Source organism: Nipponia nippon, unplaced genomic scaffold (genome assembly GCF_047370975.1).
Source record: "Nipponia nippon isolate SJK-2023a ecotype South Korea unplaced genomic scaffold, ASM4737097v1 scaffold_4, whole genome shotgun sequence".
Taxonomy (NCBI): Eukaryota; Metazoa; Chordata; class Aves; order Pelecaniformes; family Threskiornithidae; genus Nipponia; species Nipponia nippon.
In genome coordinates, this window is record NW_028262358.1 from 53250777 (window position 1) to 53372672 (window position 121896).

The 121896-nt window shown below is 39.4% G+C and overlaps 2 protein-coding genes across 8 annotated transcripts; both read right to left on the minus strand.

Annotated features, from left to right (window-relative positions):
* Window positions 1-9931: 9931 nt before the first annotated feature.
* On the minus strand, window positions 9932-27791 carry FBXO30 (F-box protein 30). Of its 4 annotated transcripts, XM_087776580.1 has the most exons (5): window positions 27600-27791; window positions 23397-23524; window positions 22764-22868; window positions 13739-15833; window positions 9932-12857 (listed from the first exon to the last, which is right to left on the minus strand). In XM_087776580.1, the coding sequence occupies exons 4-5, from the start codon at window positions 15815-15817 to the stop codon at window positions 12654-12656; spliced, it is 2283 nt and encodes a 760-aa protein (XP_087632706.1). In that variant the 5' UTR covers window positions 15818-15833; window positions 22764-22868; window positions 23397-23524; window positions 27600-27791; the 3' UTR covers window positions 9932-12653. The 4 variants fall into 4 exon arrangements, with proteins under 4 accessions (XP_087632706.1, XP_087632705.1, XP_087632707.1 ...); XM_087776579.1 differs by lacking the exon at window positions 23397-23524; XM_087776581.1 differs by lacking the exons at window positions 23397-23524; window positions 27600-27791 and adding an exon at window positions 26981-27457.
* Window positions 27792-63445: 35654 nt separating this feature from the next.
* Window positions 63446-121557, minus strand: SHPRH (SNF2 histone linker PHD RING helicase). Of its 4 annotated transcripts, none has more exons than XM_087775138.1 (30): window positions 121346-121555; window positions 118236-118908; window positions 117704-117833; window positions 111347-111565; window positions 110948-111026; window positions 109999-110149; window positions 108114-108219; window positions 107347-107603; window positions 106214-106909; window positions 102690-102941; window positions 101810-101888; window positions 99708-99871; window positions 99360-99616; window positions 96424-96545; window positions 93598-93686; window positions 91755-91847; window positions 89509-89616; window positions 88361-88503; window positions 84773-84946; window positions 84378-84440; window positions 83105-83330; window positions 80412-80555; window positions 79005-79106; window positions 78062-78133; window positions 76126-76314; window positions 70760-70852; window positions 70103-70189; window positions 69461-69639; window positions 67214-67294; window positions 63446-65967 (listed from the first exon to the last, which is right to left on the minus strand). In XM_087775138.1, exons 2-30 carry the CDS (start codon window positions 118875-118877, stop codon window positions 65871-65873), a joined length of 5094 nt encoding a protein of 1697 aa, XP_087631264.1. In that variant the 5' UTR covers window positions 118878-118908; window positions 121346-121555; the 3' UTR covers window positions 63446-65870. The 4 variants fall into 4 exon arrangements, 3 of the variants coding, with proteins under 3 accessions (XP_087631264.1, XP_087631265.1, XP_087631266.1); XM_087775139.1 differs by lacking the exon at window positions 121346-121555 and adding an exon at window positions 120927-121092; XR_015708300.1 differs by lacking the exons at window positions 63446-65967; window positions 67214-67294; window positions 69461-69639 and adding an exon at window positions 71972-72078 and having other exon boundaries at window positions 70171-70189; window positions 121346-121557.
* Window positions 121558-121896: the final 339 nt, after the last annotated feature.

Consider the following 121896-nt stretch of genomic DNA (forward strand, 5'->3'; position numbering starts at 1 on the left):
AAAGTTATCAATGTCAGTACCTTTAAAAAAGTCAAGCCTGTGGCCACCTGTGACCAGCTGAATAATCCATGCGACAGCATGCTCAAAGCCAAGCACGGCAGGTGAGATGGCAATCGCAGGCCTATCCCCAGTCACGCACAACCATCTGAAGGAGAACAACTTCAGTATTATTTTATTCCAGAAAGATCCTATACTGAACAAGCACGAGACTTACATCTTTTTAGACTTAATACTGCAAAAGCTGAGCCCACCATTGTTTGCCTGCCCAAGGAACTGAGCCCAGGCGGCGTATTCTGTTGGAACAACTAAATTAGATTTATCTTCTAATGCTTTTCCTTTTAATATTTTTAAGGAGAGAGCACAAATCAGTATTCATATCATTCTGCTCTCCGTGTCTTTGTAGGGAAAGCTAAACCAATCTGTCTTACCAAAAGAGGTTCTCTGACGTTTTTAAACACTAAACCTTAAAAGATAGGGGTTTCTTTCTTCGTATTAAAAAAGTGTAAAATAAGAACCACTGACTGTCAGTGCCTTCACTTACTAGTAGAAAGACTCAAAGTGACTCTAGCAAAAGCATTACTATTTGGAAGCCTAAAGCTAAGACTTTAGTTATTAGAGGTAACAGAAAAAACAGTACCCTCTTTTGATTTTATCAGCACACAAAGGATTAAGTCCCTCTGGAAATACACCTTTCATTTTCTATGCTTTTAAGCCATATATTTGGGTATTTAACATTGCTGCAAGTTTCAACTTAAGACTTTATGAAAATAAAATTAAGTGCTGTTTATAAAGCTATCGAATAATGGTCTTTTACATATGTAATTTAGGCTAGCATGACTGTAAATTAGGAGTCTCGCTGGGGCCAGCCAGTGGGATATTATTTTTCAAACAATGCAAGGAAGATAACAGAAATTAAGAAAAAAGGGAATTGTGCAAAGAAACTGTTCACTGTCTGGACTACGTAGACTTCAGGAGAAGCTAATCATTTTACTGCAGCTGCTCTCAGCCATGCTTTTTGCAAAGCTCCGTGGATTTCATTAAAGTTCGCATACAATCAGCTCAAAATTCAAAAGGGCTAATTAAATTTCAGCTACTGATGTGGATATTCTATAAATTTTTTTGAACACTGCAGTTCTCTGCCTTTAGAAATGCTTGCAAATATAACAACTTTTTCTTTAGGGACGTGTCATCAACCAGAGAACTATAAAAGGGAAAGCCACAGAACTGGTACTTGGCAGCTGACTAGAGTGATGGATGAATTGCACACGATCACCTAGAAGAGCTTATTTCAGACTTGGAGAACTAGTACTTTGTTCTAGAATTGAGGCATATTTTAAGCAGCAACCAGTATGACCTGGATTAGAACAGTCTGAAAATTGCATGGAAGTCAACTGAATCTACTCATTTCACCACAAACACCTCTTTTCTGTAAATTTAGTAATAGTGTTATCATATGCCAGAATATGAATATGTACAACACATATAAACCCTGGAGCTAACAAACTTAAGACTGTTCTACTGAGACCAAAAATACTCAAAAATCTGTTGAAAGTTGTATTTACATAACAAATCCAGCTGGCATCACTTTTCACAGGAGTGCTTCAAAGTCAGATAAACAAGTTGCTGGCAGTCTTTCCTAAGTAAACAAGTTCTGTTAAGGTTTCTGTCCATATCACTAGAGAATGAGTGTTTTTATATTACATTTATTATTCTGTATTTATTAATACTTGTTTTGCTGTAGCACATCTTTGTTCAAACATTACTACCCGCATAAACTCAAGGAAATAGAAACCGACATGTTTGATATATTGATCCAACTAAGCATAAAATGAACTCTGCATGAATTTCATGGGATTACTGCAGTCATAGCTTCAGTATCTCGCTTCATTTCAGTGTGATTACATCTATATGATCTATAGGGAGCAATAAATAAAAAGTGATTTATTTTTCCCTCACCCAAGTTGCATTATGGATGAGTTTGTCAGAACATCCTCCTGAAGCCTAACAGCAACTTTAAAGGTCTCTAACATCAGTGTCAGACAGTGGTTTGAAAAAATTCATTACATCTATTGTTAATCCTACTTACACTGTTGTAAAAAACAGTAGATTAGCATTTAATGCCACAGAGGGAAACAGAAGTGACAGTGAATCTCCTGGGAGTGCATTTGGTAATGATGGGATCACTGACAGTACAGATTTAGTATATCTTAGTATATCCCTTGGCAATTCCTCAGTAAAATTATTTGTGGACTAACGTGTCATTAGCTGAGTTGTGGTAAACGACCAGATAAATTCTCTCAATCTGCTCCAGCTGCAAAGTAAAACACATCTGCTAAAGCTACCATGATGTCTCAGCTGATTAATGGGTAACTCATTACTCTGCAGTAGCTTGCAATTATAAACTATGCAGTCACGCGTGTCTGGGAGCAGGTAACTCCCTTATCAGGGGTGAGTCCCCAGGTAATGATGTGCAGCTGGCAACATTCTCCATACTTTCTTGTCTCTCCTCAGCTTAGTTTCAGCTTGAGCACAACTCAAATTTTACCTCCGTGGATGCAAGCGGTTACTCTAACCTGGTGTGCCTGCACCGAGCTTTGAAGAAAGCCAGACTCGTATGATCTTCACATAACCACCAGGCGCTTGCTGAAGATCCAAAGCAGCACAGCACGCTTCAGTTGGCCACTTGTTCACTTTTTCCTGAGCATTGCTAGGTCGCCCCAACTGACAGGGAATACTCAACCACTTTGTGTGTTTTCCTCAGTAAGTACCGTAATTAACACCAAGCTGTTCATCCAACTTCTGTCAATTAAGAGTGCCTTAAAGTTCGAACAGAATATTCCAAAGGCAGGCTGTGCCCTACCTCTCTCTCTAGAGTAGCCCTTCTCAAACCCGCTTTTGCTGAGAGCATACCTGTGGTCAGAGCACAATTAAAGACCAGTTACAATTTATCTTGCTTAATTGTCAAAACATGAATTATCCCATATTCTCCACCTATTTTGAAGATTTCTTACTGACATTTTATTTCACCCATGGACGTTCTGTCCAACCTTGTTTAATACACCTGTATACAAGGTAATTATTTCCTACAGTGGAATAATTTAACATCATTCAGTCTATGAGGAGAGAAAGGTGAAAACAAGAGAGAACTCAGAAGCACCTCTCGCAGTGATTATGATGCGAGAAACAGCGCCTTATTATTGAATGTTCCCTCTCTGCTTAATTTGGAGACAGGACAAACTGGATCTTCCCCCTACGAAATGCCCTAACCATTCAGCTGTTACTCTCAACATCTGTATCTCGCTTGTTTTCTTGACAAAAACTATACCAAAAAGTTTGCGTTTCATTCCAAAGCAGAAGGAAAATATAAAAACCTATTTTTTTTCTGCAAAGCAGAATTACAGCTTTCCAATTGAATGATATTGCTGAGTGACATTAAACCACACAATCTGCTTCACTCCATCATTAACACTGCAACCCTGATGACAAATCTAATTAAGGCTTCAACACCTACTCTGGATCAAAACCCTGAATCAAAACTATTCAACCACTTGAGTAAGAGGAAACCAGTTGGTTATTAAGAAGCAAAATCTTTTGAGTGGTGCTATTGTTACAAATTCATACTATGAGTACATATGCGTCCAATAATTCAAAACCAAGTACTTTTTCGTCTGAGCTAGGACCTCCATGGATGTGGTCAGACCCTTCCCTCTCACATGTAGCAGGGGTGGTGCTCACCTATCTTCCTGAGTCATAGGACCTCATCATCTCATGTATGGTACCAATCAACACAGTAAGCCTTATATCTCAACCTCCCAGGCTCTTGCATGTTCCTTCCAGCTTCCAAGCCCCATTGGAAATGGCAGAATGTAAACACTCACATGGGCAATACATCTCAAGTAGCTTTCCAGTGATTAGAGAACGGGCCTTTTTCTACACACACGATTTCTCCTTTTGAGTGGAGACAACCACACCTGAAGAACAAACTGCCACAGATCCAAAAAAGGTGGAAGTGCTTTCTAATGGGTTTTGTCCCTGTGGTGGGTTTGATCTTGGCTGGCTGCCAGACACCCACCCAGCCACTCTCTCACTCCCCCTCTTCAACAGAAGAAGTCCTGTTGGGAAAAAATACGATGGAAAAGCTCGTGGGTTGAGATAAGGACAGGGTGATCCCTCACCAATTATCATCACAGGCAAAAAAGACTTGACTTTGGGAAAATAATTTTATTTTATTGCCAATTTAAAATAGAGTAGAATGGTGAGAAACAAAGACAAAACGAAAGACACCTTCACCCCCTGCCCCCACTCTTCTTCCCAGGCTAAAACTTCACTCCTTCACTGCCAACTCTTCTATCTTCTTCCCCCCTCAAACAGCACAGGGGGATGGGGAATGGAGGTTGTGGTCAGTTGATAACAGCTCACCCCTGCCGCTGTTTCCTCCTCGCACTTTTCTCCTGCTCCAGAGTGGGATCCCTCCCATGGGATACAGTCCTTCACAAGCTGCTCCAATGTGGGTCCTTTCCACGGGGTACAGTCCTTCAGGAGCAGACTGGTTCAGCATGGTTCCCCCACAGGGTCACAGGTCCTGCCAGGAAACCTGCTCCTCCTGTGTGGGCTCCTCTCCGTGGGCTCCGGCTCCTGCCAGGAGCCTGCTCCTGCATGGGCTCCTTTCCATAGGTGGCAGCTTCCCTCAAGGTACATCCACCTGCTCTGACATGGGGTCCTCCAGGGGCTGCAGAGTTGAAAACTGATCCTGTGCCATCCTCCATGGTCTGCAGAGGGGGACATCTGAGTCACCATGGTCTTCTCCATGGACTGCAGGGGAATCTCTGCTCCAGCACCTGGGAGCACCTCCTCCCCCTCCTTCTTCACTGACCTTGGTGTCTGCAGGGCTGTTTCTCTCACGTTTTTGTCACTCTTCTCTCACAGCTGCTGCACAGTGGTTTTTACCCTTTCTTAAAGTATGTTTTCAAAGAGGTGCCACCAGCTTCATTGATGGGCTTAGCTTTGTCCAGCAGTGGGTCCATTGCAGAGCCATCTAGAACCAACTGTGTTCAGCATGGGGCAGCCCCTAGTCTCTTCTCACAGAGGTTCCCCCCCTCCCAGCTGCTACCAAACCCCTGCCACATAAGCCCAGCAGAGTCCTGTTCAAGATAGAGCATACTTTACACCCTCAGTGAGGAAGGCCTCAATCTTGAATACACATCCCTTAGGGTGAATCACGTAGAGTCATCTCCTGATTTCAGTGGCAGCAAGACAATATCCCAGGGAAGAATTTGAAGTATGCACACAGGGGAACCTTTACTTGTGGGGAGGGAAAGTACCTTGCATAAACAGAATCTGCCATAAAGGCTGAATTTTCTAAAATCACTCAGTGGAAATCACAGCCACCAAAAAGGCTGTTAGCTTCAATAGAAGGAGGCAGATGGTCACACATTCAAAAAACATCCTCGTGAAGAGACAAGATCAGATTAACCTGCTGATAAGGAACAGAGTTTGCAAGCAGAAGCACTAAGTCCTTGAGTAAATTTTCCTGTGACATGACTGCAAAAACACAGAATGGCCCTTACTGGTGTGTAAAGGGCTACTAAATGCACTTTTACTGAACTTTGGAGAGCTTCCCATCCTCACACCACAATCGGTAACCAAGGATCACAGGGACCGTGTCATACCTAAGCATCGAAGAGAAACTTTTCAACTTAACCAAAGTAGACCAAGTTGCTCATGTTTTGCCTCCATTTAATTATTTTGGAGGAGAGCAGGCGTGCTTAACTCTTTGAACATGAGTTCACCTGTCATGACTCGCTTTCCAAAGGAGACGAGCTTAAGGAGGAGTACCCACAGAAGTTCTCCCAGATTAGATCGAGGAGCAGGACTCCGGGAAGTTCTAAAAATAAGGCAGGATTTTTGTTGTCTCAGCCAGAATGAGAACCATTTTTTTGGTTACAATCTGCCTCTTCTGTCTACCACTGTGAAAAAACAGACTTTCTTCAGGTATCCTGATCAGATGATCAGAAACAAATTTAATGATCCAGAGGTTTGCCCCACCTTGGATGGAAAAGATAATGATTTCGATATTGGTTAACGTTAGTTTGTGATACCCATCTGGCACATTTTCCAAATTACTTGAAATGTGAACACTCAAAGCATAGAGACAATTAAGTGTTCTGGGTTTTTTTTCTGCCAACTTCCCTGTTAAGTATAAAAGCAGTTTCTCCTATGAAACCTGGACAGTACTTGAAATAAAAAAGACAAGTGCAAAACATTAAATAGATAAGCACTGACACAAGGCAAGACTCTTGTAGGTTCAACGTGACTCCTAGAAAACTGAAGAGTTGCAAGACGTTATGGAGGATCGTAGCTAGCTATGAGAATTGCCCTTGTCCCTGATCTTCAATACAGGGTTGAAAAGATCATCTCATTGCACCTGAGGTATAAAATAACCACCAGAATCTTAGCAAAGACCCCCTACGACAAAGATCAATGGTAGCATCTTGTACTTGAAAGTGTCGCAGCCCATTAAACACCTATAAACGCCCTGAGATTTTTTTCAGCTATTTACATACTTGAACTAGTCAAACAGAATAAAAAACATCTGGCTGATAAAATTAGAAAATCTGGTATCATTAAAACTTCACTTGAAGATCAAAAGGACAGCAGAAAGGTGACACTGCCCATCACACAGCTTTTGTAAATGCCTTTTGTTTTGCTTTTGTTTTTCATTAAAATGATGCACTTTCTATAGGCGGTAGATTTCATTTGAACAAAATATAGAAACTGAGTTTTCTGGTTACTTGCCACTCTCCTAACAAACATTAATGAACTGTTCGTATATAGAAACAGGACAGAAATCCATCAATGAGAATTTTTCTAGTTGTTGGGGTGGGGTTTTTTGGCGTGTGTTTTTTTTTTTCCTGGTTGGTTGGTTCATTTTGTTTTTTAACGTAAATGCTTCTGTCTATCCAAAATGGCATCAGCTGAAAAATATAATTCCAAGTTGCAACTCCAGTTAACTGAAGTCCAACTCACAGGTCACTTAGACTGAACCTGTTTTCTCACAAAACATGGAAGCAGTTTTGCGTTGTGTGCAATCCCATCTGCTGAGAAGTTACTGCATTGTTAAATCAAGAACGTCCTACTCATCTGCATATCAAAACCCATGCACACAAGGAGATACCATATAAAACTCTTCTTGCTTAAGAGTAAAGCCACCTTGCTTAGGCAACAAGGCATCCACTTATCCTTTACTCTTGAAACACAGAAGGATGTGAAACTCCAGACAGCTGATGCTCAGGAACAGCCGCCACCATTCAGAACAGTCCTATTCTACCTTAACCAAGGTTCAAACCTCATTAAGCAGCACATTATTTCCTGTTTGCTGCAAAGGCCTCCAGAATCACACGTGGAACACAACTATACAATTACAATACTAAAGAGTACACAATATTCAGAAGATTACGTGACACGTAACAATCAAACATTAACACTTCTGAACAAAGTCCAACAGATATTCATGCCAGGTCCTTGATTGTTCATTTGCTAGCCAGTCACATAATCAGATTAGTTTCGTTCTGCAGCCTACCCCTTTGTTGGGATGTTCACGTGACAAATGCTAACGCAACCCAACTTGCATCTTGCTAGCAGAATTCTCTCCATTTAAATCACAATAAGCTTGAAGACAGCTCTTTGGTTCCATGCTTGAAAACTACCTTGGGGGCGGGGGAAACCAAACCTTAAATGAAAAGCATATATTACAATCTACTCTTTGTGTTCCGTTTTTTATATTGTAAAATTCTCAGTTCGATACTACATTATGACACTGTCAAACTGAAATAATTTTGTAAGGTCATCGCAACTTTTCCTAGTACTATTTTTCTGCAGTTCATTCATTTTATGGTTTTAAATAAATAAATAAATGTCAGGACAGTTTAGGATGAAACTAAGCACCACAACACTGAAATATCCTCAAGGCAGAAATCACATTTTTATGATTGATTCTACAAATCTAACCTTCTGTGAATTCATACCTCATGAAATTCCAGCTTTTTTCCTATATTTTGCAGTTAAAATCATAAATGTATACAAAATAAGCATGTAAGTACTACCTGAGGCTATAACCAGTCTGCCTACCTACTACTGCATGTGTTGCAGAATTTGGTTTGTCAAAATGGCAGAGGTGTGGACTTTTGCTATCACATTTCATAGTGCATCTAATGATGATCAATAACGTTTTCTCAACTAGCATTCACTATAACTTGCTAACGGCCTGGTATCGGTCATCTTATTTTGCTCCTTGCATTCCCTAACACATTTTTCTTTCCTTTTTCTGGCAAATACTGATGGAAACCATGCAGATGAATTCTCCATATCCGAAGGACCTTATTTTTCTATTATTCTTACCAAATATCGCCTCTGACACCACCAGCATGTAGAACCTACACTGAATACACACCTTGCATTCAGTAGAGAGGACTGCATTCAACTTAACTAATACTTGATTCAGGAATACAGGCAGCGCTTGGAGACAGCTTACAACTAAAGTACATTATAGAGCTCAAATAGCAGCAGGGTAACTCCTGCTATCATGGAAAGACTGATAAATCATCAGTAAAACACAGTTGCAGCATGCACAAGTCAGAAAGTCCCAGCACTCTCACAAACACAGTCCTTCAGAGGAGTCTCTATGCTGGGACTGGATGCCTTTGTTATTTTAAGCCTACTTCTCCATTCAATTTTCCTCTCCAGTTTGGATTACTGCTACAATATTCACCACATGCCGAACAGTCACACTATGAGAATCCCATTCTTCAAACTGTCTCTGTTTTACATGCCATAGCTTTTTATAAACACTACCTGAATGCTATTTTTTCCTCAGTGCTGTAAACAACCACAAAATTTCGCTCATCTGAAGATGATCAAAGAATTTAAATCAGCTTTCTGATATTACAGCAAGCATCGAATTCTCCACTGAACTTAAATCTCATTTTAGGGAAGTACATTCAGCAGATAAGAGCTTGTGAAGATAGTTTTAGCAGTAGTATTCTCAGAAAAACAAGCTAAAACATACAGGAAAATCCTCTAGAATACTTCAAGCATCAAGAAAGTTAAAGCAAGACAAAAGTATTTCCTTACACAGCAGAATATCTAATCCACTTACGGAGAGAGAAAAACAAAAGGTTAATGTGGCCTGTCTAAAAAGTAAAATAGACACAAGTTTGTAATGGCTGAAATTAAACCATGAGTCACACCACATTACTCAACGCAGTTTACATTAATTTATTATCAGATTTATGTAGTATAGGTACATTTTTATTTGTAAAGACTATTAGCATACTCATATTAGCAAATGCCAGGGCAAAAGGTCAATTTCTGGGCAGTGAGGTTTTGTTTTATGTTTTGCCATTCCATGAACAGTCTGAACTACAACTATTATCTAAAAAACACCCTAAATTTTTGCTTCTGTACCATTTTAAGCAACAACTTTCTACAGAAAACTTTACTCATGAGACAATACACTGAAAATGTTCTTCAAAAACCGGTAGCATAAGTGTGTATCATGTTGATCAGATAATCTTTCCAATTTATTTTTCAGGAAAAACAATTAAAACAAACCTACAAGGTACAATATGAGTCTTCAATGTTATGTAGTTAAATCTTTAATTGTGGAAGGAAATCTATGCTGCATAATAGACCAAAGCAACAGAAATGGGCATATAGTCTAAAAAGGAATGACTGATCTTCATAACGAAGTGAATGTGAATACATATTAATCACTTCCAAATTATGCAATGTTTAAATGTTTGTAAATAGATTCCTTTTTGTAACTTAATTTTTTGAGTACTTACTGGAATCCTATAGGTAGACATTGAGCACCATGTTTGAACACTGGAAGGCTGGTAACAAGCTTTAAAAAAAGTACAGTCATACTAAAAGAGAAACTCCAAAAGTTTTATTAGGATTTCAACAGACATTGCAAAAAAATATTGCATAATGATTGAAAACATAATATTTAAAACAAAGTAGCAATGTGGTATCAAGTAAAAGAAAGACTGGAACAGCTGTCTATATATGCTGTAAGGAAGATGTACCAGGAAAGGGATACAACATTTTTTAAAATTCAAGGGCAAATGTGAACAAGCCACATTTTGATAGACTGACTATACACCATAGATGTTTTACAAACTGCATAGCAGTGTAAAAAAAAAAGTTTTTATCCTAACTATATTGTATTCCTGCATTTGGAGCAGTTTACAAGGCAGAGATTTTGTTTACAACATTGATATTTTAATAGCTCTGGATTCTCATTAAAAAAACCCTAATTTAACAAAAAAGCCTGTATCTACATTTGAAAACAAAAGTGCATGTATTGAGAAATAGTGTTATTTCTTAAGAAGAACACCGAGTACTTAAAAAGTTCATTTTAATAGATCAACAACAGATGATGGTTTAGATGTAGATCTGCACTGTGCTACAAGCGAGATTCTACCAACACCAGCTCCTCTAACTGAATACCCTCTTTTCCTAAGCAACCGAGACACGTGCCTGCCTACCATACTTATCAGGGTTCTGGGTAGTTACAAAGAACGTCAAGTTCCAAAACCACCACATTGCTGACTTAAAAAATACCAGTAACCCAAGACAGATGTTTTAAAGTAGATTTAGCCATAATCGCAGCCATAAACTCCTCAACATTCAGGATCCTTCCAGTCACACAACTGCTTTTAAACACTGGAGAGCAGCAGCCATTAGAGCTAAAAGACAAGAACTGATGAAAGTCTGTCTCCTGCCTTGTACTGAAGAATTTGTGGGTAATGAGCATTTCAGTGCACTCAGAGAACGGGGCAGGGGGCATTAAAATTCCTACCTAAAACCCAGTTGGTATAGTCAGATTTGTACATGAATCTAGATTCTCCTTTCCACACAACTGTGGTAACAGCTAAGAATTACTGCAAATATTGCTGACTGCTGTAGAGGGTTTACTCCTCTCCTCTCTCCAAACAAAACAAGAGAAAGTGTAGGAAGAGAACATGTAGTTTGAAGATCCAGGCAGAACTTCTGTTTGAGCTCTTGTAATTTCAACTCATGGCACTGAAGAACTAGATTTATTTTTTTTCTGGGCACCTGTAGCACTCTGGATAGAAAAAGGCAGTGGATGTTTAGCTGGACTGGATCCAGAATGGGAAATGCACAGATACCAAAGTTGTGAAATGCATCCAGACTAGCCATAAACAAGTGTCCAGTACAGAAATTACGAGTAATAAATTTAGCCATTTTTGTAAACATCTCCTCCTTACTAATACCTTATTTTTTCCTAGAATGGAAATACGTACTGTATTTCTTTGTTCCAAGCTCTGGTCTGTTTCTGTTTTAGCTTTGTGGCACAGTTGCTAAGTGCAACAGGCTAGAGACACCAACATTAATACAAACAAGTTGGAAAGTCAGTTCAAGTTATTACATACAGTTTTGCTATATCAGGCCATTTTTCATAGCATGTATTCTCTGCTCAGAAATGCTTTGTAAGATCTTTTATTATGGAAGACTGGAAGCAAATTGGAGTTGTTCATTTAACAGATGTGGTTGAACATACATTTCTGATATGCCTTATGCAAATAACGAATCATGTCTCATCTTATGAAGATGATACATTTGCTATACATACCAGTAATTTAAAATGCTCCTCAGAAAAGCAGCATTTTTATAGACAAATTAACAGAAAAGGAGACAATACATCTCACAATACCGTAAAACAAGTAAAGCCCTTTCATTAGCTGCATTATAAATTCATAACTGTTCGTCACATACTTTCAATTTCTGACTGCTCAAGCAATTTAACCCTCAGCCAACTGCAGGACAAGGAAAAACATTTTAAACATTTTGTATCAATGTCATTGTAGGTGAGAGTGTAAAAACTAGTATTCCATGTTCTTAGCTCTAAAAGTTTTGCTCCCAAAAGTGAAATAACTGTTAATAGTTCAGAAGAAAAATAATCATTGTTGACATGTCAAAAGAAAGTTGTACTAAAAATTAAGCTGCTGTAAATCTGAGTTCACTTAGATAATTCCTAAAAAAAAAAAAATTTAAAAAAAAAGCTGATCCTAGATCACCTGTTAACTAGGAAGAGCACTAGAACACCGATTTCATGAGAAAAGATGCACTTAAAAGCTGTGTTTGAAACATCTACTATGAAGCTTTGAATTCTTCCTTATCTTTCAAATATTTGGATTATAATTTGTTAAAAAAAATAGACCAAATACAGAAAGTACATTTGGTCAGGATTTTCTCTCACTACAACTCAGTGTTTCCTATCTAAATGTGCATACCATTTAGAGGCCATTTTTGAAATGTTATCAGTCAACAGCAACATGGGCACCAGTGAATCAGAACACACACTTTTAGGATTTTGTTCTTAAATTATATAAGTTAGATAAAACTACCCTGTCCAGCAAGTTCCAAATTTTTCAAACGTTAAGGCAACTTTCATTACTTTCCAGCTAAACAGTATTATAAAAAATAAATGTCACTTCAAACCTTATATACACAGTGACAGAGTAGATTTAGCTAGAAAGTATCTTTAGTACATTAATAAAGTGTCACGTAACATTACCGAGGTTTATCAGGTGCTTGAGTGTATGTGCAATTGGGAGTGGTTGCAATATTTAAAGTACTGGTTTCAAAACAGAGCGCAGTGAACGTCCTTCTTTAGTGAGTTCTCGCGTTACACACATACATGGCAGCGGAACAGCCTCCTCTCTTCTCTCTACAGCATTGTAGCTACATTTCTTCAGGTGGTCAGCCATGCTTACGATGTCAGCAAACTTCCACTCATTCACAGTACAGAAGGCTGTACTGAAGCGCCAAACCTAGAAAATAAGCTGCATTTAGGCTCAAAATGTTTTAAGACACCTGAACTCAGAGCAGGAAATCGAATGTTTGTGCTGTAACACTTTCAGGCGATGTTTTGCAGCTACTATAAATCATACTAAAAATCAACGTGACAAAAATATACAATGCTAAACTTTGTGTAGCCAGTCCCAGGCTGATTCAAATTCCAAGTCAACTCTGAACACTGGGAAGAAAGGCAGGCAATACTTTTTGCATCTACAAAGTAGAAGAAATCAGAAGGCAAATGACAAAGTATTGCATGACCAGTCACAATGATCCATTTATGAAATGATCAACTTCTGCAATTCCAAATGATTGCTGCAGATACCCTGCAGTTCTGGGAAGGGGAAGGAGGGGAAAATGGTGAAAACTGTACTATACAAAGGTCACCCAAAGGTTTTAAGAATTATTTACATACTTCAGGCACTCAATATCATGTCAATGGACAGGATCTCAACAGATGAGCAAATATTGAAATTGCTGTAAACAGTCTAGAAGGCAAGAAAAGCAAACTTTGTAGGCAACTTTCCCACTTTCATGGAATATTGATACTGAAGAAAATCATGAAGTAATCATTTAATATCTTAAAATCTTGGGAAAATCAGAGGTTAATTTATTTACATCAACTAAAAACTAGACAGACACTACTTTAACTTCTACTTCTTCAAGTGTGGAGAAGACTGAACCAACCTGCTAGCAATTTTCCCTAATTGTTCTACATGACAATCTGTTTCTTGAAGGGATATTATATCAAAAAACAGTAATTACAATAGTGATCAAGGAAAATATTAAGGGAAAAAGCAGAGACATGACCAATTTAATACCTTCCGTTTCACCTTGGAAATAAGAAATAACTTACCTTTTCTTTTATCTGCCAAGAAGAACGTCCATCTGTGTACTTTCTCTTCTCCCAAAGCAGTATCACCATTCCACGTGCTTGAAGCAAGCTTCCACACACATCTCTCATTAAACGTGACACTCTTGAAAGCTGACATAAACTAAAGCCATCTAGAAAACTAGCAATGTGCTGCAGAACCTCAAAAGGTAGACTACTCAGATGGTCATTGTGTAGTCCAATTAAGCAGCTTTTTGCTGGTTCTACTAATACTGTGGATATACAAGGCTGAACTCCAAATGACCTTAAGTGGCGGTCATGAATGATTTTTGCCCCTTGTGTTGAAGGACAAAACCTTCGTTGAGAATATGTACACCCATAATATGCCAAAGGACACCTCTGCTCCATCCAGCCATTAAGGCCAGCATGAATGTCACCGTGCACATTCTTAAAATGCGACGAAAATTCATTCCTCCTAAACAACTGTCCACAAACAAATGTAAACATTGAACGCTGTTTTGTTTGGTATCTAGCCACGTATTCCAATACCAAATCCAGTCCAAGGGTCTGGAATGGACTGGGATTTGAGAGCTGTGGGTTGGCATGATCACATGCAGAAGCTGAAGCTATTTCCCCCACCATTGTATTTGTGGCCAATATAGCAGATGGGAGAGAAAATGTTTGGGTCCCAAAGTCAACGTGATACACATCGACAGCGCGACTTTCTGATATCCCCCTACCTCCAGGAGAGTCTCCTAGGCAAAACAACAGAGCTGCAGTGATTAGATCAATCCCCTGAAGACCCATAGGATCTTCTGTTATCTCCAAATCAGATGTATCAACAGCTTTGTCTTCTTTTGGTGTAGACCAATAGTGGTTAACAAGGAATTTGTATGATCGATGCCGTAAAAGTGAAAACGCATCTACGTTTCTCAATCTTTCTTGCTCCACTTGCCTCTCTAACATTTCTTCTTCGTTAGCATTATGGGGAAGGAGTACATGATTAACATTGCCATTAACTAAGTGATCAGCTGATATTACTTCTTTAAGTTGTGCTGTTACAGGGAAGGAGCTGCAAGACTGTAATGCTTCATCATCATGAGATGTAGTACATTCACCATTTGCTACACTGGATGGTTTTGCATTAGATACACCAAGATCTTCATTCTGGTCCAACACCTTTGAACATTCATTTTCTACATGAAAGCCATTACACAAAAGTGAGGAGTTACTGAGGTTTATATTTAAGTCGTGCTTTTGCACTACATCGTAACAAATATCACTAGAACCATTTTGCTCCATTTGTGAATTTTGACTCAGGCTATCAAAGTTAATTCCCCCAACTGCTCCTATGTTATCTTCCTCTGGATATTCATGGTCAGAGTTTTTATCCTGAATAACGCCATTAGAAGCTTGTTCTTTAATCTCAGTATCTTCTTTCATTTCATGTGGTGAAATGCAGAGCCTTGAACTTAACATATTAATGTCCCTTGTAGCAGTGTTCAGGATATCCAGAGCAGCAGCTAAACTCCTTGTTGTTTCCACAGTAGCTTGATAAAGTGCGCCATAGGACTCTTCATCTACAGGCATCAAGCCATTTGAATGCACTGTATCTGGGGCACTTGATTTGACAGAGGTTTGCTCTCTGGATTCTGGTATTTGATCTCCTGCTTTTGACATCATAGTTGCTACTTTAAGTGATTCTAATAACATGCGCTGGTCTTGAAGGGCTAAAGCCATATCTAGCTGTTCCACTTCATCAACATCTTTACTCAGATTTTCGTAAGATTTTCGGTCTGCGTAACTGACTGGCCATCTATTCCACTCCATCGTACAACATACCACACTTGCAGGACAAACTTCTAGATGATCAGCAATTTTATTTCGGGCTACTATGAAGGGACATCCAAAGCCACTATTCAAACAAGGCACTCTTTCAAGTGGACATAACATGCGATGTTCCTCAGCTTTACATGAGTGAAAAACTGCTCCACAAACCAACGGGCAGCCAATCAAATCACAGGAAATGCCAGGCTCTGGTCTGGTCATACAACGACGGCTGACACAGTTCACACAGTGTAAATGTTGTTGATGTTCCTCCATGACTGTAAATCCAATTCTGAGTGAAGAGAAAGGAGACAAAAGCATAGAATATCAACTCAATGTTGTTAATATTTACTAACAGTTATTCGCAGCTTTGCATCCTCTATGTGTACAGAGAGATATATGTTAAAATGTGAACTGATCAGTAGCCATTTTAAGAGAACAAGTGACATTTTATCTCAAAGAAAAGGTGTTTAAAAGTTCTCCTGAAAATTAAAGATACACATGGGTATCAGAGTTCAAGACATAGTCTATGCATTTGTTCACCAGGTATAATATGTACAACTTAGGTAAAAATGTTGTATAATCCTTCCCTCTGGAATAGCTCTTTTCCCCTGCCCATTGCAAATAGATGATTCAATGAAAACCAAACCATGATTGTTGACTATGGCCTACTACCTAAAATCATAAACCATATAACTCTACAGAGTAGGGAGATGAAATAAAGGAAGCCAGATTCATCTTCATCTCTAGTTCTCTAAATTAAACAGAGGCAACCTATTCCCTGGGCTGCTTGCTACCACCTAAGCTCCTGACATCCTCTTCATGCAATTCTGTTTAAGGCAACCTGCAGCCCTCAGTGTGTATCTCAATCCCCTGTCATGTCCCATTCTACGCCCCGCCATGCTTCTGACAGACAGCAGTCCTTTACAACAGCTCTTCACTCTTCTTTTTTTCTTCATCTATAGCCTATAGCTCCTCCCTAATTTTTATAGTAGTTGTTGCATAAGGGTAGCAATTATACTACACATTAAAATAAAGGTCCTGTCTATACCTCCAGTTCAACCCACAAAAGGTAATTTTTTTTAATGCATCCTATGGCCATCATGATTACAATAGCAGCAGTTCAAAGTGTAAGGGTAACACAACAACTTCATATAAGAAGGCCAAACAGCAATAAAAAGCCAAATAAAATTCATTGCTTAATCTATTATAAAAATTGACACAAACAAAAAATTCAATTCTTTGGTGTGGTAGGGAGAAAAAAAGAAAAAAAAAAAGGAAGAGAGTAAACTTTGCGTCTTTGTATCATACTTCAAGATGTTCTGGAACTGCTCACTAGCTGAAGTGCAGGCCCACGCAAGTGACCAAGCTCTCCCCTACGCTCCAACAAACTCCCTCTCCGAAGTGATACCACTAGGGATTACAGTTCAGAGATATCAGAGAATGACTTGCACAGAGCCAGATCTCAAAATACTGTGTCAAAAATACATTGCTCAGTTCCATCTTTTCCTCACTTCCCACCCTCCAGCAATTTTCTTGAAAAATAAAACGCTTACAGAATTTAAGATTAATAGAAATGGTGCCTTATTTTATTCTACTAGCTAACAAGTGCTCTCATGCGTTGTCTTCAGACTAAACACCTTAGTTTTAATCCATTAAAACTTCTTAAATTAAAAATACTCTAAACTGTAAGAATAAAACTGATTGATATTATTCCTTTTGTTCAAACTGAAGGTAAGAGGAAACAAAACAGCCTTTTAGACATTCCACTTTAAATTATTTAAAGCATTTAAATAGAAACCTATGTGACACTTCACTCACTTGTATTCTTTTAATGCTTTGAAATTCATGCCAACTTTAAGTAGCAATCTGTCCTCATCCCCCCATCCCTCGTAATCTGGATAACTCAAATATTTTAGCCACCCACTCTCCTGAACACTTCTAACAAAGAAGCATATGTGCTACACTTAGCAGGCAAAACACAGCTGAATTTTTCCCACCATACCTTAGTATTTATATACTGAGTAACAAGTAAGTTTCGAATAAATTGTCAAGCGCATCAGTCACTGAACTCAGTGACTGACTGACTTACTAAACGTTTTAGCAAACCTTTCTGGCACACAACCTGCTTTCAACTTGCATATTAAGTCAGATAGCATCTACTGCAAAGAGCTGAAACATGTTCAGTAAAGAATGAAAAAGAGAAAATTGACTTCTCTGAGATATTTTTAGTTCTTCTAGCAAAGCCCTCTCTAAGTAATTCCTGCCAAATACAGCAGCCTACCTGTTGCTAGACCAAATAAAATTTCAGAGTTTTGCATCAATACTGAAACCAAACTCTAGTTTTCCTGAAGTCAACAGGTGAGCAGAGATCAAAAGGAAGCTCTCAGGTTATGTGTGTATTTGAAAGCACTTAAAACAAAATGAAAACAGCCCTGAAAAAGACAATTACTAGTTTATAATGCAAGAGCCCTGACAGAGCCCAGCCCTTGCTTCATATATCTAAACACAGTTCTGCTCCCATGAAACAAGCAGTCTGGTAGCAGTAAGGCTTAATTTAATCAGTTACCCCAATTATGTTAAAAAAAAAAATACATTGTTTACCTACTTTGCAAAGAGCTATGCACCCTGCTCTCTTTAAGACAGCCAGAAAAAGCCACTTCTAGAGCAGAGGGCAGGTGCGTTAGCTAGCGCACACTGCTAGGCCAGCCGTGTTCTATTGCTTCTGGGCCAAAGCTGGCCCGCATGCAGGCAGCTCAGAACGCAGTCAAACTGAGCTCATGTTTGCCTGCACCATTTCTGTAGACATACCCTAAATTAGTCAACCATCATTAAATAGCCCATGCGAGTTTACACAGAAGAACACTCTACCAAAACATCCTCCTCCCTAGCACACTGTCGTGGTCTTTACAAGTCGGATTGTGAAACACGAGTTGCATGATGATACTGGCTTTTCTCAGGCTCCTGGACTCCTTTCACACATAAGCTAATATTCACCAAAACTTAATGATTTCATACAAGCAAATGAAATTTTGAAGTGTGTAAGGAGACAAAACCTGGTGAAAACACCAAATATCACTAACAGACAGTATATGAAAGCCAGCACAGACACTAAAATACCATGCTTTACCAATAGGTAGGTGCTAATTTAGTTCTATAACAGATGCTTGCAATTGTTTTTATAAAGCAGCAGCATGCATGCGATCAATTAAATAGTTGAAGTAACCTATTCTCTCAGTTTCTGTGAATTAGAATTTTATTGGTCACTAAAAAGTTTGATATTAGTTGCCATTTTGCTTAAAATTTAAATCCTTTGGCTCCTTAACTAAATATGTAATTTAAAATCTCTTTGGCCATCAGTAGACCATCAGCAGTACATTCACTAAAATTCTGCATCCTGCTTATAAGCCTTAACTTCACAGCACCTGCTGCAGAACTTCAATTTAGTCAGAATGTCACATTTTATTTACAGCTTACTACAAAGTCCGTTTATTTATATATATATATATAAAATGTCCTTTTTCTGCATTTTTAATTTTTTATTTTAATACCTGGGCTTCAAACTCAACAACTGTTTCGGGCCGTCATGAGTTCCTGGACTGCTTAAACTAGTTAAGGCTTTTGATATAATTCAATTATCAAATTGCAAATTAAGTCCAAAGGCAAAAAACCAAATAAGCCTATCAAACTAGTGAAATAATGGATAAGACCTCAAGAATTAGCACATTCATTAATCAACAAACGGTCCCTCCATTTTGTAAGCTAACCTCGTGAACCACAGAACTTAGCACCTCTTTGATTCATTAAGAGCATCCACATATGAATCATTTTCCTTTGAAGAACGAGAACCAATATTTCACTAGTACTACACTGAGAACAAGAACCATCCTCTTCCCAAACTTTGCCTTATCAAGGAAAAAAATGCTGAGTGAAAGGGAGATAAAGAAAATTCTTGCTGGAGGTAACAAAGTACTCTCAGTTACTCCGATACAGAAAATTGAAAGGGCTAGCAAAGAGTGTCATTGCTGACCTGAAGAAAAATACCTGTCATTAAAACATGTACCAATAATATTTACAGTGTTTAACCCCATTGTGTTCCTTGCCACAATTTGCTGAGAAGATGGTGTCAGATCAATGACTATAGCAAGAACAAACAGCTGTCCTTTTCTGATAGTGTAGTGTCAGCAACTAGCTTCAGTTCATATGAGATGCTTAAGTACACACACTTGACTGTTACTAGCAGAGAAACCTAAAAATACATCCCGTTCCAGTGAGGTGACCACTGCTCTCAGAATTTGTGCAATCACTTGATGTTATTGTACATACTATACAGTCAGCTGACCAAATCAGCCAGAGCATGCTTTGAAAATCTGTCGTAATTAAAAGGATTAAAATTCCAGCTGCTACAGCCACATGATTTTCAGTTGCTGTTGTAACACAAACATTAAAATAGCATAATAACACTCTCAAACAGTCGCCACGCAATACTTCAGCTGCAAGTAAGAGCTCTCACTCTCTTCTCCACCACGCAGTATAAGGAGCTGTACTTAGTATTGTCAAACCCAAAGTCTGCTTACTTACTCTCTTCTACATGAATCCTTTGGTGCCAGTAATATAGGAAACTGCAGCAAGTATTACTGCTGTTGGAACCCTCCACTACTCAGCTACCTTTTATTCACCAAACCTATAAAGCCCAACTACCTTTGAGACTCTTCCCTCTATCAAATTCAACTAAATAGGCCAACAGGTTCTCTAAATTACTGGTTCGAGGAAGTAGAAGAATAGAGAGACACAAGCAGTACTACAGGTTTAAACTCCCAGGAGCATCCAAATCCACCCACAAGCAGCCAAATATATGCAAACCATTCTAAAAATTCTCTTTTGTTTTGGAGATAGTAGAAGAGACTGCCATATTTCTGAATCTTCCAGCTTTTACTCAGTTCTCTGGCTAAAACAGTGGCTAACAAGTATGGTAGGATGCAGAAACTTTCAGAGACAAAATGATGAAAAATAGGGCAAGAGGTAGAGAGAAGTATTATTTAAAAAAAAAAAAAGCTTTAGAATATTCTGCCAAAATAGAATTGGCAGTACTATAGATAATTATTGAACAAGCTATTTTATTCTTCTATATACTACCATGCATGGGAGAATAACTACCATTGACCTTGAGTCACAGGTCTAACTATCAAATGCTTTAAACAAGCTTTGCAGTCTAGTAGAAGGTAAGCTTTTCTTGTCTTGTGATCCCTTATGCTGCACAAAAAGAGTAACAATTTTTGTATCTAAAACTCAACACCTCAGCCTATTACTACAATAGCATGGCTGCATTAACTTTCTATGTTATACATGTAATGCCCCCCTTTTGGGTTTGGGGGTGGTGGTGTTTGGGCTGGTTGGTCTGAGGTCTGCTTTGATTTAACAGTTTTCAAATAACCGATGAAAAACATGAACTGGCATTCTTTGACACCATTTCAGTTGGAGAACGGCAAATGCCACCAACTAGCTGCCATCCCTGCTTGAGGTGAGCAACAAAAGGCAGCTCTAACTCTACCTCCTCAAGACTCCACAAAGTCTAAGGTTAAACAGCCCCACCCTGAGGCTTCTCCAAAACCAGTGCAGCCATTGTCCTCATATTAGGGAGCTGGGTACCTCAAATCCTGCTTAAATGCCTCTCCATAGCATTGGGAAGGCAGGAAAGAGGGACATACAGCAAAGTTAATCTAATGCTACACTAATTTCCAACTACTCTTTAAAATGGTAAATTCAAAAGAACAATAAACAACATTACAAACTGCTAAGTTATTAACGTGAAATAACATGACTAAGAGGTGACAAATTTAAAGGTATGTGCTTCAGTTGCACAGGTAATAGAGTAGTATATGTGGCCATATTTTAATATCTTATATATTAGGCAATTGTTCTTTTTTACGCAATTTTTCTGATTTCAGAGAGAAGCTCCTGACAGGAACTTTATGAAGCCTCGTATTTCTTCAAACTAGTTTACATCAGACATACTTTTAGGAAGTAGAATCCTTTCAGACGCTACACTTAAAATCTCAACCTTACAGGATACAAATTACTGCCCCTCACCCCTGAGTTCATCGGGACAACCCTGGCTTCTGTTACAACCAGGCAGATCAGAGAAGTTAAAACTATATTAAAAACATTTGGATAGACAAGTTTTCTCCACATTCTCAAACATAAATTAATCCACAACAAAGAAGAAAGCATCTTCCCTGCCTGGTAGTGACTGCACATATTGGACATACTAGAGTGAGTCTACATTATTTTTTTGTTAATCACTGAACACATGAGAAGGAGCTTCAATTACTAAAGCCCAAACTACTATACAAGTAGTATGCTACTTCCACCATTATCATCACAGTCTACAGCAATTCATATGTATTACACAAAAGAGGCAGAAAAAGGTCAGGCTCAAAACATGGCTTCTTATTGCAAGAAAAAAAACTCAGGAGGATACGTGCTTCTGGAAAGATTCTAGTTTTATCAGCTATCTAGCACTGAAGGAGTATGTACTAACTGCTTTTTGAAGCATAAATTAAAGTTATCCATCTACCTCAAAACCAAACCAGACCAAAACAAAAAGAAACTTCTAACTACAGCAAAAATACTGAGTATTATAATTGTAAGGAAGTGCAACTTTTTTATGTCAACCTTATAAAGAAAAGCTCTTCTATGTCTACTCCTGCACCAAACACCCTATTACAGGACCTGACCTGTATTTTGCATTCTTTTGAGTAACACTTTAGGAGTTCCTTTCTCCCTAGCACCAAACCATCTTCCTCCCATTCAGAGAATTCAGTGAGATATTTCCTCCCAAATCATTGCAGCCAAAAAAAAAAAATAGAATCAAGGGGAAAATGACGAAAGCAAAATGCTGCTTTGACTGACGTGGACCCTCCACTGATGCTCCATGTGTCTGGCTTTGTTCCATTTTAGAATAGAAGCTCTGATGGAATGATGGAACACTTTCTGCTATCACTATTAAACTCTGTGAGCGTTAAAAATCAAAACAAAAACTACTAGGCTTTTCTTTAGAGTACTTTTGTGACAGATCTGCCATGCATTCTTGTCTCCTTGACACATTCCCCAAAGAAGAAACCCAAAGGCCTCAATGTGCCTTTGGCCACACACTGACACAGGACAACCACACCAGGAACAGCTGCGCTTGCTGCATGGCTCAGGCACAAAAGCACTCTACCTGTTGAGATGGTGACAGGGCAGAATCAGCTAGAGAGCCAGTAGATTTCATGTGTAAAGCACTTCTGACCTTGAACTCAGTGCGACTCCTTGATTTCTGCAGACTCTGCAAGAAATGAGATCAGAAGTTAAGGTTTCATTTCAGGTGTACAAATTGCTTCCCATATGTACAATCCTCTGAAAAGGTCATGTGCTTACACTATGTGGAGCTACAAATGTTGCAATATTTTGCAGGTTTTATGGAAAAATAAACAAGTTTTTAACCGATTTTGCAAAAACAATTTCATTTCTGTCATTTTAGCTTATTGCTAGCTGTTAGTCACGCTAGATGGTCACCTGTTTAGATTTAAGGCTAGAAGAGATTATTAAAAGTTATTATTCTGACCTACTTCACTTAATTCTTTGGTTTGGCCTACCAGGAACCACTTAAGAAAAAAACCAAATGTGAATTAAAGATTGCAACAGCTGGAGAACTAAAATAAATAAATAAATAAATAAATAAATAAATAAATAAAGTAAGTTTAAAGTTTGATTCTTTTACAAACTGCATTTGAGTCTAGTTAAAATTTGTCCAGCTTCAGTCTTCAGACATGAGATTTATTAAACAGTTGCTTAATATTAAAAAGCTCTTTACTATAACAAGCTGCTTCTTCCACGTGTTCATACCCACAGATTATCACTAAAACTTAACAGAGGTGGAACCAAGGTGATGTACCCAAAGGAACAACGATATCCTTATCCCCAGATAACTTCTCACAAATCCTTCAGAAAAAAAGAAAAGAAAACAAGCCATTTCTCAGAAATCAGAAACAGAACTACTGGAAAAAATAATGCATTTCGTATTACAGTAGGTAGTTTTAGCCACCCAAAAGAAGCCAAAAATAAATCCTTCTTTTTACATAGTATTTTAATTCACACATGTTGCCACAGAATTCCTGACCCCTGTATATTTACAGAGATCAGGCCAAAAATCTTGTTAATATACTATTTCAGGTCTTACTACACAAGTTTAACCAGTTCCCATAGCAAAATAAGAAAACAACTTAAAGTAAACAGAACATGAACACAACTGCTCTCCAAAATCCCAGACTGAAATGCAGATGTTATGTACTCTCTACATATAAGTTTTTTTTTTTTCTATTAAAAATACACCCTTGTTAGAAGATGGCCTGACCACTGTACAGCACAAATAGATAGTACACAAAAAAATGTAACAGATCCCTCCCACCCCCCACCGCACCAGGTAATACTAAAGTAGAAAAGATGGAGTTTATCCTAAAATATTTTGAAAAATTAAAAGTAGAACAAAAAGAATAGGAGAACAAGAACAGAGACAGCATTAACAACTTTAATCTATTCTATTTTCAGGTATTTCACTTTCTTATCAAATGAAAGATATTTTTTGCAGCACCTGCTAGGCTTTTTCCCCTTCCAAGCTGCTTGGTTTTAAAACCAACAGACATAGTAAAAAATATCCAGTTCTAAAAAAACTATTTTCTAAACAAAAACTCACCCATCTCAAATACTTGATGACAGGAAGCTGGGAATATATCTCATAATGAGCACGTTATACCAGCTCTTTCAATATGTTTTTAACTTGAATGAAGAACTGGAAAACATAAAGATCTGCACTACGCTTTTGTGCAGGGTTTTAGGATGTATAATGAGTCATCAATTTCTGATCTCTAATATCATTTAGACTGCCTTTTCCAAACGCCAACGGGCTTGATGCTATTACTTTTTCCCCAACGACTCCAGCTGAACATTCCCATCCAAACACATTCCACAGCCGATGACAATAGTGACTCAGCTAAAACAAGGTTTTGTAAGGGCATTAGAGCTATGTCAATAAAGCAGACTCCTAAAAAGATCCTATTTGCAATGAATCTGTCACTCCAACAAATAACTCTGTCCCATAGGACTTTTGGAAAACTACAGTTTCTACTAGAGATGCTTCTAAATAGATAAATAAATACAAAGCTTAAACTTCAACAAAGTAAACACCGCCCACCTTCCAGCACCTATGTAACCAAGTCTAAACAAGGTATCACTACTCAACCATCAACCTGAACCACTACCTTAAGTTTTATATGAAAAGCTGCAACTATGCCAATTAGAATTTTACCTCACTTCGCCTCTCGTTCTCATGCCTTAAGTTTAAACCTATCAGGTTTTCATCATGATTTCACATTAAGAGCTTTGATTAATGTTTGGCATTTGGTAAACAACAGCACAGTCTACTCAACTAGATGTTCTACAGACTCTAAGGGTTTGCAGGGTATTTTAGATTCAAGTAGCATTAACAGATTACAATAAAATTAAAACAAGACATCAAGTGTCACCTCAAAAACTATTAAAAACAGTAGCTTGCAAAGTAAGTCAGAATATAGAGCTCCCCTACAGCTTGACTTTAACTCTCTTGGTCTGTTTTGGACCAGTTTATATGATAAGATTTTTTCAGTGTTTTTCCTTCATTCAATATTGAGACTAGACAGTGCCCAGACACATAGGATTTCTCTGTTACCCTCACTTAATAATGTACCTACTTGTTTATTTGTGGTCTGTTCAGGAATACTTACTCCTTATACAATCTAACCATCTCACCAACAAACAGTTGAGCTATCTTTATTCTTATTGTGCAAATAAGGAAACTGAAAGACAATTGTCACCAGTACAGTGATCACTAGCTGAGTGATTCCCTGGTCCCATCTCAATACCACTGGATCTCATTGCCAGAAGCAAACGGCGTTTGCCTCATTTGAGACAGAGCTCACCAAAGAAATATGTTTGTCAATATGAAGGAAATTTTATTTGTTATTTTTAGTTCAATTAGACTGAATACAGAGCACAGGTTTGTTATAAAGCTGAAATCTACAGCAGCTACAGGACTCACTTGAACAGTAATAGCCATATGCTTTCTTCTTTACAAAGGTACTACAAGACACTCTTTAGGACCTAGGTCAAAAACTTGGTTGTCCACAAACGTGCAGAAATCTTCCCCAGGGAGTTTCCAACCAGATATTGCTAGTTAAACTCAGCACTTACTTTGCCCATTACACTTCTAACATCAAAGTAGGAGGCAAGGGAAATATAATCCAAATTTAAGAAGTTAATTGAGTAAAAGAAGAATTTAGTGCAAAAGAAAGAACATTCAAGAAGCAAAGTAAAACCACTGCTTTTGCACAGCCTTTGCCCATTCTGCTGGGATTCTCCTGTTCTCTAACACCTTCTAACTTTGGAAAAGAATGAGACAGAGACCCCACAAAAAGTCTCAGCTTGCAATACAACCCCAATTCACCCTTTGAATCTATTTCTTCTCTGGATGAAACTTGACCACTATGGAGAAATTATGCACAGATATTTACATGCATATAGAGTGGAAGACGCATTAAAGTTGCCAGGGTATTTTTCGGTCTTCCAAGTATTTAACTTGCTTACCAACCAAAGTTCTTTTAATAATATTTTTGTACTTTTGGGAGAGGGGGGAGAGGGCAAGATAATAAATAAGCATAAGTAACATCCTCATCAGCAGGGACGCATGAACCTTAACCCTCCAGATCACAGCACAAGTTAAGGTGTATGACATTAACACGCAGCAGAAGGCAGCAGCTGTCCAGGGAAAGGACTTAACCATCAAGTGCTACACAGCGATTCTAGAGGAAGCGGAGGGAGATCTCTTGCCTAAAGTACTAGCACAAGCAAGGTGATGCTGTTGCTACAGCAGCACAGGCTTGGTTTTGGATTAGTATGCTAACACACACTTATTTTGGCATATTAACAACACAATCAGCAAAAGGGAAACAAGGATTATGAAAAGCTCCTCAGCCAAATCCAAGTGGAACTTTACAGAACAAAAGAAAGCCGTCTCTCCAGCCCACGGGTTTTTTCCCTGGAGAATTCAGGAGACCTGCTGCAAACAACAGCGGCGCTAGAACTTTTGGCAGTGAGGCCACACGACTGTTTCAATGTGCGTGCCGTTCAACAAGCTGCTGTCATCTCCCTATACGCTTCTGATTGCCAACCTGTGAGGTTACAGGAGTACAGCTACGCAACCTTCTTCACCTTCATAAAGGAGGGGAAAAAAGGTTCCAATGCATGTCAATAATAGCCATCAAAAGAGGAACTGAGAGAAGAGCCAGAACACCACCTCCTGCATGACCTGAGCCCACTACTCGAAATACACGAAGACGGGGGATTAGAGAAGGATTTCAGCAATACCTCTGGATTATTTGCTCTCTTCCTCTCTCCCTCCATGTAGAGAGGAGACTCTCCGACTGCAGCCTCGACAGCTCCAGGCGGACCCCGGCCCTACCCCCCTTCCCACGTGCTATCGCGACACCCCGCCGAGCGCTGGCAGCACCGCGGGGCAAGAGGAAGAGGCAGCGGCGGGGCTCGCTCCGCCATCGCCGCGGCCACCCGCTCCCGGCGGCCGCGGCCCCGCAGCGGGGCCAGGCGCGGGGGCGGGGCGGGGCGGCCGGCGGCCACCCTACATGGCACGTTAGCACCGACTCACGCTCAGCGCTTCGGGCCCTGCGGGAGCCGGGGAGCGGGCAGGGAGGAGGGGACACCGCCGGAGCACGCACACCGAACCCCCCGCGGCCTCCTCCGCCTGCCGGCCGGGACCTGTCAGGGACAGCGGGGAGCCGCCACCGAGCCGGCGCAGGACCCCGGCCGCCCCCGCCCCGCCGCGACCCCGGGCGCTCGCCCCCCGCTGGGCCGCCACTCGTTTACCACCCGGCTGCCAGGCAGCCGCCGCCGCCGGCCGGGAGCGGGACGCAGCCCCGCCGGGGGCGCAGGCCCCGGCTCGCCCCGCCGGCCGCGGACAGCTGCGGCTCACCCGTCGCCGTCGCTCGGCTGGCAGGAAGGCGCGGAAGAGGCGCGGGAGGCTGCGCCGCGCCTCGTCTCTTGCCCCGCCGGGCTCTTGCCGCCGCGGCGCTCGCTTCGCTTCGCTTCGCTTCGCCTCTCCCGGCCCGGCCCGGCCTCGCCTCACCGCTCCCGCGCGGCCCCGCTGCCGGCCGCGCCCCCAACGGCCGCGCGGGCGGGCGCGCGCGCGAGGGCAAGCGAGCGCGCGGGGCGGGGCGGGGCGGTGGGCGGAGCAAGAGGCTGAGGAGCGCGCGCGGCGCCGGCGGGGCTGCCCTTCTCTGGCAGCTGCGCGTCCGCCTTGGTGGGGGGCGGGGCCTGAGAGCAGGGCCAAGTGCCCGGCTGTCGCCCGCGCGCATGCGCGGCAGTGGCAGTGGCAGTGGCAGTGGCAGTGGCAGTGGCAGTGGCAGTGGTTGGCGCGGGGTTGGTGCCTGTGGCCGGGGTCCGTCCACAGGCGAGGGTCGGTGCGCGAGGCCTGGCGGCCGTTGGTGTAAGGCGAGAGGGACTGCGGCCCGGCCCGGTCTGGCCTGCGAGGGAGAGGCCCCCTCGGGGGGGCCTGGGTCCCCCCTGGGAGCCAGCGACTCCTGGCAGCGAGCGGGGTTACCGTTTGTGAGGCTGTCCGGAGCCCCAGTGGGCCGCCGCCGCAGCCGGTGGAGTGTGCAGGGCAGGGGCTGGGCGGAGGGCACACCGCGCACAGCTTCTGCTTTGAGTCCGAACAACCCCCTCGGCTTGCCTAGGGCACTGGTGGATGCAGCAGTACTGGGCCATGCTAAAGCCGTCACCTCAGCAAAACACTTGCTGCCAGCTAGTTGGAAACACACCTTTGGGTGTTCTGGCAGTGCCCATCCGACACCTTTCTTGGTGCCCGTATGGCTTATGGTTGCCCTGCAGGCTTCTAGTGCGCTGAGCAAAATGTGCTGGCTTTTTTCCGAGAAACTTGAACTTACTCCAGAAGTGCAGGGTGTTGAGCCTGCCTTTGCAGAAGCCAACTGTTTAGGGTGCTGTAGCTAGGTAGGAATTATTCTGGGTGTTAGAGCTATAAGGGTCCTTGCTCCCGATATGCCTGTCTTGTTTTGAGGGGATACCGTGCATCTTGTGGTCCTGAGAATAAAGCAATTTTATTTAGACTATACCCTTTTTTCAGAAGGAACATACTAAACGTATTTTATGGCCACAGAAGATACAGATTGGGAAGATTAGTTTGATAATTCACAAGAAATAGTATTCTTTCTTTAAACTAACAGTTGACAACCTTGTTCGTCTGCACGCTGTTTCCAAAGACCTTATTTCCCTGCCATCTGTTTGAGAGAGGTGATAGATGTTTAAGAGCAAGCCGAATAGATTCTCTAAATCTCTTAGTGCTTAACCCAAGTTCACTGGGGAGTAAGTAAAAGATGTGACTGTTGTGAGTTTGGACATTTAGTGTCTTAGAAGATTCTTACCTTTTCTTACTCTAAAAATAAGAGAACATGAAAGAAAGATGTAAGCCATCATTTTCATGTTAGGTATGCAAGACAAAGCATAAGATGACCTTAATATGAGGCGTTGTTCCCAGTTCTTCCTATAATAAGCACTCTCAGGTTTGCCCCACCCTTATACCATAGCCTTGATCTTCCTTGATCCTGAGGACAGGCCCTTTTTTCCTTCATAGGTTTGATTATAGGATCAGGACATAATCATCTAGCCAAGTGAGCTCCAGAAGATGGTAGGGATTGGCTCCATGACTCACAGAAGCCAAGCAAAATCATTTCATCTGCTCAGCGGGCAATTACACAAATTGCTGGGCAGAATCCGGGTAGACAGTCACTGGTTTTTGCAACTGCCTCTTCTTGGAAATGTCGTCTGTGGGACAGGTGAGCTTTGCTGTGCTGCTTATTCTCACCGCAGTGGAGTATACTCTGTGGCTGACTGAGATCGACCTGCTGCAAAGGTATTCATTATGTAGGGTGTTGCAGTGCTTTTGTCTCTGACTGGCTGTGTGCTGGGCCTGTGCTTCTGGCAGAAGTGGGGCTTTCTAGTTTAATCGCTTCTTTTGAGTGAGGAGAATGAATTTCTGTGGCTTGGACTTCTTTTCTCATACCTCAGCTGAGACTCCTCTGATCATTCAGGGAAGAATCTGCTGCTTCTCTAACGCTTTAGCACATATACTTGCCTGCAGTCCCAGAGCTATCCCCTTCTACCCCACCTGACGATCATCACCGTTGTCGTGAAATGCTATTTAAGGTAATCAGGCAAGTTGTAATCGTACAATTTGGCTTAGTACCATTGACCTACAAGCCAGAAGGTCTCTGAGGATTCAGTGGGTGAACAACTGGAGAGGCTATTTTCTACTGGCTTAAATCCGAAATGAATGAAACTTCATTCTGGTTACTCATAAATGGAAAATGAGTATCTGTGCCTGGTCCGGTATTGTTCTGTACATGACACTGTCACTGAAGTCAACAGAAGAGTGAAGTGTAAACTGATCTTGAGGCAGTGTAATTAGGGTCTTTCCCCTCATCTGACGCAAAGCCTGTATCAAATGTATCAACTGCCGGGGCAGTTGCTGAGGTGTGCAGACAATCTCCTGTAAGCCGGTAACTGTATGTGAAATAAAACGCATTTGTTCCTAAGGCTGTAGAAGGTGCAATTTGTTTGCTGTCAGTTTCTAATAAATGTGAATTATTTAAGTACTTTCTAGTTTCAAATTCTAACAATCACAGTTGTTCTTCACTGACAGGTATTTGTGTCTGGGGATTCTTTCTACATGGAGCTATAGAGGGAAAAAAATTACAAATGTTTCCAAAATGCATTTGCAAGTAGATTTACTAATGCGTGAGCGTTCGTATTTAGCAGTGTGTAAAAATAAACAGCTGAGATCTGCCCACAAAGCCGCATATGCAATTTGCACTGCACAGCTTTGAGAGCAGGATGTTTCCAAACAACGGAGACCTCAAAAGAAGTTTTTTGCACCTCCTGGGTTTGTGTTTTCAACCTAGGCCCATCAAGAGATCTGATACTTACTTTAATGCCTTTATGTTTATTCCTTCCCAAGCAAAGCCTCTCCTCTCTAACAAGGTACCTCTTTTGTCATTAACAAAGCCAGCAAATAGCCTAGAGACTTGAAGTGGCGTGGTAATCAGACTCTCTTTGGTGAAGCTGTTTGGTAGTAGTAACATTTGGTCTTCTAGAACATCTTCTAGAACATCTGGAACACGGATTATAAAAGCTGCTAGAGAAGCTCATTTTGGGGTTTGGTGGTGTTTTGTTGTATTCCATCTTTAAGGCAAGAAGGGTTTTTTGGTAGGAAAAAAATCAGGTCAGGTGTCTCAATGTCAGCATCATTGCCGACCTACCTAGTTACAGCCATGAAAGCTGTGGTGGGTGGGTGCCACGTATGCTTTGCGGGAATTCTTGGTGCTCTGACCCAGGTACTGGGGTATAAATACCTTCAAGTCAATAAAGTTAATCCTGCCAAATGGGAATCCCTTGGTTGGTTATAGACCTATGAAGTAGCAAGATAGAAAGGATCAATGCTGTCTCTCAGAGTGGAAAAAAAATAATGTGCTACTGCATGGAAGCTTGTCTATGAGTCTCATGAGCGGATGTATTAATGAATACTTCAATATGTCATTATACTCTTTGAAACTGAATCCCATTAATGGTTTGAATCACTGTCCCAGGACTTCAGCAGTCATTCAGCATTGACTTCACACAAAAATGCCCTTTTTTATAAGACAGAAGTGAAAACTGTCAGGTGATGGTTATGTTTGGGGTGCTTTTTCATAGGTAAAAAACCCACACCACAATATACTTGTAATAAATTACAGTGTTTGTATTTCAGCTATTCTTAGGCTTTGTGCTTCTTAGTTAAAATAAAAGTTCTTCAGAGATTCCAGTTATGATTAAAACTGCCATCAGTGCTCCCCCAAGGAGCAAGCTTTCAACTGGCAGAAGTTCGGTTTTATTTGGAGAGAAAACAATAGGCAGTGTTTGTTTACAGAGGGGCCTCTTCCAATGAGATCTAATGGATCGTTAATTATCTTAGTATAGATCAGGTTTCCCCAATTCAAAAGCATTTATAAAAGAACATTTCTGAAGCAAAATGACAGTACAGAAACAACGTGTACCAGTTTATTTAACTTGGAGAAGGGGCACTGAACCTGGAGCTCTGAGGAAGCAGTTAATAATCTAGGACAGAGTGTGAATGGGTGCAAAAATGATTCTTTGTGACTTACCACATTCTCTTCACTTTTCGCTTTTGCTTCCAGTTGTCATTCAGGCAGGAGGAAGAGAGTGGGATTGTTAAAGGAGCTAAGCAAGGGACAGTGGTGGTCTTCTAAATAAAAGGTACCCAGAACGCTTTTGTGCCATACGCACGGGCAGGGTACGAATGTCTGGGATATGATACTGCCTCTGCAACTCGGGGGTTGCCTTTGTGGGGAGGAGGCTGTTTTCAGCCCTGTGGGTCTCCTGTTGTTGCACAGAGGCTTCATCCTCCGTGATCCAGCTGTTGCAATGAATCGGTCTCCAGTCTGAAAGGGAGACTCTCTACCACGTGGTGCTGCATCTTCCATCATGGGGGGCAGCTAGGCTAGACGGCGCTTTAGGGCTGAATTGTTCCTTCAGTTGCCTGAGTTTTATAACAGCGTAATCATGGGGAACCTGATGGAGCTGTGTCTGACTTGGAGTAGTGGAAAGAGGGAAGAGCTGGGCCCTCTGACTCCACATTTGCGAGGAGCTGTGTGAATGGCTGAGTTTTGCAGGGCAGCATCGAGGAGACCTCTCTGAGCTCAAGGCAAGTTTGGCTTGGAAGCTGCAGCGCTCAGCAGGATCATTGTACTTCCTGCGCTTAATAGCACAAAATTGGTTTTTATTGGAGATGGAGTTCCACATTAAACAAAAATAACAATGATATAACACCTTTATTGGATTTAATGCTATTTGGCACTAACAATTTCTTTGCATAGCTACACTTCAGCAAATTTATCTATTCATATTTTTATTTATAGAATCATAGAATCGTTTAGGTTGGAAAAGACCTTTAAGATCATCAAGTCCAGCCGTTAACCCAGCACTGCCAAGTCTACGACTAAACCATGTCCCTAAGCACTACATCTACCCTTCTTTTAAATACCTCTGGGGATGGAGACTCAACCACTTCCCTGGGAATTTATTCCATACGTTTGGGGATATTCTTACTAGACAGCCTTGCCATACTGTGTGACCTTTCTGTTTTCAGTGATTCCAAGCTACATCATTTGTTTTAAAAATAAAGATTCTATTTCAGAGCTATTGTATTTTAAAAGTAAAATGTTAGCTAACATTGGCTCAGGTGATTGATTCAGAAGACTTAGCAAGATTCAGTCAGCCACTGGCGCTTTTCATTTCTTTTCATTTTTCCCTTGCGAAACTGAATCGGTAGTGTGATAAATACCATTTCAGTGTTCTGTCTGAGGGGGAAAGGAGCTGAAGGTCAAGTGGCAGAACTACATCAGGTGATGGAACTTGGGAGTGCCATGGAGGGCTGCAAGGGTCAAAATATCATATACACCCTACTGCCTGCTGTGCAACCCCGCAGCTTATTTCTTGCTTTGGCAGCATCATGACAGGGGAGAAGGAGCAGCCGGGACTAACTGGAATGCAGTTAGAGCTGGTTGGTCCCCCAGTAAACTGTCAGCCATATGTGCCTCAAAACTGCTAGCTTTAATCACAGCTCACTGACAGGAAGGCGTGGTAGCTCCCAGTCACCAGGAGTGATGGGGAAGCAGAGCATTCATTAGTCACGTGGGAACATCTGGCTGGGTTGTGCCCATACGTGCTAATCCAAAAGAGTACACTGGAAAGGAAATCAAGCCCCTTCATGACATGCGTGCATAAGTACATTTAAGTTTTTTGGATTACAGTAGATTTCAGTTTTAATCTCCTCAAACAGTGATAAGAATCCAGCTTCAAAGCAATGTCACATTTTTTACTTCAAAAACATACTGGTGATTTGCACCAGGCTACGTAAAACTTTATGTTTCAAATGAACCACTTTATGAATCACTTGGAGTTGCTTTCCTGTTGTCTGTTAGCTTTCCCTTAATGGGACCATAAGAGACCATGTGAGTGGGGAATGGAGTTGAACCTCTTTTATTTCTGGTCGTTCTGCCATAGTTAGTACAATTCTGGTAGAGAAGAAATTGCAAATTTTCAGGCCTGTATATGCTTCTCTAAAAAAAAAAAAAAAGGCAGTTAATTCATGCACAAAACTGCTTGTTTAGAAACAAAAGCTCGCCGAGTAGAGGAAGGAGCAGCTGTACCAGCTCTGTGAGGCCCTGCATAGGAGCTGCCTTCTTTCAAGAGAGGGCTCTGACACCTATATATACAAACCAATACATCATGTACTCCAGAGACACAAGACACAGCTTGTCCCGCAGCCAAAGCAAGAGTATCTGCTACTCAGAGGACTTGTAGTGGAACACTAACCTTTTTTGTAGACAGGCTCATTCAAAGTCATTTGAGGTCAATAGTGGCCTGAACCTGCAGACAACCACCCGGAGCTATAGACAGCCTGGGGCCGCTTCAACAGGTGTAGCTGTACCAGAGTTCATTTTCTACCACTGCAAATCAATGTAGTTGTTGCAAAAGGTTGTTTGTTTCTTTTTTTTTTCCGGAAGAGTGTCATTCACAAAGAGGTACTGGCAGTCTGTCTGAGAATTAATTCGCAGTCGCATATGCTTTTAGTCATACAAAGGATACACTCAGCCACAAGAACAACAAGAGTAAGTTAACAGGGTTTAAACTTGGACATTTCACTCTTACACCATGGGGTTTTTATTGACTCCCCCAGCTGTACATATGTTTCAGAGCTATTACCAGCAATACTGGTCATGTCGAAAAGGGGAAAGGTTACTTGTATGTGTTAAACACTAGGATGATAAAAGACATACTAGAAGATACTTAGGAATTGAGCTCAGGCTTCAAACATACCCTTTTACTTTGTGAGCTTGAAAGATTTCTGTTTCTTGGTCCCTAGTATTTGCAGATATGACAAGAGGAAATGTCCATATTTGCTTATTTAGGCTTGTATTTCTGTCTATGTTATATAGAATATTATATACTTATATATAATGTCTTTATTTATATATTTTAGTTCTATATTGTACAGAATTATATAGAATTTCTATATATTATATAGAAATAGAATTCTTTTCTTGTCAGAGCTTACTCTCTCATATGGAGCAACTTTCCACATTCATAAGAAATTCTCAGGTATGGATTAAGTTTTGGTGACCGGCAGATGCAAGGACAGCTACTGTGACTATTTCAAAGAATGGTTAGTACACTGTTGGCTCGTCATGACAAAACTGACAGAGGTATCATAAGCAGATGAATCAGAGGCAGTTTCGTCATGACAATGAAAGACACAGGGCTGTCAACGTGATCCTGAAGAGAACAATTCCAGTATGAAGAGGGTGTAACCAGGAGCACAATATTACAATGAATGGTCAGATTTAGAAGCATATGGGCAAAATGATGTACATTAACAGTAAAATTGGCCTTTTATAGTAATTTCCCTGTTTCCTCTCTTTCTTTCCAAGCAGGCTGATTCAACCAAGACTCTCTGCAAAGAGAAGATAGGCCACTCCTTCATATTAAATGCTTCTGCCTGCAATTACAGGTCAAATCTGGCATCCTGCACACTCCCTTTTTCCAAGGACAAAGCCTTCCCTCTCTCCAAGCCCTATATATAGTGATCAAGTTCTTGCGAATGATGCTGGGGAACTCCACTGAGCAATGCTAGTGAACCTCTCAGCATCTTGGTTGGAACAGGGAAGGGAATTCCCAAAGTGCTCAGTCATCTGGGGAAGGATCTTGATATGCATGGCAGTGTCCTGGTCCAGTTCTCCAAAAAGAGTGAATTTCAAAAACAAGATTGAGGATTAAGGAAGAACTTTCACCATCCATAATAAAACAGATCAGGATTCAGAAATTCTACCCCTTTCACACCCTTGCAACATACCCAGAACTGAACATCCAGGTCAGCTGCAGAGACGAAAATAAAACCTTGCTTCACTGGTTGGGCTCTCAGCCCAAAATTCCCTCCAGTCACAGCTGTGCAGGGAAGTTACTAGGGCTGTGGGTCCCTCTTCTCCTTCATAAACACATATGCTGGAGGTTTGGGAATGTCCCAGTTAAAGATATGGTGCAATACCAAAGAAAGAGGTCTGCAGAAGGAGTCAATAGGCAGGACTTCATTTGTAGCTATAAGATTTTCTTATGGCAGGACAATTTCTTGCCTGGAAGCAGGGGACTGAATCCTCTCAAGTTTGTGGACCTTAGACATTGTAAGCACTAACAGCTGGGTAAGACTGAGGAAGGCCTCTGCCCGTATGTCATCTTAAGAACTCAATATCACTTTGTTCCAAAACCTAAAAAATGTGCGTGGCAAAAATCTACCTTACTCCACAAAGAGCAAATTGAGTCAACTACAGTGAATAGATGCTGACATTATTAGGCTGCACATTTTGAAGATCTAAGGTCGGCCATGCATTTTTAAGGCTTTCTTATCCTCCCCCATCAGTTTCATGCATGAGGATGAGTAGATGCAACACAGCTATCATTTATACTAATACACACAAAAGGAGATTCAAGTCCCTTTAAGACAAGCACTACTGGATAACCCCCTATGATTAAATCAAGACTAACTGCAGATATATCCTGAGTTGTCTTTGTTTCTCACATTAGCAACGGTCAGTATGGAATATGCCCTGCTCCTTATGGTGCCATAATCTCCTTCTTTTCCCCAGCACTAGGTGAGGCTAGGTTTGGTCCTATTAGGGAAATAAAATAAATCAGGTGCAATGGGAAGTGACTTCTTTGTGCCCTTCAAAAGTATTTTATTAATCTGATGACATTGGTTTGCCGAGGTTTTGAATCACAAGACAAACTAAGCAGTGATTTAATAGGATCACATGTTGCTAAAGGTTTTGGTTTTTGTCTTTTTAAAGGAAGTCCATGCTGTTCTGTGGACAGCTTACATAACAAGGTCTGAAACAATAAATGACATTTCTATCTAGAACTAGAAGCAAACCCTAGGATTGTTTTTGTCAGATTTTGCTTGTTGGGTGCATTTACAGTCTTGTGACTTTCAGACCTAGCATCTGGTTTTGAGTCCATTTTCAAAATGTCATACTGCCTTCTGCTTTGATTTCTTCCCTTATTTAATGTCAGCGTGGTGGCATTTCAAGTATATCTTTAAAGAAACAGACTGGTTCACAAAACCTTGTTGTCATGAGGCAGCTGCCATTAATGCCTAAACCTCTACCACCTGAAACCTATCAAGTAGATTCTGTATTTTGTGTCATAGTATCTCATAAGCACGGGGAATATGATAGAAGATTTTCTCTTCTGATCTACAAAATATTTCCCCTCTGGGCTTTGACTAATACATCTTCTTGCTATTATCATAACGCTATAGGATTCCACAGCATAAAAGAATCTGTCCTTCTGGATGGAATATTATAGTGCTCCCGTTAGAAAGCTCCTCTTCTATTTCAAGAGACCATAATTCATTAGCTGAATGCTTGTAAATGTCACCTAGTTATAGCTCCTCTAGGAACAAGTAATACCGCATGCTTTCTGGTACCACGTTACATTGTCTGATCAGAGACAGACAAATTCCTTCTTGTTTGTTTTCCTTCGGGACTACAAGTGTGTAATTTAAGCTGTAAACTACCATCAGTACAGATCTTTTTTTCTAGGCACAGCACTGGACAGGCTGCTCTAGAACTAATGTAAAGTATCAGTCCAAATAACGTAGGCAAAGCACAAATTGATTTTGATGGGACTTTTGCCTCTTTAATCATGGTTAAATAGCATTGCTCTCTAGCTGTAAATGTAAGGCTAAAATAAAAACCTTTGTTGATTGCTCCTCGGTTTCATTTCTGCTGAGTCACTGCGCAGGCTTGCAGTAAGAATTATTATTCTTGTAAATGGGGATGCTAGAGCCCCGTGGTTGAACTCTTTCTTCGGGGCTATGCACCAGCTAAATGACGGCAGCTGGGATTCAGAAATTCCCACGTAAGGAACCTGCTCTCAACTTTTTACGTTGGCCCAGCAGTAACATAACTTTGTGTTTATCCTGACATCACACGCTCACACACAAAAAACTTACGGGCTTGCAAACAGCTGCAGTGTCATGACAAATCTGAACTTTGCAGTGCAGAAAAATGTAAAATTGTAAGAGACACCAACAAATCTGAACATCTGGATCCTAAACATTGCTTCCGCTCCTTCTCCATTCATCAATATAGACAGGGTTTCATCCTTGGCAACTTGGGGGCAACTATATAAAATAAAAGTATGATGCAGTTAGAGCCAAAGGTCATAAATCTTTTACTCTGTGGAACAGGTTGTATCAGACATTGAAGAGATTTAACTGAACAGCAGGATCTGGTGGCTAGAGTTGAGATTCGTGCATCCCACAAAATAATCAAAATTAGAACTAAAGGAATCAAAATCAAACTGAGAAAAGCAGAAGTGAGTGAGAGTTTGCTAATTTTTAATAATAAAGTGGTTTCTTATTCAGAAGACTATTTAGAAAAAGAAACTAACACTGTTTCACTGTAAAAAGTCCCAATTTCCACTTCATTTTTAAATAGTCATTTCCAATTTTCACATCACTTTTTAAACATTTTTAATTTTTCCAGACTTGCCAGAGGATAGAAAAAGTGAAGGACTGCAAGGAAAAACATTTCACTTATTCTTTTGTCTGCAATTTCTTCTGTGAACATTAGAATAAGATGAAAAAAAACAAAAGTAAAGAATTCCTGAGGCAGGGTCACAAGATCTTGTTTTAAGAACAGGGAGGCATCTAAATGTACACCAGCTCAGGGCTCAGGTGGAGGCAGATGGACCTTTGGAAGTCGGACCTTTCAGGTGGAGCAACTAAAAGGAATCAAGCTTTAGCGCCTGCCTGTGAGAAAGACAGCTGAAGGTAAATTAAGTAGTGGGGTGTCAGACTTTGAGATTGGGGGTATCTAGATAAAAGATGGGGGTGAGGGGGGCAGCCTCTGTGGCACAACATCCTTCTAGCAGCATTGGCCATTGGATATCATGCAATGAACTTGTCTCAGGTGTGTTATTTCTTGCCTCCCCTTGCCTGTTGTTTGCCTGGTGCTCAGAGATCCCTCCCAGGCAGCTGGCCCTCACCTCGGGGCTGGGTGGCCGAGGGGGCTGCAGCAGGGACCAGAGCAGGTCATCTCTCTGGTGTCATTCCTGAGGCTGCACTGCCGAGCGTGATGTGATTTAACGCTGGGAGTGAACAAAGACCTCAGAAATGGTTTAATGTGTGTTAAAGAATTGTTCAAGTGAAATGCTGAGTTCATTTCAGCTGCAGTCAATCTTTGTGTGTGACTTGTTGTAAATATTTGACTTTACATTAAGCCATGTTTGACATCATTTCATACATTTATTGTATTTTAGAGAAGAATCCAATATTGTAAGCTCTCCGTCGCAAGGAAAAGGTTGGTTGGTTTGTTGTTATTGTTGGGGCAATTCAATGGTCACAAAAGAAAATAATTATTTCATGGAAAATATTGGCAAAATAATTTTTACATTTTGTTATTTGGCATACTATCAGAAGGTGGAGTACTGAGAATACTGGTTCTTAATGGGAGGTGTAAATCCAATACCCTATGTTCTGGATTCTCTGGCCACATTGCAGATTTCATGATACCTTCCATATTGCCACAAAATACAGCTTAGCCATAAAATCTTGTCTATAGGGGAGAATTGGATCATGAAGTAAGCAAACTGTAACTCCTGGGAACATAGTGCCATCTTGAATCAAAATGGTTTGGGTCTGAGGTTTCATGTTTTAAGATTTTTAATGAAATATGGAAACAGGCAGTATATTTGGAGAGGAGCAGGGAAGAGCGACTCTGTCTATTGCAGGCAAATTTGCCTCGAAGAACAAGTTTTTCACTACCTGAAATGTGCAATTTCTCTTATTTCTTTCTGTTGTTTTGTTTTGAGCCTGTACACGTGTTAGCTTTCCTGCACCCTGTAAAATCTAAAATTGTCCCTCAAAGTGAAAGCTGTGATGATCGTTGTGTTGAAAGATTTAACAATAAAATTGCAAGACAGACCACCCTAAAATTACTGGAATGCAAGTACTTTCTGGAATGAATCCAGAAAGTATTTGAGTGCTCTTGCTAAAACATTACATGAAGGATTGCATGCATCCAGGTGCAGGCCCTAAGGGAAGGGGCGTACATTGGAAAGAAATCTGTTGTGGGGGAGAGCTTCTGCTGTCCTGCCTGTTTGGCTCATCGGTCAGTAACCTCTTCCGCACAGGGGTCCAGTGGTCCAAATTAAGACCTGCTGCTGTGTAAAGTACTTGTTTCCCTTTGTGATCCAGAGCGCTCAGCTGAGCTGGTAAACTGGCAGAGATGAGGATTTGGAGAGGAAGATGCGATGAGCAGCTGGGAGATAGCAATACAGCAATATCCCAACCTAGATCAAGAGCAGCTGATAGCTTGTCAGATGGCAGCCCACGTCCCTGTCCCCACAGTCTGCAGCACCAGCTATTGCTTATCCCCGGCTTGTCATTCCATTCATTACCGGCAGATAAACACATTAGCCTGGCGTTTCCGCTCAAATTGGCATCAGTGAAAAGGTAATATATTTAAATTATTATCAGTCTTCATTTTACTAATTCATAGGGATGAACTGCAAGCTCCTTGCAGAAGTATGTGTTTTGTGCGGGTTTCTAGAGATATCACAGTGCAAGTCTACCTTTACTTCACATGTTTAAAGTTTTCTTTCTTACCTGCATTAGCTAGTGACTGTTTTAATGCATTCTTAAATTCTGAATTAAAATTACATGAGAACTTACAGTAATGTGAAAATATGTGTGGCTGCATGATCAGACTGTACATACAGTTCAGCTAATGATCTTTAATAATAGAGTTGGTCGATATATAGGATTTCTCCTCTGTGGAAAATTTCTACTTTGACTTTTCATTTTGTCATGAGTTGAAAGGAAAAGTTAAATTTTCAAAGTCTCCATGAAGTAAGAATCCAAGAAAATATTATTTGAAAGTGTCAAACAGCTCTTTTTGCAGTATTTAATCTCATAGAGTAAGGACCTTTGTTTGGAATAGTTTCAACCTTATTCATAACCTATTAAGTCAAAATGAAGCACACTGAATTATATGAAAGCAATAATTGTTTCCGTTACTTTTTTCTAAAAGTTAACATATTCGTGTGGAAAAATACTCAACTTCCCAGCATGTTTTTTCTAACAAAAAAAATGCTGTTCAGAAAAAATTCAGTCAACCCCAGTTTCAGAATAATGTTTATTGTATGATACAGGAATACAAACCTTTGTTCTATAAAGGACTACTGGACAGCATGGGAAGGGTCTTCTGTTGGTGTGGACCAGCAGTTTTCAATTCAAATTATTAAATGTCTTGGAACCTGCAGGAGGCTGAACCTAACTCATTTCAGTTTAGCAACTAGTTTTGACTAAAACGGAGAAGGGACTTTGTTGAAATGTTTTTGCAACATTTTTTCCAACAGTTTTAAAATGAAAAATGCCAACTTTCACATTTAAAATAATACTTTTTTCCAGAAATCTAAATTTCACTGAAAGTTAAAAATGGTGTAATAACCTGAAGCTAACTAAAATGTTTTCATTTACAAGAGATTTTTTTTCCGCAATGGCTTCATCTCACTTTGAGAATAAGAAATCCACTGCTGAAATGGATCAGCCTTTGCAAGTTGGATGCCACAGGGGCTGTGGCTGGAAACGGGCTGCTGGGGACAGAGAAGCAGTGGGAGCACAGGGGCAGTGTTGGCAACACATGTCCAGGGAGGGCAGAGGAGAGGGCCAGAGAAAATACACAACGAGAAAGTACCAGGTATGGACACAGGAGAGCAAAACTGAGGTCTTCTGTGTGGCAATGTCCCTTGCTCAGCAAGCAGGAGCTCTTACCCAGCGAGTGGCAGGAGCTCTGCCCTGGGGAGCCAGACAGAGAGCTCCAGAGACAAGAGAAAGGACAACCCAGGAAAGGAATGGACCACAAAAGCGGTGAAGACGCCATTTGGCCTGACTCCACTACTGACTCATCACAGTGAGGATGCCTGCTCCATTGGTCAGCCATGGCGGGTTTGTCAGATGAGGCTCTTGTGTTTCTCACACCTCCCATTCCCTATGTTCTCCTCCCTTTCCAGAAAGCCATGCATTATTTACCAGCTAGGTGAGGGTACAACCTCTCTGGCAGTATCCTTTATGTGTAATACCTCTAAAATGTTGTGAGTAGTTTACTGTCCATCTCGATCTCCATCTGACTACCCCCATCATTATGGGGACTGACTAAAGGGTGCTTTACACTGACCTACCCATGGAGGGATATGGTCGATCAGGCTAGGAAAGTGAGAGGGTCCACATCTGGTGCAAGCCACATCACTCCATCTCTTGTTATGCTCATCTAAAGCAGGATCTGACTTAGTAATGGATCTTACCTATGAAAAGAGAAAATTGTAGGAACCAGAGAGCTGTATGAATAGGGAAGCATGAACAGGAGTCAAGAGAAGGACCAGGGGCCGACAGCTCAGGGTAGTCACAGTGGTGGTCATTACTGGAACAGAAAGTGCACAGGACCCCGTGGTAGAGCCGTGTCAGTCATAATCTTCTCTGCCTTCTTGTTCCCATCTCGGCACTCTGGGCTCACAGGAAACATGATTGCCATTGTCCTTCCAAAGTTGTTTCTTTAATTCACTCTTAATGAGAAATTTTATATAAAAAAATAATGTGCCTAACAACTGAAATTATTCCTTTGTTACATCATTTAATTCTTTTCCCTTAATTAAATGTTGATGTTGACTAAATATCCGTGAGAGCTCTCATGTTCATTGTGAAGCACAATAGTGGTTGTAGCTGTTTGGCATCAGTGCCTATCTTCCAGCCCTCACCTCAGAAGTATTTGAAAAAAGAATTAATCACAGAACATACCAAATTGATTTTAACAAAAATGTCCTCCAGAATTTAAGAGTATAGCTGTCAATATATCCTCAAACTTCAGATCTTTATATAGCAGCATTGAGACAGAAATTCCCATCTTTTGTATTCAATGTAATTAGTTCTGTGAACAGTTCAGATCAATCACATACTTACAGCGAGACAGTCCATGAATAGATCATAAGAAGCATGTCTGAACTGAAAAATCACTCTTTGTGTACCTTACAGCTATCCATATTTGGGTGCTTTAAATTTTAATTTTTTATTTCTTTCTCATGTCTTTGAAGAGCCTATTATTTTAAGTAATAAAATCAGTGCTTTTAAAATCACACGAACCAGCATATTTTCTGAACTATGGTGGTGCCAGACATAGCATGCTTCTGATGCCATCGTTTGCCAGATGATACGTGAAACTGAGTTTGCTCCAGAGCCCAGTTCAGCAAAGCCAGAAATCAAAACTCAAATCCTACTCAAGTCATTAGGACGCATGTGCATTAACTGCAGCATGAGTTCAGTGCTTTGCTTAATGGGGATCTGTGGTGTGAAAGGCTACGCTGAACTTCTTGTCACAGAAATATGGAAGGTGGCCCAGAGCTGCCCACGCTGTCAGATCCAAACGCGGCGCAGCCAGCGTATCCTGCTGTCCCCACCTAACTGCTCTGTGCAGGCACTGTAGGGTGCTTGGGCTCGGTGCTTCCAAAGCCCTGGCTCCATGCAAGCACGTCTCCTCTCAGCATTGCAGGTGCGGTAGGTCTGACGCAGCTGGGTGCCCGCAAGGCGCTGTGCGTGGGCCGTACAGCTGCTTCGTGCACGTTCGGTGGCCATTTGTCCAGCGTGTGACTCTGAAATTCCCCGCTCAAAACCACAGGGCCCTAGATTGCCGTGAAAAGGAGAAGTGGCCGGTCCTGTGAGCCTGTGAGTCAGTGTTGGTGGCTGAAATGCCTAACCCAGGCCAACTAGCGTCTGTGCCCCAGCAGCGGGCAGCGTGTATGTGCATTTCAACAGACACCACGCTGAAGATGTGAGGGAGGCTGCGGGGCTTCTTTATCCTTCCCCGGGGGGACGTGTCTGACCAGCTGCTAGTAGGTGTTTGTCACAATCCCTGCAGCAAACTAAGGCATTAAGAGCTTTCTGACTGCGAGACTTTGATCTACAGGATCCCAGTAAATGTACTCAAAATTTGCAGGGCTGCCTGGCCTGGAGAAAGGCCACAACTGAAGCTAAAACCCCACTGCAGTAAGTGTCGTACGTATGTGAATCAGTCATGAGATCTTACAGTTTGAAGCAGACCAAAGCAAATTCTGCTAGCCTCATTCTTTATTACAGGGGTCATGCGAAAAGGCACTCTTCAGGCGAGGAACGTACGTAGGCTTAATTTTGGTGGTTCTCTTAGTGGATCTTTAAGCAGAACAGTTTATTAGCTCCAGTTAGGAGACAAAAAAAATCTACCTGATGTCAACACCAACCTTATTCTCCCCATCAGCCTTTTGTGCCATGTAACTGATAGGGTACTGGCAAGCAAACATAGTGTTGATAAAGGTTCTTGCAACTATATTGAAGAAGTTACTCTGCGTTGTGTTTGTGAAGTCAATATGTGCATCATCGGAAGTCTGAAAGTTAATAAAGAAATATTAGGAGACAAGGAGACTTGTCAGCAGCTGCTGTTTGTACAAACCTTCATAATGGGAACATTTCTACCATTGTGCACCACACAGCTCCATTAAAAGCAAGAGCCGAGGGGAGGGGACACTCCAGGCTTGGCCTGACGAGGCCCTGGATAAGCACCAGCGTTCAACAGAAGCAGGGACCAGATGGTCCCCAGGGTCTCTTCCAGCCCGGGCAGGGGCTCTGGGGCGGATTCTCTGAACGCTTGGCAGAAGGTAGAGGCTGCAGAGAACCTGAAAGGAAATAAAACCTTGTGGTGGAGGAATTGACAGAGGCTGGTGCTACGGCAGCGGCGTGGAGGCAGGAGGTGACATGCAAATCCCTAAGGAGCCGGGCTTTGTTAGCGCATAAAGCAGAGCGGCTTAAAAGGAGAAAATGAACATTCATTAAAGTAATTTCAAACTAACAGTTGGTGCCAGACATGATTAAACCCACACCGTGTACAGCAGTGGAGCCAAAAGTACACATCACCGTTTTGGTGATAGGTGTTTAAAACCTAAAGCTCAGGCTGTCTCAAGTGCCTCTTCCTTCTGCATGCAGATGCCCTGGCTTCTGGGAAAGTGTTTTTCTCTTCTTTTCCCCAACGCGCACATCTGTTTATCCTGATTCTTTGCATATTTCAGTAATTCACATTGCAAATTATAATTATGGCTATTAATTTGAGGAATGTAAGTGGAGAAAGCTGCCGTGCCTTGTTGGATTTTTTCTTTTAAGTTACACCTATGGTAAATCTTCTGAATTTTGGCCTTTTTATAGCTGTGAGATTCTTTCTTTAATGTATTTGCTGAAACTGCACATACAGCAAGTTCTTGTTCTTGTCTATACAAAGATCTATCCCCATGGACTTTGAGCAAAATCAGCTTTTTTGATTAGTGTCTCTCAGTCTTTTAAAGAAAATTCAGTTTTGCAGAACAGGCATACTTGCTTTCATTGCCTAATGCTTCTAATATCTCACTAATTATATTAGTTATTCAAATGGTGCATTAAGTTTATGCAAACTCGACATTGTCATAAAATTTTCTGGAAACATCAGCAGTCCTCACGAATGTTTGAGTGAATAATAAGGAACTAGTACAGAGCAGCAGCAGCAATAAAAGACAGAGAAAATAAAAAGAACCGTGTGCTTCATCATCAAACAGGTGTGCTGTTCTGTAGTTTAAGCCACCCCAGCTGCAGCACCAGCAGAAATAAACATGGCATTTAGGGAAAAAGAGGTTCCTTTCCAAGAGCAGGCCTTTGGGCATATTACCACTCTAGCTCTCCAGTCTGTCAAATTGGTTTTAATGCTGAACGCGTAAACATTTCCCTTGTCAGTACCATGGCATCTGGGGTTGTTCAGGTGTAAATCAGAGATCTGGAATGAAATGATTGTTTCTAGCAGCTTGTTATGTGTTAGCATCAGCTCATTTTATAGCTAGATGGTCATTACCTTATATACATATATTCCAGGCTCTGAAACAGAACATTCCATTTCTAAAGAATAAAATAAACAAGAAGGTACTAATTTTAGCTATGCACTACAGCAGAAAGAACATCGGTCCAAAATCGCAAAATGGGGGCTCGGGTCTTTTCTTAGAATCAGCCTCTCGGCCACGGCGTGGAGAACTCTGGCTTGCAGACCATAGGATGCACAGTTGATGGCTGGGAGCTGCACTGACAGGGAACACTAAGTAGCAGGAGATTTATATCCCCATTTACCCAGCATTTCTTTGGTAGCTGAGTAGAGCACGCATTTAGGCTCTGTACACAGCTCTGGAGTAATGCAGGCAGAAGCACTGAGATTTTTTCTTTCAGAGTTCTGCTGTTGAATTGTGAGGGGTGGATCTCTCGTGTCTAATCATCTGCGTGGATCATCTGAGATGGAAGGCAGCCGTAGTAAAATCTTCTGAGCTTGATTTAGGGAGGTCCAGTATATAACTTGCTCTTCTTTTACTGTTTGATTTATGCTGCGGAACACAGTTTTCTTGCATAACATGACATTTCTGATAACTTAGATGTTGTCAACGTGTTTGGACAAAAAAAGACTTTTTGGAATCAATTGCCAAACTTAAGAAAGAAAACAACCCCAAAAAATTGTTTGGATAGAAATTAAATGGATTTTTTTCTCTGATAAAACAAGCAGACCAACAAACAAGAACATTTTGAATCAATTCAAACGAAGGGCAATGAAGTTGGTGAAGGGTCTAGAGCACAAGTCTTGTGAAGAGCAGCTGAGGGAGCTGGGGTTGTTTAGTCTGGAGAAGAGGAGGCTGAGGGGAGACCTTATTGCTCTCTACAACTGCCTGAAAGGAGGCTGTAGCGAGGTGGGGGTCGGTCTCTTCTCCCAAGTAACAAGCGACAGGACGAGAAGAAACGGCCTCAAGCTGCGCCAGGGGAGGTTTAGGTTGGATATGAGGAAAAATTTCTTCACCGAAAGTGTGGTCAGGCACTGGAACAGGCTGCCCAGGGAAGTGGTTGAGTCCCCATCCCTGGAGGTATTTAAAAGACAGGTAGATGTGGTGCTTAGGGACATGGTTTAGTGGTGGGCTTGGCAGTGCTGGGTTAACGGTTGGACTTGATGATCTTAAGGGTCTTTTCCAACCTTAACGATTCTATGATTCTATGAATTGTAATATCACTTTTTGCCTTAGGTTAATTGCAAAATGCGAAATGTGATTTTAAAGCCAACTAACATATTTCTCTCTCAAGGCAATGGAATAATTTTTTTACTTTTCCAACATGAAACAAGTCTGTAAAATGTCAAATCGAAATATTTCAGTATTTTCATAATTCTGCTCTCCTGTTTTGACTGGAGCACATTGCGAAATTCAACCTAAAGTAGGGTATAGCTTATGCCCCCCTTCTTACCACACAAATTTTCATTTTTCAACTGTGTTTGGTTAATGGGCTGAGAGAATAATAAATTGCCCAGCACTAGGTAAGAGTTCAAAGCACGATAGCTCCAGCAAAATACATGCAAAGAACAGTCGGATTTGACCATATTCCTGTTCTTTTCCACACTGTACCTTCTTGAATCCTGAAATGTAAGTCACCATACACTGCGGAATGCAAGTCTCTCACAACTCAGCAAAATACATAGTCAAGTGGGAAAATGGAAGTTTTTTTACCCACCATCACATTTTCATTTGGCTCTTACTGAAAAATTAAAGTAGATAGATATGACAAAAAAGGATTTTCACATGACAAACTGAGCCTTATATGTAGTTTTGTATCACTTGTGATATAGGATGTAAAGATTGTATCTGTTTATGTGAAAGTAAGAGAAAAAAAAAAACATTAAATATTCAAGTGCAGCAATTGCAAAGCAAACCTTTACTCCTTTAGAAATATTAATAGAACTACAATCATACTAAGGTTTCATTGCAAGCTCTCCTGTATTTGAAGACTGGTGATTTTTTTTTTTTTAACATGCTATCCATCAAAATTCACAGTGAATGAAATAGGCTTCCCAGGTACTGGTGGAGGGGACAGTGACAAAGGCCTGATGGTTCCTCCTCTATGCTTCAGAAACCTATGACTGAACGACAGGAATAACCTGTCAGCATTGATTCGCGGAAGAGCCGTTAGGGAAGATCTTCCTCATCCGATTTCTCTGGGCCTCTGCAGATTTATGCCAGGTGAGAAACGGGTCTCATCATTGTGTCATATGAAGTTCTTGGGAAGATCAGACAACATTAACCTGAAGAGATTCGCAGCTGAACTAGGAAAGTGATGGGATGGATGCTGTTCTATCGTTTTTGTTCTGAAGTGTTCTGGTCTTTCAGCACATGGACAGCCTGGAGCTGTCTCTTTTTGCTACTGCCACCAATTTTCATTTTCTTTATGACTGAAGGGGGGAAGAAGTAAGAAAGAATTAAAGAGAAATTGGTTTATCATTTCTACTCTTTCTTTTGACTCAGAGATGTCTAGTGAGACATCGGAATTCAGATTAAATTCTAGAGAGCCCACTGTACTGCAGGGGCAGTTCCCCCATGATTTCAGTGACATCCATAGTCTAGCATTATCTGTGTCCTGGTTTTGGCTGGGATAGAGTTAATTTTATTCCTAGTAGCTGGTATAGTGCTGTGTTTTGGATTTAGTATGAGAATAATGTTGATGACACACTGATGTTTTAGTTGTTGGTAAGCAGTGCTTACACTAAGTCAAGGACTTTCCAGCTTCCCCTGCTCTGCCAGGTGCACAAGAAGCTGGGAGGGGGCACAGCCAGGACAGCTGACCCAGACCAGCCAAAGGGCTATGCCATAGCGTATGGCGTCATGGTCAGTCTATAAGGTGGGGGGAGTTATCCAGGGGGCAGCAATTGCTGCTCAGGGATGGGCTGGGCATTGGTCGGCAGGTGGTGAGCAATTGCATTGTGCATCACTTGCTTTGTAGAAGATGATGATGATGATGATGATGATGATGATGATGATGATGATGATGATGATGATGATGATTTTACTTTATTTCAATTATTAAACTGTTCTTATCTCAACCCATGAGTTTTCTCACTTTTACTCTTCTGATTCTCTCCCCAGCCCACCAGGGAGCAGGGAGCGAGGGAGCGGCTGGGTGGTGCTGAGTTGCTGGCTGGGGCTAAACCACAACAGTCTGTCTGTCAAAATTCAGAAGTTTTTACCTTATTACAGTGAGCCTGACTACAGGAATAGGTAATTGTCACTGAGATAAAATGAAATGATGCTGATTACAAGAAAAAAACCCACAGCTGAAGGAATGAAAATACCCTATTTGTTTAATGTGGACAAGTATTTATTAGGATTGGAGGATTCTTTTTCAGAAAAAAGGTACTTGGAATCTCCACCTCAGTCAGGTCCTCAGTACAGACAAGGGTTTCACTGATTTCTATATAAACATTAAAATTAACCATGGAGTTTATCCAGCCTAGTTTGCTTTGATTCTTCATCATATTACATCCTAATTTAGATTTAACAAAAACCCTTCCACCTAAAGTTCAACAAAAGATTGCCGGATTCAAAATTATGTGGAAATACAACTATTCTGAGACTCGGTTACAAAAAGTACAATGAAATAAGTACAACTAAGGAAAAAAAAGTCAGAATGTCCATTTTTCCTAATTTCCTAATAATCCTAAATCTTTATTTTCATCCTGAATAGGAAATAGTAACTTCTCTATAAAATGGAAGGTTTCTGAAAATTATGATTAAAAAATGTGAAAAAAAAAAGTATTTTGATGTTTAAGAATGAAAATGTTTTACTTCAACTCAGTTTGCCATAGAATTGTGCTCGAGTAAGTGGTCAGAGTGCCATGGGAACATTTTCCTTCAGACCCGTCATGCTTCCACTCTGTTCTGGAAGCTGTGTTTTCTCCCCTGTGATATTCCTCCTGCCGCTCGCTGCAGCTTTCCCATAAATCTCATGATGCTCCATGAAGTAAAGAACTTGTCCCGTGGGATATGTGAGGCCTTTAGACTAGCACTCTCAGAGGAAAAATGACTCGAAAAAACGTTTACAGAACCTAGATATTGTACGTAAAGCATATTTTGCCTAGAAATCCTAGGTCAGCTATAGGAACAGGATTGGAGTAACAACTCTGTTCTCAACTTACCGGTTACACATTATAAGCCGCTAATTATGTGTGGTGCTGTATATAGTATAGTAGAAGTCCAGCTCATACAGGTTTTAGGAAAAAATTTTTCTCTTTGGATCACATTTTGATCCATCTCTTGAAAGCATGGACTTTCATGAAGCATTCTGCATTGTTCTGCATAGGTAAAAGGTATTTAAAATCTGTACGTGCCTGGCCCTCAGCGCTAGCGTAACATGCACCCCTCGAGGAAAGCAGTCAGCAGTTCATAGGGATGTTTCCTTGGGTCTGTTTTGCCAACCTCTTGGCAGTCCTTGCCATTCAAGGAAACTAATGCAGTGGGGATTAACCTCTCGGGGGACAAAGCTTCATTTGGAAGCTTTCATCCCTGGTTTCCTTGAGTGAGTGCCTCAGACCGTCTTCATGAAATCTTATTGTACTCTAAACTAGTTTAGCAGTTCCCCAACTCAGAGATCACTGAAACACTATGCCAGAAAAACAGAAATTACTGCCTCACACCTTATCACACCAGGGTGGGTAATGATCATCGAAATTAGTTACCAGCCCAGCACCTTTTCCACTGATAGCAACAGAGATACGATGAACCTTTTATACGTCATACCAAATGACTTCAATCATTAAAACGATTCCGTTACTTTATCTTTTTTCTTTAACATAAGCCACTTTTTAAGTTGTAAAATACCGTGCAACTTGAAAACTTTCTTTGAGAAATAATTTAAGCAACTTTTAGGGCCTGATGTCTTCTTTTTCCTTACCCAAGCCACCCATGGGCAAGTTCCTTAATAAATGATATATTAAATAGTAGCAACACAAACCTCTGGGATGCCAGTCCCTTCTTGAGAAGGACAGCAGTCTGAGTGAAGACTGAGCAAGAAACCCAGCCTACCCTATGCTCCAGTATTAGTAATGTCACAGGTTCCTTTCTTTGAGCTTAGCAAGGGGCCTCACAGCCACAGCACAGATTTAAGTTAAGGTTGAGACCAGCAGCTGAGCAAGGAACGGCTCAGCTGTCATGTGGCACCAGAATTCAAATGAGGGAACAAATGCAGCAACTTGAGAAATGGTTAAAGGATAAAGAAAAAAAAAAATCATCTGTTAAATGTAACCCAAGGTGTTTATTTTGGCTTTCATTAGCACTGCTAAATATAGATTCTGGGGAACTGGAAATTGGCTCGTGGAGATGCAGAATGTTTATGTCTTGTGTGCAAGAGTTGGAGCAGCTCTTCCCTCACATCTGTGCCTAGCACGGGGACACTGTGTCCCCAGAAAGGAGACAGGAATGGAAGGGAACACCCTTTGTTTTTCCCCGTCAGGTGCAGGACCCTTCTGCTCAGATTTTAGCAAGTGGTGTAAGGAACAAATCCAAATGTGGAGTTCATATGAGGGAAAGTGTAGCTCATTTTTCAGGTTTTCCCTTGCAATACCACTCTTGCTGCTGAAGGTAGCGTGCAGCAGCTTATGCAGTCATTTTCAGTGCAAAGTCTCACTTAAGTACATGCGTAGATACCAAGAGACCCAGAAGGCTTGTAAGCCCTTAGAGCTTTGGATAGTATAGGGAAGAGTGCAATATTTATCACAGACTGTGGTACTGAAGAGACATTCCTACCCCTCAGTATGAGACACTAATTGAAATGAATTGCCCAGTAAGGCCACTGGAACCAGAAGGCTCTGGAGGTGTCTACTCTGACACCAAATGATGGCTTGGCACCACTCCACATCGGTACGCAACGGCTCTGGAATATGCTCTTCCCATGCATAGCTCACCCTGTTTTGCAGGTGAACTGGCAGCCAGGCAGCTCACAGCCGAGTACCAGAGGGCCTGATCTGAAAAACACCTCCTGAAGCACTGGAGCAGTGACATACAGATGTTTCAGAGAAGACTGGAGCACTCTCCTCCTGTTTGCAATGTGGGAAGAGCAGCCCCAAGCTGAAAAATTATCTGATAAAGTCCTGCTGTGTCTTTCCCCTCCTTTAGAGTGTATATGAAGTCTCTAGGAAAAGTAACAGGGAAACACAGAGTATTGCATTAGTAATAGACACATGGTATTCAGCTTCACATTGCTGTTGTCGCAAATCCAGTTGGTGATGTGGAAGAGATGATCTCCAGCCACAGGAGATTTTTACTTGAATGTGACTCATCTGCTGGGGCTCGGTTCCCGATCAAGTGAAACCATGTCGGTAGGGTTGCCGAAAACAGCATTAGCAAGTACTCCTGTCCGTCCCGCTGGTAAACAAGGGACAGAGCTCCAGCAACGTCTCAGGCTCAAGACTGGTGCTAAGATCCCAAGAAGGCAATCATGTCAGGGAGCATGTCATTTACACCAGCCAGAGTGAGGAAAACCTTGTGTTTTTCTATATGACCTTTGCAACTGTTTATAAAACCTCTGGTATTTTGCAAAATGAAGGAAAGATTATTTCTTGTGCTTGCAGGGTTTGCACAGGGAGAGCCCCAGCTCTCTGTTTACCACTGAGTCACTGGCTTAGCATCAACTTGACCAATCCACGTGAGCTGCAGCCAGTTAATTCCACCTCAGCAGCAGCAGTTCCCTCTGGCTGCCAGCTAACCTCCGGCACAGGGAGCTGCAAATGCTTTTACCACATTGCAGACGGTAAGCTCCTGCTGGTTTATGACCAGTTCTTACTATAACTGAAGCAGCTCATGAAGGCTTTTACGTACTAATTGTCTTCCAAATTGTGCCGGTGGCTATTCGTTTTAAATTTACATTCTGGAGTGGATCGTCAGCTGCAGAAGGTAGAAAAATAGGCTAAATCAGTTTCTGCTTTGAATGGACAATTTGTATTTAAGAAGGAGTCTAACTGAGAAACAGAAATGCAACCATACAGTGTATCTAACTCAGAAAGTCTCCAAAATTTAGACTCGGGTATAAGGGAAGGGTATCTAAAAGGCAGCTCTCCCTTTCTAAATATTCATCATCTTCATCCTCAGTTTTCATAGTAGCTCACTTACTGTTCACTTGGAACAGAGGCCGAGCGGTTAATTATCAAATGATGCATGCCCTGGCTCGGGGTGGACTGAGGCTGGAACTCCCGAGGGATGGGAGACAGCTGCTCAGCACCCATTACAGTTTCACTGACACTTAAGGGAATTAGTGCAATTAGCAATTGGGAGACAGAGGAGATTCTCAAGCTGACAGTTTTATACAGGAATCCAGGGAAGATAATTTTAATCTTTCTGAATGTAGGTTTTCCTGCAGAACAGAATACTGGGAGCAGATGCTGCCCTAGAGTGCTCCGATATTTTTCTTGGAAGAAACCCTATGCTCCCGTGAAATAGTTAGCAGGGGTCTGAGTCGTCTCTCATTTCTGTAAACATCCTAGTGTTTACAGCAACATCCCAATGTTAAGTATTACTGTACCAAATCCAGATGTCCCAACTCATGCAAAACTCTATGAAGTCAACAGGAATTCTTCTGTGGATAAGGCAAGCCGCAGCTTGCTCTAGATGGATGTAACCAGAGCCAAAGTTTACTCTCAGTTGCACTGGCAGGAACACGGGAAAACTCCATAAAGCTCCAGATTTACAGTAGACTGACTGACAGCAAAACATGTCCCCAGATACTGAAACTTACCCAAAGGAACCAACTTGCTTAAACATCTTGTTGGAAATGGCCAGCGGCACACCTTGACTTGTGACCTTTCCCTCCAGCTGTGACTTCTGTTTAGCTTTTAGCTGTCAGAAGTCCAGACTTTCCCTTTTCCCTCGCCATATGAACACCTAACAACTTTTGTTCTATTAACACACCAATTTCCTTATTCAGGATACCATGGGTAGCTAAGCTACGGGAAACTAGATGTAGCAATAATTTCTGTTTTTTTTGTGTGTATTATGAGGAAAAAGTTGGCCCCCAAACCATTACCCGTGCACTCCCAGTTCTCTCATAGCGGTTCAGCTTCACACACCCCTGTTCTCCACCTCCCTGGATGAGAATTACAGCTCCCAGTCCTCACCAGCGTGCGCCCACGTTTCCTCAGGCCAGGGGCTCCCTGCAGTGGGTTGTGGAATGGGCACGGGGAACATCCCTTGCACGAGCAGCCAGGAGGGGTCCACTGCCCAGGTTCCCTCTCAGCCTTCTGTCAGACACTTATCGGTAACACATCCCCACCAGGTCATAAAATGCTCTGGTCTCTCAATAGATGTGGTGGGTTTTCCAAGGTCACACTTGCTTCCACATTATTGCTAGAACTGGCATCTCTTGAGGAAGACTGACTGGCTGCTCAGTGCGGGACGGCTGTTGAAAGCTGTCAGCCGAGGTGTGGGGGACATGGAAGACAATCTTGCTCTGCCTGTGCACGACACTTGGGAACAGGGAGCGTTGCAAGGAACAACCCAGCACGTCACAAGAGCCTTTGTGGAGCTGCATCAATGTACAATACCACGCTAACAGCAGGAACAGCATCCCGTTGCGTGCCAGCGGGCACCGTGCACAACAGCTTGCGCTGAATGGCTCCAACACTCACCGTGCCAACAGCTCCGTGCGATACAGGCACCCCAATACCCGCCTGCGGGTGCTGGCTGCCGCAGGACGCGGGAGGCCGGGGCTCCCCCCCTCTCCGCTCCGCCAGCGCCTGGCTTTGGGCAAGTCCCTTCACCGCCCTCACGGCCTGCGCTGCTTCTGTGCGTTTTGGTTGTAGGTTATCTCTTCCTGCGTAACTGCTCCACAGACCACTGAACTCAAGAGAATATCTCCCATTTTGGATTTGGGCTTTGGATTATATCCCAAGCATTTGTACAGTGCCCAGAAAAATAAGGGCCTGCTGGAGTGCTGACTTAAGATACCTTAGTTTCAATATAATTTCTCATGCATTGTCATGAAGTTGGGGTTTTTTTGAAATGTATCAGCTATTTTCTTCATTCTTTAGGTTCTATCTAGGTATAACTAACTGAACAAATTTTTTTTTTTTTATTCATTTTTGAAAATGTTAAAAGGAATTAGAAACAGTAACACATGACCTGCAATACAGCAGTGGGCCAAAGAGGACTCCTAATCACACTACAGCATTAAAAATAATTCTTTGTCTACTGGGATCGACCAGGATGGATTTACAGTTCTGGGAAGGAAAATATGATACAAGCGATCCGACAGATGACTTTATCGAGGAGGTGTCAGTCTCTGCGGAGTAGGAGGCTGCAGTGAAGAAGTGCTCTAGGGAAGCGCTAGCTGTTTCCAGAAGGCGGCAGTTTTGGAGCTGGGTTCAATGAACCACATTGAAAAGAATAATTATGGACCCCTAGGCTTCTACACATATTGTAATTGTAGTTTTAAATAACAATTATTTACACATGCAGAGCATTCCTATTAATTGATACTATTTAACAGGTAACATCTATCAGACAATTCAGTGACATACTGAGGAAGGCGATTAGGAAAACAAATTATTAAGCAGTGTCTCTCAGAAGAGGCACCAGCTATTTTTCCACAAACCAGAAAGACAGAAAGGAAAGGATATTTAATGACTATTACAACAATCAGTATTATTTCAGTAGCAGGATAATATAAGACAAAAAGTTGTGTTCACAAAGACTTTGAAATAGCTGCAAACCTTAAGAGACAGCACGATGTAATTCTGACAGCAAATTGTGAATGCAAAAGAAAGGCTATCGACAGGAACGTTAAGTTACTCAGAGACCAAGGGAACATTAAGTTGTACATTTATCCATCCCTGGTAATTTTCAAATAAAAATCTGGGTTTGCTGCTTTCTAGATAAATTATTTCATTGAAATTACAACGTCTACATAATGCAAGGAAACCGATCAGGTAATCAAAATACTCTTTCTTGGTTTATCATCTAGGAATTTCAGTTTTGGAACATGACTGAAAACTGCTCTTCTCTCTCCCATGGCTTGCTTTCTAAAAGTCATTCACTTGCCACTGCAAAAGCTGATTAGTTTCACTATTCTATTACTAGAACAATTCAATTATTCTGTTGCCACACTGAAATCTATAATTAAATTACAGGACATCAAATTGCTTGCAAATACCTGACAAAGTATTTGTTAATATGTATTTATATAAAGGAAAACATTTTCTATCAAAAAGTGGGCAATATACACACTTTATAGTAATTTGATTACTAAAACAACATTTGAAAAAATTACAAATTTAAATGTAATTCAGAGAGCTCTCTCAGGATTAATTTGCAAATGATTTTTCAATTTAACATTATTAGAGTAACCAAATAATAACATGAATAAATGAGGAGCTGGCACAGCTGCACTAAGGCAACTGACCGTTTTATTTTAAAATTTGTATCTATTTAGATTTAAAATGTTACAAAGGCTCTAGTTATCCTTTTGTAAGCAACAAAGTTATAGTAGAAAACTAATTCAGAGGTTATGAGGAGAGATTTTGGTTTGGTACTATCCAAAATTATTTTACGTCCCAGTGTACATCAGTACGACACCAAGGAAGCACTGCCTTCTGTTATTCCATAGCTATGATAGATTCTTATTTAAGATTAAGTTTTAAAGCTGACAATTACACCCACATATGTTAAGAACCTGGCTTACAGGGTTTCTGTGTTGCTATAGGGGCTCCATGGAAATACCCTTTTTTGATTACCAGTGATGGTATTTTCTTCACCCTCTCCCATGTCAGCATCGCCTGCTGAAGCAGCAGCCAGTAAACCAGCAAACAACATGTTGCAAAGCACAGTCGGTATCAAACTTCCCTCTGCAGTTCAAAGTCAGGATGTCTCTGAAGACCTCTCTGTAACTTTGCCCCTCCAGCTGCTTTCTGTGGTGGGAGTAAGAGGTGGGGTTTTGTTCAGTTCAATGGAAGGTGAAAGAATCCCTCGAGACTTTAAGTCCAGGCTTGTAGTTTTGGACTTTAAAACTTCTCCACAGACTGAAGTGCCTCAAAAAATGACCAAATGGTGTCCTGTGTCCAACAATACGATTCCTAACGTGCAGAGTCAGTGGAGACCAAGACTACTCAGAAAGACTTTTCTACCTATTTTAGAATCGTTTCCCCCAGGATAGGACTGGACCCACCCCCCACTCACCCATTTTTCTCTTGCGCTACAGCAGCAGCATAGCGTGCCCCTTACTAGGCAGAAGTAGAGCCTCCCTCGCTTCATTCGCTTTGTCTACATCTTTGGTGTTTTATGTCCTTCAATTCTACTTCGGAGGCTTTTAACGAGAGCTGTAAATGATTCAGAGGCACCCACCTTTGTTAAGAATGAGTAAGAAAAAAGAAATACATCCCCCATAGGGAAAACAGAAAAGTCCTTTTGAATAGTGGTAGCTTGCTGATGAAGGAAGCAGACGTTAAGAATTGTAGAAACTTTACAGAAAATCAATGCTTACGAGATGCCCGACGATTACAGGATGCAAAAGGAGAGATTCCCCAGAAATATCTATGGCCCTCTTCTGACACAGCAGGCTCAACCCTTTGGCAAGACTTCTCAGCACTCCGTTTCCCTGCACAACAGGACCGGTCTAGGCTTCTTCCCTTTGCTGACATGGACGTTCACTAGGTACAAAATTTCCCAAGTGGCAATTACAAAGTCCGCTGTCTTGCCCCTTCAGAGACACTTGTGCATTTACAGCAGAAGTGATTAATTACCTTTCCTTTACTAAGCAAAACTTGTCAGTTTGTTTCAGGGAGATCTATAAATTTATATCATATGAGTTTGAACTGTTATCCTTCACAAATCCACAGCATAAATTTGGTTAGGGAGTCCCGTGACTTTTCTTACGTGCAGGTTAAAGCATGTATCAGAAGGGTAAAACTTTTCACTATTCCTGTTTGCTCAACCACTGCAAAGCCCTGTATATTCATATCCCAAGATTTCAGTAAGAAAAAGACTATAATCTCAAATCACAAACACACAAAAATGTGCCACTGCATTTAGATGAACATTAAGCTACAACGAATAGGTTACACTTGGGATCTTTCACCCTTTGTTTATTCATTGCTCCTATCAGTGACTCATTCCTCCCACAGGAAAACGAGCAGAAGGGCACTCAGAGGGAGGTTTTACAACTGTTCCTCATTATTTCCCCCCAGCCTCCCCCCCATCCTTTCCAACTCCATGCAGTGCAGCTTCTAGGTCCACTACAGCGTGTGCAACAGCAGCAGCAGCTATGAATGATCACCGGGACTCGGAGATGTTCCTTCCATCTCTTTTCTGGCTGGCAGTGAAATGCTCTCTGCTTTCTACTTCTGTAAGAGGAGCTGTATGACAGAACGTCTTTTCATCAGAGCTGCTAACAATGGTGGCTGCCGTTAGCATAGTATAATCATTTCCACACAGTCCTACGTGGCTTTACTAAGACTCTGTAGAAGACTAGAAGAGAAAACACACCCGTATGTCCTTTCCTTGCTGCTGGTCCCCTTCCTGTGCGGACCAGACACACAGCATGCTCTCTGTGGTATCTGAAGGTTAGCACTATGAAGGTGGCATGCATTTAAGAGAATGGTAGTACACTATGGAAGATCTTAGGTCATATTTAGGTATATTTGCTGCAGAATAAAGAGTGTATATATTTTAAAAGTGCCCCGTATCAGAGAAAACATTGCAGGGAGGAGCTGTTAGCTTTACAGTGGTACTACTTCAGTTTACTTTCCAGTATGTTAGGAGAAGCTGGAATAGAAACCAAGTCTGCTGCTTGCAGCTGCTGAATACATCCTTTTAATATAAATGTCCGTGAATTTAAATGGGAGAAGGAAGAATTAGTATCATTAGTTGTCGCTTTGTGAGCAAATGTCCTTTTGTGAGCAGGAGATGGCCTTTATGTTAACAAACAGGAGATCAGAAACTTTTTGCAACCAAGATTTCCCATTCGTGGGGCCTGGGTTGCCAAAGGGGCAATGGAAAAGGCATTCCCAGGAATTATTGTTCCACAGCCCAATATAGTAATGTTTGGAAATTACACAAAAATAATCCCCCCAAGGAAGACTTAGGTTGGCTTTCACATTACTTAAGTAAACCTCCAGTTTGGTGATGTAAAAGTAGGTGCTCATCACTTCAGTCAAACGTGCCCCCTATTCCCTCGCCATTTGCTCTAGTGTTACTTCAAAGCCTACAGTGCAGAATACAAACCAAGTCAACTGCATGCAGGGAAGAAGGAAAACAAAAAATGTCACAGTTGGAGAATGAGAAAGAAGTATGTCAAATATAATGGCTTTGTCTGTTCTCTATAAAATGTATTCCCTATCTGATCAATGTACCCCAAAGCTGATTTTTTATAAATGCATATGAAGCACCTGGTGGACTGCTGACTCATACCCAGCCTGCTGCTGACCAGCACCCCCACATCCCTTTCTGCAGGGCTGCTCTTCAGCCACTCCTCTCCCAATTTATACTTGTGCCCAGTGTTACTCCGTCCCAGGTGCAGAATCTGGCATTTGGACTTGTTAAGTTTCATCCCATTAACCACAGCCCAATGCTCCCATCTACCTAGATCCCTCTGCAAGGCCTTTTGTCCCTTGAGAGTCAGCAGCACCTCCCAGTTTGGTATCTCAGCAAACTTGCTAATGGTGTGTTCAACTCCTGCATCCAGATCATTGATAAATATATTGAACAGAACTGGCCCTAGAATCGAACCCTGAGGAACACCGCTGGTGACCAGTCACCAGCCAGACGTAGCCCCATTCACAACCCTGTGAGCTCTGCCCTTCAGCCAGTTCTTCACCCAGCACACTGTGAACCTGCTCATTTCTCAGTTGGACTTGTCCAGAAGGATGCTGTGAGGGACAGTATCAAAAGCCTTACTAAAATCCAGAAAAACTACATCCTCTGCCTTCCCTTCATCCACTAGGCAGGCGACCTTATCATAGAAGGATATCAAATTGGTTAAACAGGATCTTCCCTTTGTGAACCTATGCTGATTGTGCCTGGTGATTGCCTTATTCTGTAAATACTTTTCAACAGTACTTGGTATAATCTTCTCAATTTTCCCAGGAACTGAGGTTAGACGGACAGGTCTGTAGTTTCCTGGGTCTTCCCTCACGCCCCTTTTGTAGACTGGAATAACATTGGCTAGCTTCCAGTCAGCAGGGACATCCCCAGACTCCCAAGACATCTTTGGTGGATGATCGAGAGGGGTCCTGCCATAACACCCGCTAGCTCCTTCAGTACTCTGGGATGAATCCCATCAGGCCCCATGGATTTGTGAATATTCAGCTGATACAGCCATTCCCTGACAATTTCAGTGGCCACAAATGAAAAGTCACTGTTCCCACACTCATGGTCCTCCACCTCAGGGGACTCCAAGAGTGACAGGACAAAACTCCATCAGGGTAACAAGAAAGGCAGTCTAGATTTTCTTCCTTAACCGAACGACAGTCAAGAGAAAGCTTAGATTCATCAACAACAAAAGTTGTTTGACAAATGATAACCTGTTAGCATAAAGAGGGGACAATTCACAGCAACACAGCATGAATCCTGCTAGCTCACTAGCCCCCATAAGACAGGAGAAAAAGTGGCGTAAGAACCCCACAACTATCTAAGCCAGCCTACACTAACAATGTGTAAGCTGTCAGACCTGACACTTGGTAGAATTTGGAAAGGTAGTTTCTACCTGATGTGAAGGTTGCTATCAAACCAAGAGATGTTACATCATGGAAATGATGACATCTGTTCCTAAACTGATACAATTTGGTATGTGTCCAGTTGAATGAATGGGGCTGGGCACTTGCTTGTGTGAAATCTGTAAATACACAAAACAGAGGAACATGGAATTTAAGCCCTGGAAGGCTGACATCTTGTATATAGAAGAAAACTGAGCCAGAGGTTTACAGATATCTCACGTGCCAGTTTTCTAAGTAGAATTATTCTAGTATTTAGAAACCCTACATCATTTACCCCCCCCCCCCCCCCCCCCCCCCCCCATGACTTAATTCCTTAACGACATTTGTAAGCTACAAGTTCAACTAATGTCCTCTTTACATGGTGTATAACTGTAGAATATGTAGAATGACTACTTGGGACTTGAATTCAATACTACAGTGATTCAATAGTTATCTATTCTTTCCTCCTCTGAAGAAGAAGAGAAGACAAGACAGTGGATGCACCAGGACTTGTGATGGTGGTTCAGGTGCACTTTATGAACCTGAAACCTATAGACCTTACAACTAAAAACTTGTAAGCCTCACTGATTGCTCAGTAATTAGATTACCAGGTCTTTTTATATGTCAGCTGTACAATATAAACCAAGAAATTTAAAAGCTGAGTTTCAGTCTGTTAACATCTGCTTCTACTGTGGTGAAGAACAGGGGTAAATTAAGACATTACAGGCACAATAATTTATACCAAGCTAAAATTCCCTTTACCCCCGACACTTTTCCTCTGACACAATAAACCAGTTTTAGTGTAGACATTTTATGGATTATGACTCTTTTACTCTACTTCTGCTGACCAAACGCAAACATTCTTTGTAACAAACTGAGCGAGCTGGGGGTGGGTGGAGGGTGAGGGGGTAGGACAGGATGACAGACACAAAAAAAGGGAGACACACAGACAGACAGAGAGGGAGAAACAAGGATGTCTTGGACCTCCTTTTTTCTCCATTATGAAATTCCTTTAACCTACGTTTATAGTATATAATCTGGTAAAGACCTTACTTGTTTCAGGCAACCAAAAAAGGAAGAAAAGCACAGGCACAGTGGCTTTGCAACTAGCCTTTCAGTCTATAGAAAAGCTTATCAGACAGATTTTAACCATAAGTCTTTAGATTAAGCTTCAGAAACAGGCTCCATTTACAGCTAGAAAGAAAAACAAACAAATTTTCCTTTAGAAACTTAGATAATTCCTTACCTTGGGAGCAATAACTTTCAAGGTTAATTTTGCTTACATTGGTCAATGCAAGATTGATCAATAGAGGCTTCTTCCCCTCCAATTTAACTGAAGCACAGTTGCTAATTAAACAAATAATTCTGGGACTCCTGGAAAATATAATGTAGTCATAAAGATTGCGAAAAGGGATGGAAAGAGGACAGCACTGTTTGTGTCAGAAAAGACAGTGGTAGACGGTTGTTAACTGGTCCTCAGACACTAGTCTAGGCAGAATCTTACAGGAAGAAGTATGTCCAAGTATGGTTTTAACCAGAAGCAACTACTTGTTTTTAATTCTGTAGGATCCTACTCACATTTGTATTGAAGCACAGTTACTTCTGAAGTAGAGGGCACTCTGCTGGCAGACGACTTGAATATATCTACAGACATTGGCAGAAAAGTGGTTTTGGAAGCCCTGTCTCACAAAAAGCATCATCAACTGTTAAGTCCATTCCTTAATATGCAACTTTAATATGCATGAGAAGACTGAGGTAAATATTCTTTTGTAGTATCTGACTTGTGTGAAAATGGTAGTGTATCCTGGACTTTCATTGGTATGCTAAAAAGTTACCTAACAGGTTAAGATGAAAACCTTTTCCTGGCATAGACTGATTTAGAGAGCAAAGAGGACCTTAACTTACAAACTCATTTAAAGATCCACAGTGAAATTCACAGAGCTCAATTTAACACCATAAGGGAATCCACTCCTTAGTTTCCAACACTATCATATTGTGTGGTTCAAGGAAGTCTGCTATTTCCATCAAGCCTTTACAGGTACCTAAAGAAGACGACAGCTCTGTTCCACAAGGCACTGAACTTCTATATACAGGGAAAAAAACCTGTCCTGAAATTCTCACCAACTCCAGTCAAAAAACTCCCAACATTTTTTGTCATGGAACTGAAAGAGACGAAAGGTCAGCACTGAGTTCTCTGGCATCAGTTGGAGCCTCATTTTTAAAGGGACTGACTTCACTGGATAAACAATACTGTCAACTCGGGTCATGTTTACGTGTTTTAGCAGGAGAACACATGAGAATCTGGTACATGACTGGGTATGTCCACACAAATATTATGTAAACACTGCAGTCAGTATTTATAGATTTCTGTCATCTGTGGAAAATGCCATTTCTATGAGTACATTGGAACTATTACGATAAGGCAAAGTTTGCTCTCAGCTAAGATACTGTCTTCCAAAAGAGTGTTCTGATAGAGAGCAAAATCATGGCAGCACCATGAAAACAGGCTTACTGTGCTTTGATAAGAGAAAAAGCTCTGCAGATTTACGAGCTGCATCCTTAGCAGGAAAAAGAAAAAAAGAAAAAAAGAAAAAAAGAAAAAAAGAAAAGAAAAAAAGAAAAAAAGAAAAAAAAAGAAAAAAAGAAAAAAAGAAAAAAAAAAAGAAAAAGAAAAAAAGGAAAAAAAGGAAAAAAAGAAAAAAAGAAAAAAAGAAAAAAAGAAAAAAAGAAAAAAAGAAAAAAAGAAAAAAAGAAAAAAAAGAAAAAAAGAAAAAAAAAGAAAAAAAGAAAAAAAAAAGAAAGTTCACCCCATGAGGTGTCTTAAGATGTCTGAAAGAAAACCTTTGTCAAAGAAACTAAGAAAACCTTTGTCAAAGAAACTAAATGTTGCAAAGAATGGCAAGAAGTTTTAAATTACAGTTTGGTTTCTTTTTCAAAACAATTCTTTAAATTTAGTCGCTGTACTTAATATTATGTGAAACTTGAACAACCCATTTTACTACTGACACAGGCTATATATTCCAATGGTTCAACCTTCCAATTTCAAGAAGTGCTTTAAAACAACTAGTGTACACATTTTAATGTTATACCTCCAGAGCTCTAGGTCCTGGCACTCCAGGCCAGTTGGAGGAGCACCCAGAACCAGATCTCTGGCATTCCATGCTGTTATGTGAGCGCAAAAAAAAAAATAAGTCAGGACTAAAGTCTCATGCACTGCTTGATGAGAAGCTATGCTTTCAGTTATGAATCCAAAAGCCACATTTTTGTAAATAAACAATGAAACCACCATCTTTATATAAATAAGCCAAAAACTTGCAGAGCTTGGGAAACCTCTCATAGCAGATATTTTTCAGTTTGCTTCTCTGTCTTCACATTCACTGACAACTGTTATTCCCACATCTAGTTATTTAAAATGGGAGAGTGAACAGCACCTCCTTGTTCAGTCACATTATGTTGTACAATATCGAAATTCTCTAAGGACGATGCGGAAACTGGAATGTTGCTGCCCTCAGAGTTCCTGGAGTGTCTGTACAGCGTGATCTCCAGTACACTGCAGAATAATTTAGGCTGGAAGGGATCCATGGAGGTCATCTGCTCCAACAAACCACTCATAATAGGGCCAACTTTGAAGCTGGATCAGGTTGCTCAGGGTCATTTGAGTTCCCAGTATATTCAAGGATGGAGATGTCACAGTCTCTGTGCAAACTGTTTGATCAATCTGATTTTTAGAAAAGTGTACTATCAATTCTATTTCCCTTGCTGCAAACAGTAATCTGCAAAAAATCAGTAATCTCCAAAACAAAATGTATAAATAAGACTAATACATATTACAAATATGGGAATAAAGACACATTGTCTGTAAATTTACTCAAATAGTCTTTAGAACAAAGTATCTAACCAGTCCAGAAGGACAACAGACTATAAATGCCAAAAAACCCCCACTTCTTGATACAATATTATTCATGTAAATTCTATTCACATTTGCTGTGAGCAGCAGAAGACTTGTCTGCCATGCGGATAGGCTTAATACCCAAACGGTGCAACTCAAATGTAGTATGCTGAAAACAGAACTCAAGAAGCTCAATAACTATATAGCAAATCTATTTAGCAGACATGATTAGAGTAAAAATTCTAAGATTATATTTCTTAAAGGACTCGTTTTAATTTCAACCTCAAGTAAGATTTCTAAAATATACAAAAAACACTGTCTACTGAAACAGTAAATAATGTAATTTGAGGGAAGTAGCCTGTTGCTTATGCATATACATTTGCCCAGTCTCTAAACACAAAATTGTGTCTAACATCAACTACATAACTGAGCTTTCTTCTGTAATACCTTCAGAAATGGTGTTAAGAAAATGGGTATTCCATAACCTATGCCAAAAGGCTTAAAATTTATCTTGCCTACTTTCAGCAGTCTAAAAGTTAGCCTAGATTTGTTTTCTAAACCCTCTACTGTCAATAGAGATGGGGTAGAGTGATCTCGCGTATCTAAGGATGAAGTTTCACAAGAGTTCATCGCTCTCCACTGATTATCTAACTTAGACTAGGTACGTAATAATTAGACTGCCTACCTTAATCTCATCTATTTTGAATATTTAGATTGCTGCATCTTTAAGGGGAAGAATTAGACAAAGAAATCAGGGTGAGAAAATGTACACAAACATCAAATGATTATAAACTGATCAGCAGCTTAACCAATTAATTTTTTAAAAATTCTGTAACAAATGCATTACTTTCTTTTTTTTAAACAAAGCATTAAATTAGTCATGGCTTCAAGAATAAGTGAAAACATGTACAGTAGGTTCAAGTATTTAACTGATTACCAGACCAACACACATACAAAAAGCATAATTTAATTATCATTTTGCAGTGAGTAAGCATTAACAATGAAATTTTTAACTGTCACAAGTCTTTATGAATATCTAAAAGCCTAATACAAATATCCAAATTATTAGTAAAGATTAGTCATTTAAATTGTTACCAATAAGACGTTCAGTAACTCTGCATTAAATGCTAACAAGCCCTTTCTAGGAGAACATTAATTTACAGTCATTCTTTCTAACAATTCTTTGTACAGTAAAAAAAATTAGATTTGTGTTTTTCTGCTTCCCCTTTCCCACCCAACCACCCACACAGTTTTGCTGTCAGAGTGAGCTACTAGCCAAGCAAACCTAATGGTAAAATTCCTCTCAACCAAGGGTCCAAGATCTTAGTTTTAGCATCCAGCTCAAATGCTCTTTGGGAATAAAATCCATGTTTTTGTATAATGTGCAAAGTGCAAGTTTTCTCCAGTGCTATCAGAAGTGTGTGCTGCTAAGAACTTCACCACAGAGTAAAACAGTAACAATTAAGACTTTTCAATTTCCAATAGCTCTGTTACAGACAAATGTTAGATGATGTTTACAGGAATGACAGATCAAGTGGATTATATACCGGTGCTTATTAGGTCAGGTACTTTCTGATTTCATTAGGCCAAACCAATGTTTTTACTCAAGTTCTTCAGTTTCCTCTGTAAAAAGGTCAGCCAAATCTGCCACTGTCAGAACTGAGGCTTCTGACTGTTTCATGGAAGAGCTCGTGTGGCTGTGGGAGAAAATTGCATGCAGACATCAGAGAATGAATCAACTTCAGTAACAAGCTGTATGCACCGAAGACAGACCACATGGTTCAGAGTCCAATAACTGTTCAGCTTGGAAGCTCAGCAGGAAAATACACTTTCTATCAGGGAAAATACATACACTGATCAGCTACTTCTGTTGCACAATTTGAGTAAGATATGAAGTTCATCTACTGTCCCTGACAGTGGCCAACACCAAACACTGCAGAGGCGGCAGAACATGGGATAATCCACTTTGCCCTCTCAACATTAAAGGGATTGGCTTCAGCTTCTAAGCATAAGGTTTGATACTACATTCAAAACACTAGCTCTCATTGGATCATTCAACCACTGTATATTTATCTGAATTTTATATGCAAAAGTAGTGGTACTTTATAGATACGGAAATTGATTAAATCATTCTTTCAAAGCTAAAGCTGAAATCTTTCGTAACTGCAGCCAAAGATATACCTGTAAATTTTTAGTCTCATAATTTGTAACAGCCAAAAAACTGGAAAAATAACTGATTTTCTTAAACTAAGGCCTCCTCCTAGGTTTGTTATGTGTGTACAATATAGTTAAAGAGGTACAAACCTCTTATACTTTCTGCATAAAGAATGTAAATACCACTTTTGTTCCACTCCCAGTCCGTCATTGCTTATAGATTTTGAAAAGATAAACACAGTGAAAACTGCTTTCTGTGTCTGCACACCAGACTGACTTATGAGCTAGCATCTGGACAATGCTTGCACCGACTGCAAAACCAACCAGTGAGACACAGAACAGACAGCCTAGGTTTGTAGAATTTAAAAATAATGAAAGAAAGAATTAATGTCCTATATTAGAGCTTATAACATATGCTGTTACTCCAGTGGCAGGCTTAGTATTACTCCATTAATTGTAATGCTTTTATACTAATGGAAAGAGGTAAACTGAAAAGATAAATCGTAACACATCATTTATTAATTAATAGGGCTTTTATGAAATAAAATATACAAAATGTAACCAAAATATTCTCCAGAGAATTAAAATACCTTAAGCTTCAAGTTACTGGAACCAGGTTAACAGATCAATCGTTCAAGTCTTAAAACTTTTGTCAATCAAAACAATTTGAAGGAGAACAGTTGAAGTTTATATGTAAGATATGCATACCAACTGTAATAAAAGCATGGTTGAGAACCACCTTTTCATTTTCAGTGCAATAGCGATGTTTTAAAAAAATTCAACACATACCTTCTATCTACAGTTTTCAGCATAGTCTGCATTCTCTCTTCTATTGTTGCTTTTATCAGGAACCTATGAACAATGGTAGATCTGAACGTGTTTAAAAAAAAGAAAACAAGACCAGAAGTGAGCAGAAGTTACGCTGTTGCTGTCAAAGTTCAAGACCACATTTTTATCTCCTACTAATTATTGTAAAAGTGCTGAAAACACACCTCTGTATTTTAAGAAAGAAACCTTACAAGGTGATTAACAACTTCGGCTGACATTTAAGGATGCTTAGTGCCTCCCAGAGCACGCAATTCCACTTGGCTGGATCACATACTAAATGAATATAAGCTGTATTAACTAAAATCCTAAAGCAGCTGCTGGGCAAAGTTCTGCTTTCTGTGTCCCTACTATAAACAAACAGTCCTCAAGAGCCTAGCCTGTCATTTAAAGAAATGACTTTGGCCCACTGGTTATATACAATGTTTATACTGCATTGTCACAAGTCAGTCCAAGAGATAGAGCTCAGTGTGAGGGATAATTAAAGCTCATTCCCAGAGTTTTAACAATATTATTCCATAAGATGGCAAAATATTATATTTTTTTTTAAAGTCAGTAATTGTAGTCAGTAAACATGAAATTATAAAGACCGGTAAAACATAAAAACCCAAAATGTCAATAAACATAAAACAAAATGAGAACTCCATTTATGAAATAAAATTTCAAAAAGAAATCTGTAATAAAAAGAAAAAAGAAATGTCAGGCATAAGAAAGAAAAATGGAAAAGAGTCAGCTCCAAACATAAAAATGAAAAAATCACTCCAGGATCCCCAATATAAACATTTTTCAAGATATGAAGCCTTGAAAAGTGCTTGGATGGTTTTCAGATCTTAAGTTGAAACTTTGGCAGGTAACATTATACAGAGAAATGCTGGGGGAATACTTTGTGATTCATAGGCAAAGATCTACCCAAAAAAGAGAGATGTAAATAAGAACAACTGAACTGGTAATAGTGCGCCAGTGAAACTAAACAGAGTATTGCCTTATGCTCACTGTACTTGAAGCCCTTTTTCAAATAAACCTTGCTGAAGTCTTGCTCTGAAGTACAGCACACATTCTTGCTGGTTTTATTGCAAGGTTTTTGCCAGACCTTTTGTGCCAGCATCATGTAAAAGTATAAAGCAGGCTGTTGCAATCAATCTTTCCTATGCCCTCATAGTTAATTCAAAATCTTTACCAACACACCCAAATATCCACCTGTTCATAAACATTCTTTCACATACATGCTCATTCATGCCCTCTCACTTTGCCTCCATTTCCAGAACACAAAGCCCACTATTATTCTAGAATATTATTATTCCAGAATTGATTCCAGCTATTTTTCTTCTTCGTGTACAGGGGTTTTTTATTATTTTTTCAAGTGACATGAAACCTAAGGAAATACATATACATCTTATCTATTCAGAACAAACTTTCCAAAACCTTTGTTAAGTGTTCAGTACTACCCATGCAAAATCTACAACACTGAAACAAACAAAAGATATGCAAACTTATTAATGTCTTCAAAAATATCTAGACAGGGGTGAGGGCAGAACTGTGATTTAAAAACTAATCAGTTTAAAAAGCGTGTGCTATAACTTACTTTTTGGGAAAAAAAAAACCAAAAACCAACCAACCAACCAAACACACAAAAAAACCCCAACCTCCCCCCCACCTATCCCCCCAAAAAAACCCCCAAACACACCCCCCACCCCACACCAACTTATGCAGCTCCTAATCTGGAGCTAGGAATAACCAGCTAGAAGGAGCCTCTCAAGGAAACTAGGAAGGGCCATGCTGAACTTAGCCATATATGACGTATATGGTGAGTTGCTCAGACCTGCAGAGCTACATTTCGGGACATGCCTACAAGTAGAACTTCACAGTTAAAAACTAAGGCATCAATGGCACACATAAAATAGGGCAGCAGCTGAACAAGGTTTTTCAGGATTTTGGACTCAAGAGCCTACACTCTTCCTAAATGCCTAAATGCAATTTACTTCTGCACCTTACCCTCGTAGCACAAAAGAACTCCCTTGAATACACATTGTGTAATTTCAGCAAACTTTTTTTATCTTTCTGTCCCTTACATGATCATCTTTAAAAATAGGATTCCTATGAATACCCTCATCTCCAAAATTGAGAAGTTCAGTGAACTAGATTATTCTGATTACAGTATGCAGTTCTATTGTGGACCATATCTAAATCATTCAACATAATTTTAACTCTTACTTTGTTTGGCCAATACGATGTACTCTGCCAATAGCCTGTAGCTCATGTGCAGGATTCAGAATGGGTTCCACAAGCAGAACGTGAGTTGCTTCGATGATGTTTAGGCCATTGGAACCAGTGTGAAGAGGCAGCAGCAAAATATTGATGTTGGGATCATATTTAAATGCAGAGAGATTTTCCTAAAAGGCAAACGTCACAGCAGCATGACAAAAGTTCTTCAATAAAAAGTGTGGGGGACATCTCTATATTTTCAAGAAATCATAGCAGCTACTACAGGCCCCAGAGTGACCGCCTTGCAGCCTGACTGATCCGACACCTCTCATCCCAGAACAGATATTCAACAGATATCAGGAAGACATGAACTTCTTGCAACATTGATCAGTGTGTCTCATCCTTAACATCCATGCCAATGCTTCTTTCTCAAAAGTGAATGTACTGTTTATCTCCAAATGCTTTAAATTGTGGCTTTTTGTGACTGTGATTTTTAGAATTAATGAGTTAGAGATCAAAGCTTCTGCCAAACAAATTTGCTGCTCTTTCAGCTTCTCAAATGAAGCCATGAAGTAAAAGGATCAAATTAACTTCCATGAACTGTAGTTTTCCCCACTGAAAATACTTTTAAGAAAAATATCCTTTATATACCTGAAATTTACTAATTCCATTGATCTGGGAAAAAATCATGTTGTTGTCATACAATGCTTTTGAAATTATGTCCAACACATCTTGCCACTGTAAAAAACAAAACAAAACAACAAAAATACATAACACAATAAAAGTAAGTCAACATTACAAACAACAATGACAACTAAAATATAGTAACTTCCCTAAGAAAGAGTAGATAAAAAGGCCTTTCAAAATACTAGCATTTGCAATTAAAAAAAAAAAAAAAAGATTTGTGTGCCAGGAACCAAATCTTTCATAAAACTAAATAAAAAATGTAATTAAAAAGATTAAAAAGATCAGCTTGAATAAAAGAAATTGGTAGCCATCACAAAACCAGTTTTACAATGTATCAAAAATATCTGGACAGTACATTTAAAAATATCTAGAATTTCTAATGCTCCCATATATATCTAAGTGTTTGCCCTTTAAAGAAACAAGCTTTTACATCTGTTGACTACAATCATTGTTCACTTCCCAGTTACATGAATTGCCCTACAAATTCTCAAAAAAATCAAGTGGCTGTACAGAGTGATTCAACATTTTGGTAGCTAAACTGATTCCTGAAAATATCGTGACCACTTTAAACTCTCACACACACACACACACAAAGACAAGACAGAAAATGGTGATTAATACCGTTGAAAAAACTAAGGATTTAGCCCCTGGATCTTTAAATTGAATTCTCTTCAGTGTTCGGACCACAGCTTCCACTTTGGTGGAGTGACTTCCCTTTGAAAAGTCAAAGAACAGCATTAGTAAAGTAGGATATTAAACAACTCCTTTCACATTCATTGTTTTATTAAATAATGTTATATTACGACTCTTGCATATCTTTACACAAATTTAAAAATTAGCAACCTGGAGGAAGTGCAGGTTAAGTAGCACTGAACTGCTTTTCTACCTGCCTTATCATGCACTGCCATAGGATCAGCGGTGTATCACAGCATGTACAGCACTTGGAAGGAAGAAGTGCCACACAGATCCACCTATCCAGTTCTGTGTGAGGCAGAATGGATAGCCCAAGCAGTGCAGTTGCACCACACGTGCCAGTTAGGCCTGCTGAGGTTTAACTTAGTGGCACAATCTTTAAAGAATCTTCCAAATGCACATTTAAATTTCCCTCCCTTCACACCTCTTGAAAACTGGCAATGAAAATACCTACCTGAACGCTATTTCTGTTGCTTTTGTTTCTCACTCTGGCAACACCAAACTTCTGCTCAGTACTATGAAGCTTGTTAATTATATTTAAAGTAATAAGAAATTGGTAAATATGATTAAATTAATTCTTGAAGGATTGTGCGCTGCAATGAAAACATCTTCATATTCTACATTGAGAAGCATTTCAGTGCTAAATGAATCCAATACTACATTTTACTTTTTGTTCACTTTGATTTCTGTACTCGTCCCTTTCCCCTAAGTCGGGAAGAGGATTCTGAGAAACAGTTCTTTATCTCTCTCTACTTCCTTCAGTATGTACTTTGTATTACAACAATTTTACCTAATGTGATTTTTTAAGAAGCCCTTATTTAATTCCTTACTAGTACTTACATGCACAGTAATTTCAAGCTGCACTAGATTCAGCTGGACAAATATTGTTTTATTTCTGTCTGCAGCTGTCCTCTGAACATTGAATTAACTATGTTGGCTTGCTACAATGACAGATCAAATTTACTGAAGTTATGCTGCTTGCAGAATTGGCGGGGAAGGATGTCAGCAGTCTAAGCACAAGTTGGGAACCAATGCTGGGCTGCTTGATCATTCATATGTTATGCAGCTAAATACATGCTTATAAATACATGTAAAAGACTTTCTGCAGACTGTTTTACCAAAGGCTGCGATAAGCAGTACCATTCTATTTCCCAAGGTCTTCTATAGGGATTCCAACTCTGTGTCACAGACGTAGAAGTAAACCAGTTTTTTCATGACATCTCTGTTGCACGTGGTAGACATTAACACTGTTTCCAAAAGTCAGACAATTAAAAATGCTTACGTCAGTAGGTGTTATGATCCGCAAGGATGAATGACATAGTTGCAGCCCTACGGCAGCTGCCTGCCAATCATAACCACCTTCAGTTAGGAGATGGGAGACTAAGTTTTGGTATTTCCTATATATTCCAGGGTCATTTCCGTGCTTTTCTGATGCCATTCATCTGTGATTCAATGATGACAATTCTGGCTAATCTGCCCTGACTGTCTTTTCCTCAGAGACTTTTTTTGGCCCTTACCATAGGTCCTATTTTTCCCTGCTGTAAGAGATAGTAGCTTTAGCCACTGTTGATCTTTCCACCCTTCAGACTTCCTGTGACTCAGGTGTTACAAACATGACTTTGCACAAGATCAGAGGAACCATGGCAAAGAAAAGACAGTACAATGATCAAAGTGGTTACAGTCGTCTTGCTCTATTTTTTAAACACTAAGTGTGCAAAGTTCTCCATCCCTCCGCTTACATTATATGAGACAAACTATATTAGACTTGTCATTGAACTAACAATTGACTAAAGCTTTGGTTCACAGCACACAAAAAATTTCAATTTTGTTCTCAATATTTATGGAGAGATGAAACTGATAGTTTTCAGCCTGTTTTTAAAAAAGTGTTACCCCACTCATTACCCATACACCTTGAATTTGTAATTTTGTTCAATATCCAGATAAGTATTTATAAACAGATTAGCTAGTTCTAATTAATTATGGAACAGCACACATGAGAATCAAAACTACCCTCTAACAAACAATTTCTGTCTCAGGTGACAGGCTGGCAATACCCACTGTAATACTGACCAGACACTGGAAGCTTTTACAGAACCAAAACATGCAGGGATGTCAGTAATATCTCTTTCAGTATAAAATGCTGCCACTTACAGTAGTGCTTTTGGATCTAAGTCATTAACTTAAGATGATTAGTACTGGTACAATAAAAAGGGGGGATGGGGGGGGCGGGGGGGTACTGAATACTGAAAGAGACCAGAGGGACTGAGAAAGTTTAGATGAAAATATAAATGCTGAATAAAATCACACAATTTTCATATATATACTGCAAGACATTAATCTTAACCTCAGTAGTCTATAGAAACCATAGTAAGTTAGGTATCCTTTGCTAACTGTCTTTAAAGGAATATGAGGTAAAAATTTTTATTTTTAACAATGCTGCTTGTTTTGATAGTACATACAGTGAAGCTACAGTATATATTGTTACTTTTTCATGAAATGAGAACAGGCCTTGCTCAGGATGACATATGAATTCACACAGAATTCATATTTTTGCTTTGCCTGAAGTTTTTGATGCAGAAATACTTCAAGAAAACACTACAACCCTTTACACAGGACAGTACATGACATGTTCCTTATGTGTTTTACTTATGAAATTTAGTTGTTCTATTTATTTTATTTTTTAATGTGATTTATGAAACCTATTTGAAATTTTGTTAGAGGGCAATATCTCTAAACCCTGAGGAAATCACCTGTTAAAAACACTTATGAAGTGAGGTCCTAATAACTGGCACTTCAAAAATACAGCCTACTTACTCCCCCTGGTGCCACATGCTGTCAACTACTTCAAATCTAATAATTTGAGTTAGGAGGCATCTACTTATAAAATGGAATTCCAGTTGTCCAGGGAGGCTGACATAACTAGTGTGAACGTGGTAGCATCGACTTCAGTATAGGCCAGCAAGCCTCGTATACCGGCAAGGTTCAAGGACATTTGCACAGATACCATGGAACTCTTTGTCAGCACATTTCGTTATTACTTTTAACTATACTAACCAGATTAAAACTATGATTGGTATGTCCAGCTGTATTATAATCATATTTTAAAGACAGCAGTATCATCTAAATCAAAAGATTACCAATATTAGTCCTTTACCTTTGCATTTTAGTCCAGAATCCTCTATTTTTCCCACAACTCCAATAACCACAGATTTTTGGTTTAACACTATTCTATAACATATTTGTGCAAAGTGAAAATGTATCTATGCACTACTTATGTGTCAGTATTGATTAAGATTCATGGAGATGCTGTCTCTTCCTCCATCCCTGCTTTCAACTCAATGAAAGCCCTCTGTTACCAACAAAAGTAGATAAAATAGAGCAATCAGGTCTGATTTCCTACACATTTGTGTCTAGAGGTTCATTAACTTTTGTCATTAGGAACACACACAAGTTACAAACTTTAAGATATCTTTTGGAGTAAGGGGAAAGTCAAGCCACAGTATTGTGCTAAGTAGGAGACATATTTTATGTGGATGGCTATTTTAATAAGACTTGTAGAAAATGTATTGCCTTTGAAACTCAGACTCTCTGTCAAGCTGTTTGAAATGATCTAATGGGTTGCTAAATTAAGGGAGAAGTCCCTAAAAGACCTCGTCTCCTTAGAAAGCCAGGCTACAAGGAGTAAACACAGGCAGTCACAGTAGAAAATACAGCTACCAGTCTTCAACAGAGCTGTACGTGCTCAGTGGAAAGCCTTGAGAAAGAAATTGCCCAGGCAGGGAACTGTTTTAAGACCAAAAGTCACTCTTTATTCAACAATCATCTTTTCAGTAGGTCTATGTATCCAGTCAGTGAGGCTTTAACCAAATACCGACAAGTTTAAAATGCAGATAGGAAAGAAGCACTAGTAGTTTTTCCAAAGCTTTTCTTTTGATTTTTCAAACAAAAACCAAACAAAAAAACCCAGAAAGAATACTGCTGCAGAGTATCCAGATGCACAGAGTCAACAAATCTAGAATACGGAGAAAAAGGTAACACCACACAACTACATCAAAAGAATTGGGATGAGCTTGAAGAAAGTGACCTCACAACCATGTTATTGATGATCCACTTGTAGGGAAAGGAAAAGAGAACATCCCCAACATCACAACAGAGAAACCTTTCTCCAAAGAACAAATTAATGGTCAACAGGTTCCAATGAAAAGCGTTGGTTTTGATAAATATTTTATGGGATTAAAATTTTTCATTTTCTCTACTGTGATTTGATTTATTACTGAATAAACTTTGGGTCAAGATACTGAATATACTCATTAGAACCTGTCCACTCATTTATTAGAGGACAAGTTAGATGGAGGAAGCATAGATATAATCTCACTTCATGTTTTTAATGTTCATTCACCCCTATTAAAAAGTAGTCTTTTTTTTTCCTCCTAATTATGGTTTATATAGCAGACAATATTATAGACATGCAAAATGCAAAACTCTACTTCTCAGGTAGCTCGAGAAACATTCCAGATGACTAATCTTAAGCTCAGAATCAGGATTTACGTTCTCTGGCTAACAATGAAGACTTAGGCATTTAAAATATTTACATTATCCTAACAGCCTTACAGTACAGGCAGCTTTCTCAAACTACTCATTTCAAGCAAACACAGCAAAACTATGCCTCCAAAAAGCCTCTTCTCACCTTAACTACAAAAAGCCAAAAACACCATAACGAAAAAAAAAAAAAAAGAATTACCTACATACAAACAGCATTTATTTCTACCCGGTGTCAAATGCTTAAACAAAAATATAACTAAAGCTCAGCAAAAGCTGTCCCTCCCTCCCACGCCCCAAGACAGCATTACTTTAACAGATGTGTAATTTTGTAATACATCTACAAGGCCTTTCCTCAGGCACATTTAAAGAGTAGGTGTTAAAAAGATATCCTCTTTCACTGTTTCCTTTCACGTTTTGCTTCCAAACGTCTTAAAAGTTACGAAAAGGATAAGTCAAACAGAAAAAACCCTAAACCAAACAAAAAAAACCCAAAAACCCTTTCACTTGACAGGAAAACATGTATCATTTCTCGGGAAAGGATGCAAAAGCATCGATTACCCTACAAGAAAGGCCTATATACATCATGTCCAATTCAAAAGAACTATACCTGTTATAAACAAAACTAGTCATAAAAGTGAACCCACTTATAAAACTGTATGGTAGATTTGTCTGCCTAAACGCAGTATGCAACAACACACAACAAACATGCACTGCTGAAAGTTTGGGCCACAAAGCTCACATAAACAACGTACCTTTACAGGAATATCATCCTCTTGGTTTGCAGTTTCTGCAGTGAAAACATACGATATTTCTTTATGAGATGTTGTCTGCCTGCAAATGGCACATTTAATTGAGCTCCGGCGGGTGCCAACGCTGTACTGTTCTATGATGATAGCTATACACTCGTTACAAAAACAATGTCCGCACGTCAGCACTGCCCACTATGCAGGGAATTAAAAAAAACCAACACAACACAGTATCAGTTTCGGATCAACGCAAAGAAAAACAGTGTATTAATAAATGATAATTTACATTTTCATAGAAACATCACTTTATTTTCATGAAACTCATCAGATTAAAATTGAAGAATTTTAGAATTTTTAGCACTCCATCTGCTAAAAAGCCTGGATTTCAAAGTTTTCCAGCACAGAAAGATTCATGGTCCACAGAAGTTCTCTGCATTTACTGTTCATTTTTTGCATTTTCCCAGTTTTAAACTTGAAGATATTACAGTCTTTCATTTCTATGAATGATGATTCTTAAACCATAAGTATTTACAACATTTTTAAAAAAAATTACACAGGTGTTTGTCTTGGTCTTCTGTAAAAGTATCTATACATTCATACTAGATCAGTTTTATTAAAAAAGTCCTAAAGAAAGTGCTTTAATTGTTACATATTGTTAAGTCCTAAACAACATTTTTGGATTTAAGAAGAAAGAAGATTTTGAACAGCAAGGGAGAATGCATTAGAAACAAAAGATTGCATTGCAGAAGCTGTCCTTCCTTTGAGGGCCTAGAACATCTACGTGTCAGCTGTGACCTTCCTTAACTGAGAAGTAATTTCTAAACCAATAGTTTTGCACTTAGAAATAGAGTCTTACTCTGTACTATTCTGTTCTATAGGCCATTCTAAGACGGAAAAAAAAAACCCAAACCACAGTTTTCATGGATCCAAGTAGCAGAGGGAATTGACTGAAGAGAAAGATCTTTTAGGCCTTGTAAGATTCTTTCAGTCATGCAGAAATGGGATACAAAGCATTTTAAAAGTTCCTTGCAACATGAGGCTACTATCATCTCAAGTGGCAGTCTGAGCCAAAGTTAAATAAAAGATTATTTTTCCTTTCAGTGAGCTCCTCCAGCTCAGAGATGAAGCATAATGACAGTTAACAGGGCAAACAACTGTTCTGTGTAAAAACCTGTATCACCCTTGGAAGAAGAGCGCAGAGGGGATTTTGGAAACATGGCAGGACAGCGGTTCATGCTTACACATGTCTATAAAGCTAACAGAAGCTAAAACATCTTAAAATAGCTACCCTAAAAAAAGAGCCAATTCAGCCTGACTGTACAGCAGCCCTTTCATGTTTTACCTAATGCGTGGTAAATAAACTATGGCTTTGCACCTTATGATATAGATCAGTTTTGATTAAATCTCACTTAAATTTCAACTCCTGCAGTTCAGGAGGTAAGTGGTGGGGAAAGAAATCCTGAGTGCCAGTCTTTATTCTATTTTTTTTCACTACTGTTTAAGTAGCTAATGTCCATTTCTTTAAAGTCTAGAAGAAAAAAATACTATCAATAAGAGCAGTTACAGTAAAATACAATAGTACACTACAGAAGTTTACCTATTTCTTCATTCTACGAGTTTATAAATGGCAAAGACATTTTGCTGACAGAAGTATGAAAGCACAACTTCTGTTCTAAAACAATCAGCAGCACACATTTTTGGAAGACTTCTGTCAAAACACTTAAGCATTGATGTCAACAGCTAAAGCCAGTAGAGGTGCTTGCAACTGAGCAAGATGTTATTTCAGGGGAGAGGCTGGGTGGTACTTTACAGGAAAGGGCTTATTTCCCCTGTTTCAATACAATGTTCATTTAAAATCAGATGTTGAAAATTGAACACACAACTGACTCGGATCTAGGTAAAGACATTCTAAAAAGAAAAACCTGCTGACTAAATATCTTACCTGTTTTCCCAGTTGACGTGCACAGATTGGACATGGTTCTGGGTTAACTCCCCCGGTAGTTTTATCCTGAGACTGTAAAGTAGAAAAAAAAAAATAAACTTTGTGTTTCAACAAATAAAAAGTTATTCCATATTTAAAACAAGCTTCTAGAAAAAATGAATGAAGTCCTTAAAAAAAGTGTGTGAACAAATTAAAAAACATCATTCATGATTAAGTAAGTCTGTCTTGAGGAAGTTAAAAAAATATGTAATTTATGGTAAGTAAAAGGAGCACTGTTCATACTGCAGTCCAGATAGCACCTGCATCTCTACTACAGCTTTGAAAAATCCTGCTAAAATACAAGCTTCAAACAAGAAGCTCCTCGTATTTTCTATCAGCTTTACGTTGTTCTAAAAGCACTTAAAATATACTTGATCATGCTTACCTATGCTTACTTAAGCATAATTGTACTTACTTGAACACTATGATTAAAATAATGTAACACACATGAGGTTTGTCTGGTTTTATTTGTTTTGGTTTGGGTTTTGTGGGGTTTTTTTGTTTGGTTGGTTTTGGGTTTTTTTTTACCACTTATTTAAGCTACAGACCTGCTTGTCCTTCTGTTAAGAAGGTAAGCTATTTGTAAAATAGCAAGGGTACATGAAGAGGTACATAATTTTACAAGGGTTCTACTAAACATGGCCCAGTTGGATATAATGAAAGTTTTAACCACCTGAAACTACATCATTTTATAACTGTGTAATTAAGCAAACCGCCAAAATATATAACATAATAACCTTATGAGTATGCAATAACAGAAAGAGCAACACACTGTATTCCAACATGCAATAGAAAATACATTTTCTTAAAAATGTAAGTTTTAAATAAAAATAATGGTAGGTTTCTTCTATTAGGTAAACAGAGTACATCACTTTGGTAAAGACCAAGGAACTGTAAACCTTACTTTCTCCAGATTAGTGAGATACAGAAGTTGTCCTAATTTCTTTTGAAGCTGTGATTTGGCAACTGCCTTGTCATTCAAAAGTTTCACTCGATTTTGCTCTACCTATGGAAACAGTATTAAACACGTATTAAAAAAAGAAAAAAAAATAGTTAAGTTTTACAATGAGGCTTAAATTCATTTTTTGGCAGAATTCAACTGAATAATTTACTGGAGATAGATAGAAGAACAGCTCATTCTGTAAATTTAAGATGCGCTTCTCCCCAAGCAAAATTGATTATCTGTTCCTTTCCTGTACCCAGTATGAACATAGTACTGTGAATGGGCTGAGACCCAGGAGATATACAAACTTGCTCTTTGTTGTTCTATTTGCATTATTGGTTCTTTCCAGAGACAAAACCAACTTAATTTTTTAAAAGTTTCTTTCCAATCTCATTCAATTTATCATGTTTTCTTACAGCCAAATACATCCTAGACTCTACTGCTGGTTCCAAAAACAATGTCTAAGAAACAACTAATTACTTTCTTTATACTTCTTAGAAGCTTTCACTTTTCATTTAACCTATACAAAGATAGAAACATTAAGCTGACTCCTTTTTAGATTAATTAGTTAGTAGTGGTGTAGCTATTAATACTGCAGTAGAAGCAAGCACCCAAAGTATGAAGGCCAAGGTAATGGGTCTTTTATTGTTGGAAACACATACATAAATCTTAGACTTTGCTAAATATTTGTTAAGCGAAGTGCTCCATTATAAAAATTGCTTTAACACACAGATGAAATATCTATTCCCCTACAGAAAGAAAAGAAGCACTTTTATCTAATACTGAATCTCACTGAAAAAAAGCACAAAATGTTTCTATGGAAAACATATTGCTATTGGTGAAAAAAACCCCAAAACCTAAGATGTTAAATCAACCCAGCATTTTCTCTATGTTCATGAACAGAAAGTGTCTCAGAGGTAGCTCAGAAATTCCAAGACATGAAAAAAGATTTGTCCTTCAGGTTTTCACTCCTTTTTTTTTTTATGTCCTTGTGGAAAGTAGCAACATGGGTGAGAAATCAGGTCAACTTAATTTTCCACCAGCTTGAAAACTGGACAATTGTAGAGAAAGGTCCCAGAGCCATTCACCTGCTGCTGGAAGGACAGCAGTCTTTTGGAAACACGCCACTCTTACAGTCAGAAGGCTGACAAAAATATATCAAAATAAGAGTTACAAGCTCAAAAAGGCCCATACACTGAATGTAGAAATAGATAGGAACTCTTTACTCCACCAAAGCTTTCTGAAATGGAAACAGAGGCATATTATAGACCTTATACACAGACCTAAATACAGATTTTATTTTTGTAGGAGGTAGGTTCTTTCAGAAAAACAAACAAACAAACATTTCTTTCCTGACAAGTACTTTACCTCATGCGGTTCTATGATGTGGAGAACTGGTGGATTTGGTTTTGGCTCATCAGGATGACGCACTCTCAGCCGTTCTGTAGCCATTGCCAGTTCATCAATAGCAGACACGTGATCCCTTAGTACCATCCAATATTCATGAAGTAACTGTAAGAAAAGCCTAAACAAATCAGTAACAGAACTGAGTTGAGTTCCCTTTATATGACTCTGCCATACAATGTATAATGTGAAAATCTTTTCAAGTAAGGGATAATATTTCTTTACAGTAATTCGGCCACAACAACAACAAATTATGAAGGAAAACAAACAGTATAGACGACATCATTTTGCTTGCTTTCTTTTCCAGCCTCTCTTTATGAACAACAATAAACAACTGCGTCTCATTTCTTCTACAACTATTACTGTTACAATAACTAATGCAACTACAAGTTCGGAAACAAAATGCCTTGCAAGACTAAGCAAATGCTGAATAAAATAAGGAAAAATGATTAAGCAATTTTAACCAGCTAGCTATTATAGTACTAAGACTGCTTCTGAAAGATGAAGTACGTTTAAAGAAATGTTAACAGTTTGAGTGGTCTTGATAAAAGCACAGACGAGCACAAGGTGAAGATAACATCAGATTCAGTTCTCTGAAGAAAAAAGTAAATTCTGGCTTTCTACAAAACAAACGGCTACAACGGGAAGTATACTATACATATAAACTGACATTTTAAAATTACTGACAATACTGTAAAATACTTCTTCCCAAGCTTTCCATTTTTACGTATTTTATAAAAAAAAATCTTCAGTGATCTTACTGAAATTCTAAGACCTTTTGCAAATGCCAAAAATTGCTATTTGTTGATTTCTGATTTTTCAATTGTAAAAATATTTCTAAACACTCAGTTGCAGGGGGTGTGATGGCTGGTTGTTTGAGGTTTTTCTTTTAGATCAAGAAAAACTTGTTTTGAGCTATGCCTAGATTACAAACAAAATTACTGTGGATTAAACCTGTCATACAGGGTAAGGACAGAGAATAAGCTGAAAGGAGCTTACTCCCCCAAAACTAAAGAAACTAAATTACATTAGGGGAAATTAAGCTAAAATTACATTTCCTTAAAAAGAAAAAAAAAAAAAAAAGCAGCTTGTTGTTTTAGATTTAAGAGTTATTTTACAGAGTATCATCCCTGTAGCTCAATGTAGGTTACAGTAGTACAGACAATTGAATCTGTATTTCCAACTCACGACAGATGGAATCCTAATAGTACTATTTTCATTCTCATTGGTGAATCAGTCCCACCTTTTGTTTCCTAAAGTAAAAGGACATGAAGAGACTGTGTTCCCTTCTTGCAGCAGAAAATCCCCAACACATAGCAATGCCTTGGTAACTAGTTACCTTATGTCGTCCTCCTTTTGTGAACCGCTACAAGCCAAGGACATAAAATAATGACGCGTGAGGACAGCTGGGGTCGTTATTCTCCAGTCAGCATTTTGGCACCATAAGCAAGTGACCCGACTTTGTGAGAACACCACAACTTTATTAGGTGTTTAATAACTTTAACTATCAGATACCTAAATGCTGATTAAGATGTCATTTTGTTTAAAAAGGTTTTCCACTGTGTTACACTGTAACCTAGTGATTTAAGGCAACTCCAGATTAAGTCTCACTCCTAAGTAATGCCACCAATTTGGGGCAAGTAGGTGATCAGTACCCAAGTTTGCTGAAAAACAAAGACAGTCTGAATTCCATTAGTTAATCTAAGATACATAAAGTAAATCACTCTCTAGAGTATCTTTTCTTCTACGGACTAAAGCTAATAACAAATGTTTAAATTCTGGGATAGCATACTCCTGCAAGAAGTATCTTTGCTTTTTCAAAACCTCTTAGGAAAGAGCAAGTTAAGTGACAATTTCCTAGAATCATGAAACAGAAGGCCTGAGAGAAAGATCAAGGTGAAAAATCTGTCAAGGAACAGGAATTTCCTCTCATGTCAGACCACAAAAAAAGAAAAAGTGTATGAAAGAGTCAATAAGCCTGACACAAGTGTACCAAGTGTGTTCTACTGAAGCCTAAGTCTGTGTTAATCAAAAATGAGGAGAAGCATTCAAGAGAAAACACTTTTGATTACACCTAAGCTGTAAGACAGGATGAGACCCTTGTGTGCAACAGCTCTTCCCCCTTCTCCATTCCCGGTATGTATTCACTGCAAGGAAACACAGGTGCATGAAGAAAGCCATAGTATACTCCTGTAGTTCTCTCTGATCCAAACAACAGGAGACTAATTATTTCAGGTTACGTTGTCTAGTAAACAAGATCCAGGAAATAAAGCAATAATCAAAAGACATCTGTAGCTAGCACAAGACTGAAGGTAAACTGCATTACAGAATGGACCAACATTGGATTTGCTGAGTCTTGGTACATTCTGATTTAACTAAACAGATGAACACATTTAATTATATCTGCATGCTGTCTTAATAGATGCAACTACATTGCTTATTAATTTGCTTAGTAGCCAGAATAGCTTTTAGAAACTCCTAAATCATATACAAACCATTTTAAATCAAATCCTGTAAGAAGCACTGTGAAAAGGCTTTGTGTAGGCAAACCCTAATTTCAGGACTACAACTTAGATTTGCTCATATTGAGCCTGAATTTGTTTATATTACATTAAACGGACTACACAACTGTTTTGTCACCATCTCATTTACTGTACCTTATATTCCTTTTTCCATGCTTCAAAGAGTTCCAGAAATATGCTGCCCTCTTCAGTTAGCTTAACATCCATTCGGTGAGCTTTGGCAAAGGAGAGAATAGCTTTCAAGGCACGTTCAGTTTCACTGGTTGCCCACAGTCCTCTACTTGTGGTGGGCAAACGGTCATCAACAAGCCCTTCTTCATCTTCTATCATCTCCTCAAATATTGCCATTTGGCCTTTAACACTTAAAAATAAACCCAACACAATACTTATCACCGATTTTGTACTTCCACATCCATTTCTACTTACTCACCATGTATTTCAGCCTTCTAATATTTGATTAAAGGATAAAGCAAACCAAACAAATATAAACAGCTGTTTTATTACTTGATATCCCAAACGCTTGCTTTGAGCACAGTGACCTCAGTACCAGCAATGAAATCACCACACAGGCCATTTTGTCAGCTCAAAATCATCAACAGCTTTTGTAAAGGCTTACGCATCTTAATTATCGTTCAGTAGTTATTAATGATTAATGTCACATTCATTTAAAAAGTTTGCAATTCTAACTTCTTAAATCAGCAGAAGTTGCAGTTACACTCTGATGCAAAACTTGCTGTGTATTGCACTACTTAAGAACACTACAGCTTCTCAGTTCCCTCCTTGACAAACAATGCTAATTCAGAAGCACAGTAATCATTAGGTAATAGAGCTCCCACTGGTAAAGACTTTTCAAAATGTTTTCTCAGTGACCTCAAGATTTTTGAATCCCGTTTTGACACTGTGAGGGATATGAGAGATAAAAGTCAAAGAGAAAGCATGCAGAGGGCTGTAATCTATGCCTCTCAGTACTGTCCACTATGCACACTTCTCTCACACCACGTGCTGCTGCAACCTTTCTTTCAGCTCACAGCTGCATTCATGTCTGAAATCTCCTTTCTCATTGTGGCTTTAGTCAAATTTTGTTTGTTATGAAACAGGGGTATACATTTAATTAGCACTCTTGTATTTATACACACACTGTCTGAATACTTCAAGACTTCATTACAAATATATGGTCATATTATAGCAGCTTGAGAAAAAGTGGCATGTATTCATTCCTTGTACACAACTTTTTCAAATGAAATTTAGACAGAAAATTAAACTTGATCAGTAAAATTGCTATCAAGGCCACGAGAAAGAAGTTGCTGTAATTTGTTCATAAAGTTATTTTAGAAAACTTTAAGTAGAAATTATAAAACAATCCAACTTTCACTTTTTTAATAGTGAGTTTATAGAGCTATGAACTTACGTATGAGAGAAGAGCTTTGATTCGTATTCTGTGAACAGCTCATCAGCCTTACAAAAGACACAGCTGCAATACAGAAAATTGAAAACAAGCACTCAGCATTTCATCAGAAACCAGAGTAATTCCTGTAATTCCCTATTCCAACATATAAACCCACACAAAGTCCTTAAAAAAGAACAATTTAACAGTCTTATGTACACTCAATATAATAATTGACAGGAAAAGATTTTATAACAATAAACCCAAAGTAAGGTCATGATTCTAACAAAATGGATCTGTGATATCTGTGTGTATGCAAACCCTGAGTACAAAATAAAGACTTTAATATCTTCTTACTTCAAATGAAGGAAAATTTAATAATACACCTCTAAAGTATATTTTCTATTTTCAAGACATACTTGTTAAGTGGAAGTCTAACAGGTCGCAAATGGCAGATAGTGGCAGCCTCAATAACCTGCTTAGAGGGAGGGCCTTCTAAGTTTTTCACTGCTTCTCTTACAATCTTCTGGAACTTCTTCACTTCCTCCAGCTGGGTTGTGAGCAGGTATTGAAGGCCTCTGCAGTCACGGAATCTGATTTAAAGAAAAAGGGAACCGATTGCACACTGAGGCAGCGAATCCAAACTCATTTTGGAGTAGAAGAGAAATAGCTCAATAGCAATATAGGACAACATATGAAGTTCATATCATAAGCAAATGCTTATTACTACTACATGTAATGCTAACTGTTAGAAATCATTCCATTGTATCCCCTGAGATGACGCCTGGTATTTGTGGAATAGAAAGACTCTTTCCAAGACTTGAGAGATGCGACCAAATATTAGTAGTCAACACCAACCTGCAACATTCTGGTCCACAACGCAAATCTACCAAAGGTAAACAACTGCACATACTCTAGTCTTATTTGCATCTCTTGGCCAACAAACTGATTTTCAATGCACCTGTGCAATTCAGAGCAGACACATGCACCCATCACAAAAATATACTGCATTTTGTAAGTTAGCTGTCAAAATTAACATTACTGAATAGACATGACCATGAACTATTTTCCTAAAACTTAGCTATCTTTCATGATTGGAGTGGGAACATGAACACCAGTTAAGTACTTCCCATATTGTGTTCCTGCTGTGAGCAGAGGTCTCTTGCTTGAGAGTGCACCATTCACACAAGGTCTGGCATTCATATACAAGACAGTGTATTACAAGACTGTGGTTCTAACCCGTATTGAAAGTTTAATCCAAAACATACCTTTTGTAAAGTGTAGAGAGAAAAGCACAGGTTTAACAACACTAATAAAGTTTGGCCTTTAAAATGACCTACTTAAGCAATATGTATTTTAAAATAAAATAGACTAGTTTACCTAACCAGTAGTCTGAAAATACATGTAAATTGCATGTAAATCACAAGTCTGTTGTTAACAGTATCAGTTGCCAAATATTCCAGGTTTAGGAAAATCTCCCACACTACACCCTGGATTAACCATCTCTAATAGTCAACTAGAGATTAGCACTTGTTGCTTCCACCACTGACCAGTAATACTTCATAAGACACTGTTTTTTAGGTTTTATTGCATATGCTAAAATAAATTTAAAAGGAATTAAGTTTTATCCCTATTTTATAAAAGAAACAGTTGAGTTGCACATAGCTTGTCCAAAGTTATACAACCTGTAAGCAGCAACAATTTAAAAAGAAACTTCCTAAACAGCTGATTTCAAGTGAGGAAAAAAAAAATCAAGTTTTTGCCACTATGACACAGGCAAGCATACAGATAGATGCATAGGCATATGAGATCAGCGTGAACATGCAAACAATCCTTTCCTCAAATTTATTTTGACCAGAATGAGACGCCATCATTTTCAAATAACACTTAACCATGAAATGTTCATATCACCGACTCACAGACTGGTTGAAGTTGGACAGGACCTCTGGAGGTTGTCTTGTCCAACCCTTCTGCTGAAGCAGTGTCACCTAGAGCTGGTTTCCCAGGACCATGCCCAGATGGCTTTTGAGTATCTCCGAGGATGGAGACTCCACAACCTCTCTGGGCAGCCTGTGCAAGTGCTCAGTCACCCTCACAGTAAAAAAGCATTTTCTGATGTTAAGAGGGAACCACCCGTGTTTCAGTTTGTACCCACTGCCTCTTGTGCTGTCACTGACCATCACTAAAAAAAGCCTGGTTCCATCTTTTTTGCACCCTCCCTTTAGGTATTTATATACATTGAGAAGAATCCCACCTGAGCAGTCCCAGCTCTCTCAACCTCTCCTTGATGCTCCAGTCCTTTCATCACCTTCTTGGCCCTTTGTTGGACTCTCTCCAGTATGTCCATCTCTCTCTTGTACCAGAGAGCCCAGAACTGGACACAGAGTACTCCAGGTGTGGCCTCACCAGCGCTGAGTAGACAGAAAGGATCACCTCCCTCAACCTGCTGGCAATACTTTGTCTAATGCAGTCCAGGACACCATTAGCCTTCTTTGCCACAAGGGCACATTGCTAGCTCATGGTCAACTTTGTGTCCACCAGAACCCCCAAGGTCCTTTTCTGCAAAGCTACTTTCCAGCTGGGTGACCCCAATATCCATTTTGAAGACAGAGAATTCCTTCTTCCTTCTCAGCATAATTCTGAGTTTTGAAGAAAGAAAAGGTAAAGTTTTGTGTCTTTATTTAGATTATTCAATAGAATTATGTTAAGTACTGAAAAGTAAAAGATATGCTTACTTCCAGCAAGGGCAAGGAATTGCCACCTTTTGGTATCATGATAACAGAGTAGTCATACTGGAGGATATGTCTTTAAATATTTAATTAAAACCTGTGCATATTTTAAGTATTTAAATTTATACACACATACACATTTTATATACACAGATATTTATATACATATGTACACACATTTATATACACCTATTTTTAGATGTATTTATATATATATATAAAAAATAAAAAAAAAATTATGTTTTTAATTAAAACATGATTCAGGAAGACTGTATTTAAGAGCACAAGGATTGCTCACGTAGCTGAGAAAACTGCCTGAAGTTAAACTGTGAGAGCACTCTGCTTCCTATGTCTCCCTTTTCTGTGATGAACTTACAGAGCTGGAGCACAGAACGTACAACATGAAGCTAGGACAAAAGGGTTTATTCAGCCTTAAAATGAGATTGCTCAGGGAAGACCTTATTGCTTTCTGCATCTAAATGGAAGGTACAGTGAAGACTGAGCCAAACTTTTCTCAAAGATGCATGGTGAAAGGACAAGAGACAACGGACACAAGATGCAACATAGGAAATATTAACTAGATAGAAGGATTTTTAATTTTTTTTTTCCACCAAGTGGGTCAAATACTAAAACAGGCTTCACACAGAGGCTATGAAATCTCCCTCCTTGGAGATACCCTAAACACAACAGGACAAATCCCTGTGCCACCTGATGGGGCTGAATCTCTGAGCATGGATCTATAAGCTGGGGGTTGGTCTAGGTGACCTCCAGATGTCCCCTCCATACCATTATTCTGTAATTGCACACAACAACAGTGGTACTGTTGTCTTTAACATGAAACCAAACCAAAATTCTTTGCTCAGAAAAACTGGGATGTTATTTTATGCTGTTATACGAGGATTTTCTGATATCGTCTATCTACTTTCCATTTAAGCAAGTCAGTTTCTTTTAGAAGTTACTCAATTTTAATGCAATAAACTTTGAATCTTTCTTGCTCAGAAGTTTCACAAGTACAGAAGACTGTAAAACCACAGTAGATAATACAAAGGAACCTTTAAAAGCATGCTTGTCTAGGAGAAAACTGTAATTCTCCTGTTTTTCTTTCTAAGTGTTCTGTCTAGTTACACTTTTTGGGGGACTGTTTTTTAAATTTAATTGCAGCCCAGATGGTCTGATGCAAAAATGCCTGCTATTTAATTGCAACTGTTAGCACAAACTGATAAGAGGACTTGAGCAGACTTAACTGTATTCATTAACCTATTTTAGATATTCTCTTACTTCTCTGCCATGGAGAGCTTATTAATCTGCTGTTTGTAGTTGCTGGTTATTTCATTTTGCACACGTTGAACAAGCTCCTCATCGATGGCATACTGTATTGCTGTCTGGATGACATCCAACCACCAAGGAGAACCTGAATGTATCTGTACGCAAAAGAAGAGATTTATCCATGAACATTCAACAAACAACGAATTTACTCATTGCAGCAGAGGCTTATACTGCTCTCTAGGCCACGCTCAAACACAGACTGGTAAATTCCACGTAAAGTAGGAAGATGAGAGTATGCTTAAAAAATATCCCCTTTCCTGTTTAAGTGAATATACGATTAAGAAATTTTCTACATTCCCATCTACTTCCACACCTTCAAATTGCTTCAATAGAGTTAGATTCACCAAGGCCATCTACACAGAATAGCCACATAGAAATACTGTAATCTTGACATTTCCTTTTTCTCTCTCTCTCTCAGAGATGAAAGGATCACTTAATTAGAGAAAGTAAGCTCTCTGTGAAATTAATAAAGAGCAACACTGAAGTGACCTCGTAATTTTAAATGGTGAAAGAAGATGCAGAAGTTTACTTCCTCATGTGCCGTTTGCCCCCATTTCTTTACTATTACACAAACGACAAGCGGCATTTCAACTCAGGTGTTCATCAGTTCATTAAGGGCTTGCACCTTCCCATGAAACCTGAATTGTCATATCGACTAAACACAATTAAGCCTTAAGCACAATGACCAAATGCCTGTCAAAGAACCGTTCCTTTGAGAGTAACTGAAATACCATCTGATACACCACAGAAATGTTTCAAAGCAAAAACCTATAACTTATTTACCTAAATTACAAGTGAAACACAGTTAATATAAAAATCAAGCATGGTGTTAAATTTTACTGGAATCATCCCATCATGTACTTGTGGTTTTAGTCATTTGTTCATCAAGTACTGTGTGCCTCTTTATGCGAGGAACACAGGATACGTTTGGGGGGATCTCTGCATGTGTGCACACATGCACACTGACAAAGTCCCATTCCAAACAGGCTTTCAAAGAACCTGTAGAGATGATAAAACAGATGGAGTTCTGGATAAACACATGAAAATAATATTAAAAAAAAATCTCAAAATTCAGAGACAAATATTTAAGAGGTACCTGCCTTTCTCTGGAGCTCCCGAATGGTCTGAAGAACTGGCTGTAAAGCCTGATGGGCTTCTGCAACTTCTGCATTGGACTTACTCATATAATGCTGTCGAAGTTGTTCTGCCTGTATGGAAACGAGAGCTTAAGTTATGCACAACTCATTTACAAGGAATAATTGAAAATGCAAAAACTCCTCAGCTACCATAGTGTTTTAAAATGGTTCGCTACCTGTGTGCTACCCACATTCATCTGTTAGCAATATTTAGCATTAATTTTTTCCTCTAAAATCTAGCATTTATTAGTAAGCCCAAAAAACATTTGGGAAGACAAACTACTACAAAGATGCTAACTGTGCAATTTTGCTTTTGGACAAGCCCGAACAACACAACAGGATTACGCTGCATTACAAAAATGAACTAGAATTTAACTCATAATTCTTACTTCTCTGTACATTTAAATATATTTTGTTGAACAAGTAAACAATAAAAAGATCCTAGAACAATCTGAAAACAAGATAATTTAACTTACTTACATATAAAACTTACCCATAAAATAACAAGAAAGGTTTAAATTTCATTATTTTTAGGTGCATCAGATGTAACTTTACAATAAAAATTACTTCTGACAGTGAAAACCCCTCTTGGTATGCAGGTGTCTCCACAATATAATCAGTACCAGTTTACTTGATATTTTAAAAACTGATGAACAAATAACATATTTCTTGCAAGTAACGTACACATACATGTGTCTTTCACCATTACATTCTGATTTCACTAGGTATCTTTATTTTGTGCATTTTAGGCTGTGTTTAAGTCTTCCTTCTTTTTGTTTGCTACTATCAAGATAATTATATTATTGTTACAGATGGAGCTCAGTTTATCAGGAGTGGACAGGACTCTCAGGTATTTGGATGAGCTACTGGCAAAAGATAGCTATGAAAAACAATCCCTGCTTCACATTTATAAGCAAAATACAAATTTACCGATCCCCCTCCTCTTTACAATAATGTCAGGAGAAGGGGATATAAAAAAATTGCTCAAGTTACAGGTCAATAAAAAAAAAAGGGCAGTATTTCTATAAAGGCTGGTAGAAACTCCTTTAAATATTTAAGAGAACATGTCTCATTAAAACAGAAAAAAATGCTATCTCTGCAAGGAACTTGCATAAAAATGATAAAATATCACAAGATATCCAAATAATAAGACAGATACTGATCACCACCACATAACTGTAGAGGCTGAAAGAACTGGGATTGTCCAGCTTGGAGAAGAAAGGCTTAGAGGGTACAAAATAGCAGCCTTGCGACAGCCAAGGTCCTTTCCAACCCAAACAATACCACAATAATGATGTTCTTTTGCAAACGTGGTCCATATGTCCGCTACAAGTAACCAGTGGGGAACAGTGATCCCAGCTATCTTACCAGATATTTCCCCAGTTAAGATTAAGGATATAGTTAAACAGGCTCATGCACACAGGAAGTAACATGCAGCGACTTGCTTCTCTGGCCAAAGATGGGCAACCTTTCTAGATGCTTAGGCAGTACAAGAGTGACAGGGATGAACCAGTTGCTGTAGGGCATGTGAGTACAATATAAGTAACACAGGGAGAGCCTGGACAGACGCCACTAGCAAACTTTAGGCTATGAAGGCGGCCGCAAATCAGGACCTTCTCAAGAAGGTTTCAAAGAAGATATTACCAGTACCACACACGGGACCAAAGAGAGACGTAGAAAAACAGCTTCAAGACATGACTGAGAAGATGCATTAGACAGTAGTAGCTTATATTTACCAGGAGATGGGGAAGTGTTTTGGAATGGAGGGCACCTATGCAAGAAAAATAAACTTCAGCGAGAGAAGACCCTGACTATCTGCAGTTAAAATGAGAAAAGCTAAAGATAATGTGAGAAAATAAAGGACTCAAAAGAATTCAGGATGATGCATTCTTTATCAGTAACATCTATGTAAGTTATTTCCCCAAGAACGTTGTGGAGGTGGGGAAATCACATTTTAGAGATAAAAATTATTAAAATACACTCACAACATAACAGAGATCATCAAGCATTCACAACAGCACCATTTTACTGGACATTTCTCCTCTATCTCACACACTAAACAACTCTTGATTTTACTAACCTGAAAGGAAATGTATGTAGTTAACTTGAAAGCTATTTAATGTTATTTCTTTAGTTTGAGAAAATATGGAAGGATTAAAAAAAAAAGGTGCTCTTGAAAATGCATTTATATAAAAAGGAACAACGTTTACCTCTTCTGCAAGTCGGCTGTCACGCAGAGTTGGGGGAATTCCTGGGTGCTTTGCCAACAACAATTCCATCAAATTGTGTGTAGAATGAAGTCTCTAAATATACACAAAGTCAACAGCAATCATGAAAAAATACATTGCAACATCTGTGACAGGAAAAGCAATGAAAGCTTACAGCAAGAAATTAGTATTAATTTAAATTAGTTTTATTTTTCCCTCTGTTAATCTGGAAGCATCTTATAAAGAAAATATGCATTCTTTTCCTCATTTTACTGAGGGAGGAAATGAAACATTAAAAAGACCTTCAACACCTCAAAAGCAAATCAGCTGGAAAGTTTGATACCAAGTCATCCGATTCTGTCCCATACTCACCCTCCTAATTAAAACAGCCCTTAACTATCATGGAAAACAAGTTATTTATCTCAGAGCACATTCTTCTGTAAATACCTTTCAGAATATTATAAGGAGACAATTCACTTAGCCTAGCTAAAGCAAAATAAAGTATAAGGAAAAAAACAGCTCCCAAGAGCTTCAGTCTTTTTTCGTATTTTTCACTTTTCTGAAATAAAAGATGACTGAATAAAACATGACCTTTTTGTTTATGTTTAGGGAAAATAAACTTGATTGTTAATATAAGGCAACTCTATTCCTCTTTCCTAGGTTCACCCTACGTATCCCAAACTAGATTCCCAATATTATGCTGCCTGCATATCTCCCACAAACTGATAGTAATAACTTTCACTATCATGAACTTGTCCTTTCTTACCTCCTGGATCCACTTCACCTTTGCCCTATTACTGTCTCAGCCACCGAAGAGCACTAGCCAGCAGTAGTTTGCCATTATCTTAAAGAGCTAAGCCTACACAACTGGAAAGTACTCAACAGAAGCTGAGTTTTATTACACAAAGGCAATATGGGACAGTGTACATTTTGAGGGAAAAAAAGCTTTATTGGATTGCATAATCCAGTAAAGCAGCTTAATTAACAATCTCATTATGAGTAGCTTAACAAGTTTATGCTGGTACAGCTACACTAAGTGAAAAATGCCTCTGGGGAGTCACAAAGGAGAAGGAAGGATCAAAGAAGCACAACAGAGCCATCAGATGACCACATGCAAGATAATCAAAGAATAACTTACTTACTGAAGCAAGCAAAGTAAAGAAATAGACAACTGATCACTTCTTATTTACCCGTCATTAACATTTTAAGTATCTTGTTATGCTTAAGAGAATTTTGGTCAATTTAGAACTGATATTTCTTGAAGAAATATACAGAAGTTACTTACAGAACCATTGCTTTTTTAGTCAGGAAAATATATCCATATTTTTAATATAGTATTCAAAATGTATTAATATATATCCTGAAGAGAAAATTAACTTTGATTATTTTTCATGTTTTGATGCCTTTTCAGAGAACATCTTCTGTAGTGCAACAATTCTATTATTCTCTGTCATTTGGCATGTTAATATCATTCTCAATGCAAACCCAGCACCCTGTATTTGCAGGATGTAATATAGTACCATTAATGTGAGCAGTCACAGTCACATACACAAGGAATTCAGCATGTTAAGTTTACTGCAGAACAGCAGGTGGAGATCATACACTGCTTCTGGGATATCATGAAGATGCACAAGCAAAAGTTTTTAAAAATACAGTAGCTTTTTAAAAAAAAAAAAGGAAACATGAAGGTCACTGGACATACTCCTATCTAAAGACTGTGATAATGAGAGCAGGCTGAAGAGTAATTCAGCACACCACTGGAAGAAAGAGAAGACCGACCTGTTAAATTAAATCTAAAGTAGTCCAGTTCTTAACTATGTCTCTTTACATTTGAATGCTCACTCACTTGCAAGGAATCTGTTTTGAGCTTTTCTTTGTGCTCTTCAGATGATCGTAACACTTCTCTGTACAGCTCTGCAGCGAATGCATATTCTCCTGAATTAAAAAAAAGAGTAACAAAAACATACACATATTGTGTTGTTTTTTAAATATACAAACACCCATGACTGGCCATCACTTGTTACATACTAAGATGTTTTCAGAAAGGCTGTATAATATCTACTTGTCTTCAAGCAAATCTTCCCTATTCATTCCCTCCCCCCCCCCCCAAAAAAAAAAACACTGGTAAAAGACAGATTATTATATTTTACAAAGACTAAAGCGGTTTCCAAATTAAATTTCTTTTGTGACTGCAAGATCTGTAGACTTCTGATCTTAAAATATGTAATCAATCACAGTTGCATAAATCCAAAAAATCTCACATGTTGCACTAAAAAAAACATCATCTACAACTCACTGCAGTGATGCATTACTAAGTTCACACTGCAAATACATTATTCACTCTTCCAGTGAAAACAAGGAAAGTTGTGTCATACTTCAGAAATGCAGAAATGATTGAATACATGCAGGGAGCATAACTACTGATGTAAGCTGCTAACATCACAATCACTTCTCAGAAAATAGATTACATAAATTAAAAAAGAAATACAAAATTGAAGTTGCATATGGAAAAGCAGCAAAAAAAAAAATTATTTTCTTTTCTCAACTGACAGAAATTTACTTAGCCAGTAACAGTCTTCGAAGACTCTTAAAACTTGGAGAAGTACAGGGACATGAAATGTATAAAGACAGATAACACAGTAAAAGAAAAATGATCTTCCTACATATCTGGAAGCCTAACAACCCTATTTCAACAAGATTTGTTGCTTCTTACATTGAAACAGTTGCCAGTCATAAGGGTGTAGTCCTGCAATATACTATTGCTATTACTAGTAACAGGCCAAAAGCTATGTGCTGAATTTGCAAAGCTTCAAGGTTGAGGCTTGTCAGGCCTCCTTTGAATTTTTCTTGACCTGCCTGCACCTTTTACTTGACTTAGATGTGACAGCAGTTTCTCTAATTCACTAGGTGTCTACGGCTAACTTTTTTTTTTTTTTTTAAACTTTTATTCATCTTTGTGTGGTACAATCACAACTTTATTTATATAGATAGCAGTAACAAGCAGTTATTCTATGTACAATGAGATATTTACAACTAACACAATGATGTAGTGTAGAGAAATACAGGCCTACTAACAACAGCAGAGGCCTTGAAAAGTAAAGATATAGGATGCAGTGTAGAGGAGTACAGCCATGGGATGCTAAGAGATGGTGCACAGGCTTGGCAGTGAATAAGGAAGCCATGGCGACAAACAACTCACCCACAGTCAAAGAAATGCAGACCTACAGCTGGACAAAACGGGTTTTAGGGGCAACAAAGAGAACAAAGAAATAGTATGTAACATTCATAAAAGGCATCAGGTAGACTAAATTTGGTGTTAACGTGGAACTGCGGACCAATGAAGAAAGAGAAAGGCATAAAAGTGTGCTAGCAAACATAAAAATGACCCTAATTGGATCCTTGAGCGAGAAAGAAGAAACCATCAACACAAACATCTTATTCCTCCTGACAAAGAACTCCAGGTGGTGACAACTAGCCATAGCACTGCCACCACTGGTATGAAGCCACTGATCTCAGGACCCAGAAGGGCAGTAGAAAGGTGAGCATAAAAGCAGGACAAGCAGTAGAAACAAGTAAGCGTGACTATTATTGGTTTTTCACCTGTAACAACTAGATCTGGGCTAATAACAATTAGACCTATAAGATTTCAATTATACTAACAATAAACTCATGGCTTTACTTAAATATAAGGTGCACTTCCTCCTTGCTGATAAAGAAGACTGAGTGTAAGAGTAACACGGGGCGGGGGCAGTTACAGACCAGAACTCTGCCTCAGTCCTGCTTTTGTGTCTCACCAGATGCGATTTTCATCAATCTGCTTTTCAAAAAGGGCCAAACTTGCTTTTTGCTGCTAGTGTATTTTAGAAGCATTTAATCTGTACAGAAATCTTTTTAAGCACTTAATTCTACCTGAAAAAATTGATACCCATGCTGCAATCATAACAAAGTATTTCAAACTTACTAACTACGGACTAGAGAATCTGAATGTAGTCTTTCTGTAAGGCAAGTAACAGAACAGGCAGGTTGCTTGTTCTCTTCTTTGAAGGAAGACTTTAACATGAGCTGGAAAAATTCAAGCAGCTTGCCAACTTTAGAAGACTTGTTACTTAGCAAAGAGGCATTTCTTTCACATTCACGATGAAGTTATTTTAATTTATTATTTTGTTCAGTGGGACATTCAAGATTAATATAATTATTTTTGTTTCCCATTCAAAGCTTTTTTTCCTCCCAATTCAGGCAAAAATCTGCATTGACAGAGCTGTATAGCAGGCAGCAGCAAACAGATTCCACAGTCAGCATAACAGTTTGCACGGCAGGGGGCACAAAGGAAGCCCAGAAAGCAGTACTGATAAAACAAAAGCAGGTTAAACACAATTACACACGTATGACTTCTTTTCTCTTCCCAGTACACATAGATGGTAGAATCAAGAAAGAATAATACTCTAAGACACCTCAAAGATGCTCCAAACTACACCTATTCTTTTCTCCATCATCTAGAATGAATGCTGGGGTTTATTGCAAACACTGTTACATGCCTCTCTAGTTTCCCAGGATTTCACTCCCCCCCCCCACCCCGGAATTCAGAAAAGCCACTGTTTTAACATGGTATCATCTAAACCATAATTAGCCTACTAAAGGGAGTAAAGAACACGCTACAGCCATCCAGTCTTACCTTTAATAATATGGATACCAGCTAAGCCATTAAGAGCACACACCAACTGTCGGTGAGCTTCCTCACACTCCGTTCGACATTTCTTCTGCAGAGATGTCAGCAGTTCCTCCATGGTCATGGTGCTGAAACGGAGACCAAATGGCTCAAATTTGAAACAAAACCACAACACTAGAGAAGTAAAACTGTCATGCTGTGCAGCATGAAAGATTGTTACATGTATCCAACATACTGTGCAAATGTTTGAGATTTATTTACTTATTAAAAAATAGCTGTCAGCTTTTTTCCCAGCTAGAACTTTACCCTAAAGGAGGCTGACATCTCCTAAAAATAGAAAGAAACAGGAAACGAGAGGAAAATTAGAACTAGGTAAAATAATCCTTCACAGGGCAAAATATTTTGCTCCTTCTGTTACAGTAGTGAACTGGAAACAAGCAAAAATAGACCTCCTTTTGCTAGAAGCTGTTCAAACGAAAACAGCTATGAGAGACTACATTTCTCCCCTCTGCTACCAATCTAAACATGCAAAACAGATGAGGTGTCAAGGCAAAGAGGAAAACGTGTGGAATAAGAATAGTGAAGATTAGCAACTATCATTTTAAACTTCTTTTTCTACATTTGTTTGCAGTATTTGTAATTCTTGAGAGGAATTTAGTCAGAAGGGAGTTAGCTTAACACAAAAATACAGGAAACAGAGGTAAGAGGGAGAAGCAAGAACAGAGATGAGAAAGAAGAAAGAAAGAAGCATGAAGGATAGCATGGAGTAAGGCCAAGGGACAAAGAATCCAGGCAGGAAGAAGCCTGATGTGAAGAGACAGGAGAGTAAACTGCAACAACAGTCTACAACAGCTGACCTGAGGCTGCTTCTATGACCAATTACTGCTGTGAGACCAGACACTACACTGCTCCCTGAAACTCTGCTCCTCAGCCTCATTCACCTTCAGGAGAAGCATTTGGTGTTTAGTGCCGTGGAGTAGAGTGAGAGGTGGCATAACTCCTGTGCAGTCTGGGCCCAAGGTGTGCTGGAAGGGCATCCTTGACTAGGCCTTTATTTTACCCTCCTTGCAACACTGTTCCATTTGCAGAAACTGTTCGTTGAGTTTACGCTACACTGTTACACTAGAACAGGCTTTACATCAATATAATCACTATTTACAATTAGCCGAATTGTGCAAAGGTATTGACAAATACACAGAGCACCTGCTGCTCATACTCTGATACTTCCATCACTACTACTTATCTTTCATTTTTAAAACCATCAGCAGTTTCAAGAAAAATTATAAACGCAAAAGGATGTACATATAAAGTATGCAATTTGATATATAGCCTGAGACTACCAATTAAGACAAAAATAAGGTTTTTTTTACTCAATGTAACTAGGGGAGCCTAGAAAACTCCATTTTGAGGCTTATATTTTTGCTGAGTAGGTGTTCTCATTTACTGTCTTCACTACACAGGTGGGAAAAGAAGGTCATCTAGCATAGAATATGCTCCAAACTCAGCTTTCTTGTTTCTAGCCAGTTTCTCTTATCCATATGCTCCAGCATCAACCTTCTTGTTTCAGCAAATTTCTCTTCTTCATCAAAGTTTCTAGCACTGAATTTCTTCATTCTTCTCATACATATAACCAAAGCCAGGAGCCACATCTTCTCTCTGTTCTGGGAATGCCCACTGCTGCAGTCAAGCTTGGTTCACAAAAAAGACAGGTAAATAGTGCTGGGAAACAACTTTTCATTGTACATATGATTTTAAGAAAGATTTAATTTTCATCACAAGTTTTTCCACCACAGTTACTATGCAGCTGTCACTCTGCAAGCATTCCACCAAAACCAATGCAGTACCAAGCTGTCCCCAGCATACTCAGCTCAGTTTACACATTTCATTTGTAATCCACTGGCTCATTTTAATGCAAATAATCTTGTATGGACTGGTGGGAATATCGATTTCTCCTGTGTTTGAGTCCTTGTGTCTACACTAGCAGACTGTTAGACAGAAAGTGCTACAGCACAGTGCCTATTGGTCCCTGCTGAAGTAGGTGCAAAGTCAGCTACAGCTGCTTAGGCACTGTAGGTGCCCTGTATGAGAAAGGGGAAGGAGCAGGACACAAAACTTCATAAAAGGATAGAGATTGAATAGAATGGATGAACAAGAGCAGGAAACAGTAGAAATAACACTGGCAGTGTTAAAAGTTTTAAGTTCTTCCCTACCTGTAGCTTAAAAAAGAAACAACATAGACAGTGCTCCGAGAGTCTGGAATAGAAACAGCCTGTTCTTTCATAACCCCCCTCTAATTCACTGAAAAAATAGCTGCTACATTTCACAAAGAGTGCTAGCAACATGCTTTTTGTCTAACAAAGGCTGAGACCAAACTGGTAACTGGTATTTGGAGGACACTTGTGAGGAAGATGATCTTGAAAGCGTGCAAAAAAAAAAAAAGGGGGGGGGGGGGAAGCATTTGAACAGTTTTCAAGTTTGGATCTACATTTACAAATTCTGCAATCTCACATTAACATTTTCTTTGAATTAAAGAACTGTTCCATTCTGTTTATTCATTTTGTTCATTGTTCTCATTTATGAACATGTGTTTTGCAAGAGACAAAGAAAATCAGTGGACTTAAAACTGAGAAAGAATCTGGTTTGTTTCACACTCAGTCTGCCACCTGCAACACCCTAGTATCTATCAGCATCATAAGGTTAAAATGTTACTACACAAACAACTGCCTCTCAGTACTATGTTCTTTAACACAAGAATTACACTAACTACCCTACTGCATCCTATTCAGCTTCTGAGGTCAGATAGCTTGGTGTGCTACAGTTGCACATTTAACTGAAGAAGCTTAAAATGAAGCTTGTTTGAGAACTGTACAAGATCTTGCACCATTAGGGACAGAGTTTTGCTTTGCATAAAGCAAGCCACTTAAGAAGTGACAGCAATTCACCTTTTCTGTAATGGCAAGAACTCTCCCCGAACAGCTTGTGGATGACAGCAGGCCTGCCTCAGCCGCAGCAAAGGGTACAGAATAGAAGTCACAGTCCTTCTATCCAGGCTACTAAGCTTCAGAGTCCAGTCCGAAATCTTCCTGAGTTTTGCCAATGCATCCTGGCAGCACACCTCGTGCTGGCGATGATAGAAGTGTCTCTCCACAGGAGAAAAGTGAAGCCAGTGTACATTTTCTGTCTGAGGGGGGATTTGAATCTGCAATTAAAAAAGAAAATAAGTGTAGTTTGCAAATAAAGCTATTGATAAATGTTGTTCAGGAATTTTAAAACCCAAAACTCTTATTTACTTGGTCAATCACATCCTTCTTTGCTGATCTCCACATTATCTTGGCAATTAGACTGTAGAGAGGCCGGGGATTTTTCCTACAATAAGGTCGATATAAAAGTTGGTCCCACCAATGTTTGACCCAGTAAGGATCAACTCCAAGAAAAAGGACTAATCCATAAAGATCTGCCAAGAAAAGAAAATGTTTTAGTACAATGTTTGTGTTTTAATACTTCACAATATGCCTCCAAAAAAATTAACTTTCGTACAAAGGTTACCAGGCATAAAGCAACTACATTCTGGCCATTATCTTTTCCACTTGTTTTCCAGTCATTCCCTCATCAAAATAGCTCATTTGAGGCAGGGGACCGGGTCGGGGAAGGCAGGGATTCTCTCCTTTAGCTAGTTGTTGATTTTCACAAAACATACTGGAATATTACTATTTGTGAGACACCTTCATAATTTCAAGTTTAGCAGAACACAGCAATGAATTTAAACCTATTCAGAGCAGAGGTGAGAGGCAGAAATTACAAGATTGCATATGGTTAACTGGGTTTGCCAGGTTTTTCTAAAACAGTATTGCTCAGTATCATTACTTCACAGCCTGCTGTGCACCAACTGTCTGTTGCCCACCATCCTAAAAGGGGCTGCAATTCAGAAGACTTTCACTTTTCCACTAAGGCATAACAAATTAACAAAACACTTTTTTTTCTTACTAATTGAGAGAATACAGCTTGCTAATTCTGCCCAATTCAGAAACGCGTCACTCTGGGGGACGAAACTTAAGGACATACTGACTTCACACTTGTATCTAAATCTTACTGGAAAAATACAGAAGCACACGTTTAAACGCCGCATGTGGACAATGCAGGAATAAAAATATATGATGGTATCTTATAGATAGTTCTTAAACATCTGGTGGCTACATTCTTTATTCTGTTAGCTTTATGGTAATTTTGGCATTCAGCTGAGAGCTGCAAGACATTCACCAAATACATCATAGACCAGAGGAAAAAAAATCCTGGGGATCATTTCTATGCAGGAAACAATTGTTTACCCAGAGGTCCTATCCCACTTTATTACAATGGCACAGATTCAAATTAGTCAGCAGTTTTCATCCCCTATGTGATGGGGGCTTCCTCCGCATAGCCTGAGCACCTGGCCAACATGTATTATGGACAATATGACATTTCAGGTATGTATTAAATCAACACTATCACACATAAGGACTCAAACAAGTTAATCATGACAGTGAAATCAATCACTTCGTTCTATAGTGTTTGCTTTGTTAACTATGTATTCTCACAGCTGTTATGTGTATTTATAAGTTTAATCCACAATTTTATAATGAATTAATCTACAATATTGACTTTTATAATAGTTTGGTATCTGAACAATAGTTCGCAAACGCTTACACTGATTTATCCACTTTCAAACTTGTTGCCTCAATGTGTACCACATATTTCTAAATCCATCAAAGAACACAGGGAGATGAAGTTAGTCAGTTCCCTTTCTTTTTTTCTATCTCTGCCTGAAGCCTGTCTACAGAAACTGAGTACGTCACAAAAAAGACAAGATAAATGACACCTGCTAACATACAGCTCCACACATCTCAATTCATTAAGTCTTTACATAAGGACTTAAGACAGTTTCATAAAGCTTTAGAACGATTTTTAGAATTTATATTCACGGCAGTTGATGCCCACAGTAGTTCATACAGGGCTATGTAAAAAGCAAATACAGCTTTGCTTGCTGTATTTGACAGTTAGAAGGATCCTGTAACCAGAGCGGACTATCTTTAGCTGCGATAGAGAAGGGTTAAAATTTACCCACTCTGCTAAGCGAAGACTGAAGAACAGACTTGAGTCAGCTGTTCGACATACAGCTGCTCCACTCCCCAAAGTATTTGTCTAACTCAGGAAGATAAGAAGATTTCAGCTCTGCAGTTCTTATATTGATACAGTTATTGATGGCTTTATTACATGCTTAAGGTTTATGGCTTACCAAGTCAGAGTACCCAACAAATTCAGAGAAAAACTAGTAGACATTTTAGCTGCTTCAAACCACCACCTAGTTATCAGCACAAGGAAAACCCACAGATGACACTGCTACATAAAATCTCACCTTCTAATCCTCGCTGCACAGGAGTGCCACTGACACACCAGCGATTGATTCCACTTAAACGGAGTGCCATTTCAGCAGCCTAGCAAAAGAAGATAGAACCAATGGTAGGAAGAGAAAAACAAAGCTAGAGTGGAATACAGTCTGAAAACACGTGGACCTTATTTTTAACAAGTCTGAACATCTTTTCAGTATGTAAGATTAGCAGACCTATGAGCAGCATTGGTATAATATATTATAAAAATGTGTATAAAGTTATTGAGCTTTTTTGAAGGTAACTGAAAGCTGATAAAAGCCATATCTACTTCCAAGTAATCAAGTGCAATTAAGGGTTCGCAGAAGGCAAACAGTTAGCAAAAGAAACTGTGTAAAAAAAAAATAAATTGAAGCCTATAAGCCATTATGTAAGCAGCATTTTTGTCTTCCTGTCTTGGGCAAAAAGACTGGATGAATACTAATTAAAATAATCTCCCTCTACAGACTGCAGCCCTACAGTTTGCAGACTGCTGACTATTTTAGCTTTTAGACCCAAAGGACATATCTATGCCTCTGAACAATGTCACTGAACAGGCTAGTGTCTTGTTTGAAACCATCGAACACCATATACAACACAATGACAGAGTTCTTTAAACTGTCGGTATAGATTATGTTAAGTATTTTTTGAGCTGGATATACTTCACAGTCTGCCAAAATTCCAAAAAGAGAACCATTTAATAGTAAATATCTCCAACAGAAAATACACTTCTAAAGAACAAGCTACAAGGACACATTACCTGAGTGCACTGAACACTAAGAGAGTGAGAGGGAAGTCTGTTGTGTTATTTACAATAAGCTTGTCAAAACCCTTTCAAGTTGAATAAATGCATGCCCAGGAATGTCGTACCTTTGCGGTAGTGCATTCAACCATTTGTGCTTCATCGAGGCAGATCCTCCACCACTCCACTGCTACCAAGGGGCTTGGGATGGCCATGTACCGCTTCTGGTTCCTGAAACGGCGCCCATCTTCGCTGTTACTGTGGGGTATATCTACATAGTTCAGTTCAGTGCGGAGAACATCATATGTGGTGATAACCACCTCCTGCTCTGCCAACATGTGTGGCTGCAAAAAGCCATGCTTCTTCACACCTTGATACACCTACGTAGATTTGTATTCAATAGCACAATAGCAAAGAATGAAGGTAAGAGACACTAATAAAAATGCTAAAATACCAGTACAGCTTAATACGTTCATGCTTTTAGCAGTGTTGCTCATATAATATGAAACCATTCATAAAACCTGTATTCATATAGTAGTACGGTGGGAAATCCATAAAAGTAACACAGGTAAAAAATGCAATACAGAGACATTGATGCAAAATTTTTATGTATGATTATTTATACCTTCGCAAAACATTTTTTTTCCTCCTTTGAAGAAAAAAGGACTTCAGTATTTTCTACAACAGTTATTTGTTAAAACAGTTGTTTGCAAGATTAAGTATTCTGTAATGTTGTACAGAGTAACATTACGTAAGTCAGTGTTACATGTCCAGTCGTCTCCTCTCCTTTACCATAGATGTATTACCTTTCTCCCCATTGCCTCAAAAATTTCATGGATGATTAAGCAAAGACAGAAGTATACAGCAAAATATTTAAAAACCAGAAATGATACTCTGGATAATATTTTATCTACAAAGAGGATTTCTACAGAGACTCATGAGATAAAAAGAATACCCTAGTAAGAAACAATCCCTATGCACCAACAGAATATTATTATAAAACTTTCATAATGACATTTGTTCTAATATCAGAAGTATTTTTCTTATCTCCCTTGTCATTTTAAGCATAATCCTTTTGGAAACATACAGCAGTTTAAATAAAAAAATTAACAAGCTAAACCAAACATTTTAATATATGCATCCCCATGGTAGCATTCTATACCTGAAGAAAATAAATACAGCACATATTACAAGTCCCAATATATTTACAATACCAAAACATCTCAGAATTTCAAATAGTGTGGGGTACAGTACACAATCAAAATATATTTTTAGAATAGGAATGTTTTCTCATCCGCAGGATTTTGAGCTACTAAAAACAATTATCACCAGAGTTATATATCAATTGCCTTTTTTTTTCCTTCCCATACAAACTTTTTCTCTTGCTCCCAATTTACTTCAGAAACCTACTTCAAAATTACAGGCATCCATTGCTTACTTTAAGAATTTTATCATCAGCTACTTCTTACCACTCATCTAGATCTGTATACTAATCACAATATTAAAACAGATAAAGCTTTCTTCTGACAGATACAGGAATATCCTTTTTTTTTTTTTAGAAAGGACCTATATTCTAGTCTCAACTTCAAATAGCTAGCATTTTTCTATTCCTCTCTCATTCTGCAAGTTTATGATTAATTATATAAGAATGGACCATCTTGGTTACTGTTTATCTACTACTACCTACAAACACTTTTACCATTTAAGAAAATCACACTGTCTTTTAGTCCCTCATAGTGTCACAAACTTAAATGTTCTCTTAATTCACACAACTAATAGTTAAAAATACCAAAATTAAGGTGACCCTGTAAAATCTTAGTTGATTTCCCCCCTCTTTATCCCTTGATGATCAGCACATGATTTCACTGTTAATTTCACTGTTAACTGTACTTTTTCTTCCAGTAGTAATCTTCCTCTACATTTGTGCATATGGCAACAGCGTTTACGTCAACTGCAAGAAACACTTGCAGAAAATTTCTGTTCAGAACATGTGCAACCAGGCCAATGCACACGAACGAAAGAGAGAGAAGGCAAAGGGGGAAAAAAAACGAAAAAAGAAAAAAAAAAAGGAGCATGCTCGCTGAAGCAACTGTTAAGGAGAAAAAAAAAAATAGCTGTTGAAGTCTAATGATCTCTTACAAGTATTTATGAACAGATTTTCCGGAGGTTTATAACTTGGCCAAGCTTTGATTGTTTTCACAGCAGCAGAAAAAGACAACCTGCCACAAAACAAGACCTACCGATAAATTTTAATTTCTTGCTCTATTACATAAAACCATTAGAACTTCCCATGGGTTTTAAGTAGTTGGAAGAATAAAAAATACCCTTCATGTACAATGCAAAACCTGTTAACACGGGAAACTGGCTCTTTGAAACATCTGCACTATTTTTGTTTTAACTTTACAGAAAAAAACCAATAAATTTTCATTTTGAAGCAACACTGAAAGCAAGTCTGGATGACTTACAGTTGGCAGTTAAAAGAAAATGAAAACAGTGTCTTAGAATGGAAAGTGTCACACAGCTTAAAGTACTGACATTCAGTATTTAAGCTATTTTGCTGTTGCCATGCAAATCTATTTCTGACAGTTTTCACAAAACTGGTATAAAACTTGGACTGCGTCCTATGAAAACTGTGCCAGTTTTACACATTTGTTAGTTGGTGCACTAAAGCTAATAAGACTGCTCACACAAATGGCTTACTGGAGGCCTAGAATTCATTTATACATTGGGCATCTATGCAGGATAGCTCAAGGTACCAGATATACCCCTGAATACAAAGCTTCCTCTCTTTATCAATCTACTACTACTGTTATTTTATTCAAAATATAAGGGATCTACAGTTCTCAAAGCACTTTATCATTATAAAGGTTCTTGCCTACTAAAAATATGGACAAAACTTGACTACATCATTAATAAAAGACAATGGCTATCCTGGAATACTGCGATAACTATATTAAAAAAAAAATCCTACATAGCCATAGTTACTATACATATAATTAGGTTTATTAGTTATAGAGCTATTAGAAATCAAGTAAAAGGACAATACATGGTCTCCAGATAAGCAGCATCCTAATAAATATGGCAAATGTCATAGAGACAATGCCCAAGTTGTAATGGTGTTATTCCCAATAAACACCAAGACCCAAGACTTCCTTTGTAAAGCCTGAGAACCACAAATTCAAAAGTACACTCTTTACCTACTGAAACATATGTTTTTATCTAGAATGAAATGAGAAGCAACTGTCAGAGCTGCTTGGGTGCAAATGTACAGTGAGACGACACTGCCAAAACACCTACAGTTAGGCCTTTCTAAGTTCCTTGGTAATCTTTCAGAACAACAACAAAAAAAAAAGCCAAAAAAACCCCAGCCTGCCTTCTAAGAAATCACCTGTTGTTGCACCTGCTCAAAATTTGCTTCCATTTGATAAAGATATCTAGTCCACTGTATCATCTTCCAGTGACCAACTAATAAGGAAAAAATGAAAAACTAAATGCACCGTGTGATGCCAAAGCATAGGTCTAATAGCAAGAAATGCAGAATTCTGACACAGAGGACAGAGAAATCTCTGACCTTTACGTGATACAATGTCAGACAGGAAGCCCTGAGCATTGATAAAATAGCTCTCCAGAATATGAAGCTATATAATCTTACCAGAACTCGAAGAGAAGATGATCTTACATGCCTGTTGATCTCATCTACCCACTGATGACAAATAGAACTCGGAGAAATTATCAGTGTCGCTCCTGTGGAAACTGGTTTCATTGCCACGAGGCAATGGGGACAGTAGAAGGGCTTGATCTTCAGGTTTTCCTCTTTGTAGTTTACACATTCTGCATGCTGCCATAAGTAACATTTCAGGCACTGCACACGAGCTTTATAGTCAGCCAACCCAAGCTCACCACAGATGCATTCAAAACGATATTCAGAGGTATTAAATGGAAATACAGAACTGGTATGTTGTATGCTACTGCCGGCATGTTCTTGGGAATGTGAGGATGGGTCCTTTGGGATTTCCTGCTGAACACCAGCTGTAGTTTTAGAAACATCAAAATCAGGATGACTGCTCATGTCACTGGAAACACGGAGGCTGCCATGCAAATCAGGAGACTTTGGGACACCAGCTTCCTGCTGAACATTATTCTCTTTTACAGAGTTCTTATGATCTGCTTCAGATTTCTTGTTATTTTTGCTAGTTGTACAATAATCATGTTCTTCCATGGTGATATCTACCCGTAAAGGGGTTTTAAGGACATTTTCAGAAGTGACATCACTATTTCTTGATTCTTTGGTTTGAGTTTTAGCATCAATCAACTGCTTCTTCTGAATGCTTTCTGAAGTCTTTGCTATCTACAAAGTAAAATTAATCAAGAACGTCAGACTTTCTCCTCACCTTTTTTTTTTTTTTGGAATGTATAAACACATCAAGACATAGATATTAAGATTTTGTATCAATTTCCAGTCTGAGGATTTGGTTACTGTTTACCAACGTTTAAAAAACAACTTCACAGTAAAAACAATACATCTGCCAGCCCCTGCATCGCTATTTTAAAAGATTTATGACAGATGTAGTTAATATTTTAGCCCCAAATTTGATCTACTTATGATTTCTGCTTCTTTGTTCATGAATGATGAAGCAAATGCTGCAGTTTTCTTCATTTTTATCAATAAGCCAGTGCCACTGAACTAGAGCACACAGACAACACAGCTGAGAGTAGCATGCAATTGGTAGAAATAAGATCTGCCTTTGCAACATTCTTTGAAGTAAGTACGGCAGCATGTTTTACCTGCTCTTTGGTTCTTTCTCGCCTCTTCTGTTCCTTGTAATTCTTTCCCAACTTGAAAGACCCAGCCAGACCATGTCCTTTGACTTGCTCTACTACTTGTTCTGCAATTAGTTTTTCTAGAGTTCTTTTGAGAAGCCGTCTATTTCTCTGTATGTCATACCTATATATAGCACTGATGTACTTAAATATTGCAATAATGGATGCTCCTTTCTTCACATTCATTTCCTTTACAGCTGCTAATATCATCACTCGTAAGCCTATATGTAGAATCAAAGCAAAAAAACCTTACAGCTCAGATAAAATGAAAGTTACCTCAGAGGACACATGAAAAGGAACTCTAAACACCGTGTTCATTTAAAAAACGCAAAACAAAAGACAGGCGGCAGTTTTGACAGTGCTTTACTTGAGGTAGCCCTACAAATTGCTATTTTTTAGTGATTCTAAGACAATATTGAATAGCAATAGAAATGAGTCACTCAATTTTCTTACTAACAGTTATAAAAAGACAGTGCATTTCAGTTAAATGCATAAACTCTCTTACAATGACCTTTAGTTACACGGAGCTCTGTAGCACACATCTGAGTTGGTAACTTTACTTTTAACTGTGGATCACTTGTTTGTAGCATGCAATCCTACACCACAGTGCCCAGCAAAAGAATCATTTCATTCTGCAGAAGTGAAGAGCAGCATTGAACTCATAGTCAGTGGCCAATATAAGACTTATGCCAAAAGCAACATGTATTTAAAAAGCCATCAGAAATACTTACTGGGATATTGTATTTTTTCCTTCAATTTAAGCTCCATTTCCTTTGTTTTTTTCTTTTTATTTCCTTCTAAAGGTTGAGGTGGAACAAAGAAGTTCACGAGCTTACCCTAATGCAGACAACATTAAATAGTTATTAGCTCATGTCTCTCCACAGTAATTCTGAACTTCATTAATCTTTTCACATTTGGTAATAAGCATGAGCTGCTACAGATGTGTGCTCTGACCTCACTAATTTGCTCAGATAGCTCATTTCTAGTATACAGAGTGACAGCCCATTCAGTTCAGTTTCTCGGCAAATGGTGTTCAGCACCCTACACTGAGAACAGAAAGAGCAGCCCTGCAAGCCGCTTGGGTCCTCCACTACTTCAGAATTAAGTTGCAGGAATCTACAGCTGTAAGTCATCTAGGTTACTGATGGGGGGAGGAAAATATATATTTAATATACAGCTAGAAACACAAAAGGAAGTAAGCAATATAGATTGAAAAGTCCTAGTTAGTTGTATAACAAGTAAGTTTCTCTTTTTGGGCATTGCCCCCAAAAAATCTACTCTCAGTGATTCAGGAACAGTGATTTAATTCAAGGAGATGTATACTCAAGAACCGGGATATAAAAAAGAATCCCAAAGCTGGAACAAATGCAGCACCAATATTTCTATGATTGTTTTATAGCTGTATTCATTGACACTTCACTCTGCCCTGTCCAATTGGTTGCTTTGCAGAGTTCTTAAACAGTAACCGCAGTGAAACTCCAGACACTGTTTGAGCCCTACAGTGAGCTGAAATACTCAGAGTAACTCTGACATTGGCTTACACAAGCCAGGAGTCATCCAGAAAGTCTCTGTTGGAATAAAGCACTTTTTTTTTTTTCCCCCAGGACATCATACAAAGACATTTTATGTTTGAAGATGAGAAAAATACAGATGACAAGGGGCCTTCTGAATGAGTGCAATAGTGCCTTTTAACGACAGGCAATGTCATATAATTATGTTCATAAAGATCCCAAAATATTAGCTAAGCTGTCTGTCCCAAATACTCATGTCATGAAACAGTTTCAGAACTCCAGCTCTCCAAAAGCTATGGTCTCTAGTTGTTCTTGCCAGTTGATGTCCAGATGCTTCAGTGCTAATACTCCCCTCTTCACACTCCTCAGTGTTGACCCTCTGATACATTTAAGAAGAATCTTACTCTCTCTTTGAGAATTGAGTTTTTTTAACTGATAAAATTACAAGCAGGCAGGAGATCATTATGAATAGATGTACAATGAAACTGGCTGCCATGAATTCAAAAGGACAGAACCCACAGAAGTAAGAGTTTGCTTAAGGATAAAGGTTCTCTTGCTTCAGAGAGAATTTTTGGTTTTAGTGAATGTGCTAAGTTTTCACAGGATGCATGATGAGGAAAGTGAAAAGATGGAAAACTGTTGCTAAATAAGCCTATTTATTACATGAAATAGAGAGGGAGCAGAAATAAAGATTTATTCACTGAGTTTAAATCGTCCCTATTTTAGCACAGAATGTATGTCTAATCGATGTTTGATACTCATCAATACAATGAAGTGAAGGGGAGAATGATTTCCAACATAGTAGATTAAGTTACATATTTATACACTCCTAGAGTATGTGTAAACTACCAAGAGCCTATTAACAGCACAGTTGCCTGCTAACACCCTTCAACAATGGCAAACTCTCGACTGCTTCTCATGCAAAACATTCCACTATTTATGCCACCAAGTATCACATACTACAAAGCAAAAATTTTCACTGTACTTTAATCCAGCTTTAAATATGGACTTCTATAAAACAGAAAGCAATAAACTCAAGATAAGTGCATTTCCATTAATTCTGAAAAGTATTTCTTTGTGCTAAATCTTACCCTGGTTTTCTTACCTCAGGTAATGTCAGATCATCTTGTTTAATGTCTGGTCGGGTATGAGTCAGAATAAGAGCCAACACTTCTACTGTTTTTCCAAGACCCATCTCATCTGCCAAAATACCTCCAGGCCACTGGGGTCCAGCAATCGGATATTCACGGATAATACTAAAATTCAAGTACATTCCCAAATGAAAGTCAGGAACTATAGAATGGTGTGATAGGGAAGCACGTGTTCAGGGACACAAACAGCATAGCTTCAGAAAGGCAAAGTTTGTAAGGTGAGGCAATATCTTTTATTAGATAAGCTGAGATTGACAAAAGCTAGCAAGCTTTTTGGGCGTACAAACCTGACCAAGACAAATTTGTATGCCAGAAGTTTTTGGATTTTTTTTCCCCTCCTAACAGGCTTTACCTTGCTAACCTTAGCATATCATAACATTAGTCTCCAAAACATCGAAATATATTTATATTCACATATGTTAAAGATCTGAAAGTTATATAGGGAAAAAATAAAAAGCAAACTAGCATTCAAAAGGTTCTATTCTAACCAAATTAATGAGAAAAGTGAAGCAGAATTAATAATGCAATATCCAGTATTAATAAAAAGCATTATACTGCCTCCTTCCTTTAGATTTTAAAAACATTGGACCAGAAGGTCGAAGTCTCCAATGCTCTAATTTAAAAAAATGTTAATCTTAAAACCAGAAATTTGCACTGAAATAAATAAAAAAGCTTTAAGAATTATGTCTTCGACTTGAGATTTACATATTTACCGGTGCATTATATACTCCAGTTTGTCTTTTTTTTCCAAATTAAAGGGATCACTGTTCTAATTCTTTAGTTGCTAACTGAAAAATGACAGTTATGGATTATCTTATATCCTCCAGGTAAAAGCTGCCAATAAGGTTTTCACAAAGTACAACCTTGAGGTTTTCTCAGAAAGCGATAACTATAAAAACATACCAGCCAGTAAATGGATTATAGTAGATTTTCACTCCATCCAGAGTGATGACCTCTCGCCATAAGAAGTGCAGTGCATTTTCTATGGAGAAAGAGTTCATGTTACTGTTGTGAGGCTTCTCTATAAACAGCACGCTGCTTAGAATTGCTCAGCCTTATCATGACATTTAGAGACAAAAAGCAAACGTCTACCTCCACAGTGCTTCATGACCAGCAAGATACATCAACTGCTGTTCAGCAAAGTTAGGTCATCATTTAGTGTACTACCCAAACAACAGCTTTTATAAAAATAGTAATGAAATAATTAACAAAGCTTCTAATCAAACAGCAAGAAAAGATTACTGGGGACAATACAATGCCACTTTCCTCAATTACGCAAGTTTTCCAGACCCATATACTTGCCACTGGTTGGAGTGCTTGTGAGGTTCTCTCGGTGAAGCATCCAGTTCACAGCCTCACTTTGGTATGGCCTCAGAATAGGAATTAACGCAGGATGCTGCACATCCTCTCTCAGTAACTGGATATCCTGCTGATGGGTGTGCCTTACAAAGTCATAAAGCTCTTCAATATTTTGTCGCTCTAGTTCCATGTCAGATTCTTCCTCATCTTCCTCCAGCTCATCTGCATACACCAAATAATTCAAGACACACATTATCAATCAACTTTGGTCAATATTTCAGTAAATTTTGCTGCAACATATTTAGTTACCATATGAAATGAAGCAAAGCAAAACATCACTTAAACATATGTCATGACTGCACCTGACTCGGCTAGCAGCAGTAGGAAACAATGAGCACTACTTTCCTGAAAGTTCATCTTAACACGCTATGGCGATCACAGAGGTACACGTAATCAGCAAAGCTCTTCCTTTAGAATTTAGGGATAGAATGACCAGACCTTGTTTGTTTGATAAAGACCTTCCACTAAACATTTCCAACTGATACAAAACCACAAATAACTCGTATTTCACATTCAAATATTAGCATGGGTCAATGATCTCACAGAAAGAGGAAAAACACAGTGGGCTGTCAAAGATTTGTACATTTTTCATGAAATAAAGCCTTCCTTGATAAAATAACATATTAAAAAAAAAAAACATGAGGTTCTCTTCAGTGAGATTTCATTTTAATTTTAAATTGCCCATCTCGATAAGAAAATTGTAGCAGTAGGAAAACAAGAAATTCTCACCACTTGCATCATTGCAAAAATTCAGACAAGGCATACTTTAGAAATTAAAACCCCACCTCAAGAGAAGTATGTACCTTCTGGGACAGAAGTCCTACCCTTCTTTTCTACCCTCCAGGTAAGAAGGCCTTGTACTTATATATTTTTCACATAATTTGGATATATGGACATACACAGAACCTAAGCACAGTAGAACAAAAATCCATGAAAAATTCAAGGGTCAGCATTTTGGGAAACCGACATAAGCTGAGGGAACAAAAGACTTAGAGGACAAGTTTTAACAGTGTTTTAGGTCTATTAGGACTCTCTTTCACAGAAAGCAAAAGCTTTCTTTCAGTCAAACAAACAGTGAAGGTGAAGAATCATTTCCAAAACAAACAGCAGGAAATGATGTGCCCAGGTATGGCAGCCACCAGTGCCCTCCCCTAATCCTAAAACTATACATACAAAGACTCGTAAAGGCAGCAACCAAAGCGCACATGTGGAGTTATTAATGTTCCAGCCAAAGGAAAAGCACCAAGCAGAGCACGCAGCTTTATATACTACAGAAACCATTCCAAGGGATCCTCTCACACACATTACTCACTTCATGGAAAGAACAGAAAAATTAAGAGTGATTGCAAAGTATAACTCTAATCAATGAAGTTGATCTATAATGACACCTACCATCATACTTGCTAAAATAACAGTTTTCAAATTTCACATTTCAAAGCATAATAAATTGACTTCTATATTAACTAAGTCTATCCAGAATTTTACGGGGGAGCAAAGACTAGAATATACTTTAAAGTAAAATGTTTTTTCATACAATTGGATATGCTTTGTCCATACCTTTCTTGTTTTGTTCATTCTCTCCAAGATTTTTTTTTGCCTGATTAAATGGTTCTATGTACCACAGGGATTTTTAATAGGATGCTAAGGAAGTTTAATAAGTAACTGAGAAGAGGTAAACAGTGAATATTTAATTATGCTTTCAACCATTTAAAAATGTAATTCAATTACACAGCTTTCATCTTAGTATCATTTACCTTTGAGAAACAGATGGCATTGTACTATTAAAAAATTCAGTTTCTATGATATGTTTCATAATCAAGTATTCTACTTAATTCCTTCAATGAGTGAACTAAAGTTCTGTTATTGCATCTGGAATAGGATCTTTCAGTTTTATCTGTTGGGCAGTTTCCAGATCGCTGTATAAGAGTATCTACATCAATGAAAATGTAATCTTTTCCCCCTTTATTCTAGATTAATGGAAAACTTCTTGCTTCGCATTTGGTATTAAAAAATGCCATACAAAGACCAAAAAAACTCTTCTTTGTACAAAGAATTTATTCTTCTTAAGAAAACTGAAGGCGAACGGTATATGGTATATGCTATCGCCATGCTATTGTGTGTCATACTATAGTTCCATGACACTATGGGAAAAACTCTGAAACATTTACCATTCACTAGAACAAACAGCAATTAAACAGACATTTTAGTCTTTTTTTTTTTATTATTTTAATTATAAAGACTATGGTGTTTTTCATATTAAGAAAGCAGCTAGCTGGGTCTATAAGTGATCTAGGCCTGTGTGTTCAGTGAAGCAACACAAAGCAATATGTAATATTATACAGCAAATACAGGATATGAGCTATTATAAAACCACCTATTTATTAAAGCAAAAAAAAGAAATCTCTGTAAACAAATTTCTCAAAAAAGTGGTTAACTCCACAATTAATGTTCAAAACTCATGAAGCTTCGGCATATTAAATATTTTGTCACTCTTTTGCAGCTTCATTAATGCATCTATCCTATGCTTGCCATAACTTGAGATGGAATTCCTGCCACAGTCTCAAAACCAACTAGAAGGACATTAATGGGATGAATACATTGAGGAAAACAAATATATAAAAATTAAATGTAGGGATAGAGAGGTCATGTCCCTTATTTGTGTAAATCCTTGTGTGCAACTCCATCAACACAAGAATTTGCTCACCAATGGGGAGAAGAAGCGTGGAGCGTCTTGGAATGTTGTTGTGTAAAGTGCATTTTACATGCATGTTGACAAGTGTTAAAATACATACTTACATGCAGTTTTACAAAAATTCCAATTAATTGTGTTCAAAAACAGGTGAAATTCAAATACAGACTAAATTGTTAGAAATGGAAATCAATTTACACTTCTTAAGAGGAATGCATTCATTGGCACAGAATCAAGGCTACATTATTTTATGCTACATCAAAAAGTATGTGCTTAAAAACTGTTAGAAAATGTAACTGGTTTCACAGTGTGTAGCCACCTGGGGTCTTCCCTCCCAAATCTTTTCCACTTCTGTGACATGTTTTATTTCTGAATTTAGAACACAGCATAATGCACACTATGGACTTATATAGTATAATGATCCTGTTTTGTTCTCTAATACTTTCGGGACAATTCTTTACCTTTGATTTGGTTTAGAATCATAGAATCGTTTAGGTTGGAAAAGACCCTTAAGATCATCAAGTCCAACCATTAACCCAGCACTGCCAAGTCCACCACTAAACCATGTCCTCAAGCACCACATCTACCCGTCTTTTAAATACCTCCAGGGATGGGGACTCAACCACTTCCCTGGGCAGCCTGTGCCAATGCCTGACTACCCTTTCGGTGAAGAAGTTTTTCCTCATATCCAACCTAAACCTCCCCTGGCGCAGCTTGAGGCCATTTCCTCTCGTCCTATCACTTGTTACTAGGGAGAAGAGACCAACCCCCACCTCACTACAACCTCTTTTCAGGTAGTTGTAGAGAGCAATAAGGTCTGCCCTCAGCATCCTCTTCTCCAGGCTAAACAACCCCAGCTCCCTCAGCCGCTCCTCATAAGACTTGTCCTCTAGACCCTTCACCAGCTTCGCTGCCCTTCTTTGGATGCGCTCCAGCACCTCGATGTCCTTCTTGTAGTGAGGGGCCCAAAACTGAATACAGTACTCGAGGTACGGCCTCACCAATGCCGAGTACAGGGGCACTATCACCTCCCTGGTGCTGCTGGCCACACTATTCCTGATACAAGCCAGGATGCCATTGGCCTTCTTGGCCACCTGAGCACACTGCTGGCTTATGTTCAGGAGGCTGTCAACCAACACCCCCAGGTCCTTTTCTTCCAGGCAGCTCTCCAGCCACTCCTCCCCAAGACTGTAGCATTGCATGGGGTTGTTGTGACCAAAGTGCGGGACCTGGCACTTAGCCTTGTTGAGTCTCATACAGTTGGCCCCGGCCCAATGATCCAGCCGGTCCAGGTCCCTCTGTAGGGCCTTCCTACCCTCCAGCAGATCGACACTTCCACCCAACTTGGTGTCATCTGCAAACTTACTGAGGCTGCACTCAATCCCCTCATCCAGATCATCAATGAAGGCGTTGAACAGGACCAGCCCCAACACTGAGCCCTGGGGAACACCACTTGTGACTGGCCGCCAGCTGGATTTGACTCCATTCACGACCACTCTCTGGGCTCAGCCGTCCAGCCAGTTTCAACCCAGCGCAGAGTGCACTTATCCAATCCAGTGTTTGACTGACACTGAACACTAAGTTCATGCATTTACTGAGCTATACACCTACATACTGAACAACCCTAGCTGCAACAGTTAGCAAAGAGGCCATCGTTTTTTTCTAATGTGAAGTGAGGATTTTTTTTTTCTGCATCGCTTTATATTTATCTATATTGAATTTATATGAAATCTCCATTGCCTAGTCTGCTTGCAAGCTTTCAGTTGTTCATCTTTATTATGCTGAATAATACATTTAAAGTTTGTTGATGATACCATCTCACCAATCACTGTACTTCCCAAAGCATTAGGAATATATTAAGCTGCACATGCCTTTGTAGGACTTGACTGGTGACCTTCATACAAATTAACAACCGCTTATTTCTATTCTCCACACCCTCCATTTTACTTTATCATTTACATGTTATTCATTGGCATAGAATCAAGACTACATTATTTTACGCCGCATCAAAATGTACATGCTGAAAAATGGTCAGAAAATTTACCAGTTGGCAACACAGCTCCTTTATGAACCTGAGCTGGTTGCATGTCTTCTGAAAACATAAGTTAAGGCATAACAACCCAATCACTCAGGTCCACATTCTTGCTCCAGTAACTTTGAGGGGGATGTCTTCCCTTTCAGAAGCTATATTTCCTCTTCACCTGTAAGCTACACTCAACCATGTAGTCCATAAAAATCTATCCTTTAGCGTACTGAGGACAAATGCCCCAAGTTCCAGCACAAAATTATTTTGGATCTCAAAATAGGTCACTGTTCATTTTGTCCATAATGAGAAGATATGCAGAAAATTGTGATTCCTGCTACAGAATTACTTTACTTAAGCACTCTTTCATATGCCTTCCATCATCTCAAGCCTATGAATTCTCTGGCAGTTATTCTGCTTCTAATGCAATCATGATAATGTATTTCTTCTAATGCATTTAAAAGCATTACTATTCATTTCTCTATCTTAAACTATTTATTCTTCAGACTTCTTTTTGGATCTGCTTTATTGTGCTTTAAAACCTAAACTGACAAACTTGCTTCAGTCAGATTACTTCAGTTTTTGAAGGATGACTTCTTACGTGCAATATCTTCCCTTCCCCACATAGTTATACTGGCCCTTCTCTTGGTATATCAACTTCTTTCTGACAGTTGCACGTTTGTTCTTTGCAGCAGGCATGGATGTACAGATTTTATTCTGCTAACTCTTCCTTTTAGCTTCTGTTTAGCAAGTTGCTTAATTTTTTATACCATTCTGCCTTTTGAAACTAAGTACAATTGTACGGGGGGTGCCAGACTTCCGTCACTTCTGCAACAACACTGAAACTCTGTATATTACGGTCACTGTTATTGAGTCAGTCTTCAACTAACATTTCAAATCCCTCCTACACTCAGGAATGAGACCAAGGTTTGTTTTTGTTTTAAGAGTTTCCTAAGCCATCACACCATAAAGCAGTCACTGGTCACCCTAAAAATCTGTATCACTACTGAGTATAATCTGGCAAACACATCTTCAATTCCAAAATGACAACAAGGCCCATATTTGTATATTTGCAGTGGTGTATTCTTAAAACTGTCATAAAGGTGCACTTTGCAGTAGTTTACATTGTACCTACTTTACAATATAAACCAAATAGAAATCCTGTTGCCACAGTTGTGTGTTAGGCACCAAACTAGGAACAAAAGTTTTCCAAATTTAATTCCTGGTTCTTTTAAACAGTTCCTGTGTAACTCAGACAAGCTACTGTAGAGCTGGTCAAACAACCCACACTAATCAGTGAAAATTGTATTTACTCCCAAAAAGTTAAGGACTCAAACTGCTATGTGCCTCAGTGCCTTATCTGTAGAGAAAGAATATTATCACCTGTAATTTGACCATAAACTAATCAGCATATGATTAATGGTCAGATAATAATATGGAGAGAATTACCTAATAATATTACCTTGAAAATAAAGTTGCTCTAGATGGCAGGAATAACTTACTACTTTCTCTTACATTTAAAACTACTAAAAACAGACGTATTTTATTAACAAAAATTATTCATCAACTTTCAATTGAATCGCATTACCTGGAATTAAAAAACTATAGAACTTTTCCATGAGTTTTTGAATCAGCTGATTAGCTTTTTTGGGTCTTCCACCTCCATCGCTGAGAAACTCCGGTTTACTTAGCCCAGCTTCCAGAAGGTAAATTCCAACCTGTGAAATGGTTATACAGTTAATCATTTAATTAACTGTTAGAATGACAAGAATATTATAAACAGAAGAGCATGAAAATAATAACAGTGCTTTGAAAATTAGCAGATATAGACAGATATAACAAATCTACTAAAATCACCATATAGAGGATACAGTACATTGCAGCTAGAAGCTTCTCTGATTCCTTCGGGTAATGCGTTACTAATGGTGCAACAGTAAAAAGAAGTTTTTAGGAAAAAACACACTGAAAACATTTACATAAGCATGTAGAAACTGTATCTTTTCATCACATTATAAAAATATATGGTAGCTGCCAGACTTCGTTGCTCAGAGGTTTTTATTTTATATTTCAAACAAAAAAGAACAACTTTAAAAATGCAAAACAAATATACGAACCCATACCTTTAAAGCTTGAGCCTCTCCAGGTCTTTGATAAAGTCCAATTATCTTTTTCTTTTGCAACCATCTCAAGCCTTCCAATATTTCACCACCTAAAGTTGTTTCCACCAAAATACGTTGTTCATAAGCACCCAGGTATTCTTTTGTTTCATTACTGTACTCTTCTTCACTTCTTTCATGAACACAGACCTGCAACTGATCATCAGAGTCTCCTCTCATCAACGTAAAGCTCCTTTCATGGAATTTGTTAGTTAGAATTTGCTCAGAAGGAAGACGAAGAACAAATTCTCCCAACAAAGCTTTCCAGGACCCATCCGCACGGTATGGCAAGACTATAATATTTAGCTGTACTGACACAGGAGTCAAGATGGAATAAGAGTCTTCTTCATCGTTAACTGTCAAAAACTTAACAGATTTTGAGCCACTGCCTTCTTTTTGAATAAGATCTTCATCAGTGCTATCATCATTTATAACAACAAAGGATGAAGAAGAAGTGCTTGGACCTGGAACGTGGTCCTCATTAGTCATTTCATCATCTAATGTTATCACCTCATTTCTGCGGTCTTCATGCATATTCCAGCAGAGCTGCTTCTTCTTCTCCTCATCTATCTTTGATGGAGGTGCACGTTTTCGACGACTACTCATTTTGTCGTTTTCTCAACAGTATTTCCAGTCTCTGCAAGATGAAATAAATTAGTCAGCAATAAGTATTACAAAATCAAATGCCTACACTGAAATTTCACTGCGCAGCAGCTGCTAAACTTGCAGAAGGCTTGGACACAGACATATGCACTAAGAAATCTAACTGTTCAAAAGAGACTTAATTTTACAGAGCCTCTCCTGTCCCTGTGCCATCACACAAAGCTGGACATGAAGCATTTGCCTTGTACTACATCTTATCATTTTGCCAAACAGCTCCAGACAGAGATCAACAAGAATGCTACATTTCACAGCTGTTACTCAGAATCTTGTGGGACAGATATAAAACGAGAAGCAGTGGAATCCCTCAAAGGCGGGGGTGGAAGGAGACGGCAAAAGAAACTCCGCAAACAAAAGTGCAGGAGGTACAGGAGATTCGGGGGTGGGGAAAATACACACACAAAATTCTTCCTTCCTTTCAAAGCCTACATTGAGATGAAACTTTCAGCAAACTTGACACAGGGCTAGTCTGAAGCTGCCACTACATAAAATATGGTTTAGAGCCTAAGCTATCAAGTTCTGTCCTTAGAAGTCCCTAATGACCTTCCTACTAGTATTGAATACTTCATTTTCCCAGGAAACTGTGCATCCTGGGACCTGAATATACAAATTGCTTGCAGAGGAGCCCTTACTTGTTCTATTGTGCATTTCAGTGGGACTAATCAGCAAACTAAATGCATAGTCTTACTGATTTTGACTAACTGCAAAACTAAGTCAAGATACACGTCCAACTCCTTGACTGAACCTAGGCAGTCAACAGATTTGGTGCATCAAATACTAGAAAATAAAGTACACGTGCTAAACAATACACATGAAGAAGCAGATTATGGAGTATTAGACCCATCTGGGAAATTAGTAACTACATACTCAAAACTACATGCTCGTATTTAAATACTCAAACAAGTAGTAACCTTTTTTTTTTAAAAAAAAAAAGTGTTTTTATAAGGAGCCTGAACACAGCAATAGATTTATGACCTTATATTGTCAACAAAGACAGGAAAATATTTAGATATCCATGTCAATTCAGCTTCTGCATACAACTTTTAAAGAAATACAGGAAGACGAGAGGCAAATGAGAGGCAAATATTCTAAGCTACTAAATCCAGGGTTTATGCTGGAACAGGGCAAAATTCCTAGAGCACCTCGGCTCCTCCCTGAGAAGGAGTTTAGAAAGCAAGGGGGTCCATTCTGAACCTCATGACTCAATGGGAGGGCCTCCTTTACCCCTCCTTGTATTCCTTTCTCTCTCTCTCTCCATATATTCCATTCATTTAATAAGTAATAGAGTGAACCTTGCCACCAAACTCTGTTAAATCACCCTTTTATAAATTTATATTAAAATCACTATTTACAAATATCTGTGGCAGTGATTATTTAAGTGACCTAACTGCTCATTCGCGACAGGGTCTTATGAAAAAGCAAACAAACAAACCAACCCTAAATTTTTTAATTTATGAAAGTCAAAACAAACAATTCAGGAATATACAAATCTTGCTGTGTTTGAACTTCAAACACAAGAGAATTAAGGAAAGAAAACATGTGAGTTTCTCAAAATAATACTCATGCACACAGAGTGCTGCTGACAGTAAATGCAGCAAACCCCAAGGGCAAGAACACGTATCATAATATTGCACTTAAAGCAAAGGAAGAAGGATTCCTGCATCACCCGGTCTGCCTGTGCACACCAACTTCAGCATCACGCTCTGATGTGGAAACGAGAGAGAACTGCTCTGTTTGAGCAGATCTGTTCAAAACTCCCACGGCCACGTGCCTGCAACGCGAAGCAACAAACCTGCAAACCCAGGCACCTGAGCAACCCGTGGCGGTGCGGAGAGGTCGCACAGCGCCGATGCCAGCGCTGCCGCCGGGGCCGCTGCAACGGCCGCGCCGCAGCCCCGCACGAAGGCCACGGCAAGCAGCCGCCGCTGCCGCCCCCCGCCCGGCTCCGTCGCCAGGAGGCGGGCAGGTCTCGTTGCCCCTAACGAGGAAAGTTACTTGCGAGTCGGAAAGGAGACGCCAGCAGCGGACGAGCGTCCTCCGCAGCGTTTCACCTCCCGCGACGCTTGCTACCGGAGCGGCCAGCGAGGCCGCGGCCAGCCTGCCCACCGCCGCAACCCCCGCCGCTGCCGCGCGGCCCGCGAGGCCAGGCGAGAAACGCGCAGCCGGCCCGCGGCACCCACCGCTCCCCGGGAGCGCTCGCACAGGCCCCTGGGCCGCCCGGCCCCGCCGCGGCCGCACCGCCACCCCGCAGCCGGCCGCGGCGAGGCCGCCCCGCCGCGCTAGGGCCGGTAGGTCGCCAGGCGCGCAGGGCGAGCAGGCAGACAGACGGGCTGGCCCTCGCCCTCCCGAGCCCGGGGCGCGGCCCCCTGGAGCCGCGCGGGTGAGGGGAGCAGAGCCAACCGCCACCAACGCACCGAAGGGGTGACCGAAGGGGCTGCCTTCGCGGCCGCGGCTCCTTCCCGGCTCGGGGCAGCCCCCCCCGCGCAGCCGCAGCGGGGGGGGGGGTGGCGACCCCTCCGCCACCGGCAAAGTCGGAAGGACCCCCGGGCAGCTGGGGGGGGGAAGGGGCGGGCATGGGGATGCGCGCGCACCCGCCCTGGCCCGGCCGGCGCCCAATGGGATGCGAAGAAGGTGACAGCTCTCCCCACCCCTCGCGCCGGCGGAAACAGCAGCGTGAGGGCGAGGAAGGGCGCAGGCGCAGACGCCGGCCCCTGGGCAAGGGGGCGGGGCCGACGCTGTTTGCCCTCAGTGGGGCGTGGCTGAGGGAGGATCAAGAGGGAGGCTGCCACGGCATTGGCTGCGTGCGCAGGCGCGGGGGCAAGGGGGCGTGGCTGGGTCGTGGCTTGGGCTGGCGAGTGTCCGTCTGCGGCCCCGGGGGTCTGTCCGTCTGCCTTAGGCAGACCCTTCCCAGGCTGGGCGGGGGGAGCGGGCTGGGTTATGCCCGTGCGGAGCGAGGCGGGGGGGT

What these genes read in the sequence shown, in the direction of transcription:
- SHPRH (XM_087775138.1), bottom strand. Translation starts at nt 118,877, where the DNA reads ATGAGTAGTCGTCGAAAACGTGCACCTCCATCAAAGATAGATGAGGAG. An exon ending in GAGAGGCTCAAGCTTTAAAG is followed by an intron (nt 117,834 to 118,235) that starts GTATGGGTTCGT and finishes ACCATTTCACAG; the next exon opens with GTTGGAATTTACCTTCTGGA. An exon ending in ACAGCCGACTTGCAGAAGAG is followed by an intron (nt 89,617 to 91,754) that starts GTAAACGTTGTT and finishes GTTTCCATACAG; the next exon opens with GCAGAACAACTTCGACAGCA.
- FBXO30 (XM_087776582.1), bottom strand. Translation starts at nt 15,817, where the DNA reads ATGGAGGAACATCAACAACATTTACACTGTGTGAACTGTGTCAGCCGT. An exon ending in CTTGGCAGATAAAAGAAAAG is followed by an intron (nt 12,858 to 13,738) that starts GTAAGTTATTTC and finishes CTTATTTTCTAG; the next exon opens with GTTTGGCGCTTCAGTACAGC.